The 144,179-nt window shown below is 43.7% G+C and overlaps 2 protein-coding genes and 1 long non-coding RNA gene across 9 annotated transcripts; 2 read left to right on the top strand and 1 right to left on the bottom strand.

The window, feature by feature from the left end:
- Positions 1 to 15,043: 15,043 nt before the first annotated feature.
- Positions 15,044 to 34,559, bottom strand: ZIC4 (Zic family member 4). 6 transcript variants are annotated; one of them, XR_012624295.1, is made up of 6 exons: positions 25,535 to 26,300; positions 24,809 to 25,426; positions 20,205 to 20,317; positions 19,993 to 20,121; positions 17,778 to 17,900; positions 15,044 to 17,574 (listed from the first exon to the last, which is right to left on the bottom strand). XR_012624295.1 is itself a non-coding variant. In XM_074833865.1 (5 exons), coding segments are annotated over exons 1-5 (1,254 nt in total). In that variant the 5' UTR covers positions 34,282 to 34,559; the 3' UTR covers positions 15,044 to 17,899. The 6 variants fall into 6 exon arrangements, 5 of the variants coding, with proteins under 5 accessions (XP_074689966.1, XP_074689965.1, XP_074689964.1 ...); XM_074833865.1 differs by lacking the exon at positions 25,535 to 26,300 and adding exons at positions 31,072 to 31,156; positions 34,057 to 34,559 and having other exon boundaries at positions 15,044 to 17,900; positions 19,993 to 20,317; XM_074833864.1 differs by having other exon boundaries at positions 15,044 to 17,900.
- A 93-nt stretch (positions 34,560 to 34,652) lies between these two features.
- LOC141927092 (zinc finger protein ZIC 1) lies at positions 34,653 to 41,682 on the top strand. The gene is made up of 3 exons (XM_074833867.1): positions 34,653 to 38,420; positions 39,605 to 39,768; positions 40,325 to 41,682. Exons 1-3 carry the CDS (start codon positions 37,445 to 37,447, stop codon positions 40,520 to 40,522), a joined length of 1,338 nt encoding a protein of 445 aa, XP_074689968.1. The 5' UTR covers positions 34,653 to 37,444; the 3' UTR covers positions 40,523 to 41,682.
- Positions 41,683 to 48,554: 6,872 nt separating this feature from the next.
- Positions 48,555 to 111,695, top strand: LOC141927369 (uncharacterized). 2 transcript variants are annotated; one of them, XR_012624371.1, is made up of 4 exons: positions 48,555 to 49,083; positions 93,687 to 93,823; positions 96,437 to 96,510; positions 111,467 to 111,695. It is a non-coding gene; the product is annotated as an uncharacterized LOC141927369 (long non-coding RNA). The 2 variants fall into 2 exon arrangements; XR_012624372.1 differs by lacking the exon at positions 96,437 to 96,510.
- Positions 111,696 to 144,179: the final 32,484 nt, after the last annotated feature.

Raw genomic sequence — 144,179 nt, forward strand, 5'->3', positions numbered from 1 at the left:
AAGTTTTGTGTGAGTGTGTGTGTGTGTGCGTGTGTGTGTGTGCGTGTGTGTGTGCGTGTGTGCAGTAAGTTGTTTAAAAGGCATCGTTACCATTCAGAGGTATAAAAGTATTGCCCTGATCTTTGGCGTGATGGGGTTTGTTTTTTGGATTTGGGAGGGTTTTTTTACATGCACCTCTCATTTTACTTAACTTTTTAAAGATGGGAAAAGCTGGAAGCTTTAGTTTTCGAGAGACTTTTCTCGTTATTCATCTGTTTGGTCGCCTTAGCTGCACAAAAGCGTATCAGCTGCGTTATGAAAAATGGCCTAAGCCCAGAGAATGTCACAGTGGTCGACTTATTATTTTAGCCCTTCTTAAAAAAAAAAAAAAAAAAAAAAAAGAAAACTCGGGGAAAGTTTGCTTTTGATGAATTCAATAAAAGCGGCACTGCAACGGAAGAGATTTTAAGCTAAAATCATACAGCATGGGGGCAAAAGCTTAAACCAGCCAGATGGCCAAAGGTAGCCAGAGTCTGCCCGCTTCAAACCCATCCACTGAAGTTACAGTTCTCCAGACTTGTAGTTTTTTTCATGTTTATCGTGTTTTGTTTCCCCCCTTTAAAAATATCTCAACAAACAAATAAACAAAACTGAACTTCTACAGTTCATGTGTCACGAGCCGTTTTTCTTTCCGCCTCTGGAACAGGGACAAGGCAAGATTTTTTGATTTTGGTTTTTAAAAAGACACGGCATCTCAGAGTCCCTGGGCAAGGTCTTACTTTTTAATTTACCAGCACCTCATTTCTCGTCCCCAAGGCCACCAGAAAGGACAAGTCGGAAGGACTGCAGAGATTGCAGCTGAAGGTTGTGCTGTGAATCAGCTCCTAAGTAATAAATAGATCTAAATAATAACAACGATTATTAATAATAACAATAATAGATATGCCAGACTAGGGACTCTGTGGGGTAGGGCGTTGAATTCAGTGTGGGTTTTGTTTGTTGTTAGGAAACGTCCATAAACAGCCCCAAAACCACTAGTAGTAAACTATTCTCTCCTGGCGTAAAAACCTTTGCAATTCTTGTGATTTCAGTGGCACTTGGAGGCAGTCACTGGCTTCCAGAAAGTTGTCCTGGCTGTAAGCGAGGGCAAAGATCTGGCGCCTTATCCTGGATCTGAGGCTGTGTCCACCTGCTTTGATAACAGGACGGAGCTTTTGGTGCCCCTGGTCCGAGGGAAATGTCAGTGCTGGCTGTGCAGCGGGGACAGTAATTTGCAGGAGAATCCCGGGCTAGAAGCGCCCTGCCCGCCCTGCCCGGGCTCCCTTCGCCTCTTCCTCCTTATTCCATAGTTATTCCCATCCTGCAAAACAAGTGTCCGCGCCGCCCCGCGGGCGGGGGGCTGCAGCCAGCCCGCAAGAGCCTAACGCCGAGACAAACCTCCCCCGCTTCACCCCTGCCCCCCGCGCCGCGGGGCCGGGACCCGGCGGGACGGATCCGGCCCCCTCCTGCCCTCGGGCCGGGCCGGGCCGGGAGCGCACGGCGGGGCTGGGGCGGGCGCTCAGCCATCCGCGCAGCGCGACCCCGGCGCGGCCAGAGCCGCCCCGCCGGCCGAAGCCACCTGTGCCCCGGCAGGCAGGGAACCCCCCCGCCGCAGGTAGCGCGGCGGCCGGTGCGCGGGACCCCGAGGGAGGGCTGCGCGTCCCTCCGCGGGGAGGGAGCCGCCGCGCCCACGCGTGCCGGCGGCAGGTGATGCCCAGGGAGCTGGAAGGTCCTGCCCGTGGTCCAGTGTGCGGGGGGGGGGGGGGATGCTGCGGACGGCCCCTGGGAGCCGAGGAGAGAAGGGGATCCCCGTGAGCCGGCTGCTTCCCGCGGGTGGTGGGGATTTAAAATCGAACATTGGGCTCAGTTTGTAAACGATTAAACGAAATGGAAGGAGAATAACGCGCAACCCTGCTGGAAGTCAGACACAGAGCGGAGGAAGGAGCGTGTGTTTGCGCGTCTGTAGGAGTGTGCGAGTCGCGCACTGGGCACAGCCACCTTTCAAAGAGCAGGTTTACTGTAAAGTTTCCTAACACCTAATGACCTCCGTGCCGGGGGTTGGTTCCCCGACAGGCGCTACCGGGATGACCACGGCACCAGCCACGCCAGTGGTCAGGAGCAGAAACCAGTTTGCAGTCGTTTCCGCCGCTGGTGCAGCAGCTTGAGAGAAGTGCTGAAATAAGAGTAAAAAGGAGCTGGCGGGGAAAATTACGGAAAAAAACAACTCCGGAGCACCCCCCACTCGTGTGTGTACGGGGCTGAGCAGCGCCGGTCACCAGGGTGGGAGCGGACACGCTTGTCCCGCATGGTACCTCCTGCCCTGCTGCAGCCCCAGCTGCTGCCCAGCGCACGGCTCGAACCCCTGCTCCTGCCTGCACCCGGGGCTGCCCTTAACGGGTCACCTCGACGTGGGCAGGAGAGACGTCTGGGGGAATCCTGGTTACCTTCTGGACGCCTTTTTCCCAAAATGCTTGAGAAATCCGTTAAATCAAAGACCTCGCGAGGTTGGAGATCGCCCTTTGCATCCCCAAAGAGCACAGGCTGGGGAAACTTGAAGAGACTTCATCCCGATGGGAATGACAGCGCACCATCGAGGGGCGTTTAGAAAATTTGGAGGAGGCAGTTAAATCGGTCAAACAAATAGGTTTTGGTTTTGATTTGGGGATATTTTGTTCCCCAGAAAACAATATCGATTCTGACCGGTTTTGCAGAAAAAGGGGTAAATCCGGCAATAAAGGAGTGCCCCAGCCGCGTGCTCCCAGAAGCGTACCTGCGTCTCCTTACACAAATGACTTGGGCAGCCGTCTGGCAGGGCAGAGCCCCGCTGCCCCCCCGGAGCTCCCCCGGGGCTCTGCGCCCCCCGGGACTGCTCCCGGCGTGGGGCAGCTCCCCCCGCCTCTCCCAGCGCCGGCTCATCCCCGGCTCTGTAGCCTGTGCAGAGTGCTTGGAGATCCCCCGGGGAGACGGGATGCTGTGAGCACCACTGGCGTCAACTTCGCCCTCGGGGCTCCCTCGGGGGGCGACACCGGGGGGGAGCACCGCAGTTTGGGGAGACGAGGGGGCAGGCTGGCCCCGGGCGGGGGGCTGAGAGGTGCCGGCCGTGCTGGGTGTCCCCAGGCTGGCCACCGGCTGGGCACTGCCGACGCCTCTTTCGTTGTGCCCCGGTTCCGCCGGGATCCGGGCGCACCGGGACGGCTCTGCCCCGCTCAAGGCACGGCGGGCCCGGAGCCACCCCGGGGTCGCGCCCCGAGATGCAGCCTCGCCGCTCCCCTGGGCGAAATACCGGCATGTGGTCACGTTCACGAGGGTGCAAGCTATTAGACGGGCTGGTGGGTCTTCCTAGCTCCAGGTTGCCCGTGAAACGCTAGTGTTCGACACCACCCCCCCGGCATGTCACCCTTCCGCAGCCTCGCGGGGAAACTCGCTCTGGCTCTGAGCCCCCTTACTCTGGACTTCACACCCTCTGAGGACCGATCCAGGAGCTCCCATCCAGCCCAAACTTCCCTGGAGTCAAGAGGAGTAAGCGGGTTTGGCTCGCGGAGTGTTTTCTCAAGTCAGGACACACAGCTAAGGTGCAGCGAATTGCGGAGATCTTTCCCTCCGGCTGGTCAAAGTGCCTGCTAAGGACGGACTTGGGGGCAGGAGGCATCCTCAGAAGTCCTCGCAGTTCTCGGAAGGTTGCGCCTTGGTTCAGTGTTTGCTCCCCGTACTGCAAATGTCACCAGAATGCAACTTTAGTGCTTTGCGGTTAATATTTTTTGCCCGAGGTCTATCACTAGCATTAATTGTCCCAATAAATTGAGATATAGTGTGCATAATGCAATGTAACAATATGGTTATATTCCACGTGTATGACTTAATTAAGCTATTTGCAGCCTGATGCTGCAAGTCAACGGGTGTGCAAGTGGATTAACAATGTACTGTTCTCGTATCCTCAGGATGGTGCATAATTACTTTACTGGCGGTACATATCAATTTTTGATGATTGCAGAACACATGCTCACTTTACCAACAAGCGCTTTAATAACTCTCCATTGTGTTTTAAAAAAGCGTTGTTTGGAAATATTTGGAAGCCTCTACAAACAATGTTCGACGTTCGTAGAGCGAGGTTTAGACCTGATCTATATTTGATGAAGTGCAAAGGCGATGAAGCAGCGCCCGTCCCCCCCCCTGCCCGCTCCCCGCTCCCGGGGCCGGCGGAGGGGAGCGGCGCTGGCCGGGCCGGGCGTCGAGGCACGCCGGCGGGCCTCCGCGCGGTCCCCGGGGAGGGAGGCGTGCGGAGACGGGGGGGGCACCGTGCCCCAACACATGCTCCTGACATTTGCGAGCGGAGTAATGCAATTAGGAAACTCGATTACAGGGCGGCGGCGAGGCTGGGGGAGCCCCGGGTCTTTGTTCCCGGGAAGATGGCGGCAGGGTCTGGCCGGCGGGATGCAGCGCGCGCCTCTCCAGGCAGAGGTGGAGGGGGACGAGTGCGACCTTTCTGCGGGCAACTTAATTTCTGCAGCCTAATCGTGTTGGGGAGGCAGGTCCCATCCATCAGGGCGAGTTCCCCGCACGGCGCCGAGGGGGGACAGGCCGCCTGCCCGCCCGGGCACCGCCGCGCCCGGCCCACAGCGCCCCAGAGCATCAAGCACGCTCGGCCCAAAAAAAAAAAAAAAAAAAAAAAAGCAAGACAAAATAATCCCCGATGTAATAAAGCTGCCGCTTGTGCTTGGCACGCTCAGGCGTGGCTCATGACCGCGACCAGGAGGGCCTGGAGAGCCCGGGCCGCCGGGGTGGGGGGGTGGGTGGGTGGGTGCGCGACCTGGCTGGGCTCGGGCCCCGGCGAAGTCACGGGCGCCTGGGAGCGCTGGCCCGGGCGGGCAGGCGGTCACCCGCGGCGCAGGGAGGCTGCGGAGCGGGCTGCCAGCCCCGGCCAGGCCGGCCAGCAGCCTGCGGGCCCGGGCCAGGCCAGCTCCGCGCGGCCTGCGCGGCCCCCGGCGCCCCGCTCCGCGCCCGCCCCGCGCCCAGGCGTGGTGGCGCTGCAGCGCCGGAGCCTTCCTGGAAGAAGTCGATTTGTTCTTGTACCTGAAGCAGGTGATGTTTATGCAGAGACATCTGAATGACAGCAGGAGTGAAGGACAAATCTAATAAAGCCTAATAAACCGTGAGAGTCTAAATGTCATTAAACTTACAAAGATGAGACTCCAAATCATCAAAAAGGTAAATGTCTTCATTAGTCTGATCTCTGAAGACTGTCGAACATTTCATTAATTTATAATTTATGATTGTTTGACAAATATTGAAAAGTATGTAAATATGAGGGGGATAATGTCTTTTCTGCGGGAGATAAGGAAATGACCCAAACTGTACGTGCCTGCTAGATTACACACGAGGTTCCATCTATCTGTTATCAAACTGTGCTTTCCCTTTATACAACATATTGTGCAACTGACAAGTGAAATAGTGCAGATAAACCAATGGTTTAAAACGTAATAAAGACAACAGCCATTTGCATTTTTTACATTTTATTACAAAGGTAATTTACTATGACACATTTCTGAATGTAATTTATGAAAACATTTTAAAGCAATTATATAATGTATACAGCACTCGGAGACACAGAAAGTCAGATAAATAATAATCTTATGGATCTTCAGAGACTTTCTATAACGCTGAAAATATAGACTTTCGCAGGAACAGCAGTAAAACATAAAATCATAGAAATAAAATGCGGAATGATGTAATAAAGAGGAAATGGATATACTTCGAACTGGAATTGCAACATTAGATATTCAGGGAAACAATCTCATCTATTCCAAAGAACTAGATCATCTCAGACTATTTTTTTTTCCTTCTGTGTTGTGAAATGGGCTTGTTAAAGAAAAGAGGGTTTCTGAGGAAAACGTCTTGCACCCCAGTCCTCTTTGCTGGACCAAGAAGTGGACCCTCCAGTGGGGCTCCCGGGGAGGCAAGGAGCAGCGCCAGCCTCCCTTCGCTCTCCTGTGACAAAGGGGAATTACGAGTTTATTATCACTCTTCATCTCGGGGAGAGAGGGGGCCGGGGGCGCTGCTTTGCGCGTACGCGTGCGGAAGTGGCTGCGCGGGGCCGGGGCCCGGGGGCGCGGGCAGGCCTGGGCAGCTGCCGGCCCGCCTGCCTGCGCCCCCCCGGCCCCGCCCGGCGGGATGCGGTGCGGGTTTCCAGAGCCTCCCCGCTTCCCAGCACAGCGCCCCACTGAAGCCCACGGCGAGGCTGCCACTCGAGGGTTCGGGGAGCGAGGGGCACGGGGCGGCTCCCCGGCTGGGTCCTGCGCCCCTTCGCCCACCCCCTCCGCTCGCCCTCTCCGCGGCTCTCCGCGGCTGGGCGCAGGAGCGCTTCGCTGCTTACCGTGGAGAGCAGGGAGACGCCCAGAAACCGAGAGGGGACAGCATCGCCTGATAAATGTCTCCAGGTGCCTCCAACAAGGTATTTGCACCCAGAGGGTCAGCAAACCCATCGCGTGCAACTGCCTGGCGCTTTTTTTTTTTTTTGCCTTTTTTTTTTTTTTTTTTTTTTTTCTCCCCAAAGCCACCCAGTAGACAATAAGCCACGGAGCAGAGTTTTGTAAAAGCCCCGCATTCCCCAGAACGGGCTCTGTGTCTTTGTCTTTACATAAAACAGTGCCCTTTGGCCAAATGTGCCTGTAACGAGCTTGTAAAACAAACCAGAAATCTCAGCTCTTCCTCGAGTCTACAAGCAAGTCGCTTTATTCCCAAATCTTGCAAATATGTTAGGAGTGTTAGAAGTGGGACTAAAAAGCCCCCTGGCAGAGCTGGTTACCTGCTGTGAGCCTCACTGCCACAGACCCTTTCACCAGACATATTAAATCTCTTACCCTAAGAAAACAGGCACTTGTCACAATTGAAACCCGACGTATCGGGGCAGCGGGATGTAACAGTTTAGGGAACTTTATATTTTCCCCGGAGGCCCTTCCAAGCGGAGGTCCCTAACACGCCTCGCCCGAGAGGCCTGAAGGGTCTGCCCTGGCCTCAACACCTCTGAGGGCCACGTCCAGAGACATGCCCCTCGCCGGTCCCCCCTGCCCACCGCCAGTACCTTGCCTCTGGCCTGTCGCTCAGTTACTTACGGGGTGAAAGAGATTTCGACCAGATGGCAGGTGATTCCCCCCCAGAACCCCGTTTTCCTATGCCCCCCCGCCCCGTCGGTTGTGCCGGGCGGTCTGCCCCGACGGCAGGTCCAGGTGCCAGCCCCAAGCCCGGGACCGGCAGGGCGGGTGCGGCGGCAGCGCTGCCCGGTGCTGGGAATCGCCACCCCCGGCCCCAGCAGCCGGGGACGGGTGTCGCCAGCTATCCCCCCCCCGCCCTCCGACAACACGCTGTCATTCTTTCCCAGCTCTGAAGTATGTGTTTTATTACAGATTATTTAATTTGATGAGCAACATTCCCACCGCCCTGAGCACAGTCTAAGTGGAAAAAGGTTTACTTGGCATTGCGAAGCAATTTCAACCATAATAATTAAAAAATAAAAAGAAGCCAACGATGCGCACACAAGCAAAAAAGCTCTCAAAATATCGCCAGAGGCGCTGAGCCGGCTTCCACCGACCTGGGTTGCAAGGTTTTCCACCCAAACAAGCCCTCGTCTCTTTTTTTCTAATGGAGACAAGGAACATGAGGTGTCCTGTCCTACCATCCCACATCTGCTGCCAGGGCAGGTCCTCCCCGTCCAGTCCTTACACGGCTGTTTGTGAGCATCTTGGCTAACAACTGGCGATTGTTGAAAACTGGCAAAATGTTCCCTGTAATTTAAGTTCAATATATGTCAGGCGACGGAAAGACACTGGCAACTCATTTTTAGGGCGTAAATGATTTCTTACGACACTCGCGGGCTTGTAACTTGCAACGAAAAGAGGAAAAAAGGCAGAAGCGGCCGGAGGCTGGGCTGGGAGAAGCCCACCGATCCCTTAGTCATAAAAGTGTACAATAGAAGGGCTTTATTGTCTCTCGTTAAGCAGTTCATAAGTGACCCCGTTTATTTCTGAATAGCCATGTTTTGATGACTTATAGTATATGCAAAAACAAACTTTCCCGCGGTGGTTTTTTTTCTCCGTCATGCTTTTCTTTTCAAACAGCCAGATGATTTTAAAAAGAAAAACACCCAGAAATGATAAATCGCGTCGCATAGCTAATGGCTGGAGGGCGCGTTTACCAATTCATAATCATTTATTCTTGGTGATGTATGACCCTTACTCTTAAATCTCAAAAGCTTCTATTTGAAGGTGTAAATAGCTTTTTCCCCCCTTGCAGTAAACCTTACTGCATTAGCAGTGATTGATCTCCTGTACAATTCGTCCCAGAGTGCTATTTTAGAGGGGGAACACTGGCTTTTGGAGATTAACTGGGGAGTCTGTTACATATTAATGAACCTAGGAGATATACTAACGTTTTGGTAATTTAGTTATTTGTGTCTATAGCTTTCGCCGTTATTTTCTCTTAGACCCCCGCGGTTGTTATACATCGAATTAAAAAGTGGTCCTTCAGCATCATTTTTTCAGTGGCGACTAAACGCCATTTAATGTGAAAAACAAATGTTGACTTGTCTCTTGAAGGAAGTGTGTTTCTTGGCAAGACATCAAAGTGTTTTAAACTGTATTCGAAGGGTTTGTTAGTTTTCTTACCCTGAGCCTACGGTAACGTAAGAAAATAGCCTCTCGGTGGAGGCAGCCCGTCAGAGGGGGAGCGAGCGCTGCGCAGCGCTGCGCGTAGGTGCACGCTCGAGAGGCGGTTTTAGCTGCAGCAGGAATGCACGGGCACCTCTTCGCTGGGATTACAGCCTTGATTAACGCGCTAATGAATAGGGATGTTAAAGACTCGTCCGGAAACCCGTCTGTGAGAAGGAGGAGTGAGAAACTCCTAGGTTGGGCTTAGCCTGCAGAGAGACCAACTTAACTAAAATGCCATTAACCTACTGCTCCTTAGCAGACACTTGGGCAAAACACCTCGGAAATGTCTGAGACGGGGCCGAGGCTGAGGCAGGAGGTGGGATCCCTGCTGGGCTCCAGCCTCTGCCCCTTCTCGGCGCGGGGCTGCGGGGCGGGCAGGGCAGCCGGGGGCGGGCAGGGCAGCACGAAGCGGACAGAACAGCCCGGGCAGGGCAGGGCAGCCCAGAGCGGGCAGGACAGGGCAGTCCGGGGCATGCAGAGCAGCCCGGAGCGGGCAGGGCATCCCGGGCAGAGCAGGACAGCCCGCAGCCGCCGGGCCGGGCACCGCGCACTCGGCACCGGGGCAGTCGCTGCCCGGCTCCTCGGCGGAAAAACGGGGTCGGGGGGCTGGGGGGGGGGGGGGGAGGGGAGGGAAAGGAGCCCGGCACGTCTTTGCAGCGGTTCCGCTCCCTATTAACTTTGACATCTTACGCGGATTTATAAATTAGAGTTCATTATCCTCGAAGGTCGTTAAAGTAGGCAGCTCAGCTAAGAATTAATGCGTGCAAACCCCCTCGCTACAGCTGGCTTCGCCCTGAGCTGTCTGGTGGGCTCAGAGAGCAGGCGGAGGCTACAGCCACTCCAGTGGGCAAGGAGAGACACCGGTCCCTCCTGCCCTCCTCCACGCCATTTATCGCCGGTACCTAAAAGGTTGAAGCGCAGCTGGCCACCAGCCTGGAGAGAGCAGCGAGCGGATCCCCAAGTCAAATGAAGCTGCCCTTATTTTTGAAGGGAACAGACATGTTTCTCCCCCCGCGTCCCGTCCCAAAGTTAAACGTTTGTTTAGGACAAACTCGAGAAGCAACAGTCTTTGCGAGAACCTTGTTTTCCCCTTCTCCTTGTGAATAACAAAGTGATCATAGGCTACTCGGCCAGTTGGCGAGGAGAGAACTTTTGTTTTCTGGGGCGATTTATGTTCTTTATAAATATGTGGTTTGGAAAATAAAAAGAGACTTGAAAACGTTGTTACAATGAAAAAGGACAAATTAGAAGACATTTTCTGTGATCAAAGGAGGAAGAGAAAGCGAGTAGGGGTATTCAAAAAGCTTGACTTATTCACACAACTCCTTTGGAGCCCAGGGGCAACAAGCGTGTCTTACATTGAAAAGGCGGCTCTATTCAGAGTGCAGGTGCGAAGTGGTGTGGCACATTCTGCCACATTATGTAAAGGTTGTTGGAGATTAGTGTTCAGACTTAATAACTAAAGCGCTTGATTTACATTGGAAAAAAGCCCCCTCATCCGTGAAAGCAAAATAATTTAACGCGTGATCATTTCGAGTGCTGCTGATATCCTAATACTTGCATTGTTCTCGGCCAAGTACTAGAGGAGCGCGGATTGATGCTTTTGGGAACCTATCATTTACAGCCACTGAACTCTGCTCAAAACTGGAGGTCTGGAGGGGAGATAAAAGAGGGACACAAGAGAAAAGTTTCACATTAGGGAAAAAAGGGGGGGGGGGGAAAGAGAAAACAATATAAATGTGACAGTTCCCCTCCTCCCAGCAGACGACTCCGCGCCTCCTGCCCGGTGCGAAGGCGAAGCAGCGCCCAGGTCTGCGGAGCCGAAAATTGGGCTCAGGTCTCAGGCACTGCTCTCCTCCGCCTTCCCCCGACGGAGCAGAATTACTTACCTTACTAATTATTCATATTTATGTAAATGTCATTAGTTAATGTAACTTTCTATAAAAAGATAATCAGGCGAGAACGGAGCATAGGTATTACCTTAAGTGCATTGGCTCTGGTTGTTTCATTCATATGTTAATACACGTGATGCAGTAGTGCCAGGCGTGGGGAGGGGGGAGAGGAGGGGAGGGGAGGAAGGCAAGGGAAAGAAATTAAATAATAATAACAAAGCCCCACAAAGGCTTTAAGTTTGCATCGCGGGATCAGGGAGCACGATGCCTTCTGATGCATTGAACAAAGGGGGACCCCGGCGTCGTCCCAGCCGCGGCGGCTGCCCGGGCATTCCGGCAACTTTGGGTGGCTTGTTTGTTTGTTTGTGTCCCCTCCTCTCCTGAAGGAGAATTTTATGCTTCAAAACGTTTCGATCTGCCCAAACCCTCGTGCCGGGCTGAGACCCTTCATTCCCGAACGACCCGAATAAAAGTATCTTTGTACGGGACACGCACCAATTAAAATTGCAATACTTTTTTGCATCCCTCTTTAGTGTAAGCATTTTAGGGCCATTTCCATAAATTCTCCGCGAGAATAAAGGCTATAATGGGAACAAGGTGAGAAAGCTGTTAACCATTGTTTCAGCAAGAAAAGGTCGTAAGTCAGGCAATTGGTGTCTGACCTGTCAGGATAAGGTATAAAGGCTTTATTCATGCAGTCGCTCACGATTTTCTCAGCTCTCACAAAAGTGTTTTTATGATTCTGTTTTCTTACCTCGTTCCTTAATTAAAAAGCTGAATGATTAGAATAGCACCTGCATAATGTCTGGACGACGCCTGCATACTAATTCGCGAGTCTTTACATCTAGTAATTATAACATAAAATCAGATTGAATAAAACAGAAGGATTTTGCCCCTAAAGCCCTGCTAATCCCCTTTTAAAAGAGTCTGCTGAAATAATTCAGAACAGTTTCCGGAAGTTGGATTACCGACTCTTTTTTGACTATTTACAATGAAATGATATTTCACACTTAAAGGAGTCTCTGTATTTCTACAACAGGTTTTTAAAGGTGGCCTGTTTTCTAGACAATAACAATCCAGTGACTCCTTCTTTCTTTTCCTACCCATTTTCTCCTCCACCCCCCCACCTCCGCCCCCTTCCTCCCAGCAAGATCTTCATCTTTATCGAGTATATGCGAGGATTAATCTGTCCTCAGGTACGGAGAACAAAACCTCCCCCCTTGAAACCTCCCTTTGACTCCCCACTGCGGGACTCCCACCCTGGCCGCCCCCGGCCCGGGGGGTCGAGGGCAGAGGGCTGCGTGAGGGCAGCCCGGGTTTGCCCAAGTTCAGCTGCACCCTGTTTCCCAGCCGCTCGCAGGAGCAGGCGGTGGAGCAAGGAGCTCCCATTGCTTCACTATTGCCCCCCCAGGGCAGAGGATAATTTAAGCCAGCAGTGACTAGTCAAAAGTTGGAGAATAAATTTTTGTGTATGTGTCTTCCCAAAACAGCTTGGGGGGGGGGGGGTGGGGTGGTGTTGTAAGGGAAGGGAAGGTGGGCTGGATCCGCGCTTTTGTCTGGCTTTCAGGGCGGGCTGGAGCAGGTATCCTCTGGGACAGCAATGAGGCAGGACGAGGGCAGGAGGGAGCCGCTGGCCGCGGGCAGCGCGGTCCCGGGGGGGGTCTCCGGCCCGGTGGGGCGGCGCAGCCCCGCCTGGCTCTCCCCGGCCCCGGTCCCCGGGTGCTCAGCCCGGTCCCCCGGGGTGTCTTCCCCAGTCCGTGCACGCCAGCACCGTGACCCGGAGACACGTTTTGCAGCAGTAATGAGTCGATCCTCTGGGTGACATTGACTTGGGGGGAAAGATAAAAAAAAAAAAAAAAAAAAAAACAGCCGATTTGTTAGGGCGTCCTGTTTATTTTAGGGAAAAAGGTTTCCTCGTAGCCCGGCGTGCTCCAGCCCGGCCATGGGGTTGGCTGCCGCGGTTGAAGAAGAAGAAAACGAAGCTGATGCGCGGATTTCCAAGAGCGGAGGCTGGTGCCCGAAGCCGCGGGGTCTCGTCGCCTAATCCAGGCGAGCTAGCGCGGTCCTCGCTCGGAGCGGGGTAGCTCCAAATGCAGGAGAAGTTGAAAACAAATTCACCCTCACGGGAAAGCTGCAGAGGTTTCTCTGAGCTGTTGCCATCATTAGGAACACCTTAATCTGTTGTGCCCTTTTTTTTTTTTTTTTTTTTTTTTTTTTTTTTTACTGTTAAAGAGTTGTTTCTCCGGTTACTTTTGTCGTTCCCCCTCCTTCTCCTCCCCCAGTATAATCCTGCAAAAACTCTAAATCATCTACGAGAAAATGGAGTCAATGTGTCATTCAGCATTAAAAATCTGGGGGTTTTAACTAAAAGCTTTAATTGCTATTCTGGCCCCATTATAACCATGGGAACGACGTGCTCTGTTGGGATCTCAGAAACGTTACATATCCCTTAAGCAGGCGCTCCCCTTGTTTGTTTACTCTAGCTTACTTTCATTTATATCCCAGGAATATTCTTTCACCAGGCGACACACGAAAAGACAAAGGGTGTAAATAAACCAACATATGGCCCAGAGGTTTTAGAGAAGCTGGAGCCGCTTAGCAAGTCATGTGGGTGATACAGGGAATCCGACTTCTCTCCTTCCCCCACTCCCGCATAACCTCCGCTTCCCCGCGCTCTCCTTCGGCCTTCTCACGATAAGTCACGCTCATGTCGCGACCGGCTTTGGGGAACCAGCTGGTTTTATCTTCAGACTGAAAAAACCTAGGCAGTGAGGGATGGGGAGGGATGGGCGCACGTCTGCGTGTCTATGCCTCTACGTGCAGCTGGAAGAACCCCGTTGACATAACAAATGTGCGTGGGGATGTGTGTACACACGCACACCAGCCGCGGGTGGGGGGTCCGGCCCCGGGACGCGGCGGCGGCGAGGAGCGGTGCGGGTCGGGCCAGCCCCTCGGAGCGGGCAGGCTGGCGGGGCGCGGGGGAGGGCTGACCCATCCGACCCACATGAGACACTTGACAACAACCCTCCCCCCCCTACACACCTTGTAATCCATTTCAGGGTTTCTGTCCCAAAAAGCCTAAATGGTGCCTGGGCCCCCGCTCGGGCGGGGGAGGTGCGGTGCGTTTAACCGCACGCCGCACCTCCTTCCCCTCCGCTTCTCCCGATAAGGCGGTGGAAACGGGTCTCGGTTACTGATTCATATTTCTAATCTTCCTTTCCTGAACATACAATGTTCTTTTGTTAAATGAATGGTCTTTAATTAATGCACTTGCACAATGCAGGGGCTTGCATGGGGATCGATGATAGGAAGCAACAGGGGATGGTTCCCTCCAAAATGGTTTGTCAGCATTGAGAAAGAAAAGGCAATGTCTATAAAAGGACCACTAATAATGCCCACACGTCTCTCACCATGTTGTCTGAGGGGACATTCCTTCCCTTGTTGACAGTCAAGTGTAATAAGTACATGTCTTCGCTCAATCATTATAGACCATAGAATTGTATTCTTTAATTAGCATGTACTGTTAGCCCTCCTTTCCTTTATGGGCCATTTTTTTGTATTTTACAGACCAGCAAAAATGTTTTCCTTCGGTTCTTTTTCTTGAATTCCTTTCTTTCTTTAATTATTTTCTTTCTTTCTCTCTCTTTTTCTGTTAGTCAAATGTATTCTGTATTGACAAAATTCCTACCAACCAAAGCCAACTTTTTGTCATCTGTGTTAGGCAACTTCTTTCAAGTTTTCCTTTTTTAAAAAGAGTCAAGGCAGCGCGCATGCGCACGACGCCCGCCGGTGTTAGGACCGCTATGTGCCCAAGGCTGCTGCATCTCTCTGAATTGCAAAGCTGAGGTTTTAAAAGTCATGCAAAGAAAACCCTGAGCATGTTCGGGAGCTGCGAAACCCTGCAACGTATTAAAATCGGGTAGGGGAATATGCAAGGCGAAGAAGGCTTGCCTTCAGATTACTTTAGCTGACTAATGGATTTCCTCTCTTAAAAAGAAATAAAATGCTCTAAATCCTCCTAGGAACCTTATAAAAAGTGTCACTGTGACAGGGACTCATTGGGGGGGGGGGGGGGGGAATTCTTCAAAAAACCAGTTTCATCCCTCACCCGCCTTGCCAAAACAACAACCCCTCGGGGGCGGAGGGGAGCAGCAGCCTTTCGGGGGCGGCTCCGCCTGGAAACTCTCGCCAATATCCAGAGTATTAGGGACCCCAGAACCCCCTTAGTGACCCCTGAACCGCAAACTGCGTGTGCAGGAGTCAGGGTGCCACTGCAGAGGTAACCGGGGGGGACAACAAAGGGACAGGGCTCCACCTGGGTGACACCGGGCTCTGTTTTCACACTCTGCACCTCGGTCAAGATTGAAAGTACGATTCCTTTGAAGTCTCCGCTCTGAAAAATGTTATCTCAGAAATGAAGCCAAAGAAATGTTTTGTTTTGTTCTTTTAATGCAAATGCCAACCTAAAACGATTAACATTAAAAGAGGTTAAAGACCAACAAAAACCACGCATTAGTACTTGATTGTACACCACATTAATAGTACACGGGTTTGGGGAAATTTTTTTCATCTAATATAAAAATCAACAGAAAGACAGGGTTGATTATACAGTGTTTTAGGAATTACTCGGTATCATCAGTACAAACACATATTTTAAAAGTGCACATTTTAAAAAATAACCATAGAATCGAAACGCTTATAAATATTTATTGTAAAAAAATCCAAATATTAAAAAATAAATAGTATGTTCAAACACACAACAGAACATTCCTTCATTACCAAACATGTGATGAAGGCAAATATGGAATATAAGACGTCTGGAAAGTGATACAGCATATCAACATTGCAAATGTTTTTTGCGAGCTACATTTTCAGAGGGTTCTCCTCTGTACAGTTCACAAGGAATGCGGTAGATTTTCCCATAAATATGACAAGATCCAGAATTAATAATAACAACAATAATAATAATACCCACTCCACTGCAGTTTGACTCGGTCTTTACTCAGGAAAAGTCCCATTAAATTAATGGGGTTGCTTAGAATGGCAGGATTGGGCTCAGATCATTCTGTAGCAACTAAAACAGAAGCACACTGATGAGTTACAACTTCAAGGAATTCGCGTTACGAACAGAGCATTGCATGATCTCCAATGAGAAACTACTAAATAAACCTTGATCAGGGAATCATTTCAGTATACACTGTGATGTTTATAAAATGAAGATACAAAAGGGATGCAGTTTGACTATCTTTACACTTACGGACAATAAAACATGAGAGCATATGGAAGCCATCGCTTTGAATGCGTTAACAACTTCGATACATTGCAGTATATACATGCTTAATAGGTATTCGGACTGTTAAAATGATCAAAGCCTTTACTCTTATGTCTACGCTCTTGCTTTCACTCTACTGGAAAGAAAACGTTTGTTGGTCACATACTGGTGTTAATGAAAGCCAACATTTCTGCCCTCTCCCAAGAATCGCATTCTGTGCAGCATATGTGTAGGAATAATTTATTAGACGGAAAAGTTCAGAGGATAAAATGCAAAAAAAATGGACATCATTTCAACTTTCGAACAGTAAGGTCATACAGACATCTATGGAGATCTGTACACAGACAGAGTTTCACACAGACACAGCCACATATATCCAGATGTATGTCTATACACAGGATTCGATAGTTTGGTATTTTCTGCACCCTCTGGGCCCCTAAAGTTATCTTTAAAAGTTTGATTTTATCTCTTTAGAAACGGTTTAAAGCTAACGGGCAGGGTGAGTTTGACAGAGAGGAGAACAAATCGCTGACAAAGAACCTTTTACGTTTCATCAGCGTTGTTAGGACGACAAGCAGGAATTTCTCAGATAATAACTCCCACTTCAAAGATTTCTCAGCTCAATAGAAATTGGACCATCCTTTTTATTCAACCACAAGGGCTGGCACTAAAGACGACTCAACTGTTTGAATTTTTTTTCATCGTGTTTATTTTTCCCCTATTCACTAGGGTACTTGGATAAAATAAACAACAAGACAATTACTGGAACATGGACTTCTAACTTTCCCGGGCCCATGGCCCAGCGCCCATGGCCCCGGCCGTGCGGGTGTCAAGTTCCCCTGCACCGCGGAGCCTCCGCTCGCCGCCGCGCAGCGCCGGCCGGCCAGGGTGGGGTGGGAAGGGAAGGGGGGCACGGGCAGCTCCCCCCGGCTCTCGCCCCCTTTCCCGGGTCCTGGGGGACTTCCATCAGCACACCTAGTCCCCGGGGCCGAGGCGACCCAAGGAGGGCTCTTTCGGTCCCCAGCCTATCTTCCCCTGCGAGGGGAGACGGGGAGGTGAGGGAAGCACTTCTCGAGCTTTGTGGCCGGGTTTTACAACGAGGATCTGGGCAGAAACGCTGGGCAGAGGAGGCGAGAGCTCGCCCCGAGCTTGGCTGGCAGCCTCTTACTCTGGAGAGAAGGAGAGCTGGGCTACGGCACCGGAGCAGAGCCCGGCTCGGGGGAGGGCGAAGCCCAGCAAACCCCAATCCCGCCGAAGTGACTTAGGTGGAGGAAGTATATCTCTAGCGGGGAGCAGATTGAGTGTATTAAGCTAGCATGAAACCAAAGGTCAGTGCAAATGTATCTTAATAGACTGTCTCAAATGGAGTGTGCCTCCTTTGAAGGCCGCTTGCTATTGCTCTCCTCATTACCATAGCGATCCTAACGTGGCATGCTGATGCACCATAAAACTCACACTTTCAACCCCAAAATCAGGCCCTTTGAACAACCCGAGCTTGATTAGACCTTTCTCCTTTTCTTTTCCCCCTTAAAAACCATTTCCTTGCCTTTAGAAACTCGCTCTCAAATCCCAAACGCATTCTCTGATCCCGGCAGAAAGCAGAAACAAAAGTGAGCTGAGGCGACGGTTCAAGCGGGCCTTTTCTTCCTGACAGTCTTATCCATTTTTATTATGGTCTGGAACAAGTGCCCTGTTCGCGTGGGTTTTGTTTACCGGAAATTAAATGAAAATGATTTAGTTCGCGTCAAACAAAAATATATACTTGTATACACAAGAAAAAGGGCCTGTTAGACGTAAATATTATGTCCTTAATGAAAAGACTGGACGGGCTCCAGACTTCGCCTTTCACTATTTAAGTATGACTTGCCTATTGCCATAGAAATCCTAACTTACCATGAAGATTCACCGTTGTGAAGAAATACTTCTTTGTGCGAGCTTGCTTTGATGTCTAAGGCATAAGATTCAGGCTTTCAGCTGCGTCTGTCTAGATTACCTTGAGAGCAACGGGGTAGACATCTGTAACAAGCAAATGAAAAATTAAAGGTGATTAGCCTGCACATCCAAATACTTCTGTAAATAGAGAAATAAAGAAATAAACAGATCTCAGGACACGATGAAAATATCCTCCCTGTCCGCAGCTGGTTTCTGCACCTCTCGATTGCCATGACACAAGTTTCAGGGGCTGCAGAGGGGCACAATTCTCCCCTAGTCTGGGCTCCTCTCTCGCACATTTCTCTCGCCTAGGTAATTCCCTACGTGTATTCCCGGTGGCGACACGCTCTTGTCACTATTCGACGTGTTTAAATACAAAAGTTGTCGAGTTTGGGCGAGCGAAGAAGGGAACCCCGGCTTGGTGCCCTGGGAGGGAAATAAAACCGCATCAGTAGGGGAGGTGCTGGACGTGGGGGTGTTTTTATCCACTGACCAGCTATTTATTTTCCTGTAGCTTTTATATTTATAGACATATACATATACGTCTGTGTGCGCATGTGTGTACAGTTGTACACACACACTAACCCCGGACACCTGGGTGCAGAGGTGATGTATCAGACACGAGAAGATGCGGTTACAGCAGCCTTCTGTCTGCACTCAGCAAGCCATGCAAACCTCTTCCAGCAGCCCATGCTATTTATTTGCCTATACTATCTGGTATTCTTAAACATCATTAAAGTAATTAAAACGGCACCATTCGGCAGTTTCAAGCTACCCCAGCGGAGGGGTTTGTTTATTTATTTTGGTTTGTGTTTTTTTTTTTTTTTCCCTTCCTTCTTTCTCTGAACCAGAGGAGTGAACCCCGTGGGTTTGCGTCGGGTCTAGTTCGAAGCTCTGGGGCGGGATGAAGATGCTAAAGCCGCGTTCCCGGGCCGGTACGAGCATTTATCATCGGGACTATTCGCAGGGCAGCCGCCGCGGAGCAGCGGCCCTGGGCCCCCGCGCTGCCGAGGGGGCTGCCCGGCCCCGGCCCCGGCCCTGACGTCACCGGGCGGGCTCTGCCCTCCCCCCCCCCCCCCCCGCCCCCCCCGGGAGCCCCAGCGCCCACGGTTCAACAGGAGCAACACTCTGGGTGGGGACGGGCATGTTTGGGTATTAGAAGTCATTACCGGTGGGAGCTAAAATGGACAGTCAATCATCGCACCCCCCCGGGCCTTCCTTTATTAGCGACTACTGGAGGGGGGGTGAAATATATATATATGTATTTGTATACAGCAAGAGGGAAAAGTAAGGAAATTCTTTAGAGAAACGTCCATCGAACGCGTTAATTAATCAAAGAATTTAATGGATCCATTTTGTACAATTCGGTAACAAATAATAGTTTATATATATATATTTCTTTAAAAAAACCCACACTCTCACAGAAAATCGTGAGCGAACAGAACACTGCAGCACACGGTACTGTTGACAAGAGAAATTCTGTACAGCCAAAATCTATAGGCAACCACTTTGGTCCTTTGGGAAAGGGGGAAGGGAAGGGAAGGGAAGGGAAGGGAAGGGAAGGGAAGGGAAGGGAAGGGAAGGGAAGGGAAGGGAAGGGAAGGGAAGGGAAGGGAAGGGAAAGGAAGGGAAGGGAAGGGAAGGGAAGGGAAGGGAAGGGAAGGGAAGGGAAGGGAAGGGAAGGGAAGGGAAGGGAAGGGAAGGGAAGGGAAGGGAAGGGAAGGGAAGGGAAGGGAAGGGAAGGGAAGGGAAGGGAAGGGAAGGGAAGGGAAGGGAAGGGAAATCACTGAGCTTGTAAACAGAGTGGAGCACGGCGGTCGCGGGGGGGTGTGTGGCACGGAGGGAGGCGGCGGCAGCACCCCGGCAGAGGCGGGCGCAGCCCTCCCGGGTGCGAGGTGCCGGGAGCGCAGGCTAGGGCCCGCTGCCGGCCCACCCGCGTACTTCGCAGCGCGTCGTCTCTCCCGCTGCCCAGCGGCTCTCTCCGCCTCTCCCGCTCGGCCTCCCCGAGCCCCAGAGCAGCGCTCCCCGTCCCCGGGCGGGCGAGGGCCGCCGCCGCCGCTCCGCCGCCCGCCCGCCCTAGCAGCGGGGCCGGGGCTCGCCGGGGGGGCGCGGCGGCGGCGGGGGGGCGGCGGGGGGCGCGGGGGCGCCGCGGAGCCCCGCGCCCTGACACACGTACCATTCGCTCAGGTTGGCGGCGGGCTGCGCGGGCGCGGAGGACTCGGCGTGAGAACAGGAGGCGGGGGGCTCCCGGCCGGAGTCCGAGGAGGGGGACACCAAGGAGGGCGTGGAGGACTCGTAGCCGGAGCTGGGAGGAGGGGATTTGCAGTGCACTTTCATGTGTTTTCTCAGGGAGCTGGGGTGGGTGTAGGACTTGTCGCAGCCTCTCACTTTGCAGTTGTAGGGCTTGTCGCTGGTGTGGACGTGCGAGTGCTTCTTCCTGTCGCTGCTGTTGGCGAAGCGTCTGTCACAGCCCTCGAATTCACATTTGAACGGCTTCTCCCCTGCAGGAGGCAATGGGCGAGCACAGCCATTAGCGACTCGGCCGCGGGGCAGGGACCGGCGCACCCCAGCATCCCCCCAAGTCCGCAGCCTCCCCGGGCCCCTCTCTCCGGCCCTGGCACGGCTCCTCTCCCCGGGGCAGCTCCCCTCCGGCCTCCGCCTGCCCCCGCGGCGCCGGCCCTGCCCTTCCCCGCCCCGCCGCGCTCCCCCTGCGCTGTCGCCCCGGGCCCACCCGGATGCGCGGCCGACTCCGCACCGGGAGCGCCTTGCCCGGCCAGCTTCTCCTCCCCCTTCCCCTTCCTTTTCCCTTTCCTCTTCCCCTTCCCCTTCCTCTTCCCTGCCCCTGCCCCTGCCCCTGCCCGTGTCGGTGCGGGGTTTTGTGCAAAAGACAAAGCCCCGAGATAAGGAAAACTTAGAGGCCAAGTGCTCGTTTCGAGCAAACAACGTGTGTTGTCCCAGCAGAGTCCCATGTCCTGCAGAAAGAGCGGTCAGTGATTTATCCCTGGGAAGGTTTTTACGTTAAATACATTTCTCACACTCCCCCAGGTGCACGTGGAAATATTATGCATAACCTGGCTAGATCCCATCTCATCCACTCCATCCTTGCACTGATTACAAGCCCATCGTGGAAGACCCGCATCCCCCCTCCTTTCCCCATTCCCCGGCTTGCTGATACCGTGTGTTAAGGCACAAAATCTTTCAAAAGAACATTGATTGTGGGGGGCAAAACGATAGAGATTCAGCAGGAGGATGACTAGGCCGGTGCACGGCACTGTCAGGAGGGTAGGATTCCCTTTTCATTTGAACCTACTCAGTCATGGCAGGAATTGCAATCGGGATTAATTTGTCTGGTAATATGATAAGTGACGTTAAGCATAATAGAAATATAATCGTATTGCTGGAGTCGTGTGAAAGTTTAACCTCGGATCGTATGGACCGGGCATGGTACACGATATATGGGAAGCTTTCAAGGAAACGCCACAGACAGCTTCGGGGTGAAATGATGACTACACTATTGTCACTGATAATAGCAAACTGCAAAACCCTGCTCGCCAAGGAGTACCCAGGTCCTGCACCCACGGAGAATGAAAATAACCTCCTCATCCGTCAAAAGCCAAAAACTATCAGGGTGCAGAGGACACCACAAAAATATATGGCCGAACCCTAAACGTGAAGTGCAAACAAAGCCACTGTGTTCACCATCATGGCGTATGTGGTCGAAAGGACTTCCAATATTTGTAAAAGCTTCCAGGTTTTGGTGGTTTTTTTTTCTAATTTGTTGTTTGTTTTGGGGTTGTTTTTATTTTTTTTCCCTCTCAGTTCGTCACGATTAAATTTCGGAGGGACGCAGCCCACCTCGTGCTCGTCTGCGGGCAGAGGCACATAAAGGAAGGCATTCCAAATATTTCACATGAATGCACTTTATGCAAGGTGGGTGGGAAAAAGCTCATGGCCCCGCGTTTAAAGTATGTCCTTTCCGCACTGTAATAGTCAACGAAGGACTCTCTCATCCTGCACCGCTAAGATTTGCACAGAGGATGGGTAAATACCTGGCGTTAGAGGCAAGGGGGGAAGAGGTTAAAAATAAGGTCTCTTGGAAAACGACGCGGGCCCTGTAACCAAATACTGTCGACATACAGCCGTGCATATGCATAGACACACGCACGCATATAATCTAATTACAGTTTCACGTAAGGAAACAATTTGACCTTCAGCATCCAAGTTGAGACAACAAATCAAGGATATTAGTGTAGTACAAGCAAGCAGTAAGTTAGGAGACCCCAGGGAAAGCCATCCTCATAAGCACTCTGCTTGTGCAAAGTGAGTTACATTCAGGTAAAAACGGGCTGCGGCGCATTCCGCTTTCCCGAGAGTTGAAAAATGTTCAACTTCGCTTAACCCCCTGAAAGAGCCACGGAAAAGTCCCTCCGTACACTCAGGTTTCAAGTGGGAAGAGGGCAGCAGTTTCTCAGCCGCCCGGTTTGCATTCTCGGAACGCCTCGATAAAGAGGAGCCACCCGAGCCATTTGCAAGTATTCCTTTCGCGAGAGCAGGTTTTCTTACGTGGAAATCCCTACCCGGCAGGGAGAGGACATTTTACAGGTCCCGGCTGCCGCAGCCCGGGCACGGAGGTGCAGCCACGCAGAAAGTTCCCCGGGCGATGGAGAAGCGCAGGATCTCAACCGCCATTTTACCCCACACTTGTAGCTGGGCAAAAGTGTTCAGTGAAATTCGGCTTGGACATTGTGGCATAGCCCCCCCACCCCGTCTCCGGGAGTGGATGAAGGTATTTACCAACTTCTCCGGGGGGGTGATTGGGGGGGGGGGGGGGGGGGGGGAGACGGAGGTGGCGGCCCCCGGGCGGCGGGCGAGGCGCGGGGGCGGCGGGGGCCTCCCGGGAGGGAGCGGGGCTCCGTCCCACGCCTCGCACCATTGTTCCTGGCCCGCTGGGAAGGCGGCGAAGTGATCCCTGCCCGGCCTGCTCGTCCCGCTGCCACCGCCTTAACGGCCTTATCCTCCAACCTGGAAAATCCGCACATCGCCAGAAATCCCTCTGCCTGCTCCCCAGCCTCGGAGAAATCAGAAGTCATTAATATTTGAGGAGGCAATAATTTTCCTGTTGAATCTAGAACTGTCTTCATGAATAATTCGTAGCGAGTTCTATTAGGGTTTCAGAAACATTGCGTTTTTGACAACTTCTGGGTGTTTAATAGAAACGGTGGAACCATAAAGACCCTGCAGGAGTTTTCACAATACAGCAATTAATCACCGGGAAAGTTAAAGCGAAAAGTACAGACGCGCAGAATGATGTTTAATAAACGCAAACCTCCGATCTCGGGTTTGCCCTGAACCTGCCTCTCCGATGTAGGTCAGTTTTCCCAAGAATTTAACCATTTTCTGCTTCAGAGACTTCAAACAGTGAGGCCGTTAAAGAGCAGTAAAAGTTTGTTTACTTAAGAAAAACACTGTCATTAAGGGATGAGCTCTCCCGGTTAATGGCTGTACCTGTGCTGATCCGACAAGGAGCTGGCTCGGATACAAGTTATGTGACCCGGGGATACTCCTTTCTCCTCGGAAAAGGGGGCCGAGAAGGCAGCAGAGGAACACAACTTTGCTATCCACCCCCCCCACCCCCCCACCCCCACCGCACACAGACGAGCTATTCATAGAGCGATGGAAAAATAATTAGGTGACGAGTGACGGTCGCTGTAAAATCTCTGTGCTATGTTTAGACGATAGCGATACGAAATTAGTATACGTTCTGCATATTATATCACGTCGAGTTATATCATAAAAATGCAACTCCTGGAAGGTCAAGCCCTGCACCGAGCATGGGGGAAGGGGAGTTTTATGAACTGGAAGGCGAAAAAAATCGTTTGGCTGTAAGCAGATCTTACAATAGGATTATGTAGTTTCCCTCGCAGTGCATAGGGCTGTACAGAAGGGGGTGGGAGGTGGAAAACCCTACACTGGAACAGATTAAATTTTCCAAAAAGGGCTTATTTCTTATCTTCTTCTTCAGAGGGGGAAAAAAAAAAAAAAAAAAAAAAAAAAAAGGCAGCGCTACAGACTACAAACACCGGCTGCTAAACTAATTAATACAACTTCACAAGCTGCTCCTGGAAGTGTGAAAACTTTCTACGTGCAATTTCATTAATTATAAATGCTTTCCTGGCCGGAAGAGTTCAAACGTACTTTTGCAAGATCGTCCATCGAGTTACTTTATTTTCTGTTAACTAGAACTAACAGATGTTTCTGACACGTCCCAATTTCGCTTAGCAGATCTGCAAATGACATTTCAAAATGTACAGGCCGAAACAATACCAGGTTTTCTTCTCCTTTTTTTTCCCCCTCCCGAGAATCAGAACTTGCAGCTCCCCATATTTGCAAATGCAGAGAGTCGTTGGAAGGCAATGCTCATTAAAAATGTCAGTGTTATTCAGATCAAACATTTGAAACTCCCTCTGCCCAAAACAAAACTGTTGAACGAAAAGGTCGCAGCTGTGTTATTCTCACAATGTTAGAGCAGCAGCATCTCAGCGACATCAGTCAAAACTGACTAGACAAGTTGTAACTTCTATTGTTCACTTTTAATTTGTGAGCTTGCACAATGATTTCATTTTTTTCCCCAACAACTTTAAATTGCCAAAAAAAAAAAAATATCCTCGCTTTTGTGAATTAGCAGAAATACTAGCTATATCGCTCTATATTTACACAGATCTACCCGCATAAACATTACAGCAGCCTCTCCGCACAACCAGAAAAAAATATGGACGAGAATTCTGAGATTTGTTCTCGCTTTCCCTTTCCCCCCCCCCCTTTTCTCCCCCCTCCTCCAAACGGTAAAGAAGCAAACAAATCTGAGAATTTATTTTCCAGCAGTACTTGGCGTGCATTCAATAACAACGCAAAGGATACATTAAAAACAAAATTAAGCGAAACAGTATGCTGAATAACACAGAGAGAGAGTAAAGAGAGCTTTACATACTGACCTGTATGAGTTCTTTTGTGTATTTTGAGATTCTCTGATCTGGCAAACACTTTGCCACAGCCTGGGAAAGGGCAGGGGAAAGGTTTTTCACCTGTGTGGACTCTGATGTGATTTACAAGTTTATATTTGGCCTTGAAAGGTTTCCCTTCTCTTGGACACTCTTCCCAGAAACATATGTGATTGGACTGCTCGGGTCCTCCAACGTGCTCCACCGTGACATGAGTCACCAGCTCGTGCATCGTGCTGAAAGTTTTCGAGCATAATTTTTTGGGAGTCTGGTCCAACTCAATCCACTTACAGATGAGTTCCTGTTTGATGGGCTGCCTCATGTAACGAAAGAAGGCACCCGGGCCGTGGTGTGGAGCCAGATTCACGTTCAGATTCATGCCACCGTAGCTATGAAGCGAAGAAGCAGCAAAAGGATCTGTCCTGGAGGCTGGTACTTGAGTGAAATGTTCAGACCTGGCGTACATTTCTCCAGGTAACCCCAGTCTTATCTGTCCGTTTAGATGGCCACCTGGAGCTGCATGGGGAGGCTGCTCATGGAGTCCAGTGAACAGAGAGGGATTCCCAGCTTCTGAGTGGTGGTGGTGGTGACCATGGTGTCCGGGGTAGCTACCTGTTGTTGAGACAAACAGTCCGTGGTGAGAACTTGCAGCGGGGTGCTGCTCGGTCAGCCCTGGCATGAGTGGGGCCGGCAGGTCTCTGCGTATGAAGAAGTCCCTACCTGCTGCCAGAGCCTGGGCTGGGTGAGAGACGGGGTAAGGGGCTGCTGGTGACTGCGCCGGGCCAAACGCTCCCGTTTGACTAGAGACCACCTCGGCTTGGCCTGCCATATGATGATGATGATGATGATGATGGTGGTGGTGGTGGTGGTGGAGCTGGTGGTGGGGATGAGGGGCAGGGCTGAGCTTAAGGGCCGCGGGGTGATGCTGAGGAGGAGGATGAGGAGGAGGATGGTGGCGGTGCCCCATGTGTTCTGGCCGGAGCGGGTGCGGCCCGAGGCGGGACTCGGCGGCGTGCTCCCCCGGCTGCGTGGGCGCCGTGGCGTGGGGGTGCCCGGCGAAGCCTGGGAAGCCTGTCATGCTCTGAGGGGGGTGGTGGTGGTGGTGGCGAGGAGCCCCCGCCAAGTCTACTAATCTCAGCGCCGTGTTCCGCCTGGAGAGAGCAGCAGGGTCCATCACTGGGAGCCCCAGAGCATCCACGCTCATTAGCTTCTAACGCTAAAAAGTCACCTGACTGCGGGAGGAGAGAGACACAGAGAGGGGGGTAGGAGGAAAAAAAAAAAAAAAAAGCAACTTTTTTTTTTTTTTTTCTTTCTCCCCCCAAAAAGTTTCCCGGTCCCGCTGCCCCGGCGGCGGGGCGCGCGGGCGGCGCTGCCAGCGGGTGGGCTCGGCGGGGCCGGCAGGGTCCCGCTTTTGGCGGCGGCGGGCCGGGGAGGTCCCCCCGCGCGGCCCGTCCTCCCGCGGGGCCGGGGGAGCCCCACGCGGCGCGGCCGCGGGACGGGACAGGGCGCGGGCGGCCGCGCGCCGCCCCCGGGCCGCGGCGCCGGCCCCGCCGGCCAAACAATCGCCGCGCCTTCCCATTGGCTGCCGGCTGGGTGACGTCACCGATGACAGGTCCCGCTGCCGACTGAAAGGGTTATCGCTCAGTGCGGCGGGGGGGGGTGGGGGGGGCACTGCGCATGCGCCGCCGCCTGGCGTCCCCCTTCCCCTGGCACCCCCCCACCCCGCCCCCTCCCGCCCCGCGGAGCCCCTCGGCCCGGCCCCGGGGCACGGCGGAGCCCGCGGCCGCAGCCCGGCCCGGTGGCGGGAGGCTCTGGCCGGGGCCTTCCCCCAGGGCCGCGCCGTCGGGTCGTCGCCGAGCTTCCGCCGCCGGGGCTGCTGCCGTGCGGGAACAAAGCCAAGGCGGGCGGCGGGACCGCGGCGGGGGGAGCGTCCCGGCCGCCCGACCCGGCCTTTGTCCATTCCCGCTGCCCTGCCCCGAGGCGGGGCGCAGCCCGCGGGGTTCCCCACCCCCCCGGGAGAGCCCCGGCAGCCCCCCTGGTCCCCGCCGCCCGACCGGAGCAGCGGGAGGCGAGGCGGCCCTGCGCCCCCCGCGGAAGCGGGCCCGGGCCAGCCTGCGGGTCCCTGACACTTGTTGGCAGCGCGGGGAGCGGGTCCTTCCCCGGCACGAACGGCGGCGGGAGCCGCACCGCAGCTCGCCCCCTGGGCGTACGCGTTTGGCCTGTGCTCGGACTGCTGTACCGTCGCCTGAGCCCTGACAAAGGATTCCTGGAAGAGTCCCTGTCCCCTTCCTCCTCCTCTGACAACTTTTAGCAGTTATCTGGTTATTGGCTGCCGGAGCGATGCGAGAAATCGTGAAGTTCAGACTGAATCTGAGTGTTTAACCCAGAAGAGGGAGTCTCTCTCCCTTTCCCTCTCTCACGCACACGTACAGGGTAGTTCCATGTAAAATCCCCATCCTTGGCTCGAAGGAAAAAAGCATCGCAAAACATTCATAACCGACTCAATTCTGAGGCTTCTCACCTGAAGGAAATAGCATGGGTCTGCAGCGTTTGCATGACTAGTGATGAAAGTGTAGGTCAGGGTTTCAGCTTTATACACTGAGGCCTTACAGGTTTAGAAAAGCTTAGGGCTTCAGCACAGAAGGAAGCATCTACTTAAGTTTTTAAGAAGGGGATTGTGAACTTTAAAAAAGTAAAGGAAACACAGGAAAAGATTCTTCTGCTTCAGGAAAGAAAAACACAGCTATAAATTTCTGCCCACCGTATTGCCACAGAACTCGGATCCTGACATAAAACCGACTCCACCAATAAACGCGCAGTCTTATGAAATAAAGCAACAATGAATTCCCTATCCATCCTGTCAAACTCTCAGCATTTTTATACACTCAATTGCTGTTAACTTGCCAGTGGATACGTAACTGCATGCACGCCAGGTAAAGCTCCCAGTGCAGAATTTTGCATCTCCATAAAAATGTAACAGTATCGGCGATCGATAGGCTTTATGTTAAGTAGTAAAACAAGAAACTGTTTGGCAATGTTCGGTTCAGCTACTCTCACAACAGAAGCTACCAACCAATGATCAGAAACCATAAGATTAAAGTGTAGGACATACATAACCACATAGGGGACATTTTTGTCACAGCTTCGCGTACTCTGGGCTGGCTGCAGTTACGTATTTTGGCTCTGCTTGGTTTTTACCGTATTTCCCTTGTAACACAAGGCTGATATTTAGGTACTTCGCTATAGATACATCCTTGTGTACATCTTTCAGAGTGGAGATGATGAAAAGTGACAAATGATGCAATTAGCTCTCCACCCTTACATAACATGTTTACGCAGGCATTTTAAACCCCACACCATCCTCACAATATCTCAACTTTCAAGTCTACTTGCTCTACGAAATGGATTTGACAGTCCTATTCATGACCATCTCAATAGGAGTGCACAGAAGAGACAAACGTTAGGAAGGATGAATCTGTTACTTACAAATGTACTGAGAGTGTGAATTCCAAATAAAGCTGCTTTCCTCATACCTCCTTAAAACACTGCATCTCTACATACTTGTTATCCATCAATTCTGACACTTCTCAGTCAAGGGAGAAAACATCTGGAACAGTTTATCAATTAAAAAAAATGTCATAACCGGTTTGCCCTAAGCTCATTTAAAATATTGTGATGGTTTCTCGTCAGACACTCATGGCTCTCAGTTGGCCCCTCACTCAGGGCGTTCTCTCACTCCCTTTTCCAGGCAGTGCAGGAGAACCTGGCCCTCGGTGTCCCTCACTCTTAGGTGAAGTTAGTGTGAGCCCCGGTTGGTGCGTGGGGGGGGAGCGGGGCGGGGGGCGGGCGGGGGCCACCACATGACTGCGGGGAGGCGGAGAAACGGGGAAGAGGAGGGGAGCGGGGCCAGACCCGGCCTTGCTCCGCGCATCTCCCAGAATGTTTTGAAAACTTGAATGCCTGTTTGTGCAGCCCTTTGGCAGCTTGAGCTCGCACGGCTGCCACTCCAGGGGTGACCGAGGTCTCATGCTTCTTGGCAGCGGCCTGAGCCCTGTTTGACCAGATAAGTCGGGCTCTCGGCAAACTCTCAAATGTGTCAACATCAGCTTGTGCAGGACCAATTTTTTTTTTTTTTTTTTGTAATTACTATTATTTCCTTTCCAACCCACCTGGCTACGGTAAGGGCATCCCCTTCTAGACTACCCTGGGGACTCATGAGCTGGATGAAGCCAGAGCCTTTCCAGGGGTAAACCAAGATTGCTCAAGCAGCAGAACAGAAACATCCTGAGCTGAAGCTGAAACTCAGACACCAGGGCACATCCACAGGACAATATTTTTATAAGATCTAAAGGATAGATCTTGTCTTAAGGGAAGAGGAGTTTAGAGGGACCACGGTGCTCTCTTGAGTGCCAGACCAGCACGAACAGACGGGCAGCTTGAGCCCGAGTACAAATTTTCTAGTGGCTGCTGTGTTTCTGCCATTCCGTCCACAGTCCCCCGCCCCAAAGCCCACCCGTGCTGGAGGGCTGCTCTAGAGAGGTGACATGTTGTAAAGACGAGTCACAAGCACTTTTCCTCCTCGCTCCCCTCGTCCGACCCTGCCCCCGGCCCAGCTCTCTCGGGGAAGAGGTGAGTTGGCCGAGGCAGTGCCGGGAGAAGGCAGGAGCCCCGCACGTCGGGGCTGTGCCCTGGGAGGGGAGCTGAGCTGCCTCCCTGCCCCCCGCCCCGCCGTGCGGGACCCAGAGCTCCGCCTGCCCACACCTCGGGGGTACGGGGCCGAGCAGGGCAGCCCCAACCCTCCCGCCCCTGCCTGCACCCCGGCCCGGTGCCCAACGGCTGCCGGGGCCTACAGGATGGAAACTGCGTCCCACACCCCTCTGGGGTAACCCTCGGGTTGGGGACAGCCCCCGTTGCCGAACGGCTTTACAGGTCCACCAGCCTTTGCCCTGGTTTGGGTAGGAATCTACCTATAGAGCAAGGCGCTTACCCGTATTTCTACCTTGGTCCCAGAGAAGGGGCTTGCTGTGAAGGTGAGGTGCAAAGCCCCAGAAAATCAGGGGCTGCTCGTGTTGTGCTCTTTGACTATGGGCCGGATCCTGCTCACCCGTAGAGTCGTGGCTCAGCGCAAGCAGCAGCTCCAGCCCCGGGAAGCATCGGGGAGAGCAAAATCTGACCTTCACCCAGCTCCGTGCTCTCCCACGCCCGCCCCTGCGGAAACTTCCGTTCCCGACGAGCCAGCTAGAAACTTTCCAGCCGGTGCCCGAGGACTGAACGGGACGGGATGCCCTGAAGTCTCCAAACAGCACGTTCCAGGCTTCAACTCCCGGACGAGAGGAGGGGAACGATTTCATCTGAAAATCCTAACATTTACTGTGAGAAAGGGAAAAAAGCGAGGAAGAACAACGGAGAGGACCAAGAAGTCACCCTGTGCGATTCCTTAGCCCCCAGAGTCGCTCACAGGGAGAGATGAGGGCGGCAGCGAGTGACACAGGGGCAGGCGCAGGTCCTGAGCCCGAGTCCCTGCCGGGGGCAGGGTGGTTCAAGAAAGCCTTTCAGTAGTGCCAGCATCTCCCCGGAGGGAAGAGGAGAGGGTACCCGGTGGCTCGGGAGCACATTCTGCCTTTGTTTCCACTCCCTCGCCCCATTGCCACTTACGGGGTCTTCTTCACTTCAGGGTTCTCGGATAATGGGAACTCAGCTACCAGACGAGCAACGGTTTGTGCCTAGGTTTGCCTCTCACTTTTTGTGACCTAGAGCTACCCTAGGACAAGCAAATCATATGCTTATTTTAAATAGAATATTTCATTCAGTACCTCAAGATTAAGGTATTCCTGTCAGATAAGCTGTCAGTCACTAACTACTTAGACACCACATTGTGGAAGCCTGGTATCCCTGGTAAAGATGATACATATCATGTAAACCCCATCAACAAGATCAAAGTCGTCTTCTTTAATAGGATCCAATACATGTCAAACCTCATTCCAATCAAATCGTCCGTAAATGAATTCAAGATGAATATGTCATAGAATAATGTGACAGTGCAATCACATGGGGTCAGGGGTTGTTGTTTCAATGAGAGAGTCGTCAAATATTAATTCTAGAACCTCCAAATGAATAGGCATTGAGCAGGATTAGGCAGCTGCTGGTGGGGAGTTGTGTCGCTGATTTGTGTTTATGCAAGTACGTTAAACACTAAGCTGAAAAAAAAATTGTCTCCTTTGAACTGAAAAAAAAAAAAAAAGCATATTTTAACTTACTTGACTTTTCCAGGATGTTTCTGTAAAGTCGTTTTCTTTTCCTCATTACAAGGGGAGTCTTGTGCCTCATTTCCTGACTTTGTTCCTGTTTGGGGAGAGAGTTGGAAAGTTAAGAGCAAAACCATTTGTGTGTGATATGAAATGAGTAAGGCGCTGTACGACTCGGGCATCATGGATTTAAAAAGAAAAGAAAAACCCCAAACAAAACACAAGAGTAAAGCAGCGAGGGTGGGGGGGAAGAGAAGCCTTCTCCGAGGGGAAACTGGAGGCTGTCTCCCCAGCAAAGCAGCACATGTTTTATGGAGTCATGAAGTTTCCATGGCTGATTTAGGGGGAAAAAAAATATGAAAGGACATCTTTTCAGTTCTCCTTTGATCTGACATTCACCTTCTGGCAGGCTATTGTAAGGCAGGTTTTTACCAACTCCACTATATTGTTTACAGATCCTTCCCTCCCGAAATTAAATTTCGGACTCTCTGCGAGCCTCCAACGCAAGTTGTTGTCTCAGCAAGGATTAGTATAGTACCACCCTGGCACTTCTTCCTGCCTATAATTTTCAGCTTGCTCTTTGCACTCTGCAAGGCAGAGCACTGCCACTACTGCAGGCAGAACTTTGCACAGCTTTCTTTGAGCGGCAGCAATAACCCCGAGAGCAGATCTGGGGTTTGATGCAGTGTCCGAGTCTGAATTTTTGCACATATCTTTGAAATTCTCAGGGTCTGGGTTTGAGGTTTTTTGTTTGTTTATTTGTTTCTCCCTCAATACAGAAAAGAACGCTAGAATCTGGAATCAGTTACTTCAAGGGAGATTATTATTATTATTATTGCTTTTGCTACTATTATTATAGGGCTGGTAAATAAAAATCTATAGTAACACATATAATTGATGATATTAATTATGAAACTTCATCAGCGTATCATAGTCATACTTTATCACAAATAATTTGATGTCCTCAATATTTTCACCGCTGTGATGAAAATTACTGCTGAAATAAAAAGAACTAGAGGAACCCCTTAGGAATTATATCTTCCAGTCAACTTCCATTCATCCTCACACTTTTATCAAGTCAGAGCAGCAAACACTGCCCTGCTAGCGAAAGGTTTGCAGGAGTTGTGCTTTATTGGTTAGGATGGGAGGCTGGAGGAGTGCTCGGTTCCCAAGCGTTCGCCAAAACTTGTTGAAACTGGACAAAAAAAAAAAAAATCGCTGCATTTAATATTTCAAATGATTACCAGATGACAAAACACGAAGGCAAAAACAGTTGTGGATTTCAGAGTAAATATTGGCTAAAACTCCGGCTCGACCTCGCACGCCTTTCTCATCTACACAGTGTCACCGGCGGAGCGGGGGGGTGCGAGTGCCCCACTGCCCGACCTGGCGGGGTCTCGGCCGGGCCGACCCCCGGCGCTCCACTGCGGGGTACCAGTCCCCCCTCGGCTCCCACGCTGGGGCTGGGAGTGCGAGGGGCTGCAGCCGGCGCAGGCGGGACCCGGCCCCCCCTCCCCACATGCTCTCTTCGACACCCGGCCAGCGGTGCGCCGGCGGAGCGGGGCTGGGAGCAGCCGCCGCCCCCGCGGGAGCCCGGCGGCCCCGGGCGGGTTTGGCGGCGTTGCCCCGGGATGTGTGAGCCGGGCTGAGCGTGCGGCGGCGGGGACGGCGTGTGCCCCGCTGCCACCGGCTTGTCACGCAACCTGTGCTCTCCGCGGCGGCGCGGGGTGAAGGGAGCGCTCGCCGGGAAGCTCTCGGGGCAGAAATAAAAGTTCCTCGGCTCCGGGTGCAGCGACCCCCGAGCCCAGCCCGGCGAACAGGCTCCCCGCCCGGCAAACGGACTTCCCGGGGCTGAGGGACCGTGCGTGACAAAGGAGCAGCAAGGCGGGGGGCGGGGGGGCTCGGCGAGGAGCCCCCGCCCGTCCCCGTCCGGTCCGGCGCTGTGCCGGTGCCCGGGGCTGACACATGGAGCCGGGCTCGGGTCAGAGGTCACCGTCGGGGACATCACCCTCGGCGGGGATTTAGGATCATCTCCCCTTCCTCAGCCGGCGCCGGGCGCGGGGCGGCCCCACGGGGCTGGGACCGGGGTCTCAGCCCCTCCGCGGGCTCTGCGCGAAGTTGGCGGCGGCACCCAGCTCCTTTGGCAGCTCCCCCGGCCCTGCCCGCAGGGGGGTGGGGGTGGGGGTGGAGGGGGCCGGCCGGGCTCCCGGGCTCCGTCCCGCCTATAAAGAAGGGCGTGCGGTGCCGGAGCGCCGGCTCCCCCGGCGCGCCCCCGTGGCACCGGGCGCGGCGGTGGGCGAGGCGCTGGGCGGGGAGCGCGTCCCCCGGGAGACCTCCCCACGGGGCTCGCCATTGTCATCGCTCCTCGTCCTCTGCCCGCCGCCCCGGCCCTCCGGCCCCGCCTGGGCGGCGGCAGGACCCAGCCGGACCCGCCGCCTGCCCGTCCCCACCGAGCCCGACCGCTGTCGAGGCTGGGAGCCCCTCCGCCCCGCTCCGCGGACCCCAGCCCCCCCTCACTGCGCGGACAGCCGGGCCGCCCCCCCCCCGCCCCGGACTCGGGTGGGGGCAGGCGAGGGGCCCGGCGTCCGGCGGAGGGTGCTGGAGCCCTCCTCGACGGCACCCGGGCGCTTCTCCCTCCGCTCGCCCCCGGACGTCGAGGTGCCGCCGGGGGCCGGCCCCCACGTGGGCGAGGGGCAGCCGAGGCACTGCTCCCCCCTCACAGCGGGGCTCCAGCCCTTCTCCCCGGCGCGGCCAAGCCTCCTCCCGCCGGGCCCCCCCGCGGGCAGGGAGATCTCGTCCAGCCCTTGGGGCAGGCGGTGGGGGCTCGCCAGCTGCCCGGGCTGCCCAGGCACCCCCTGCTCCCAGACACTTACCCCTGCGACCTGTTGAGGTTTCCCCTCATTTCTGAACTGACAAAAATAATAGTGGGGCTGGGGGGGAAGGGAAAAGAAAGAAAGAATGAAAGAAGAAAACAATAACCCCCCCCTAGGAACCCACCACCTCTTTGGCGCTTCCATCGAGGCGGTCATCCTTCATTTCTTCTTTTCTTGCTTTCTGGAAGCAGTTAGGGAATGTATGATGAAGCAGAAATGAGCCGTCAGGATGATATTTTAATGGCTTATATGTCACGTTGGTGCATGTGGCTTTGAACTGGAGCAGCTTTCGTTTCCTGCAGAGAGCGCGCCGCAAATCCCACTTGATAACTTCTACAACCCACAACATTTTTTTTTTTTTTTACATTCACTCTTACACTGTATATTTAGATACGCTTCCTAAAAATATCCTCTCGTCTGCTTTCTCGTATATTTTGCACCGACCTGGAGTGATCACTGGGTTCCCCCTGCACTGGGAGGCAGGCTAGCCCCGGACTACCTAACTTTCTGGATCTCCTAATGCCATCGCCCTGAAGACTTCACAATAACGCTGACAACTCTGTCCTTTGCTTAATTTTAGCACCAAATACAGAAAGTAATGTAACACCCGCCTAAAGACCATGTCCACACACAGGCGCGCTCCTAGAGCGGGTATACCTGTTGCTATAAGCTATTGCAATTCCTTTGAATGGATTTGGCAGAATAAATGCAAACGTGTAGATTCAGCCCAGCATTATTCTGAAAAAAACTGTAAAGCCTCCCAAGATCCACGGGAAATTACATAATACATCTGCTTTGAAAGCGATCTCCGTGCACCGAGCACAGTCAAACTGCATCTGCAGATAAACTGCAGCGAAACATTCCTTCAAGGCGTATCAAAGTTTATTTGTTGTTTGTTTGTTTGTTTGTTTTCTAGGCGCAATGGCCATTTTTATACCTCTCGAAATGAGGCAGTTCTCACCCGAGAAGGGTTCGCGCAGCAGCGCTGCTGGTCTCATTCCCCAGTACCTGCGCTGCGGATTGCTTACCAGCGCCTTTAATTAGAGAGGATGAGTTTAAAGTTTCTTTGTTTGGCACTAGGAATTGGAGGGGCTCGGATTGAGCTGCGAAGGAGGCAAGTGAAGGGTTGAACAAAGGCGAAATGGAAGGAGTCCGACTCTTAGCGAGCTTTTGGTGTTTTCGTTACTAGAAAATAATTAGAGCTAATGAATATGCAGGCGACTGAGTAAATAAATAATTTGCCGGTTTTATATATGTACACACACACGGGCACATACGTAAGTGTATATATACGTACGCACACAAAGACGTCTATATTTTAAAGTTTCACGAGATTTTTTTTTTCTTTAGTGCCGAAGCATCGTTTAAAATATTGTACAAATGTTGCTTAGCTTAATTGATTAAACCACAAAGGTTTTCTGCTTTTAAATGCCATACTTATACCTTTCAACAATCATTTTAATATATAGTCAATAGCTCTTTGTAGAGAGAACAAAACAGAACTATCCGCAGTTTTTCAATAGACTTTGAGCTGGGGAAAGACAGGTTAATCGAGGGTTGCATCTAGAAAACAACCAAGTGTTGTATGTTTGCACTGAATCCAAATGTCTGCATTTTTCTAACTAAATCAAAGGGAGTGTTATTTCTTTTTCTGCTCACTCATCTGAAGGTAAGTAAATTTTCTCTGGCGATCAAAAGCCTGGTCAGCAACAAAGACACCGCCTGCTTTTTCCACCGTCCTGGTGTGGCAAGTTGAGGAATTTCAATAACTGTGACAAGGGTGACTGATTTGTGAACTAGAAAAGGTTTGAATGTCAGAAAATTTACATTGCTCCTATCGAGGATTTAAAATAAATTTTTACAAAAAAAAAAAAAAGAAAAAAAAAGAGAGAGAGAGAGAGAGAAGAAATATCCGGGAGTTTCATGCAGCAGGAGGAGAAACAATGTAGGTTTGGGAAATTTACAGTTTTACCTGAATGAAAGAGACTCCGTAAAAAGAGAGAGTGAGAGAAAGGGAGAGCGAGAGAGAAAGGAGAAAGAAAATAACAAAAAAGAGGCGAAACAACAACAACAAAAGTAGAAAGTTAAGAGTTCTCACCCACCTGCGTTTTGATGGGTGCAGAAAACAAGATTTATTTCAGAAACCTGATGGAGGGACAGAGTCAGCTACTCAGAGAAATCACGCCTGGTGTTTAAAAATAAAATCAAATGCACCCAGCACCTACTCTCGGAGAGCTTCAGTTTTAAACAAGCGGAAAACAACTTCAAAAGAAGCGAGTCCCTACAGGGCTTCTCTTTTCAAAGACTAAAAAGTTGCTCAGTGATCTTAAAAATTCTGGATCACCAAGAAATCATCATTACCATCATTATCTGAGTGCTGGAGAGAGAGGGACAGAGAGAGGGAGAGCGGGGGAGAAAATAACCCTAATAATAATCAAAGATTTTTTTTTTCCTTAGCACACATACACACAAAAAGATGCTCTGGAAATATTTTCGTGGAAAAAAAAAAAAAAAAAAGGCTTTATATATTAAAAAAAAAAAAAAAAGTTGCTACTCCTGCAGCCCTGTTTGTCAGAAGGGATGTCAGGGCGCTCACAATACCTGCGATTGATGAGGCGGAGGGGCCAATCAGCGGCGGGAGGCGGCCGTGCGCGCCCCTCGTTGGCGGGGCCGGGGGGAGTTACGCGGGGAAGGGGGAGCCGGCGGCGGCCAATGAGCGCCCACGTCCGCCCGCACGTCGCCCCGCCCCCGGCTCCCATTCATCAAGGGGGGGGACGGTGTCGTCTTTTCAATTCATTTATCTGCAGGAATGATTGCCGCTATCAGTCTCGCGTTCACCGCCCGGCTGAGGAGGTGAAAGTTTCTCCCCAGGAAGATAAACCGCAAAAGACAATATTGTGCATGATTTGCGCCTTTTTTTGCAAAGCGGAAAAAAAAAAAAAAAGGTCCCCAAAAAAAAAATCGGGGAGAGTGTGGGGAAGCTCGAAGAGGAGAGAGAAACAATCTCTCGGCCACTTTGCAACATTCCTATAGCCAAAAAAATCACTGAAGGAAGTTTCTTTTTTGTTTTGGTTTTTTTTTTTTTTTTTTTTTTTTTTTTGCTGCCTGTGTTGATCTCTCTCCGTTATTGTTATTTGCAGCCAGTTTATTTTTGAGCCCATCCAACTCCCCCCTCCCCACTTAAACCTCCCTGAAAAGTCAAAGCAGAGAGACAGTGAATATTTTTGGGGCACATTTTTATTATTATTATTTGCAACTGCGAAGATCTCTTCCCCCCTTCCGCACCAGCCTCTTTTTTTTTTTTTTTCCCCTTCTCCCCCCCCCTTTTTTTTTTCTTCCCCCTGCGCTGATGCCGAAGGGGGTGTTTTTGATGTGGTTGCTTTGGTGGTGATCGTCGCTGACTTTCCAAAGAGGGTGTTTTCGCCGCTGCTGCTGCTGCTGCTGCTGCTTCTCTCCGCGTTGTGTGTGTGCGCGCGTGCTTTTTTTTTGGTTGCTGCATCGACGCTGGGAAGATGCTTCTGGATGCTGGACCGCAGTATCCCGCCATAGGAGTCACTACCTTCGGATCCTCTCGCCACCACTCCACGGCCGATGTCACGGACAGAGAAGTGGGTCTGGGGATCAACCCCTTCGCCGACGGCATGGGCGCCTTCAAAATCAACCCCAGCACCCACGAGCTGGCCTCGGCCGGCCAGACCGCCTTCACCTCGCAGGCGCCCGGCTACGCGGCGGCGGCCCTGGGGCACCACCACCACCCGACCCATGTCAGCTCCTACTCCAGCGCCGCCTTCAACTCCACCCGGGACTTTCTGTTCCGCAACCGCGGCTTCGGCGAGGCGGCGGCCGCCAGCGCCCAGCACAGCCTCTTCGCCTCCGCCGCCGGCAGCTTCGCCGGACCCCACGGACACACCGATGCCGCGGGACATATACTTTTCCCGGGGCTGCACGAACAAGCCACCAGCCACGCTTCGCCGAACGTGGTGAACGGGCAGATGCGCCTGGGCTTCTCCGGAGACATGTACGGCAGACCCGACCAGTACGGCCAGGTCACCAGTCCCCGCTCCGAGCACTACGCCTCGACCCAGCTGCACGGCTACGGCCACATGAACATGAACATGGCAGCCCACCACGGGGCAGGGGCCTTCTTTCGTTACATGAGGCAGCCCATCAAACAGGAACTCATCTGTAAGTGGATTGAGCCCGAGCAATTGTCAAACCCCAAAAAGTCCTGCAACAAAACTTTCAGCACGATGCACGAGCTGGTGACTCATGTCACGGTGGAGCACGTTGGAGGACCCGAGCAGTCCAATCACATATGTTTCTGGGAAGAGTGTCCAAGAGAAGGGAAACCTTTCAAGGCCAAATATAAACTTGTAAATCACATCAGAGTCCACACAGGTGAAAAACCTTTCCCCTGCCCTTTCCCAGGCTGTGGCAAAGTGTTTGCCAGATCAGAGAATCTCAAAATACACAAAAGAACTCACACAGGTACGGTACCTTCGCGGTAGCTTTTCTCTCTGCGAGTGGAAGCGCCCAGCGCCGGGGCCGGAGCGGGGCGCGGGGGGGGGGGGGGGGGCCGGGGCTCTGCTTGGCTGAGGGTCGGGGTGGAAGGGGGAGGGTTATGGTCCAGGGCCACTGATTTTTCCGGGAGAGGCAGGCTCGGAGCTCCGCTGCGAGACGAGCTCGGTCACAGCCACGCCAGCGGCAGCAACAAAAAGAAAATTATCCCTGCCGAGGGAGAGGGGGAGAAAGGCAGGGTTTGCTGCTGGGATTGTTAGGGCGGGGGGGGGGGGTGGGGGGTTGGGGGTGGGGGGAGAAAATCGCAGCAACCTGTCCTGTTTAAATTTATAGGTTTTAATTAATTGTTGTTCGGCAGTTTTGACTGTGGCACGATGAGAAATTGTGCTAAATATTGCAGTCAGCTCATCCGTCTCCCCTCTGCAATTCAGGGCTTGGTAAATATTTAATTCAGAGGAGCGATTTTAAATAAACCGAGCCCGGCGCGTTAATGTGTTATTGTTGTGCGGAGGGCAGGCGCCGGGATCCCTGAGAACTTTTCCCCATCGCGGGAGGTGGAAAAGCAGCAGCCCCTGGCCGGGAGAGCGCTCTCCCCCTGCTCCCACCCCCGAGTGCCGAAAGCCAGCGCCGCTTTCCCGAGCGCTTTTGCAGAGGGTTTGTGGGGCTGCCCTCGCGTTGTATTTCCCGGCCGGATAATTTTCAATATTGCAAGAAAATACGGGGGAGGGGGCTGGGGTGGGTGGGAGCGAGAAATATCACGAGAATGAGCTATAAAAACGGAAACTAGACACTGAGGATTGTGTGTAAATACCACCACGCCTGCTCTCCCGCTTGGAGCGTTGCGAGGGGGGAGAGGTGCCCAGGGCTGGGGCTGTAACCGAAACTCGCCCCTCCAATGGGGGAGAAAAAAAAAAGTTATTTAGCTTCCCCCTCCCCCCTCCCCCCCGAAATGGGCGCTGAGCAGGGGTCGGAGGTGCGGAAAGGACAGAGAAGAGAAGCAAGGTTTTGGGATTTGAGCCTCGTTGAAGTTAGAAAGTTGCAAGTGTTTGAAATGGAGCCCTGGGCTTCCATCCGGCGGTGCGATGGGGACAATGAGCTATCCAGCCGGCCCTGCTTAATCAGATCCGTTTTCCCCCCCCTTCCGTCTGCAATAGGTGAAAAACCATTTAAGTGTGAATTCGAGGGCTGTGACAGGCGCTTTGCAAACAGCAGCGACCGCAAAAAGCACATGCATGTGCACACTTCCGACAAGCCCTATCTCTGCAAAATGTGTGACAAGTCCTACACGCACCCCAGCTCCCTCAGAAAGCACATGAAGGTAAACGGAGGGCGCCTGGTGTGCGGGGCTCGGACGCCGCCTCGGGCCTGGCCGGGGGAAAGGGCCGCGGGGCCGGCGGGCAGGAGCGCCGGGGCCGTGGGGCGGCGGGGCCGGCGGGCGGAGCGCGGCCCGGGGCCGGCCGGCTGCGGGTCTCCGCGCTGCCGCGGCCCGGGCCCGGCCCCGGAGTCCGCCCCGGGCCCGCCGGGCCGCGCCGCCCCCCGCCCGGCCGCGCTCGGCCCCGGCGCCGCGGGCAGGGCCTTTTGTCGGTGCGTTTTATGCGGAGAGGGGAGGGGGGGGCAGTGCGAGGAGGCGGCCGGTGGGCGCTGCCCGGCCTTCCCCGCCGGGCCGGGGCCGGGGCCGGGGCCGGGGCCGGGGCCGGGGCCGGGGCCAGGGGGGCGGCCCCGGGGCTGGAGCCGGCGGGGAGCCCCGCGGGGATGCCCGAGCCCGGGGCTCGGCGCTGGGTCCCGTTGTCTGGCGCGTCCCCCGCCGAAGGCGCCCGCCGCCAGGGCCTCCGTCCCCCGCCGCTCTCTATTTCTGCCCGGGTTTTCTCTTGCAGGTCCATGAATCATCCTCGCAGGGGTCCCAGCCTTCTCCCGCCGCCAGCTCAGGCTACGAGTCCTCCACCCCTCCAACCATCGTGTCTCCATCCACAGAAAACCAGACCGCCAGCTCCTTATCCCCTTCCTCCTCCGCAGTCCACCACACGTCCAGCCACAGCACGCTTACATCAAATTTTAACGAATGGTACGTCTAAAACGCTAAAACAAAACAACAAAAAAACACAAAACGAAACAAAACAAAAAAGCCCCAAGCGAGCAAACAAATACCCTATTTAAAGACTCCAAAAATAATGAACACTTTGAAATCAGAATTTAAATGAGCAAACAAAATAAAATGCTGCCAGTAGACCCAGGACTGAGTAAAATGAAGACTTCATTTTAAATTTTTTTTTCCTTTCTTTTTTTTTTCTCTTTTATTTCTCTCCTTTTTAAAATTTTTTCTTTCTTTCCTTTGTTTTTTCTTTTTTTCTTTTTTTTTTTTTTTTTAATTTTTATTGTTCTGCTCTGTTCCAAGGCTTGGTAGGCGAAGGGGTTAGTAGAATGCGTAAGAAGACAAGGTTACCAGGGCAAATGCCAACTGTGTAGGGCTTTACTGGAAACCACTGATTAGAGATCTCCAACTGCATGTCTGCTCGGGCAGCGGCCTTCCCCCCCCATCCCCTCTTGTAAATACAGAATTATTAGCTTCAAAAACAAAACAACAAAAAAATGTACTGTTTGATTTTGTAAATAGTTATATCGCAAGTTGAATAAGGGGATATGTGGATTTGTGGTCTTTGCATATATGTGGGGGGAGGGGCGGGCGGGCGGGAGCGGCGATGGGGAGGGCGGAGGTGGTGGGGGGGCAGAGGGAAGAGGTAGAAATTCAACTATTTGTACTGAATGGCAAGAATGTTCTAGTAAATGTGTACCAAAATGTGAATTACTTTGTATTATTACAGTCTAAACGTCGATCTAACAGAATATTATTGGTATTAATGTGCTTTTTTGTATAAAGTGCAACATTTCGTCCCAAAGTCCAGTCTAAGTAGTGCAGTAAAATGTTGTTACACGTCCTGTCAAGAAATTCGTATAGTGAAAGCCTGGATCTGCGTGTCAAACTGTTACATTTGTTTATGTAAAGTGATATTAAAAAAAAAAAAAAAGATATAAACTATATCTGTCCGTTGCTTTTGGCAAATACAAGAACATAATGTATATAAATCCTAATTTCCATATTTATCCGCATGTAAAGGTCCGGTTATACATGTTACAAGATATTCAATATTTATGGCTAGAAGAATTGGTATGTAAAATTTAGTTTACAGAACTGTTTGGTAACATTTCGTACCTTATTAAAGATTCTTAAATCCCATGAATTGTGGTAGGAATTCTTATTCACTAAGTCAACCTGCTGCAACTTCAACTAGCTTTAGGATATTAGAATAAAACTGTCCCAGTTTTTCACTGCTTTCCATTATGTCATCACTAAAGCAGCGAAGGTGATATAAATGTGATAAATGAAAGGATCCCTGCTGGCATTACTATAGTGTGTAATTAGTATTTATATCAAAATTTATGAAACAAATTTTCGGCCGCAGTATAATTTAAATGACCTTTGCAGACATAGAATAACAACCATAAAAATAACAGAAATAGATTGCATATGCTACATAAATATTAATGTGGGGAATTGTTACACGAGAAGTGCTGCACTCCACTCCAACACTGCCCATGAATCTGCATAGACTGGGTCCCTAAATTAAATTAATTCGGATAACATATATTAGGAGATTTAAAACAGAAGAGATTTCGGTTGCTATTTTAATTTAAGGCATTTATGACCATAACTAATTCTCAGGCAGTGGATTCATGGCTTTCCTTGGGCCTTTTACTCCCAGAAGTACAGCACTGTTTCACTAAGGCCGTTGTTGTTGTTGTTGGGTGTATTTTTTGTTTGGTTTTTGGATTTTTTCTTTTTTTTTTCTTCCTTTTTTTTTTTTCCTGATATTCCTTAAAACGTGATGTTAATTTAAATCAATTACTTCTTATGTTATGTTATTATTATTACTATAATTTTGCCAGTGTTAATAGCTTTCTAAAAAAAATAAATCTAGGGGATAAGAATTATTTTATGTAATTTGATTATCTTTCTATCTCTTTTATTTATTTCTCATTTACTTAAGAAATTCGTTCCATTGGCTGGCGTTGATACAGTAAATTTGTAAATGAGAAGACAATATAAAAAATCTAAATTACTTGTGCTTAATGACTGTAGCAGAACGCCTTTTCTCTAAATCAGATTGTCTTCCTTGCAGTTTAGTTTGATAGATTTGCAAGCTGTACTGCTTCCACTAACTTAGCTACGGTTGTTGGAACTGTTGGGCTTTGTTCCTGGTTGTAGCTTGCATGATCGCCCCATTAAGCAGACAACATATCAACAGACAACACAAATCATGAGGTTGGCTAAAGCTGCGAGGGCTTGTGATATGTCATAGAGTGAATTGCACAAACTGACCTTCCAGTAGACCAAGATGACACTTTAACAGCTTCTTTAAAGAAATATTATGTGTACAGCGAGTCAATAGCCATATTAACCGCTGGGGGGGGGTGGGGGGGGGTGCCGGGGGAAGCCGCTCTCTGCTCATATCCATGCGGGCGCTCCCTAGCTCTGGCTGTAACCCATCCAGAGCACAGCCCGTCTATCCGACAGCAAAACCCTGCAAGTGTTTTTCTTTGTCCGTAACATTTGGGGGATCTCCCTCGGAGATTTTTCACCGCCCCAAAGCACGCCCCCCCCCCCCCCCCAAAAAAAAAAAAGTTTGCCTTGCTCAGACGAAGCCCCACTCCTGCCAGCTCGGCATCGCCGTCTGCTCCTTGCAGCACCCGTGGGAAGGCTTCACTTTAACTTTACTTTCTACAAAATGTTATTATTATAAGGCTAATATCAGTTTCCAGTGAAAAGAGCGCCACCTTGCAGGGTCTGGCGAGATAGAAAAAGTTGGAGCCCGGTGGGACCTAGGCAGAAAGTGGTGGTACTTGAGGAAATCTAACCCACCGGGCAGAAGAGCCAGGGGAAAAAAAAAAATGTTTCGTGCGCCGAAAATGTTACTGTCTGCAAATCTTTCAGGTTAACTGTCCCGCCGACTTGACCAGGCAGCGGTTTTAAAAAAATAACCTGAGCGTAGATAAAAAAATATAAAATGGTAGAGATAGTCTGAGCCATCCCACTGTAAAATAAACCCGGAGAAACGTGGTGGGGGTGATATATTTTAAAGATGTGTATTGCAAGTTTCTCTGAACTTCTGTAAAGTCCCTAGTGGTCGCTTAGCACAGATCTGTTACTTGTGTGTACTGGAGCACTTGGTTAATGAGTATTCTTTTAAACTTTTGGTCTGAGGCTTGTTTGAGCGTCCTACAGCAGAAAGAATGATTTTAGTGGTGGTGTTGCTGCTGCTGCTTGTTGTTTTTTTTATCGGGGGGTGTGGGGGGAGCGGTGCAATACTGGGTGATCGCCATCCCGTGTATGTTCTGAATTAGCGACGATCGCTGGGGCTGGAATTGCTGATGCTGAATTCAAGTCCACGCCATGCTTGTGCTGCTTGCTTGGCTCTGGAGAGGGGAGCAGGGCTTTGCAATCCCCGCCAGACAGAGGGGTATTTTTAAAGGCGGAGAGGTTGTGAGGCGTCCCTCGGCTGTTTCTACGCTGTTTCAGTCCCTAAAGCCAACTTTCCTCTAGCCAGGAGTCCTTTGCAGATTTACTCACGAAGGCTTGCGGGGAGAAACACGGGCTCCCCAGCCTCGACGGGGGCCACGATTTTCCTTCTAATGTCTGTCTCTTGAGATGCTGTCGGCGTACTTTTTCTGCGTGGGTTATCAGGTTTCTAAGTAGGCGGGGGGCTGCCTGCGCGGGGCCGCGCCGAGCCCAGGGCAGGCCGTGCCGGCAGCCCCTGCGCCGCTCCGCGCTGCCTGTGTCGTGGCAGCTAAAACGCTGGGGCCCGACGTCCGCCGTCCGCGGACTCCCGCGCCCGCGGAGGCTCCTGCCGCCGAGGGAGAGCGTTTGGAGATACCCCCAGCAGCACGGCCGCGCTCTCGGGAGGGCGCAGGGGGCTGTTTGGGGTGGGTGTGGGGGGGGCTGTGTGCGCTGTCCCCGCTCGGGCGATGTGCCCGCGGGGCGCACACGGCAACCCCTGGCCGTGCTTGCGCTGTTTGCGCGCAGAAAGTTAAACGCAAAACAATGATCTGGCTCTTCCATTTCCCCTTCGAAAGACTCGCCTTTCAGGTCGCTTTAATGGCTTCTGAATGATCGTTTGAATTTTTTAAAAGGCGAGTCCGGCATTCACACAAGACAAAGTTAGCTTCTTTAAAGCAGACACTGTTTGAAATGGGGACACACGCTCCGCGCTGGCCTCGACTGCTTCTCGCCCTTGTTTTGGCCGTAAGGAAGTAGCAGTCCCTGGGCTGATGCACGTAACATCGGGACGTTTATTTACTGCTTTTCTGGCCACGGCTCCGACTTTGCAAGTTTTCCCACGTCCGGAGCGCTTGCTCCTTTCCGAGCAACTTTTAAAGGGAGGAAGCGGCGGGCGCGGCGGCGGGCCGGTGCCGGCGGGCGCGCAGGCAACCCCGCAGCGCGGCCGGGTCGGCGGGAGCCCCGGCGCGGAGCCGCAGCCCCGCCGCCAAGCCCACTTCCAGCGGGCAGGAGCGGGCAGGAGATCCCCTCTGGAAAAGGCTGCTGACACACGGCAGAGTATTTCGAATGACCCGGTGCTGGCAGAGCCGGTGTGCGTTTCACCGCGAGAGCTCCGAGGGAAAAGACTTTGGGAGCGGTGTCCCCGGGAAAGAGGCTCCGCCGTTCGCTGGGCACGTCCTGTGTCACCGATATAAAATGTCCACACGCGTAGACACACGTACGCACTCCGCTCACACTCGCACCACGTCTGTGTACCCGCACACGGGTGTGTCTGCCCGTGTCCACGGTGGGAAGCGCCCACGTGCGCGCCGTGCACCTCGAAATAAGGGATCGATCCCCGCGGCGCAGCGCAGCGTTTCCGCGGGAAATCAGCACGTTTCCCTCAAAATATGGTGATTCTCTCCCGACCGGGGTGTTGCTGCCGGGGAGAGGCCGGGGCGCGCTGGGAGGCCCCATCGGGGCCCGGAGCGGCCGCGCAGCCCGGCCCGCGGGGCAGCTCCGCCGCACCCGTCCTCCGCGCCTGGCCGCGGGCCGCCACCGCAGTCGCGGAGGATCCCGTGGTGGGGACGGGCACTGTCTGTTTTGTAGGTATAATCTACAGGACACACGGTCACTGCTGCAGATGCAGACACGCTCACCGGAACCAACATTCGCGTTACAGGTTTTATTACAAATATATACATATAAAAAAAATATATATACATCTATCTCTATATTTGTACGTAAAGAAGGAGTGGTATTTCTAGAAAGACGCATATTCATGTTTTCACATGTAGGTTATATTTCTGAAGGCTCACGTAACCTCTGTTATTTAATGCAAATGTCTATGTACAATGGACCGCGTTTGTAACAGAATGGGTGTATTTTCCAAATCCATACGGAGAGATTAATAATTGAGATTCCTATTTTGAACTAGGAGCAGGGCAGATTTCTTCAACTTGCTGAACGTACTAAGTGGGTTCCGTTTCATCGCAAAGAGGCTGTGTTTTAGGATGCATTGTTTGTTAAAAATGGCCAAGGTTTTTATTTTGTATCAAATTATTTTTTTCGCTGCTAAACTCTATGGGTCAGATTTGGTTCATCTTCGATAACAAGAAACACGATCCTGTGAAGCGAAGGGGCTATTTTTATCATGCAGCTGGAAGCTGTCATCAATTCGTAACATTTATTTCGGCTTTAGAACGATAGTATAAAATAGCATGAAGTTTCCAGATGACGCCCGTACTGCAGACAGGATTTTTCAAGTATCATAAATCAAATTAATTATCTTTTAGATATATACGATCATACTACCTCTCTATGAAACTGCTGTTAAAAAAATGCTCCGTGCGTGCATCTGTGATTGTGCATGTGTTTACATCTCGGGACCCAAACACAGAATTAGCTGTCTGGGGGTAGCTGGAGCGAGGCAGAGCACATGATCAGCGATGCACACTCAAGCCCACGTCCACACATGCCCGTTTGCGAGACGTGGGCAAGGCTCTGCTTAGCAAAAATCTGAAAGTTGCCTGTTGGCGCGGGTCAGGACTTTAAGATCCTTTCGGACCTTTCTCACTTCCAAAAATCCCGTGTTTGGCAGAACACGGCCAAAGGCTGAAGAAAAAATAGGAGAAGGGACCCCCCCCCCCCCCAAACCCCACATCAGCAAGCACTCCCCCCGCCGGGACATGTGTTTTGCGTTTGGTATTGCCTCTTTGGGGGGGGGGGGGCGGGGGCAGCGGGGAGGTGCGGGGCTGCCCGCCTGGGGACGGTTCCTAGAAATCGCGGCTGTGCGCGGGGGCGGTGTGTGCGCGCGCCCGCCCGCCCGCCGCGCACCCCGGCGGCAGCCCCGGCGACGCATGCGCGCCCGCGGCCCGGCTCCACGTGCTGTTGAATATTTATGACTCTCACCGCCTCCCCGCCGCCTGCGGAAGGTAACCGCGCCCGCCTCCGCGCCCGCGCAGGGGAGCGCTGCCGCCGCACGTGCTGCCCGCCCGCCCCGCCGCGGCCCGGCCCGGCCCGTGCGGGGCTGCTCTCGCCGCGCCGCCTCCCTGCGCGCATCGGTGCGCTCGGGAGGGCACTTTTCCCCTTCCCTGCCTTCCGCGGCATGTTGGGCAAACGCGACCTCCTTAATTTAGCGGGTGCTTTAGCAAATCACCGGCTCCCTCCACGCAGCAATTCTCAGCTCCGGTGTCCGCCAGCCGAGTTGCTTTTCGTGAGCTTATGTGGGAAAACGTCACGGGCGCAGTCGTCAGAAAAGTACAGTCTCGGGGGAAGGGAGAAAGGTTCTTGTAATGGATTCCTTTCTGCCTCGCTCCTCTTAGTAAAATCTCATTATACTGTATGGCCCATCATATTTTATTGCTGCTATATCGACATCGCATGATAGATCCGAGGAACAAACGCAGGGTCTTGGCATTTATTCCGTTTGTAGGCTGTAGGGTTTTTTTAAACAAATAGTAATAATTCTCAACACTCATTGTTCAGCGGCACAAAGTGATTTTAAAGCCTTTTGTACGGTGGCAAAATTACATCCCGTGTGATCAGAAATGTGCTTCTCAATCTTGCTAATGAGGTGGGTTTTTCTTTCCCTCCAGAGCCCGGTAGGGAGTGGGCAGGACGGAGGCAGGAGCCCTTGGAGCCCGCCCGCGGCTCCCGGGCACACCTGGGCGCGTTGCCCCGGCGCGGGCAGGGCCGCGGCCGCGCAGCCCGGCCCGGCCCCTCCGAAGTTCCCAGAAAGGCCCTTCCGGGTGGAGCGAGGCTGGCTGGAAATAGCCCAGCGACAATTCCTTCTCCGCAGCCTGCCTCTCCTTCCCCCCCCTCCGCCACAGCCCACCCCTCTCCATCACCTCCTCTCTCTTCCTTGCCCGGCGCCGCGGACAAACGCTCGCCCAGCGGTGTGTGCGCAGGGGCTGGGATGTGAAATCCTCTCCGATCAACACCTTGCGTGCCTGTGCCCCCATCCCCGCCCGGCTGAGGCTCCCCGCGCGCCCCAGCCAACTACAAGAGGCGACAATAAAGCCGATGTCCATCATGTCGCCTGTTCATTTCAGAAAGGGCAGATCCTGACCTCAGTTCCCCAAGTGGAAGCTTGTTTCGGGCTCGCACTGCGGGCACCATTTACTCCAACCTTTCCACAGACGTGTATGAACGTATTTTTTTTTTTTTTCCCCCCTTCCAACCAGGCTTTTTTCTTTCTTCCATTTCCCCCCTTAGCCGAAGGGGAAGCTCCCCGGTATTTGCAGGGGGCGCGGAGGGCGTCCGGGGGGACAGTGGCACCCGGGCACACACCTGAGCCACATGCCCCCGCCTTCGCGTGGGAACCTGCTCGCATCATTTAACTCCCGAGAAAACTGTTGATCTCCTCCAAATGTGAGGCTGAACCTTTGCATTTAGTGCTCATGGCTGCGTCGCTTCCTCCCTCCCCCCAGCCCCCCCCCCTTTTTTTTTTTTTTTTTTTTTTTTTTCCGGCGGGTTCGTCCCCGCGTTGGGTTTCCGGAGATCCCCGGGTCCCCCCGGCAGGGCTGGGGCAGGCGCAGGGCGCGGGCTCCGGAGCCGGGACGGGACGGGACCGCGCAGCGTTTGCGGCGGGGGCAGGGCAGGGGGACGTGCCCTCACTTTTTAGCCAACTGGACCAGGATGGGCTCTGTTATTATTTCTATTCTTATTGTTATTGTTATATTAAATTTAAAATTATCCCTTTGTAACTTGCAAAGCGCCTGTAAATTTACCTTAAACCTGATTTTTTTCCTAGCCAATGGTGTCAGGGGCCGGCTAGCCTGTCCCTCCGGAGCGTTAACCCTTGTCGCTAGCTGGAGTGAGTGAGAAGCTGAGGTTTGGCCCTGAGGAGCTGTGTGTGTAGATCTGGCACAGCTTTGCTCCCTTAACTCCTGGATCTTTGTTTTGGTGGCGACCAGGGAGAGCTGGGAGCGCTGTGCTCGCATTTCCCTCTGGCTTTTACACACACACACACACACGCGCACACACACACACACATACACACAAATCCCCCTTTCCAACTTTCTGCCTTTTGCGCTTCCCTTCCAGTTTTTTCACTTCTCAGACCTACTGGCAGCATTTGCCGAGATCTAGATCCCCGCCGTGGTAAGTGATGCTTTTCTCCATTGCAAAACTCGCTCAGCTCTCGGCTCGCTGTCCCAGGGATGGGTGTAGAAGTTGTATTTGTTTGGAACAGAATTGCCCAACCCCAGTGGTTTCACGTCAAGCAGCTCAGAGTAAAACTATTGTCGTGTATTAACTCTGAATGGGAGCAAACAGACCAAATAATCATTGCTGGCTCAGACAGTAGCATGGCACTAATGTCATTCTTTTTAAGTTTGCAAAGCAACTTTTTTTTTTTTTTTTTTTTTTTTGGTTGTTATGGGGAGAGCGAGACTGTGTTTTGGGTCTGATCTTTATATTTACATTACACACCAGACCATAACAAACTATACAAAGAATGCAGCTGCCATATGTGCTTTGTGAACATACAATTATGATTGGGGGGGTCACATATTCAACGTAAGTGTTGCAGACACACTGATACCACTCCGCAAGGTTCGTGCAATACCTGAAAACTCACTCCATATTTGGGGGGAGGGGTTGGAGAGACGTTGCATTTTTAAAACCTCTATATTTTTTTTTTTAAATCAACTACAGTAAAAGCCTCTTGGACATTTATTTTTAATGTACAGTCTGCAGCTCTGACTGGATCAAATTCACGATTATTCAGATGAGGTTGAATTTGAATAACTTGCTGGTTTCTCTCCCTCGCTTTCCCCCATCACCCTCCCCCTCCTTTTTTTTTTTTTTTGTTTGTTTTAAAAATTAAGAAAATGAAGAGTACCGCTGAGTCCGGCTGACCTTTGGCTGACATAATTTAGCAGGAGACCCTTCGCAAATGAGGACTGGATAAATTAGACCCTCTAGCTCTCCGGGTAAAGCGACACTCAGCGCCCGGCTCCCACCGAAAGGAGCCGGGGCAGGGGCTGCCCCGCGGCCGGGGAGCCCCGGGGCGGCGGCGGGAGGACGGTCCCGGCGGAGGGGCGCGGAGAGCCGCCGGGCACCGCCAAGTTCAGGGCACGTCCCCTTTGCCGAAAGCCGCCCCTGCGCGCCGCTGAGAAACGAGCCCGATAACCGCATGCTAATGATTCTCCTCCCGCAGCTCCCCGCTCCGCGGCCGCGCACGAGGGGCCGGGCCGGGCCGGGCCCGGCGCCTCCAGCTCCGCGCTGCCGCCGCGCCGCTCCGCGCCCGCGGGCTCTGCCCGGCTACGGGGAGACGGGGACGCTGCGCGGCCTCCCGGCCGGCGGGTTATGGACCTCCGGCGGGGCTGGGCTCCGCGGGCGGCGGTGAGGGCGCGGAGCCGGCCGCCAGCCCCGGGGACGCGGTGCCAGGGTGCCGGCAGGCACGGCCCCCGCCCTGCCTTATTAGCTTGTCAGAGTTTATCTCCTTAAGTTGTGCAGGACGTTACTCACATGATAAGGCACGGGCAAACTCTGGAGAGGGCTTAAGCCCCAGAAGTTGCTGTCAAAAAAACCCAAAAGCCCCAAACCCAACCCAACAAAAAAAAAAAAACCCCAAAAAAAAAGAAAAAAAAAAAAAAGAAGAAAAAAAGAGAAGGAAGCCGCGTTTCATGTTTTAACCGATCATTTGTTGAGCATCTGCGGATACCGCTGCTCTGCTCACGCAGGCTTGCCAGGGGATTGCTGTTTTAGAAACAACGGAGCGTTTTCCAAGCGCAGGCTAATGTCCTTTTTTCCCCAGTGGAAGAGGTGAGAGCCATTCCCTCCCTGCAGCGGGGCGGAGGGGGGAAGGGGCACGGCAAGGGGCCGATCCTGAGCTCCTTAGGCAAAACTTCCAGCTGAAGCAGGACCGAGTTCCCAGCCGACAGCAATTTCCCCCTCCCTAATGAGTCGGCTCTGCTAATAAATGATGCCTCTGCTCAGGTTCCTCAGCGCTCTGCAGCTGAGTCCGAGAGAATTTGATCCTTTATTCGAAGATGTGTTTTAATAAAACTCCTGTAACGTTGGCATTTTATTAGGAGGTTATTATTTCCAAATTAATACTTAATCTATGAAAAATGTCTATCCTACCAAACTAGATTCACCTCCATGCACTGCTTTCTTCATTTACATGCATTTTACAACTAAGAACCTAGCTCTACATTTCCCTGAATCATCAGACCATTAATTTGCTGGGGAGCTAGCTGTTTCACCCAGATGGATATAATTCTGAATAAACTCAGAAGAAATGCAAAACCATATGCTTTTCTGTCATTTTCTCCCCCCCCCCCCTTTTTTTTTTTCTTTCTTTCCTCCTTCGTCGGTCTCTGTTGAGCAACGCCTTCAGAAACTTCATTATCTAAAAGGCAGACCTAGAGGGCAGGGACTTTGGGAATAGTTCCCTTTTATTCTGAAACTTTCTAAACTTGGAGCAGGGTTGAACATGTCCTCAAATCTGCACCTTCCAGGAGGAAATGAATGATGTGCCAGACACTTCACTTCTAGTCAAAAAATATAAACCAAATGCTGTAAGGTTCGGAATTCTTTATCAGGCCCAATTTCTGTGCACATTTTACAGTCAAAATATAAAATGCTCACCTCGGAAGTTGGTAAAAACCCTACGCAGATGTTACTGTATATCTCTTCCTCCATTTTATTTCAAGTAGATTTTATTAACAATTCATAACAAAAAAATGGACAGCCACTCCGACAGGATAACCTTTGTGGGTTGCAGGCCAAGCAAGCTCCAACAGCTCACATTAGAAATAAACTTGGACTAGGTGTAATATTTCTGAAAGAAGGACATTTTTTTCTTCTGCAAACAGGTATTATTTGGCACTTAAAATTTCACCTTTCTATGACTTTCTTGAATGGTGAAAATTTACACCCAAGTCAGCATGAAGCATTGTAACGAAGGGTGGTTGCAGTGGAATTTTAGTTTTTAAGGTATTGTACATTAAAAAAAAATCCCAACAGAGCAAGTGTAGTTTCTGCTTGACATCTGAAAGAGCTATCATCTAGGAAATACCCTGAAAATATACATCTGCTAGATAATGCAAGTGCTGAGCAGAAATGTATTTCCACCAGCTCTGCAATACAGATCAAGAAACATTGTAAATATCATGATTATTACAAATCAAGAATTTGTACATGCAACGCCAGCATCATAGCACTCAAGATTTTTTTTCCTGTTTATAAAAATACATGTTTAATTATTTAAGTTTTATCGAAAGCTGTTGAACCCTTAGACTTTTGATTACTGGCATGTTTGGTTTAGGAAGTGGGGTTATAATACAGGCAGTTAGATGCTTGATCTAATGCAAGTGTCTATGTTTAAATCAAAATCCTTATCTTTCACACAGGTGAATGAAGCAGGTTATACGCTTATGGCAATTTCAGTGTCAGTCATATTTTTTTAATCCGTTTAGATTTAGTTATTTATTTTTATTTACCATTACTGCTTGCAGCAGGACTTTCACTGAGGTGAATATCCCTAATACAAGCATTTAGAATTGTCTGGCTAGTTTCTTTAAAATACTTGGGATATTTTTTTAAAACTAAAATAAAAATATTTTTTAAATGCTGGATTAGTTTTCTGCTGTGATATTTGTAGGAGCTGTTTAGTCCGTATGTTTGATCAATGTACAATGTGGTTCATGCTTCCACAAACATTTTTAATAACACAGCAGATTGTTCAATGTTCCTATAAGGAGCAATGGACAAAGGCTACCAGGAAGTGTAACTACATTAAACTGGCAAAACACATGAAGGCTGAAATAAGGGACTGAACCAAACCACATTGAAATCAATGGGAGACTCCTGTTGAGTTGGAACAGGCTTCAGGCACAGTATAAATGACTGTACAGGTACAACACTTTTCATGTCTTTCCAGTTTTTCTTTGGTTTACAGCACATTATTTACAGGTAATGTTCTTGAGCTAGATTAAAATTTATTGATTCATGTCTGTCTTAAAAAGGTCTGTGTTCAGATATGTGTTGATAGGAAGGCTGGACTGTTATTGCAGAGCTGATGGAAATAATATGCAAGGTTCACCTTATCCGAGCAATGATTGCTTTTAGGATATCTCTTAAATTATTGTTCATTTAGACAAAGGTGTATTTTTGTATGAATGCAACAACTATCTAAAAGATTTGGTCGGGTCCTTTCCAGTAAACCATTTTTTTAGCCATATGACTAAAAGTTGAACATTGACCAGATTACCTAATCTATATTCTTCTTTGCCAAGGAGTAACAGCAATGAGGGACACCCCCCTCTTTGACCCCCACAACCTTAGCACTGTTCTACAAATACCACTTAATAATTAATTCCCTGCTAATATTGGAACTTGACTGTGAAAATGCTGTTTTCTGCTAGGAGAATTCAGATGCAGTAAACACTGCTACAGTAAATGGAGTGTTTCTGTTGGGATATGCTATAAATGGGTTTTAGTCTGCTCCCACTGGAGCCATAAGTTTAGGATCAGATCCTGCTTAATATCGTATTTCTCCTTCTCATGATACTTAGTGACTGTAGCAAAAAGCACAGCTATTTTAAAAAACCTCATCCCTTAAAAAATATATGGACTTTCTTATCTAGAAAATCTTAGTATCACTGGAATTTTTAATTTTCTCCCCTCATTTACAAAGGATTTAGAGACTCCTTTACAAACTTAGATTCATATTTAGATACTCTCTCCTCTTAAGTTCTATTGTGTACTGAAGAATAGCATATTTAATGAAAAAATTTGAACAACATAAAATTGTGCAGTGTTGTCAGTAGTTGCAGAGAAAGGGCCAAATTCTTCCTTTCTTAATCTGGCAAAATTCCTATTGACATCAGTGCTATGTTCTTTACGGAGCTCGGGCATGTATTTTAAGACCCCACCAATTACAAGGAAATTGTTTTACTGCAGTGTTTGTCTGCTGGCTGACAGTAGCAATCAGAAAGCTGCATGCTCCTAGTTTTCTGGTCATAAATTAGGAAATGTTAGGATGAAATCCTAAATGTTTCAAAAAGCCGTAAACAACTCACTTCTGATATGAAAGATATGCAAGAACGATCTGACCATCCTCTTCCAAGCAGGACTTTGAGTTAAACTATAGGAAAAGTTCTGAAGCCTTTTAACTTTTCCCTAGTCAAAGCTGACATTAGTTAAAATATTATTTTTACCTGTACGAAGTATGATGAAAGGGCTTTACAATCCAGATCTGTTTATACTCTATAGGTCTAGTAAAGAAACAAAATTTCCCCTCTGACATGTCCAAATAAACAGTGAGCCTATTTCAAGTTCCGCTCAATAAGTGTGTTAAATGCATAAAGTATTTTGAGTAAATGCCATGCAGCTGTTTGGTAGCTTGCAATTACTGCGGTATTGTGTCTGCCTGTGTTTTGTGTCCTGCTATAAATCGTGCAAGTGGACACTGTTATTTCTGACACATTGTGTTGGATTTTCTATAAATCTATAGGTTTTGTTCCAAGTAGATAAAAATAATGAAACATTATAAATATTAGATAGTCTTGCTCCAGTGTGTGGTGCTGTAAATCTCTGGAGATTTACAAAAAGACAGTGACAACATGAATGCAATTACACATGATACTATTTTATGAGCTAATTCTATAAAGCAACATCTCAGCTCTGCACTGACAATAATTTTTCACGGCAACTTTCGGAATGTCCCATGGAACCTTTTAATAGATTAATTATTTGCTAATCCCAAAATAAATTTGCACGTGTCTAGAATTAAACAAAAGGACCACCACTGCTTCAGGAGGAGTTTTGCCTGAGAAGGAACTCAGGATAGAACCAGTTATTTCAGGGCGCTTATTAAAATGCTGAAATACAGTGATATCTGCCAGGAGTCTCTGCTCTGGCTGTGCACTGCAACCGTCCATGCCCTGCAAAGCCTTTGTGCTGCTCTCTGGTCTGTAGAGGTTCTGGGATGGTGAAGGAGAAATATTTCGTCTCTGAACCTTAGTTCAACAGGTGACTTTGAAAAGACCTATGAATTCTTCCACTTCTATCGAGCTCAGATCAACTGCTAGCGTGCTTCTAGGATAATACACATAGGTATTTTCTCAAAGCATGTTAATTTAAAAAATAAGACCTGGAAAAACACTTGTAGTGTTAGAGAATTCAAAGAGTTCTCTGAAAAAACCCCAGCTTTGGAATTGTTATAGCAGCTGTTATAATCTATTATGTAAATCACCTGGGAATTAAAACAAAATATTTTTTAAGATAGTTTTTGTCAAATAATAAATATGCTATCATTTAGACTTAATGTTTTTCCAGAGGTGTTATTGTTATCTGATGAAAGTGAAACCTTAGAGTACCTCTTATTTTGATTGATGAGGATTTAATATTTATTTATAGCCCTGCCAATGATAACACCCCTATATCTGTTCAGGAGACCATGTTTCTCAACATTGGGTGTTGGAACTTATGCTGTTGATCCATACTGAGTTATATTTGTCTTCTAGGTGTCACCTAGATATTCTCACCAAACTTAATCAGAGATACTAAAAGATAAAACATGTGAAGAAAACCCTAAAAGCCATTAAGTGTCCTTGGTCAGATTATTATTTACTTTAATGTTCATTTATATCACCATAAACCTCTCTGCAGAAACTCAGTGGTTACTCTTCATTACCTGAGTGTTGTAAACTGGCTTTTACAAAAACAAGAATCAGGCCCCTTAGTTCATTTTTGCCCTTCTGTATGGGGTATCTGTTGCTGCTGGTGCAACCTGTCACTTCCTCAGCCTGTTGACTAAAGTACAGTATGATTTCACTAATGACTGGGATGCATACTGCAGATTACCACATTTTGCAAATTAGTGAGTAATCAAACAAACACCATAAAAATCAAGGATTCTGCATAATGAAATATACTTTATTCATTTATTTTTACAACCATATATTAGTTTTAATTATTTGTGTTAATAATTCATTGGGTGCTAGCACATGGAGCTATGGAGTGTGTTTTTTAAAAAATGATGTTTTAGTAACCAAAGCCCCGTTGTAGCACTCTGATATTCAATCTTTTGTGAGAAGATGGGTGAATGCTTCTTTCTTGAGTGGGGGACCTTGTTTCAGAGATAATCCCTAAGAAGGTCCTAGAGTCCTTGGGGCCAGCCTGATCCAGGGTGGTGGAGATGCTGGGAGGAGTGGCTATCCCCTTGGGAAGGCTGGCTGCTTGCCTGTGTTGGCTTCCAAAAAGCCGATGAAGAGAGAGAAACTCATCCCGGGCAGGTTAGAGCAGGAGCCTGACTTGGGTGCGCTTGGCCACTCAAGAAGTAAATCTCTCTCTCGTGCGCCTTCCCTTCCCACCTTCCTCCTCCTTTTCTGGTCCATAGAGCGAGCCTAGAGCATGAATAACACCAAACTCTATCTTTTACCCATCTTGTTTCTGGTGTGATGTCTAGTAATGAATCAGGGAGTGAAAGCTTCTCTACTAGGCATCTGTTGCCTGCAAGGAGGGCAGTGTTTGCTGCCTAATGTACCCCTGGGTTCCCTTCCAAGATGTCCACCTCCAGTGCCAGTTACTACCTGCTGCCCAGCTGGGCAGAAATAATTTGTTTCATGTCTGTGGGATGAACTTCTGTCTCTCCTGAGCTCAGTTTGGACCTCTGACATGGAGGAGAACATCCCTTAGGGTCTTCGTTTCTTGCCATTCCTTTATGAAATGTACTGTTTTTTAAAGTGTCAAGGTAGTAAATACTGTGTGTATGTATAAAACCTATGTGCAATGCACATGTTCTTTTTTTTTTCCCACTGTACATGTACTTTTCCCTTCCATATGCTAGCTTGCGATCTAGCAGTTCCATAAACTTTCAGTTGTTAAAACCATTTCTCTTTTTTCCTTATATTTTAAGTTTGATCCATGAATGGCCTGTCAGGAGTTTTATATTATTGTAAGCTGAAGTTTGGATGGTAGCAGCGACAGGCCACTAACCATAATTGTGTTGCTGTTACCACTGTAACAAATTTGTGTCATTTAGCTATTTTGAAGCTTGGGAAGTGCATAAAGGCAAATGCAGTACTGATGAATATTTATTACACTGCTGTGGGATCTTAGGTTTAACCATGTTTGTATGAATTCTGCAAAACTGTCCTTAAAATTTAACAGAGTGGATTATATCTGAAAATGGGAGACAACAGCAAAAAATATTGCTGGAAAAAATGTTTATGACTGTGGAAGACACTTATTTATATAATTTTAATACTAGCAGTCCTAGGGATAGTCTTCTTGTGAGGACTGGAATAGGAGACAGACGCTTGGTCTGACCTTAAGTCAGTGCACCAGTGTTTGACAAGATGCTAAGCACCATGTGAGGTACACAGATTTTCCTCATTTGACAATATTCAACTGATTGCAAGCTTATGCCCCAAATATCTGTGTTTCTTGGTGACCTAAAGTTTTAGCCCCCTCATAGTTTCAGTGTGAGCAAGCCTGTTCCTGTGTCACACAGTCGGGCCAAATGAAGGCTGTGTCCTTCACTGCTTATGAGGCTGGTGGGGTATTATTAACCTATGTGAAACATGTTTTTAGTGTGTATAAAACATGCTAACAATTTCAATTTATTGGCAGGTCCTTCAATTTGTTCATGATTTTATTTTTCAGATAGAACTGAATATAGGCAATAGAAAATTGATAGGCATGAGTCATAATGTTTCCTTCCTTTACATCATAATTGTCTTTTTGAAACAGTCATAATCTAGAAACTAATTTTTTTTTTTTTTTTTTTTTTTTACTCATGGTGATAATATAGTGTGCATTAGAAACTTGAGATAATGCATTCTATTTTAGGTAATGATATTGTTTTTAGAGGTATGGTAGTCAGAATTTATCACATATGGAAGACTGGTGTTAGAACGGATCTTGATTTTTTTATTTTCAGGTTACTGAAAACTGCAGTTATCTAACAACCAGCAAGTCGTTATTAAAGGTTGAGTATGAACCGTAAAGAAATTGTGAAGCATTGCAATAAAAAGAGCACTCTCTTAATGTGCCGAGCCTGACTGTCCGTCAGTGCAGCTGAGGACAAACTGGTCTGGTCAGACTTAACCCTTTGGCATCAATGCTCTTATGTCAAGAATGACTAAAGTTGAATCATTTTGGAGGTTTAAGTGGGGGCTAAATAGAGCCCAAATCATCTCATGACTCCTGCAAACAAACAGCTGATTTTCACCCCTTCAAACCTAGCTGATGGTTGGGTTTTTTCCCTTGGCCAGTGAGTGTGTGCGAAATACGACTATTTCTAAATAAGAAAACCTCAGACATTTACATGAGAACATCGCTCAAGGTCATAAAGTATGTGTGCCGAAGACAAAAGGATATTAATTTGACCATAATTTGTGTTAGGGCTTTCAACAAGGCAGTGGAATGCATATTTTTAAGATTTTTTTCTCTAGTAATTTAATTTCTCAGGAAATGCTGCCATTAATATTTTATTTTGAGCACTGAGGCGCAAATGGTATTACCCATGTTTTCCTTTACTCTTGACAGTACACTCGACACCAAACACTTGTTCCAGTAGCGTATTTGTCCCCTGGTAAACACAAAGTCTTTTTTTTCTTTCTGTCTCCCCCCCCGCCCTCTGCCCCAGTGTCCCTCACTTACAAAAAGCACCAATGTTTAGAAAGGCTGGAAAAATAACGAGATGGGGGGACATATGAAAAACTGATTTTTCCAAGTGAAATTAGAAACAGGGTTTCTTTAACATGGAAATTTGATTTCTCTACAATTTGAGGACTCATTTCTGCAACTGTCACATATGTAAAATTTCCAGTGAAGTCAAAGAGGCCTTTGAATACAAAGAAGCAGCACAATCAAGCTCTGAATATATATATATTCCATATGCTTTTCTCTCTCTTCCAGTGATGTACATGTTATAGTAATTTCATCCAAATAAAACTATCATAATTTTAATTTTTACAGTCCTTAAATTGTTTAAAAAAATAAAATTAATAAAAATAATTTCTGAGAAGAACAACTCATCTTTGTGAGAGCATTTAATTAGTATCTCCATTTTTTAATTTTAAACAGAAATGTGAAATATTGCATTGTCAGGACATCCTTGAATGATATCCTAGATGTATTGTTTGTTTGGAATGGCTTGAAATCACACAACTTTACTGAATTATAACCAGATAAATATATCTAAGCCTGAGGGCAGGAAGTCTTGGCAGCTGAGATGTGGGGAACATGCAGTTTGTCCATACTAGATTCTTCTGTTCCCTTTTACTAATAAATCTATTAGAAAGCTTTGTTTTCACTCTCCGTATGATAAATAAAGTCTCTGTCTATAGTACCATATTAGTGCTTGGTACTGATGCTTGTAACTCCACCTATTCTCATGGAGAGATGAGACCTCTGTGAACCAAACCTCATCAGGTCAGGTTTTGTTTGGGATGGTGCCTAGTCCGAAGCAAGGAAAATATCGCATATCACAAGTATTATGGGATTGATGAATCACACCTCAGCTTCATAAGGTCATCTGCAACAGTTACTTGAGCTGCCAGACCACCCACCTCAATTTTTGATTTTCCAGAGTGTCCAGTTTTATTTTCTGTTTACCCATTTTAATTTTTCTTTTTTTCCACTCACCACATCTCCCTTGTACAAATCAGTTGAGAGGAGACTCTAAAAAGTCAGGGTAGCACTCTCTGCATGTTCATACAACTCTCTGTTTGGTTGAACCCTTTGGTAAACAATTTTTCTTGCATGACAGAGCATGTGCTGTGTGGCAGACATTTTTATGAGGTAGCCTAGGACAGGGCTAATCACATCACCGTGTTTCAGGTTTTGACCTTATCACTGTTGTGCATTGAGCCTAAAAATTGGACACTGGCAACCACATTGCAGGAAAATAAATGGGAAATGACATTTTAGTTAAAAAGAATAAGTGGATTTTATTTTATTGAAACATAAGGTCATATGACTTTTATTTATTGTTCTTGTACAAGTGTAATTAAATAGCTGCCATGTTGCCATGTCAAATGATAAAAAACCAAGGAGCGATCTCACTTGCCAGGACCCAGTTCATGGTTCTGCAGCTGTTTTACATTCATTCAGGCCTTTTAATGAAGCCAGTGGAAACTCTACCTCTCTACCTGGAAAGCAATGAGAGAATAATATTCTTATGTGAAACATCATTTATAACATCTGTAATAAAGCAGACTAAATCATACCTCTGCCATTTAAAATCATAAATAGTATGTTACCTTTTAAAAGCAGCATTTGTCCTTTTGAAATCTTTTGATGTCAGGTTGCTTTAAGAAAAGCCTTAGTAGACCTCCTCTGTACAGTGGTTTGATTAAGAAAAAATTTAAAAAAGTCTTCAATACATATATCATGAAAAGTAGTATATGAACATGAGCCTGGTAAATTATTATTGGTATCAGAAACAGAAGAATTTGTTGATACAACCATCATTGTTTCCAAAGGATGCAATAATATAAGCTATTCTTACTTGATTACCTGCATATGTATTTTTACGTATATTTGTATATATGTGCATGCATGCAAATTGGTGACATAATCTTTAATAACCTGTGTTTAAAAATGTAATTTTTCACTGATGCATGCACTAAACCTTTTATTTCATAGATATATTGGCACCTTTTACAGTGATAGTCTGACTGTACAAAATAAAAGTCAAACTCTGACAGCACTAGTACAGATCTTTCTTAACACAAAGTAGAAATAGTTCCTGAAAATTCAGAAACAACATCATGTATTACTGCAAAATGGAAAATAACAGTTACTTGCAAAATTTCAGGCTGCAGACAGGGATGTGGTTTGGAGGGCAAATTGGCCACATCTTCCAGTGTAAAGCCATTTAAACCCAACATAATGCCAGGCAGCCAAATCTGATCTGCATGTGTGTGACCTGCAGTGTCCTGGAAAACCTGCAAACTGCGGCTGGTGTTCAGGCAGCTCTTCCTGGGGCACTTATGGGGAGATGTCAAGGCAGGACCTGGGAAAGAAAGAAACACATTCAGGAGAAATGGCTGCATTGTAGTGTGTTTCCTGATTAAGCTCTGATTCCAGTGAAAAATTCTCATCTCTTTCATCCCCTTGTATTTTTTCCACACCACTCACCTCCATCATGGAGCTCCCCACAGCCCAGGCAGCCAGCACCCACCATGCCCTTCCACCGGGTCCTTGCTGCAGCCCTGGGGCAGGCTGGTCCCCCGGTTGCCCAGCTGTCTCTTGCCCATCCCTAGTCCAGCAGCTGCTTGGAGACCCATTGCTGAGAGGGGACTTGAGAGGGGAGCTCCGGATAAAGACGGAGGACGTTTCTGGTTGGGAGAAATGAGCAGACAAGGCTTCTCCCAGCACCTGCCAATCAATCAAATTGAACACATAGACCAGTGGCCAGGCCTGGAAACCCGCAACTGTCATTTACACTAACACAGTTATCTTTCCCCAATGTTGTTTGAGAGAAGCAGGTCCCAGATGTTACCTGCTTAATAATTATCCTGTTTCCCAAGGACAAAGCTCCCTGCAGCTCCTGCACCGAGGGCTGGGCGGACACCCATGGCGACTCCTCGGAGCTGCTCTTTGTGGCTGGCAGCTGACCGAGCACATCGAAATGGCTGCGCCTTGTGTCCCCACCTCCAAGAAGGACAATTGTATTAAGGCTTGATTTTTTTTTTCCTCGTTTTTTTATTAGGTGAAATAGGAGACCCACAGTGTTCTAAACCAAGTATAAATGTAATTTTGCTGCCCTTCCTTTTTGTTGTGTTGATGTAACCCGTCATAAAGCAGAAGTAAATGATCTGGTCTGAATTTGTATCCCATGATTTGTGAAGATTTCAGATGTTTGGGACAGAGCCTGCTATGTCTGCTCTGTGCATGTATGATGCATGGGGCAGAGGATCGCTCATCAGGGTGATTAGTTGCAGTGATGCAAGGATGCACATAACAATGTGGGGGAAATGCTAATGTTTCCTCTTAGCTTTCAGCTTATTGTGTCTAATGTAACAAAGGGATTGATGACCTCTACAGCCTAATTCTCATCTCACACAGTTGACATGGATATTAAACACACTGTAATTGACCTCTCTTGATTTATAAGAGAGTAAGTGGACTCAGATTCATCCTGAATTGGACAAGCTTATCCACAACTTCCAGATGTTGACGATGCAATTGGTCCCTATGTGGAAAGAGAGGGAGGTGTTTCTTCAAGCCCATAGTCAATTTCCACGCTCCAAGCCTTCTTTGTTTTAACTTTGCCCACATGCTGGTATGTCATGGTGATAATTGGACATTTTGTTTTTTGAGTCATGTGTAGAATCTGCACCCAACTCATTGACGTATGGATGAATAAGATGCTGGAAAAAGAGGGTGAATACTTCCATTACAAATGTTGTAAATAATTGGTCTTAAACAAAAATATATGGGGAAAACAGAAAAACTGCTATTAAATACACCTTTGCTGTCTACAGTAGAACACAAGACAGATTTACAACATTAATTATTTCCACCAGCTTTGAATCTGAAATATGAGTATGTCAGGTATTTAAATACTAATTTACTTTAAAAAATCTCTACTTTATTAAAATATCATTATGCATATTAGAAAGTTAAAAGTCAAAGCTGTATAGCTGCTGAGGTAAAATTCACATTTATTGTCCACTGAATGTGATGGAAATTGAATTTGTCAGGAAGCTGATTGATATCTAGAAGTGTTTTGTTTTCAGTGACTGGCACTACCGAGTTACAACCATCTATCATCTAACAGGTAATTAGTCAGATTTCTCATCATGAGCCTTCAATCCTGCTGTTTTATTATTGAAATACCACAAACCAGTAGGCATCTGAATGCAGATAAAGTTCTCTGTCATGGTCTTAAGGACAAAGACAACATTTTGCAACTCAGCTGTAGTAAGTTTGAATAAAAGTCACTGAAATGTTAATATGTATGGGAAAAAAGAAATCCTGGAAAACACCATCATATTGACTTTTTCTCCTGCAAAACATTTAATATTAAAATATTTAGTCTTGCAATCTACATGTAGAGAAATATCTCCCTGTACAGAAGGAGGTTGGCTGAGGCACAAGACTGTTTGGACCTTAGGAGGGTAAGGTGGAAATCAGGGTCTATCTCTCAGAAGTGCCACGTCCCTGCCCCTCCTTGTTGGTGGCAGACGTCAGCTCCTCCCATGCTGCAGCCCCAGCTTCTTCCTGGTGGTTTCTAGAGAAGCCAGTTCTGCTCCTGCATACAGTAGTGGTAGCTCTCAGTTGCCTCCAAAGAAAGCAAGGCACAACTCACTGTGCTTGGCCCCATTTGAAAGTGTACGGGAGTGGAGTTTGGGATTCAGGCCACAGCTGCCTACAAGAGTCTATTTTTAAACAAAAATAGCTTTGTTGGGAGGTTGTTGTAAACTTCACATATGGTTGAGTGCATGTTTGAGCCATTAGCATGCTTTAATAAAAAAGGATAAAATAAAATATTTAATAACACAGTTGTTACCTACACAACTGTGATAAAACTGCTTTTTTTTTACACACCCATCTTCTTTTCCCTGCATCTCTTTGAAGTATTCACTGTAGGTGATATAATAGCAGTTGAACATCCATTACTAGGTAAGGATATAAAAAAGTAAAAACAAACTGTTACTAGAGCTTCAGGAAAATAAGCAAGAGGAACTGATTACACTACTAAATGTGTTACACTCTGGATTCAGACTCTGTACTTAGTGTCTACAAGGAAATTGAAAATGTGTTGCTGTTCACCCTTAAAATATTGCTTTTGTAACAGAATGCAACTGCATGAACTAATACTAGTAAAAGCTTATTTAGTATTCAGTTTTGGGACTAATTGATCTAATCCAGTTGCACAACTCATAGCACTGGGATGCCGACAGCCTTGGTGGCTTCAGGAAGTCAAATCTATTTTTTTTTTAAGCTTAATTCTAATGTAAAAAAGATATATGGTTTTTGGTGGAAGTTTGGGTTCATAATATCCCAGCCCTCCAAAATGTCAAGACACAACAGTCTAGTTTTTAATGAGTCATAAATGTTGTTATTTTCTAGACAACTTCCACTATTTAATCTGCAAATTTTTCTATATGTCTGTAATCCTGAGCTAGAAATGATAATTCACTATAACTGACAAAGTGTTCTTAGTTTATGCAGTACACCAGAAAACAATTACTAAGCAAGTAAGCTAACCATACTAAAAACTGTTTTGATCCAAGATGCCAGAACATTTCTAGAATGAATAAACTGTCCATTTGGTATCATGAGTTTAATGATTCAAAGAATTTGACAGTAGTAGGATTTAAATCACAGTGTACATTATCGGATAACATATATGTGAATATTGTGTTACTGCATTTAATTTGCAGTTGTTCCTTAAGATTATCTTGTGTTGCAGAGCCAAGTAATTTTTGAATTATGAGTTTGTTGCATGTGCTTGAGCTGACATTGTCACATGTAAGCAAGAGGCTGAGACATGAATAACAGTGAAAGAGAGGAGCGTATATTAAAGAGACAGCCAAAATGTGAAGGAAGGTAGCTCTTGTTCCACAGACTAAGTTTGGCATGGAGGAGGATCAAAACCAGGGAGTTCTCAATAATGCCAAACTTTTGGGGAGAATGAAATGGAATTTACACTTTGTGGCTGAGACCTATCTTTCAAGCAAATGCTCCCTGCAGGGAGGATCAAATAATCCCTTGATGGAAAATGCAAATATAAACCCAACCATGAGCCACAGCTTTTCTTTATTCTTTTCAGTGTAAGTGTCTGTTTTATGTGAAATTTGGATAGCTTGTGTGCTTGGGCAAACTTACCCCATCAAGTTGTTTGTAAACAAATCCCTTATTTCTTGTGCAGTTATTCTACAGTCCAGTGCTTCCAATCCATCAAGGACAAACTCCTGTTTTGAGAGGAAGCAGTGAAAAGAATGTGTAGATAAAGATCAGGAGTCATACATGAAATCAGGGTAATTGACAAAAAAAACCCAAACTGGCAGAACATAAGGTGACTGTCAAAGCAGGGCGTAACATATTAGCAGTAATAAATAACCCAGAAATCTCACTTCACGGAAACAAACCAATGTAAACACTGAAGACAGCCAATGCTAAACACTAATTAGATATAATTACATTTTCAAAATGATTTAAGTCTCTGGCACTGCCCTCCTGGACACCTGGGCAGAGGCAGTCAGCTCACCACCAGGCCTCCAGGCTTTGCAACATGCCAGTGAGGAACTAGGGGCCAAGATCAGCAAAACAAGAAGAAAGAAAACCTCTTCTCAGGCATGTCAGACCTTGGAGGTTCACATCTGACTTCAAAGGTGGCTTTCCTGTAGCTTCATCCAGGATCCTCTTTCTCGCACAGAGCCCACATACCTCATGGTCCATCCAAGTGCTGTACCTGGAGAGCTTGGCTGCCCTAGGAACATGGCTAGGGCACTGCAGGGGATGCTGGGCCATGGACCAATAGCAAAAGTTGGGATTTCTCTAGGTTATTACAGATTAACAGGGTTTTTGCAGGGAATTTCTAAGTGATAGGTCACAGGCTATGCAAGACTGCTGAAAATTGTTCTGCAAATGTGAGTTATAGTCAATGTCAATGCAGTGAGCTAGTCTCATGGGATGAGACACCTGTGCTTCAACATGTGCCTCTGCTACTTTTGAACAGCTTGGACAAGTTGCTGATGTGATTGGTCTCTGGCACTGCACGTTGTAATTTAAACTAATTGATACTGCTTCTGGCTATGCCTGTTCCTTCCGTTAGCAGTTAACAGTTTAAAGTTTAACAGATCCAACATATCAGCATTTTGATTTTTGCTTTGCTTTCCTACCTCCCATCAAGCAAGGACCTAGCTGAGGGCAGGAGACCAGGACTGGCCCCTAGTGAAATGTCAAGATGTCTTGTTCTTAAACAATCACCTTTGGACATCTGTTACATGAACACAACACGGTGTCTCCTAAATGGCTGTTAACCATCATTTACATCAATAGCAGCTCCCCCCGTTATTGCCTCGTTGGTCTCTAAGTGGAGCAGCCTTGTGCAGTCCAAATTCCCTTCTCTCTCCTCCCCTCTCCTCGGGGTCTGTGGTCTGTCTCCAGGCACTAGTAGCATTCATTATTCACACAGTGTTATCTTCTGCCTGGCACTTGACAACCAGGAGGTGTGTTAGCCCCGTAGCTCGAAGGACTTTGGCCAGTCACTGCTCAATGTCTAAGACAGCCAGCCTGGTGTCATTGGCACAGCATGGGCCATGGTGAAATAAAAGAAGAGGGCTACCCTGACTTTGTGCCCTCTCTTCATAGTCTGCTGCCAGGATCTGCCACCACAGCGGCTTCACTACAAACCCCCATATAGCCATAATCTAACAGAACAGGCCAATACTCTTAAATCCCCTCAATTTTGGGGTTTTGTGGCTGGGCTCTCACTGTGTGGATGAATAACATACAGCCTTATTTAGACACAAGTATGGAATAAGTGGCAGTGATCAAATGGGAGGTGACATATTACAGAGGTCTGGTGGAACAAAAGTGACAGTGGTGGAGGGTCACAGGACAGGATTCTTCTTGTCTCTGAGTTTTACATTCATTTTGATAGAGGCGAGATTGATTTTGAAATTTTTTAAAGCACCAAGTCTTTAGAATGAATGCTTGGAGCAGATTATTTTCCTTCTGACAGTAGTAGATGAAATAAGCCGCTGAAATCTGAAGTGAAGGGCAAAGTCAAGCCTACCATCAGTAGTAAGCATGAAGTATCTAATGCGTACTTTTCTCTTCACCTTTCAATTACAATTTCAGCTTCCTGTTTAGAGGGACAGTGTGGAGGCCGCTGTTTCAGAAGATAAGGCAGACACCTCCTGGTGCCAGAGTGGGGCATGTCTCCTGGTGCTTTGCTGGATGAAAGCCCTGTGTGTTTGTCCTGGCACCCATAGGAAGTGCATAGGGGTGGCCAGCCAGCCAATGTCACCTGCTGACACAGTGCTCATTCCCCTCTCATGGAGAAAAGAGTTTGCCCATCATGAGGGGATGTGCGGGCACATGAAGGGCTGATTTTTCTCTCCTGTTGGTGTGGGGAGCCCCCACTTCCACCCACACACCTCCTCCCACCTCCAGGCATCTGAACCAAATCCTGTAAAAAGGGCAAGGCTGCAAGGTACTAAATACCTGGGTCTTAACTAATACCCTTGGGGATAATGATAATTGACGCATTCGCAGAAGGAAATTCTTTAAAGTTCAGTGGTTGTAAAATGCATAACATATTAACGTTTCAGTATGTTTATTAAATACTTAACAATGTAATTTTTTAGAAGACTATCCTAGCTTTGCTATCTTTTTGCATGTGCTTAGTTACCATTTTAAACAACTACAAAACAGTGACATGTGGTACTGAAGATTTTCTAAGCATCCCAAAGCAATATATGTGTGTGATATATGACATCCTTCCATAAATCCTAAATTTACACAGTATGCTAATGCTTGATTCCATAATTTCTTTTAAAAATGATTATACCCTGCTGCTAAGAGCAAAGGCATACTAAAATCAGTTTTCTATGCTTTTCCAACAATGAAATGCAAGCCAGCACACCACATAACCAATACTTACCATATGTTAGAAGATAATCCAGTAGGCTTCAGACACTGACATGATTTGCTTAAATAAAAATCCCTTTTTTTAAGGCAGTAACAACGGCCTACCATTTTTATTATTCCTTTAGTGACCTACTATAGAAACACTAATATTAAATATAAATATTTTTATTGTAAGTCAGTCTAGTCTGTTTTCATTGCCTTTAATGTGGGATGGCTCTGGCTTAGTTGCTAGGCTAGAGGAAAAAGAGCTGCAATTAAATCATTGGGTTGTTCGAAGAAATTCTCAAAAACAGAAAATATTCACTAGATCAAAAGAAGCCTAAAGAGCAGCTTCAAGATTTCTCTGGTATATTGGAGATGAGATGAAACAGTTCAATTTGGTATTAAAATAATTAAATGTAGTCTAGAAAAACAGCTATAAAATATTTTTGTAGAGCACTGATGTCTCTTAAGTACAGTTCATTGCTTTCCCATTCTGTGTCAAATGAGACTTAATATTAAGCACATGCTTAAGTGTTTGCAAATTTGGGGTCTAAGGAAGGAAAATGTGAAATGCAATTTTTTATAGTGAAAGAAATGAATGCATCTGACAGGTTAAGATTAAGGCTCTATGCACTAATGTGGCATCTTTCATTGTTACAGAATGATAAGAAAATAGAAAAATTGCATGCAGAAAGTAGAAGGTAGCAAATACACGAATTCCCTTCTTTTCAGATTCACCAGGGAAAACATACTTGATCTCAAGTACTGCTTATAGGTGGAAAATAAACATTTTTAAAGCTGAAATACTTTCAATTTTTCCCAAATCATTAGGACATCAGGGTTGAACTCTTGGCCCCACTGAAGTCAGTGATAGACGAATGAGTAGAAAATACAGGTCTAAAAGAAATTTATAGCTATTATCACTAGACCATTTCTCTCACATCATACTTTTAAATACTGTTATCAGTTCAAGTCATGTCATTACATGATCCTTAGTAAAACATATTTGCACCTGTAAGGCAGTGCTTTATATTTTATTTTAATGCAAAAATTATGTAATAAATCTCAGCATGCTGGATTTATTAACAGCCCAGTTTCTTCAGCTAGATGTGCCTGAATTTTTGGTGCCCTCTTTCTCTGACCAGACTATTCCAGCTGGACTAGTGGCTAGTTTTATTGAATAATGGACTGAGCAAAACCAGTAGTTATGGGGATACAAGGAGTATTCCCAATGGGAGCATTTGGCAGTATGTAGAATTATTTGTAATAGGAGGATTTGGCGCGTTTCCAGCATCTGCAAAAAACATATACTCCTCCTTTACTCCCAAAATATGCAAAGGGTTTACAGCTGAGAACAGAGAAATGTGGGAACTCTGCAACTTGACACATTGATCCACTCCCAAATTGCCCACAACTGTCTACGTGCTTTGGAACACCCTCTGCAAACCCCAACATTTGGATTAAGTGTTCGTTAGCTCTTTTTCTAATTAATAGCAGAATGGATTATTTTGCTTATTATGTAGTTAGCTATTTATTGGGCCAGATCCTCAGCTGGTGTTAATCAGCATAACTATTGATCTTGATGAAACTACCCAAATTATATCAGTCATAGTTTTGGATATTTGACTTTATGTAATTTTATAATAATACACTGGAAATTACAAATGGAAACCTATATTTAAATATTTATAGCTGTATATTTAAATTCAGAATTTTGATGAGTGCAATAAATTATGCACAGAAATTAATTTTGGACTAGATTTTGTAGGAACAAAATATGATTCATTCTTTCAGCTGCTGGGGTCATATTGTGCAAATGTATTTAAAATTACTGAGAGGATTCTATTGTGGCATAATCCCATCGAAATTAATAGCTACATTATACAACACTAACTAGCCAACCAATATCTTTTTTTGACATTTAGAAAATATCACAGGTTATCTCAACCTTCTGTTCAGTCAAAGCTCACATGTTCATTTTGTTATAACCTGCTTTATTAGAGATACAGCAAGCATATCCTTTTCTGTAGTATTGAAAATTAAATTTTATTAATTATTTATAACCTCAGGTTATAAATTTACACCCTGGGAAAAAGGGCCAACAGAGGACACAGAAAATGATATGAATGTCCAATGGTAGGATTATTGCATTTAAGAAAATATAATGGTACAATAATCTCAGCAAAATTTACGACATGAAGACTTGAATACCACTTTCAGAACATTCAAACATGTAATCCCTGTCAACCCCAAATCCTGCCCTGGAAGAAATGCGGGCTGTGTGCACATTTCCAATGAATGAATAAACACACACGCGGTGGTGTGCTAGAATTCAGGGAGATTTTTAAACATAGATTCCTAACTCCCTTACTAAATCGAAACACCTAAATAGCTTTAAAAATTGACTATTTGTACTATTTACTGAAGGACTCATGTAATTTCAGTTTAAACCTCCCCTTAGTTATGCAAAGGCTTATGTACTTATCAAACTTTGAAAGTGTTAGGAAATTCTGGCTTGAATAGTAATTTCCAATAATTGTTGTATTGCTGTTTCCTGTTGTTCATTCTTTGAGTGTAGGAAGAGCCTTGGAATGGTTAAGACCATCTATGAACCTGAGGAAAGGGATTAACATCCATGTGCACTGTGCAAAACAGGGCTGTAGTGTGTCTCCTTGGGGGCGTCTGAGGTAGCATAATTATATGCCAGTGTGATAGTGTCACTTTCCAAAAAGGTGATTGATTTACAGCTTTATGAACCATAGTAAAATGAAAGTGTGTCCCTTATAGTTACCTGTATCATTCTATCACAGATGAGACTGATTAGTCACATAGACTGAGAGACATATTACTAGCAAACTCATATCCTTGCATTTTAGTCACACGAGGATTTACTCTCCCAGCTGCTTTTAATGAGAGTTGCATGGCTAAAGCCTAGTCTGCTCATGAAGATCTTTGTGTGGAACCAAGAATTATGCTAGCAGTGAGAGCACTGGCTCAGAAAGTTGTAAGTTAGAGGTGAGCGGCCAGCCCATAAGCAAGATGTAGTCTTCTAATACAGGAGCTTCAAAATTGGTTTTAAAGTATGGCATAAGCCTATGGTCAAGAATGTATAATTATACTAATAAAATAAACTCAAATTGTAGGAGGTTTGAATAAACTTTTAAACATTTAATATGACACTTTCCCCTTATTTTCCTGTCTGTACCATAATATTTATACTTGTTTTACAAACAGGTTATCACTGAATTACCTAGTAGCAGCTATGAAATGTATTGTATAAATACAAATTCCTCTTGGTATTTGTGGGCTTTGATCCTGCAGTTCATTTCATGGTGAACTGCTGGAAAAGAGGCTGGGGAATTTCAGTGGGCCTTTCTATGTGCAGAAATGACAGCTTCTGAGGCTTAGTACATATGTGGGAATAGACTGCGGTTTGTACAGGGACAACACCCAAACCAGGTATATATACTTTAGTGTCAATATAGAAACGCCTTGCAATCACCTATGTCACATGAGGCTTTGTTTCTGATTCTTGATTCCTGACTATACTATAGAAACCTTGAAATCCACTCACTCGTTAGATCTTTTGTCATCTGTCCAAATGCAGAGTTCAGTTATGCTCATTTTAATATCTGGGATGAAAGTTGTATTCAATGACTTCTGAAGAGCAACAGAATTATGTACTAGCAGAAGAAACTCATCTCTGCAGAAGGCAGAAATTTCTTGAGAGTCAGCTCAAGGCTTTTTCTACCTGTATAATGTTTATTGGAGTAGCTTTATCAGCAGACCTTCCTCAGGTTGATTCAGTGTATACTGGCAAAAATGTCCTTTTGTCAGCATAGTTTCTGCTAGTTTCCCAAGTGGAAAACTAAGCTGACAAAAGGATATTTTTGACAGTAGGAATGTTTGCCCTTATAATACCACCAAAATTACAACTCCAGTCTGACAGAGATACAGCAACTAAAAAGTGAACTTTCCTGTGAGCTTCTACAGGAAGTAAGAAGCATCTCAAAACTCATCTCCCCTTCCAAGAACAAGATACATCTCTCATGTAGTCTTTGTTGCCATAAACACTTAACACTGCATATTTGCCATTTTAAAACCAAAGGAAAGAAAAACCCTCAACTCCAAATCCTGTACTTCAGAGAGCTCTTTCCCAGTGGAGGAGGAGCGACATGGAGCACAGGAGACAACTGCCATGCCCTCCAGTCTGCACCACTCAAAGCTCCTTGAATGGTGTAAGAAGGGTTGCAGCAAGATTTATACAGAGGACCAAAGATAATGCCACAGACACACACAAAAAAAAAGAAAATATTTTTGAGGTGTCTGTGGTCAAACTGATACAGATGTGTTCACATTTTAAACACATAGTCATTTAATTTCTTCAATTTACATTTTGTTAACTCGTCAATGAAAAAGTGTCTGAACCTTCTAGGCTAGGGCAAATATGCAACAACCCCGCAACAGTCTAGTTTAACTGGTCCTTGTTGAATAACAAACTTTCTTATAGAAGCAAACAGCTTGCTTTTTTTTTTCCATCTCAAAACCTTGTCCTCTCACATTCCTTAGCTTACCTGTCATTATATTAAAGATCCATCTTCACTGTAAGTTCTGACACAGCTTTCTCATTAAGCACCATATAAGACTGTACAGCCATTGAAACGTTCTTTATCGTTTTTCATACTACTGTCACATAAGAAATCGAACTGCTAAGTATGGTAGCCACACTTCAGTTGGCATGCTTTGAACATGTGATTGCCATCATTTCACATAAAGCCAGGCAATCAGCAGGAGTTCTAATCATTACTAGATAGTTTATTTTCACACTATTTTTCATATAGTACTTTATTTTGGAATTCATATCACTGAATGGGTTAGTAAAGATTAAATTAGACAACGTAATGATAATCAAGACATTGTGCTGACTGTAGAAGTAATTTGATTCTCTGAGAATTTGGCGAGGGGGAGGGAACAAGAACTAAGTTTAAAGTAACTCCGAGATTTGAGGAGGAGGAAGGGATGGAATTAAACAATAAAAGCAGAAGACTGCAAAAGGTATAACTAGCTGAGAAGGGGTTAATTGAAAGAATGAAAGAAAGGTTTAAAAATTAGAATTGAAAATAGCTAGATTTTTTTATTTAATTAAAAAAGCAAAGGTTACATCAGACAGTTTTAATTATATATGAAAACACAAGCAGCCTAGGCTGATTAAAAGTATGGGTAGAGGGTAAAAATGAAAGTAGTAAAAGGTAAAAAACCCCCAAATAGAATTAATAAAGTAGAAGGGGAAAAAGCCCTAGAGGAGGAATTAATACACCCCTGTTTCGGCTTTAGTGCTTTCAAGGAAGCTCTAGCTGCCTGTCAGAGCCCCACTGGAATCAATGGGTTACTGTATGGGTGTGGATATCAACCAGTTCTGTGCAGTTTGCAGGCTCTTGGCTAAGATGTGAAGCTATCATCACCTTAACCACTGTGCTTGTATGTTATATCACATTTCCCCATCTGGATTCTGTTTTTTTTTGTCTCTTAAACTAGCAGCCTCCTTGGAGCAGGGACTGTCTCTTCTGAATATTCAGCGCTTAGCACAATAAAACCTTGATCCTGACTGCAGCTTAGAAGTGTAATAATTATTTTTAATGATATCAGGTGTAAAGATTTTCAAAGCAAAGCAGAATTCAATTGCAAATAATGCTGGACTGGCCCAATATATTTTTGGAGTTATTTTAATCATTCTGCTTCAATATTTACAGGTTCTGAAAATATCTGTAAGACTTTTGTGAAATCCAAATATTTCAAAAATGGTATTGGTGGTGTTTGAAAATAAATATGAAATTTTTGATATAATTACTCACTATGTATAGATCAACTGATCTTCATCTCTTCAAAAAGATTTTAGTCAGTCAGTTGTGGGGCAGAGATGATGCTGTGTGAATTAGGTCCTTTCTCACACAAAGATGACAATGAATATGACCAGTGTAAACCTCTGTGTGCAGTCCATATCCTACATGCAAAAGTCCTAGCACTGGTGTTTATGGTGCTAAGAGTGAATAATGTTTCAAAAAGTCAGAACTGGCTTGCAGTCATGTCACTTTTCCCAAGATTGCAGAGGGGTTAATTTCAGGATCCTGAAGTTCTGTGGTGACCAAGATAAGATTCATTTAAAGAATTTGGAAACAGGCATTTTTTGAGCCTTCTCAGTTGGTACAAAATCATTCATAAGCACTAGTCAATTTTGAAAGCATTGGCTTAAGTTTACCATGACTGTTGACAGAATATGACATACATATGGATCATTATAAGAATTTAGATACCTCTGTAGAAACTTTTTTTCTTATTGTGTAAGCAATAGTAATATTTACATCAACTTTTCCTCCCTGGATGATGGCATTGCTTTTTGACATTAAACATTATCTAGTAACGTATGCCACAGAACTAAGGTCCTTTTGGAAACTAATGGAGATATTTAGTTAAAAGCCATCCTTGAGACTTTTAAATATGGACCAGTGTGCTTACACAAGTCCTGAAATGCCTATTAATTTCACACTCATGATTACTTCTTTTTCACTTTGAAGTCAACAAGAAAAGGTCAGCTGAATTAACAGGAAAGAAGGTGTTATCTCAACACTATCTGTGCTGTTTTTATGGTTTTACTGAATCTGTAGATTTAGGTGCTGCTATAAGAACCAGCAGTACCTAAGAAAAAATGCCATGGAAAGCCTATTCTGAATGGTTACAGCACCAATGTGCTTGGAGAGTAACCAGGCAGTGAGCTGTGCCTAAGAGGTAAAATTGTGACTTTCTCTGCCCAGCAGCCTTACTGTTTGCCATACAGCTGTACTAATACTGCCATCTCCCTTCAAATCTCTACATCTGGAGAAAGGCACAAGATAGATCTGCTTTGATTTAATATATAAATACCAGTTTTTAAGGTGCTTCAAATGGGCACAATACATAGTGACTCAACAATGTATAAATTATGAGATCATGATATTTCTGTCATTCAAGATGTGGTACACAGGTAATCCTAGAAAGCTGAAGACTGACAAAAAACATATGGGTAACTCTTAAAACTGTTAGTTATTAACAAGAGAAACATGGTAAGCCACTGGGGAGACCTGGCTGAATTTACATTTTTGCAGAATTGTTGAAGATGTGTAACTGGACGCACTGAAGCAAAACCTTACATGTACAGCTAGTACATTCACACATGTTGACTAAAATTTTCAAATGTCTGGGATTAAAATTTAGCCCTAAAGTGATATTAAATTTCCTAATTATGCATGGCTATGTACCCAATACTCATAATTCTCTGCTGCAGTCAGAGCTTCCAGTTGGGCACTGCCTGTGAATAATCAAGCAATTTTATTTAGAAGTCTTAATGCTGTAGGCATCTATGATAGTGTTTGTTGTATTGGCATATTTCTCTGTTTGAAAAGTTAAGTATTCCAATTTATATTATAATAAAATCTGGTTTCACATTAAAACTTGTCTTATTTGGAGAGCTCAGTATGAGCAATAGGTTTAGAAAAGGTGACCTCAAAACTCTGGCGAACCTGGAGTCTTCTCACCGGGAGATGTACTTTTTTCTGGCTATAGTCATATATGCAATAATACAAGTGGCTATTTGTAGGACACCCTGTACTTCAATTAGTTGAAGACAGTGTCTGATTTGTCTAGTGGTATAATAACAAGGGTAAGAACCTAATGGTGTAGCTACAGCTTTACACATTGACTTTGTAAAGGATTTTCCTGATTAAGGCATAGGAGCTGTGGGCCACACAGGTCAAATTGTATCCCATCACATATGGGAATCCAAAGTATGTCTCTTTATGTTTTGTTGGAGTTGGTTCAAATTCTCTGTGGTCCACATATGAAAAGCAGAACTTGGTAATAGCTGAGCTGTGACAGGAAACACAATCAGTTCTGTGAGTGCTAATAGGCATGAAGCAATAGGGCAGGCCAATGCATCCATGTCATCAGCTCTGTGTGAGCAGACTGGCCCCGAGTGAAAGTCTCCAGTCACTCACTGCCTGCACAGCCACCAAACCACTGTGATAATTTCTGAGGGATCTTTGCATGTGGGGGATGCTGATGAATGAAGCTTTTTCTATGTTGAAGTGCCATAAATTATTGAGACCAGGTTTGCACAAAGAAGTAGTATCGCTTTATTAGACCAAAAAAGAGTGTCAGGAAAAACATGGGAGTTTCAGTTCTTCTGTAGGAACTGTAGAAGTCTTGTGTGCCAGGGGCTTGTCTAAATCAGCTGCTGTGCTGGACTGACAAAAAAAGAAGTTCTGTCCTTATTCTTCCTTGTTCATATTTGTTATCCATCATGTGAACCTCCAGTGCTGCTGTAGGCATTGTAGAGCAGAAAGGGTGGGTCACTGCCACACGAATGGCAAGGAGAGTGACACAAATGACTTCTGTAGTCATTTGCATTTCTGGAGTCAAGGCTACCAGTCTCTGCCCAGAACAAGCTCTGTTTTCTCTGGGGTGTACGTTGGTGCATGGTGATTTGAAAGGGTGCAAAGCAGGCATGATAGTGGCTCCAAGTGATGCTGTGCAGTGGCAGACCTGACACATGTGCTGGAGAGAGGAGCACAAGGCAAGGTTTGTCCAAATGGTGGAGAAGCCCTGTCACCACAGCAGCCCATCACCCTCCCTTGTCTGAGGTGTTGCAGCCAGGGTGAGTATCTTTTAGTGTCCAGAGGACACTAATGTGAGAATTTTTTGTGTGCGTGAGCTGATGAGACTGTCTTATTTCTGAAATATCAGAATTCACGATGAGAAACTAAAATTGCCCATTTCTTCCAAAACCAAAGAGATTTCATATCCCTTTTTACACCGGAGACTGATGAAATTTCATAAAATGGATTTCTCCATTTAATTGTCTAACTCTCCATATTAAGACACATCTTTTTGCTTATTATGCAAACATTCAGGTAGATTTATATTGGGTGCATTATAAAAAGTGGAGATAGGTAGTAAAGATTATATTGATGTGCATAAGATAGAAGACAACAACACATGGAGAAAAAAGATATATGACTGGCTGGAAGCATTGCAAGCTAACACTTTGCTAACTTGCCACATGTGTACATCACATAAGCAGCTGAAAATATTTAATAGTGAAGGCTTGCACATCTACAGAGCATTCGGTTTAGGGGGAAACGTATGCAGCTGTTACAGATTTAAGTACTATTTTCTTTTCCTGTTGGTGACACTGAAGCAAAAGAGTACCTATACCTGAAATTACCTATAATATACCTATATTAAAGACAGGATATAATGAGGCACAACATTGAAGTTAAAATGAGTATGAGGAAAACCATTGCGTTCTCTGAAAGTGCAGATAGGGATTTTAACTACAGATAAGTCTCTCTGTCTCTCTCCGGGACTTTCTTTATTTAAGGAATTTCTTTGAGTGGTTTCCCAAAATGGGCTATCTAGTACAAAATTGAATTTACACTAACAATTATGAGGACACACAAAATATATTTTGTGTACCAAAATATTCAAGTGTGTTATCCCTGTGTTTTTTTTTAAAATAAGGATGGCTAAAGAATAAATATTGCTACTTACAATGCTTCCAGTGTCCTCAGAGCTTGCTTACTATATTTCCATTTCCAATACAATCAAAATCTAATTTATTTATATAAAAACATCCTCCATAAAAAGTAGTGCAAAATGCTTTGCAGAGAGAGATAAAGAAAAGAAAGAATGTTTTACACAGATTGCCACAGTGACTCTCAAGGAGACCAAAATGGAAAACAATCTCTGAGGATAGAGTACCATGAACATAAGAAAATCAGAAATAAAGAAGAAATAACAGCAGAATTATTTTTGAAACCTAGATTGAGTTTCAGGGCCAGAGAAGAAGGGAGAAGGAAAGGGAAAGAATGGAAAGGAAATGAGTTGTGTAACAACAAAAAAAGAGAAAGGGAATTGGAAAGTTTTCAGATGAAATTTAAGAACAAAAACATTTCCGTGAGAGGGAGATAAGACAGCAGTACAAAAAAGGGGGAGGACATCCATGTGGTGTAGGAAATCACAAAAGAAAGAAGAGTGGCTCAGTTTATAGTCAACCAAACAAGGATTTGGAAAACCTGGGTACAGCTGTCTGGGTGCTTTTCATCTCTCTGGACTTTCTTACCTGTAAAATGGAAAACAGAAGGTTAGGTGATGAGGCATGAGGGTCTGGATGCAAGAGAATTCTGGGAGAAAAGGATTGAAGGGACTGTGTAGCAGTTGAATAGAGGTCAATAAAAGTAGGATATGGCCCCAGCTCTGTTGATCTTCTCTGATGAGATACAAATGCTCAAGTGTTCTTTAAAGTTGATTGGTAAATTATTTTGTAGCAAAACACAAGTATTAGGAAGTGGCTGTGACCAAGCCAACAGAGGACAGAGGGGAGGACAAGCAAAGCTGTTATATTTATAGTAGATATAGTGATAGTTAAGATAGAGTTAACAATAAGAAGCCCTGGAGGGAGAATAGGGAACAATGAATTTTAATGAAGATGAAAACTTCCTTCAAGACAGAAACAAGGGAGCTGGATAGATAATTTTTGTTATAACTAGGGGAAAAGCATACCAGAAACACTGAGCCAAACTTAGCCTTGTGTTGTGCCAGCTTTTACCATCTTTCTCCACAAAGCATATTCCAAAGAGAAAGAAAATCCTCCCACAGAGAAGCTTTGTGAGGGAGGTGCCCCACAAGTTGGTCAGTGTTGGCTGAACCCAAAAGGGTGAAGGTGGGGAGGGACATACCTGAGACAGGCAGAAGTTTTGTTCCTTCTATCAGAAGGAGCAAATGATGAAGAACAAATGGGGAGCAATGATTGGCTCTTCTGCAATTCTCCCTTGAGGTTATTTTCTTCCCCTCTCCTGCTGGAGTGATCAGAGAAGGGCAGTCCTGCTCCATCTGCCAGCGCTTGCACAGGACCCTGCCAGCCGCCTTGGGTATACTGACATGTGATATATCTTTGTGGTATACTAAACAGTGATGTTGTCTGTACCATATATTTAGCAAGTGAGAGGAACCAAACAAAATGTCTTTCTGCTGCAAGACCTTAAAATGTACTGAGATGATACCGAAACTTTCAAGAAGAGAAGCTAGAGCAGGAGAGCTAAAGAGGGGTAAAGGCTGTATGACCAAAGAAATAAACATCGCCAAGCATTCAGGGAAAAGCAATCTCTCCTAAAGACACTCCTTAAGCTATACTTATGCTGTACCTATTCAGAATAGATTTTAGCCTGTCACCCAAATGTTACCTAGTGCGCTAAAATCTGCTGTACTTGGATAACAATTCACAAGCACGTTGGATCTTTTCTGAGGACTTTTCAAACTTACTACTGTACATTTCATGACCTTTTATACCCATCTTATGTCTCTTAAAATGTTTCTTTCCTCTTTTACTTTACATTTTATTTTACCTAAAAACTCGAAGTGGATCACATTTAATTGAGTCCATTAAATGTGGGGATGAGAGACAGAGAAATGCGGCAGTTATTATCTCTGTGCTACCACTCCGTCCATACTCTTTGAATAAGTCTGCACAATGACACTTGAATGAAAGCCTAGTAAATTCTGGTTGATAACTGCATGGAACAAATGTGGAACAAAGGAGCTATGTTCTACTCTTTATATGTCGGAAGAATGAACTTGTTGCTGCTTGATCAATTCCTTGTCCTTCACTAGTACTTGAGTTCCTCCTTTTACTGAAAGAGCATGCAACGTTGCAGTTCAGGGTTGTGTTATATTTCCTGACCTTTGACACTTTTTTTTTGCAGAGATTTAAAGGAGTTAATATGGGAAGCAGTATTTGTCTCGCTTTGGCTTTTAAATAGCAGAGTCTATTTATTTCTCATTCAGTGAGCCTCAATTATTTGTTTGTAAAAAATCATTTGGTAACAGGATTAATTCATCCTTCATGTAACTACACTGGAAGACAATAACATTACACAAGAGATGAATTTTCCAAATATATAACTCTTGTAGGGACAAAAGGAATTCTTTCTAGAGCTGTGTGAAAGGTTTATGATACATGCCTAATTTAGTATATTGCTACAAATCTGAATGTTAGAGCCCTTTTGCCTTTCTTCAAAAGTACTTAATGTGAAACCAGGCCCAGGTGTTGAACCATCAAGCCTAATTTTAAGAAAAAGTGATTTGATTATGCCTGTGCCGAGGGTGTATAAAGCTTTATTTGTTCCTGGGAAGTACTTCTCTCAATATTTGCAATGCAACACAAAGTTGGGTAAATCCACTCAGCTGCATGACAAGAGGAGTACTCAGTGGATGACTGTGACATGAAGCTGTCTGACTTTACAGGTTCTCGAGGGCTGAGTGAAGTGGTGGTACTGAGGGGGAGATGGAGGACAGGCAAGTCTGGGGTGTTCTCTGTTCCTGTTCTCATATTATGCTCTTTACCATAGTGTCTGACAAGACAGTCCATTAATATGTTAAACAATGCCAATTGCATCTGTAGCATGCTGTTCTTTCTCTCCTCCTTCCCAGGAGAGGGGCATGTATAAAGAAATGTCTTGCTTTTGGACAATTTTTTGCTCTCTTTAACTGTATTCACCCATACATGCTTATGATATTATATATAGTGTAGTGGCTCCCTAAATTCAAGTCCTGTCTGTAGCCTACATTTGCTGTGAAAGTGATATATTTGGTTTGTGTGCTGAGGAGGTAATGTCATGCACTGGAGAGAGCAATAACCTATGACTTGGGACTGAGGATTCCTAATCCTGGCTGTGCTGTCAACCTGCTGCATGGACCTAGGCAAATCACTTGACCCAGATTCCCAAGGATAGATAAGCACCTAAGATCTTCTTTAAATACTGACGTCCAGGACAGATTTACCTGGAGTGCTGGATACAGCTCATAAACAATCCTGTGATGAGGTTGCAGCTGGGTGACTGGGTAGCTTTCTCTCCTACTTTTAAAGCTGTATCTGTGTTTCATCTACATCCATCATTTCAGTTCCATCCAAATCCTTAGGTAATGCATGTTGCAAAGGGCACCAGCATTTTTGCTGTGCATATGGAAAAACAAGGAAAAATTTGTCTATGTTGGTGACCTGGAAGCCCTGAAGTGGGAGGTTTAAATTAGGTGTCCCACTGCCATGAGATCCTGGGGTCCAAGTTTGTGGCTGTATTCAGGGTATGTGTTAGAGATTTAGGGAATGTGGAGGCAGAGAAGTGGAGGTTACCTGGGACATTTGCTAGATCAGCCTGGGATGGTGAATATGCAGGCTCAAGTCCCTAATCCAAACCAGGTATGCTAGGGATGATTTGGCCACAAATCCCAAGTGTCCAAACCAGTAAACTACCAGATACTCTGTGAAATAACTTTCTCTTTGTTGGGCAAATGCAGGGGAGAATGAAAATCAAGCATGGTAACCTAGCCACAGATGAGCATTTATGGCCGCGAGTCCAAGCAGGCACCAGGACAGAGTGAATATACCCAAACCCCATCCATTAGCCTCCGCACTCCAGATTGGTATGTGCAGCTTCCCACCTAGCTCCTTTCTCACTCTGCCTTGCCCTAAGGGGCAAGGCTGGGTGCCTAATTTTCAGAAGGAGCAATAAAATGTGTCAGTAAGGAGAAGAAAGGCAGCATACAGTTAACTGCTGTAATGTCTTATGTGTCTCTGAAGAACTACCTGTGCATCCTTCTAGCTCCCAGCTTTTTCCTGTCTCATAAAGAAAGGGAACACTCTCTGAGGCAATATTTGTGTGTGTGTAGGTGTCCCCAGACACAGCAGAGCACAGCCTTGGACTTTGTTGCCACAACAGCAGGGAACGCTTCTAGCAGGAGCTGAATCATTTGGATGGGAAGCTCCATGAGAGGCAAGGGACACAAGGATGCTAGGTTTCTTGGAAAATTGCGGTAAGAATTTACAGATGACACACAAAATAACCATTCATGTCATTCAGCTCTGGCCATGTTCTGTGTACATATGCCAGAATAGTTACTGGCCTCAGTTTCTTGTGATATTCAAAGCAGTGAAAGTATTCAGAACTCGATGGGCTGGAGAAGCCTGGTACCTTGCAAGATGGAGTCCAGGTTAAAAAAAATACATATTTTATGAGTAGGTCTGAAAATGAAACAGCTGACTGCCTCTTTCAGCACAGGCTTTTATACATGGTCGTAGGGTATCTGGGAATCCATGAATCCACACTGACATCTGCACACTTAGAATCATGATGCTGCAGGCCCAAAGTATATATTTAGACTGCATCTACAAACCTTGCAGAAAAACATTAAATCAGCAAAATGAAAAAAACAAACAAAAATGAGACATAAAAATGAGCTGGCTACTCTAAAACACAGATACAGTAATTATTTCAGTCTTTTGCTTAGGGGTGTACCAACTGTTTACAATTTACTGTTTGGCAAGCTGGGTGTTCTCATTTCCCTCATGGTTCAGGAGTCAAAAACATATGCTACCTTTAGTAATGAACTCTTCTAAGATTTGAAACTATCCATATTCATGTCACAAGAAATGTTTACACAAGAGCAAAATGCTCCAACATCAAAATAAATCAGTAACATCTCAGAGTTTATATTTCCATATGCTTCTTTGGCATAATAAAGCAGGGGAAGGGCTGCTGTTGTAAAATGGAGTTTAATTAAAAACAAAAGAAAAAAAAACATTATCAGAAATCATGGCCATCCAAAAATCATGCAGACTAATGCATGGTTTCAACATATTCTAAAGATTTATCATCTATCAATAGAAACAAGAAAATGCAATATAATCATATCCTCTACACACCTTGCATATTTTCCATCTTCTGTGCATAAATTATACATTCATTTTCATAATTATGGTAACATTCTAGTTTTCACATAAACTGCTATTACTCCTGGGTACCAGTAAGTTTACATCTACCAAGGCTACACGCTAATTACATTTTCTTTTTATAATGTTATCTATTTATCAAATTTAGTTTCTTAATGGAAATTAATAGACTAGGTCTCTGCAGTAAAAAAAATAATCAGATGTAATGTAGTGGTTTGGGTATTTTTTCAGATTTTATTTTATTCAAGCTTTAAGGGCTTTGAGCGCTTGATTGGAAATTATGGTGTATGAAATGAATTATAAAACTAATGTCCAGGAGATGGTCAGGAAGGAGTTAATCATCTCCCTTTATCTAGAGGAAGGGCCACAGCTGTCTGAACTGAGTGCAGGGATTTTCAGGGTAGCCAGCTGTGGGGATTTAATTGATTCACCCGCCAGTCTATAAAGGGGGGTACCACAGGGTGACTCTAAATCCTGTCGTGATTCAGGAAGGAGGAGGTAATTTGGGGTGGGTATTGTAGCTGTGAGAAGACCTAAGCAGGAATGACTAGCTGAGGAAATACTCAATGTTCTTGTTTTCCTCTGAATGTCAAGTAAGGAAAGGAAGGTTTTTTTATACTTCTTTGAGGAAACAGGGTGGTCTTTCTATTTTTCTTATCCTTTATTTTTCTAACCTTTAATGGAGCCTCATGATGCTCTTGCCTGGATCTTAAGTCGGGGCAGCAAACAAGTCTGGATTGAAGGGAGATCAGTACATGGAAGATGCGCCTTAGCCAAGTGCAGCAAATGAAAATGAGTGGATGGGTGTGGGTAGGAGTGGGGAATAAAGCAGTGCGTGGGATGCCAGAGGAAGTCTCCTTGTCTCTATATACAGGAGGGTGAGCTGACAATTTTAAGGAGTCCTGGCTTTCAGATCTGCAATGTGCTTCCTTTTAGCTTGCTTTACAGTTGAATGCAGTAGAAGGATTGTTTACTTTCCCTGGACACTTGAATGCTTTTAACAATGGGGTTTATCAGTGCCTTACTTACCCTCAGGGTGGGTTTCCCTTCTCTTTCTCTACCTCAAATCAGAGTATTGTCAGAAACCTGCAACTTGTTCTATAGGGACAGCAATTGTGTAGTACCTCCTCTATGAACCAGCTTTGACTGCATTGAATTGAACCTCAACGTTTGTTTTCTCCTGTAAGGGTGAATTAGTGGATTGCTTCCTTCTGCCTCAAGGTTTTCCAGGTTTAAGCATGATAATTTACCTGAGGAAACAGAGTTTGGTCAGGGTAAGAAGTTCTATGTAAATGTAAGGTACTAACGCCAAGCAGCACCTTGTTTTGAATATCACAGTATGTTTAGTTGTTACATATTCTGTTTCTACCGTGCTTTAGAAATTGTCTGCATATTTCAGCCATTATTTACATCCACTTCTGTCTCCTCTGGCAGTAACTCTGCTATAGTTGGAATGTGAATCAGCTCTTTACTGTGCTCCAGAGAGGATATCACAGGCTTCATTCAGCAATATCCATCTAAATAGCATGTTGTGTCCAGGGAAGGATTGCTCATAGTTAAAACAATGCCATTCTTGTTTAGCACCTCATTCTAGCAGTTAAACACTCTTCATATAAGTAATAAGGATCTCTGGGATGTTCTGCACAGGTCTAGGAAAGCTATAGGCTTCACCTGTGTGTTCTGCAAGACATTCAGAAGTTGCTGCAATGTGTCCTATTTGAACAGCTTCCAATCAGCACCTCCTTTAGCAGTACAGTCATGCTCCTTGAATTTACTGGGGTGAAGGCCTTGGTGTGTTCATCCTTCCACAGCAACATGCACACTACAAGACTTTTCCAAGTATTGCTAGTTTTTCAAAAAGGAATATAAAAGTTGGTATTATTGGTATTTTGAAACCTTTCACAAGGGATTTCTGTAGGAAGTCCTGCTTTTGCAGAGACAATGTGTTGACTCGGGATACTGTCATGGTTGAAAGTTTCCCAGTCCATTTTTTCCCCTAAGATTTTGAAAAGCTCACTTATCTTTTGCCATCATTAAGGTCAGCTATTGCCTATAAAATACCCTATGTATTCAGAATGCTCAGCGAAGTGTTGATCATTGACACAGGTGGTGTTCCAAGTCTTGTGAGTGTTGTATGCTAGCCAAAGTCTTATCATCCCACGAAAACTGTTCCAGATTCTTTGACTATAATTTATTGCTGGATTATTCTTTATTAATCCCTGACTGGATGCCCCACTGTTGTATGCAACAAGAAAGGAGATGGTACTTGTTCACTTAAGTAGTGAACAGAACATTGAGAAGTGATGTGGCTGTTGATGGCAACCTATGTTTGTTTATTGGCCAAGATTTTCGAAAAGGTCACTTACAGCACTTTGTTACACTGCAGTCTCCTGGGTATGTTTGAGAACACAGGGTAAGCGGAGACTCAGAGCCTCCCTCACAGTCCTTCAGCTTCTCAGAGTCAAGGGATTGTTCACCTAGATTCAGTGTGTTTCTGAATGATCCCAGGCATAATCCATTATAAAATTGAGAGAGTGCCAGTCAGCCTTAAACTGTGTAAAACCCAAATTGGATCTAACATACAGGAATGGTTTAGATAAGCAGTCTTGTACATATGAGATTATCTCTAAACCGATTTATATTCTGAGTTTGCCTCCTGCTATTATAATCTTAGTCGCCCTTGGATCATAGCACAGCCCAGTGAAGCATCACCTTCTTTCCTCTTGTGATTATGTTTTTTCAAGAGATGACATTGCTCAGAAACATGAAGTGTGTCCTGAGTATTTTTGTTATGTTCAGAAATCATTTCATAAGAGCAACTGCAGCTGTTCAGGCGGAGGGCTTGTCGTCTTTTTCCAACAGTGGCCAAAACTGGATGTCAAGGGAAGATTATACAGTATGCACAAGGCAAATGTATAAAATCTGTCCAGTGAGTATTCTTCTGGCCTCTAACTATTCTGGCTCAGGGACTGTAAGACCACTGTGGCTTGTGTATTACTAACCCTCTCAAGATCTCTTTTCCAAGAACTTGTTAAGCCTGCCCTTGAACCCAATAAAATTGTGCTTCTGCCACATCTTTTGGCAAGGATTTACATAGTTCTGCTACATATGAATGAAGAACTGATTGTTTGTTTTGAACTTGGATCAGCTAGCTTCCTTTGATGGCCTTTATTTCCGATATTGAAAGAAGCGATGAGCAATCCATCTCTCTGCATCTCATGGTCGCTCATGGTGGTGTGGACCGCTGTCATTTTTCCCCTAAGATGTGTCTTTTCCAGTATGAAAAGTCTTAGCTGACTGAGTCATTCCTTGTATGGAAACCATTCATCTTCATTGTTCTTCTCTGAATATTTTCCAGTTCTAAGACATTTTTCCAGGTGGAGGGCTTATAAGTAAACAAAGTTTACAAAGCATAGGAACGTATGGGTTTGTACAGTGAAAGAATAGATGTCTTGCATTTTTGTTTTCTGTTCCATTCTTAATTACTTCCAAAATCTGAATGGTCTTTCTGTTACCAAGCACTTGCATGATATTTTCATGGCACTATGATAACCCCTAGAGTTCATGTCTGAGTGATAATAACTAGCTCAGAGCCAACTATTTTATACCCAGAGAGCGCACTCTTTTCCCCAACATGTGTTACTTTATCTTAAATGCATTACTTTACCTTAGTCTCCATATTAGTAATGCAGTACTCTCAATCATTGATTACTTTTTCCTCAAGTATTATCTTGACATTCATTCTTTGCCTTCCATTTTCAGCATATTTCACATGTTCAGTAGTTCCATAATTGTTTTAAACTGTGTATCAATCCCAGTTTTCACAAACAAACCCCTCCAGACTATCTTTCTGCAGTATACATTTAGTCCTTTCTAAGTTTTGAAGATAAATTTTTTTTAATAGAAATATTTCAGTGGAAAAGAGTAGTTGGTGCTCAAGAACTGGAACAGATTTTTCCATGTAAAAGTGACAGCATTTAAGAAAAATCATGAGAGGTTATGAAGAAGCATTAGGAAGAGCAGTGTGAGAAGAGCACAGCCAGCGGGAGGTTTACTATGAGGAAAGGAGGGCTGACACACAGGAAGGACTGGTAGAGTGCAGTGCCTTGAAGCAAAGATGAAATACAAGAATATGATACAAAAGGTGAAGGGGAAGCCATTGAAGGAACTTGAAGGGGAATTTGTATGCTAAGAAGTGGGAAAAGATGATGTAATACTACTTGGTTTGATCAGGAAGGAAGCAGATGCAGGATAATTTTTCAGGTATTTTTCAAGTCTTCCAAAGCACAGATAAGAGCATAAAAATGCAGCATGCTATAATAGTGCCTCATTGTGTGGGGTTCTTAAACATTTCTGTGCTGATATTAATACTGAAAGATTTGATGCTTAGGTTCAACTGCAGAAATCTGAAGAGACCTGCAAAACATCACCTGCTAGAAAAGACAGAGATTTTGGAAAGTCCATCCAATAAGGTGAACACTACTGGAGAGAGCAGAAAACATCTGACTGTTTTTGAGGGAGTTATAGCAAGCTGTCATCTATCTTCCTCATGCTGAGGGTAGATCAGAACTGGTCCTCACCTTCATCACTCATTAAAAGACCCCCATGGAAGATGGTCTCCTTGTTTTTGCTTTCTCCAGGAGAGGCTTCCCTGACTTCAATCATTTCCTTTGTGATACTTGGCTCAAATCCTGTATATATGGAGCTTGTCTTAGCTCTCATTCTCATTTGATGATTCCCACTTATGCTTTTAGTTAGAAAAGTTAAAGGGTATCTGAGATTCTCAGCTAGTGTACATTGACGTAGACCTGTAAGCATGTCATCTTTATCATAACTGCATCTTGGTTCTTCTATTAGAGGAAGTGGGAATGATTACACCACCTGTAAAATGCTTTGATGAAAAATGCATGCAAGAAGTTAGTATTTTATTATTATGACAGATTTTTCCAGCTGCTAATATCCATAAGCATTCCAGGATGTTCCACATTATCTATTGAAAAGGGGCAGAGATTTGAGGTATAAGGAAGGAAGAAGCAATTTCTTTCGAAGTCTGGTCATTCCTCCTTAATGATATAGAAAGAGCTGTACCTTTTGACAAAGTATAACTAGAGAAAAAAACCATATTTTCACCAGATGCATAGGACATAAGCCAAGGTATTGTTGAGTATTAGTGAAAAGAAAATTTGGGACAATAAATGTGTATTCAAGGCTCTTGTTTTTTGTTTGAGGAATTTTTCCCCCTGAGAGGAGACTGAAGTATCTGTAAGGCCAGCTAAGTATTTTTAAAAGGATTTCAAACTACTAAAACTGTATCTGAATTATCAGGTTTATATTCCTGGATGCCTTAATCATGTACCAGGTGGCTGGTGATGCGTGAATCTAGAGGAATATAATGTCCTCCATTCACATTTTGATAAAACTTTGGAAAAAGAAATGTTTTAGGGAAATGTTTTATTTTTTCTTGAAAAGTACAAAAGCAAGTGTTTTTGCAAACAATATTGTGTTATCACTCTCACTAAATAGATTGATTTTATTTGCTATACTGTACTCTAAAAATCAAAACACTCTGATCTCTCTTGTAATGTTACTTCTAGAAACAGCACAGAAAAATTACTAGAGCTTTATGTTTAAAATAACATCAACAGATAAAGTGCATGAATAATTGTAAATGTGGTAAAAAGAGAGTCAAGCTGAGGAAAAGGCATATTTTATAAAATATTGAAAGCCTGCAACTCATACATGCTGTATAAACAGAGTGTACGTGGTTATGTTTCTGTACTGACTGGGCAACACAGACCAAAGTGTTTATATCTTTGGCTGCCTTTAGAAAGCATATGTGGCATTAGGTCTTAACCTTATCACAGTTATTTTAATGATGATGTTTTTATGTTTAATTTAACTGTAAATCATGTTAACAGAGTTATGACTGCTATGTCAGAGAGCTTAAAAACTGAGCTGAAGTTATTTCAAAAGCTAAGAATTTGTCTAGCCTGTGATGTTTAGTCAATATGATCCACTCAAGTGTGAAGCTGTCAGAAAGGACACCAGCGGATGGTGCTTAATCTGCTCAGTTTTGAAGCGAAGTTGGACTCTTAGTATGAAGTTCAATTTTTGATCTATCTCAGTTACAGTTAAATAGCCAATTTATGGATTTAAAGGCATTAAGGGAGTCACAATGGCCTACAAAACACTGTGCTGTGCCATGGTACATTTTCTAGTCAGATATCCATAGAGTGTTTATTTTTGCTGTATGAGAAACTATTTTTTCAGTTTAGTTCATTCACTGTGGTGTCTCAGAGCTGGGTAAATACTCCAAAAACCACACTGGCAAATGTTGATTCAGATGAATCCTGCACATCCATGTCAGCAATCATGAGGCTTTCTGTTTGCTTTCTTTTCCTTAGGCATTCATATGCAGTTTCTGTGTAGTACCGTGGGTGTAAATCCAGAATGACACTGTAGTTTTTGATTGGGCATTATGGTAGATACAAAGTCACCCTCCACCCTCCTGTCTCTGCTGATGTGCTCCTGACCATGTGTATAAGATCATCCCCCTTCCTGCCTGCCCAGAAAATTTAAAAAAAAAAAACAAAAAACTTCAGGCTTCCCCAGGAAGAGTTTTATGGTCAAGACGATGACCAGATTGAGGTGAATCTCTGGCAATGTTCTCTCACAACACACTCTCACTATGCACATCCACATACTTCCAATAGGAAGATTTTTTGCTTTATAGGTCACGAATATGCAAGTCTGCGTCAGGCTGTGAACGAAGACCATGCACGGGGTATTGGTGGCATTGCTCTTTCAGGAAAAAGTCTGTTTAGATTATGGTTTGTGGATATGTGTTTTATGTTGGAAAGGTTCAGATTTAAATCAAAGTGTTTCCTTAACATGCTATTTCAGACAATGCTCCAGGAGAAACAGAAGCACAACCATCATGATATCTTAGGGGAAAACAAGAAAATATATATTCCTTGTCTTTTCATAATAATTATCTAAAAGATCTTGCATTTAAAAATAAAGTCAAGAAGTGTAGTGACCCCAGAGTTTTTTGCAAAACCTGCTTTGAAAATGGCCAGCTCTGAACTCCGAGCTACATGACAGCAAAACTTGACATAGCAGATACAAATGACATTTTGCATTGAATCTTAGTGCTCACTGGAAAATTAGGTCTGGAAACTATTTCTGGAAACTGTTTTGCATTTGGGCAAACAGTATTTTCACTGGTGAAAATCCTATCTATTTATGAAGAATACAAAGACCTCTAACTATGGAAAACATGCTACCAAGGCCCATAATGTTGGTTAAGCACTCAACCGACTATCGCATCTTAGAAATATAATGGTACATGGATGGATTAAATGGTGGTGGAGCATGCATAAACACATAGGATTTGTCCTGGCTTCGGCTGGAATAAAGTTAACTTTCTTCCTAGTAGCTGGTATAGTGCTGTGTTTTGGATTTGGAATGAGAATAGTGTTGATAACACACTGATGTTTTAGTTGTTGCTAAGCAGTGTTTATACTAAGCCAAGGACTTTTCAGCTTTGCATACTGCCCTACCAGGGGGGGTTGGGAGGGGACACAGCCAGGACAGCTGACCCAAATGAGCCAAAGGAGTATTCCATACTGTATGACATCATGCCAAGTATATAAACTGGTAAGAGTTGGCTGGGGGGCACAGCGGCTTGGGGATTGGCTGGGCATTGATCAGTGGGTGGTTAGCAACTGTATCATGCATCACTTGTTTTGTATATTCTATTATTATTATTATTTTCCCTTTCTTTTCAGTCCTATTAAACTGTCTTATCTCAACCCGTGAATTTTACTTTTTTTTTCTGATTCTCTGCCCCATCCCACTGCTGGGGGGGAGAGTGAGTGAGTGGCTGTGTGGTGCTTAATTGCCAGATGGGGTTAAACAATGACAGGACTCAAATTTGCAAATATGAAATTAAACCCAAGCACCCAAGTGTCTGAATCCTTTGTTTTACAGCACTTTGATTATTGTCTGAAAGTATTGGAAATTGAACTCAATGAAATATATTTAGTTTTATTTTGATTCATGAACATTATTGTAAATTTTAAAAATTAAATTTGGAAGTGCCAGAAAATGTCTTCTTTCTTGGCCCTGTAACTTTATTTTTCTTTCTTATCTTTTTATGTTACACAACATTGTCTAGGAAAAAATTCTTAATCTCCAGGCATGCTTTTTCCAGAGAGAAACCAGTAGAACATTTACAGTAATTAACATACTTTCCATCTTCTCATTTTGTTAATGATATCTTTTTGAAGGCTGTGCAGTAATTACTGCCCACAGAGGTATGTACTCTGAAATAAATTAATGACCAATGACCAATAATGATTATAGATGTAATCATCCATTGTGAAATATAGGCTAAAATAGATATTAGGAACAGTGTTGGAAGCTAAAATAAACTGTACTAAAACTGTACTGTTAAAATGTTAAAATTATTTTAGTAGTTGATCAGAAAAACAAAGTTATTTTCTAATCATATGCTAATGTTATTAATTTTTCATTTTTTATTTCCAAAACATTTCTTCAACAGGCTGATACACTAACAAGTAAAAAACCTAACCTACAGAAGATCTGTTTATTTGTGATGAAACCTACTTTAGAAATATTAGTTTTATTGTTAAATGTTCTAATGTTACAGATTAATTTTCAGACCAGGATTCAACCATGTAAGCATGAGCTTTTGAGAATCTCAACCCCAAACTTCTTTTTGGGCAGTGTCACTTTTTTTACAAAATACTGTAGATGAAAAAAACCTGCCCATGTCTGTACAATTTTGTACCGATATTTGCAAACAGAACCAAAAAGTTTAATGGTGATGAGTCTCCAATAGACTAGTATGCTCTTGCCATTGAAATTAAGCATAAAACATACATGGGAAATGTAAAAAAAATTCATCTTTAATAAAGCAATATGTTATCTTTTGTGTAAGGGAAAAATTTATTTTTAAAAATATAGTGGATAAAGAAGTCCAGTAGTAATTTTTAAAAGTCTCAACTGATTGAGAGGGTGATTTTTTCAAACAATGTAGGAAAAGTCTTGTTGAAACCAAATAATTTGGTTGTTCCTCAATAGGAGATAGATATCTTAAACATCTTAAATATTTGACCCTTTGGCGTTACAAAGCACACTTTCATTTTGGCAAACCTTAATATGAACAGGGTAGTCTGGGTTAACATCTATACTGTCCTTACCTGTCTCTAGACATCTCAGTGTAAGGAAATATACAGCTTTTGAAAACAAGCTCAGATCTGTACTTTGCCCTGTACAGAATAGACAGTGTAAAAGTAGCCTTTTTCTTAAATCTTCAGTGTTCTCATCTTTGAAACTACGAATTTTGGAGGTATGTGTAAAAAGATAACTACGAACTGAATTTTGACCTGAGACCTTCATGTTGCTTAAATTTACCTGAATTGATGGATTTAGCTCTGCTTGGGCTCTTGTTAAGACACACTATCTCACAGTGGGTTAGATTCTGATTTTATTTTCCAGGTTAACACCAATGTAAATAGAAAACATGCACTGCAAGTGAACAATATGGGGGGGAATCTATAAAATCCAAATGTGCATATAAGCAGCCACAAGTCCATTATCTGAACTGGTTATGTCATCTTACACCAGCAGAAAACTCAGCCCTCTATATTTGATTCCTAAATCTCACCTTACATCAGATGTTCAAAGGTTCAGATGAATAAGATATGTTTCTGTAAAGTGTGTTTTAAATTAAAAGTTAGTGAAAAACATGTCTCTCGATTTCTGGATGACAGTCTTGGAAAATGTGTTTCAACTGGCAGCTGCCCTCTTCCTATTTTACTCCACCCTCATCAAGAAACCAGTATCCAGTGATGTCGGAGCTGATATTCTCGACAAAAACAATAACCTCTCTTTGGTTCATCTTCCCTGTTTTGTTCTGGGTGCTGAGAGGTGGCTTTGAAAGGGCAGCATGTATAAGGCAGGAATATTTCTTGAGGGTATGGGGAAGATGTTCGCTAGTTTGAAGGAAACCAAGACTTCCAACTGATTTTAATTTTATTTTTAATGTTCATGGGAACCAGTCTTACATGCCTGGCTGAATTCAGAGTTTGGATTTTTGGCAGGTTTTTATTTGAGCCCAGCTTGGCTGTTTTTCAAAATGTCCAGATTGCTCACATTAAATCTGAATAAGCACTACCCACTAGTTTAATCAGAGTCATCTGGTACACCTCTAATTAGTGTTAGTTAAAGTTGAAATTCATAATAACACAAAATGCTGCATTTTTGGGATGTATTTAGTAAACTCCTGAATGCAATATTGTAGGAGGGAAAATATCTTTTGCAATATTATTCAAAAATTGGAACACATGAGTTATGATGACAGTAACACAATGGTAACAAAATAAGCCTAAATTCCTGAAAAATGCCTTGAAAATGAGTCTTTATCCATTCAGGCATGCATATGCATATAGAATGTGTGTAGATACAAATGTGTTTATGAACTTTAATTGTGGGTCCTGCTAATCTAATAATTAACTATAACTGCACATTGTGCACAAATCAGTAAAACATACACATCTGGGAGTATTTCAGCAATTATCAAATAAACATGTGATACTTTTGGTTTAGTTGTTTTGGTTTACTTGTTTCCTAGTCTTAACCTATTGCTATAAATGATAGATAATCAAAGTGTTATAAAATAGTTTTCTGTTTGAAATCAATGAAAGTTTTGCCTGAGTCAGAACCAGACCATTAATATGTTACTGCAGATTATCAAAAAGTGAAGCTTGAAAATTACTATATTTGTGCAATTATTGGCTCTAAAGGATCAAACCCCCCAAACCTAAATTTTTTGTATTACGATCTATACTGATATGATGCATGTTTATCTTCAATTCTTCCCCGATTCCTTGCTTTTGAAGATGTTTTAACTTTTATTATGACAAGATATAGTCCCATTAAAACAGCAAGATCTGCAGTTTGATCTTTTTGTTAAAATGTTCCCCAAATTAAGAATTCTTCATTTGATTTTGATTTTTCAGGTATCACTTCTAAATCCTAGAGAACTGGTGAACCCGTATTCTTATATTTTGTAGATGAGCTATTAGTTTTACATGTATAATGTAACAATAGTTCAAAAAAGTATCTAAGTGTTGACTCAGATTTAAGTCTTACCTCAGATGTTCTTCTCAGTCATGCTTCAACTGATACTCTGGACATAAAAATATAATTTATATCCTTTTTTTTTCTGGACACATTTCAGCTTCATGATTCAAGAATTGAATGGATTGTGATTACAGAGGTGTGTTTTTTTTTTTTTTCCAAGGGCATCTGTTCTTAGCCACAGCTGAGGATGGGGCCCACTGAGCCGACTGGAAGGATCCACCTAGAATTTGTTGAATTAAGTCCTTGCACCTGGATATAATTGTCATGCTGCTGTGCTGGGGTTTTCTTAAGCTACTGGTAAAACAAATTAGCTCAATTTAAACTGGCATCCAGTAGGGAAGCAACAACTCACCTCATATAATGTTTTCCAAATAATTATTTTTCTATTGCCAGTTTTGCTTCATGAATATTTTCCTAAAGGCAGGATGAATTTTTTTAAGTTAAACACAAGAAGCAACAAAAAGCATTATCTTCTGCATAACTGCTGAGTTACAACTAGTTTTAGAGCAGTATGTGATTATTGATTTTATATGACTGTATCTTGGATATATATATCTAAATGTATATTAAAAAGAAGGTAACAGCAGATAAAACAGATTAAAAAATGCAGTATAACTTCAAGACCCCCCACCCTTCCAAACCCCCAAACTGGTCTCAATACATATACTTCATGTACCTTTTGCCAGATTTAGCACTGTAATGGTATAACCACTTTTACATTTGGGAAAGATTCATGCAAGTTTGGGTTTTTTTTGTTGAACAGTAGACAAAGGTAGTCATTTATGTCTGACATGGGAATTTGTATAAATACCATGGGATCTCATTTCCTTATGTATTTTAGAGCTGTTCGAACTTGGCAACAAAATTCACAAGCTTCCTGGAAAGTCCACAAAGGTTCATTGCCTCAGTTGGACTTGCAGTGGTAGGACTTTGCATGAATCCCTGGAATGTGTGCATCTGTGTTAGCTTCAGCTTTTCATAATATTCTCCAAATGTAGACTCTGGGGGAAAACAATGAAAAATCATCTCTTCAGCTGAATATTTCAGGATGACTTTTGAAATGGAAGGAATAGTACTTACTACCAGTGCACTAAATATTACTGTAATATTTTTTTAGTAGGTGGCATTCTAATCTGGAGAAGAGAGGGGTATGTTCACTAAGCATGGATGGTAGTTTTTGATGCATTTCTAGAATCACCCCAGTGTAGCTGCTTCAGCTGCTGACCAAAGATGCGGTTCTTGTGACCTGGTTGTGTCGCTGTGGATACCAACTTAAATTGCTTTCTAAGACACTGCTCAGTTGGCTAAAAAATAACAACATGGACTGAAGCTACTTCTTGTTTATTACATTTTAAAGAAACTTCAAGTATAAAATATGTTGTGAGATCAAGAATGTGTTTTATTTTAATAAATGGAGTCCTGATCATCCTCTTAGAGATTGTTGTAGAAATATAGATGTACATATTATCATAAACCATCCTCTAAGAGACACTCTTTTTTAATATTGGGTAGACTCAAATGCAACAGGAATGTGAATTAGGAAAGCAGTGCTTTTTTGAAGGATGGCAAAATATCTAGAGATCAAAAGTTAAATGTAGAAGCTGCTGTCAGTCTTTCAGCTGTGCAGTGAATTTCAAATTTTGGAGATTGTGTGTGTGTAGCGGCAGGGGCAAGCATGGACATTTCTGTGGCTCTCAATGACAATTTAACTTGTGCAAGTGTTAGCTCAAGGTGAACCTCCATGTGTCACAAATTCTGTTACCTGAAGAGCTGCATATGTGGCACTGAGACTAGTGGGAAAGTGCTAAATGCATATAGTCCTGCGTGAAGGCAGCTTTCAAACAACAGCTGGTTCCTAAGTGGAGACAGTTGAAAGGTGTAGGGCAGTTGATAGTTTTCAAATTACCTCTGTTATAAGGCAAATTCTGTTTTTTAACTGCTGGGCCTGATTCTTGCTTACGCTCCAGCAGTGTAACAGGCACTCCCCTGTGGCGTAGATTTGCCATCAGTGCTCCAGCCAGAGGCTCAGCATGGACCCAGGGTGAAGAAAATTCACAGAGCAAAAGAGTCTGACACATAAAATAACATTGACTGAATTATCATTACCTGTCTTCTGTGGAAGAGGAGGCCAAGGGAGAGAGTTACTGTACCTTAAGTTCTTGTACCAATGCACATCTAGAGCAAAGTTTTTCTTTCAACTGTGATAGTAAGTGCATATGAGAATGGACAAGCGAGTTGCTTTCACACAATATTCCTTTTTATAAGCTCATTTTTTTGAGCTTCAGGGGAAAGAAAAAACCTTCAATTTTCCCTCAAAGTTGTATAACAACTGTGACTGATGTAAAGGTTGCCTTGCCTCCTCTCTGCATCCCTTCTCCTGTCTGGGCTTCCAGGGAGGAGAAAGTAAGAAAAACCAGTAGCAAACTGAGCTTAAGGTTTTTTGGTTTTGGTTGTTTTTTTTTTTTTTTCCTTATGTGATGATAATCCTAGGCCTGCATTTAGAGAGAAGCTTCCAGTGGGAAATTAAGCTAAACTGAAAAGCATAACAAAACCCAAATCATCTCGACTGCAAGAATTCCTCCAGTGTTTTATTCTTTAATGCTTATTAATAGAGACAATACTAAACCCAAAAGGAAGCTAGCAATATCCTGTTCTTTTTCTTTTTTGTTATAGCGTGGATTTTTGTTTAGTAAACTCCATGTCAGATCTTCTAATTTAATTATTGAACTCACAATGTGAATAAACGTACAGACATGACTAATAGCATTCTCTTATAATTTCATTACAGGGTAATAGACATGTGGTTTTTAAAACTGATTTTTTTTCTGCTGTTGCAGAGTGTTTATAATATAAATGAACTCTCACATCCTGCCTTCTTTTTCTCCTTACTCTCTTTTCATTTCTTTTTAGATTTGATTCATAGAAAAATGTGAGTGATGCGTGCCACTGATTTGGGTCATCTGCACGCAATTCAAAAGGAAAAGGTGATTTTTTTTCATTGCCTGCCAAGTAAATGGGAGAGGTGTAGGAAAAAGTGGATTTATGCATAAAACTCAAAACTCCAGATGAAAGAATGGACCTCTTTTATCATCGTAGAAAGAATCCATCTGCAATAATTACCAGTCGGACTATCTGCACACTATGTTGCTTCGTGACATCTGAGAACTGCTGCACTTCTTGAACCAATAGCTGCTATATAGCAACCAGCATCAATCCTAAATGAAAAAATTGGCCCAAGTGCTGGTGAATGGCACTCAGTAGGTTTCCCATTGAACTGTGCTGCGAAACAATGATGCACATTGGTAAATCACCGTGTGTGCCTTTCAGTTCTTATGCATATCCCATACTGGACAGCTTCCATTCACTCTGGCACCCACTGCAAACAAATGTAACTATGCATCAGAGATGAAAGTGAAAATGCATATGTTAAATCCCAAATGGAAACAGAAGAGTATAATATATACATAGTTGCTTAGCAACAAACATGTTTTGGCCACAGGAACGGTGACATCAGTCAGAGAAGAGCGAAAGGCAAGCTGCTCTGCCCTCCTTGTCTCTCTCCCTAGAAGCTTCATAAAGGTCTTTCCTTATTTCTTTCACATGAGAAGAGAGAGGGCTATTGTAGACATTTGTTTATGCTATTAAAGAAACAGACTGTAGGACAATTGGACTTCCCTTTAAGCAGGGAAACCTGTTTTCATTCGGGGTGTCTGTTGTAATGGTGCATGCCCTCCCATACAGTCAGGTGTTTTGATTCTTGCTTTATGGCTCACTGTGGAGTTCCTCTTAGCTGAAATGCTCAGACAGGAGAAAGGAAGTGCTAAGTCTGAAAATACAAGCTGTCAGAATTAAAAAATTTGGTGTCACTCACTGGTTTTGACCCTATCGTGCCTTTCAGCTCCTAGAAACTTTTATTCTACTGGCATTTGACATCCATCTGGCTCTGTATTTTTTCAGGAAAGCAAACAATGTTTATTTCAGTAAATCACATAGTATCTATGGCTAGTAGATAGGTATTTATTAAGTCCTCCCATTTTAGATGGTCTGAATATCTCTTCTCTCCTTTTCCCCTTCTCTCCCTTTTCTGTGTGCTCTGGTGTGTATGCAATGGAAGGCAAAGGAGAGAGCTGGCAAGTCCTGGTTCAGGTTACGTGCATCCTTCCATGCAAGTAGCTCCTATTGACACAAATGTGAGTTCCGTGCATAGCTGACACAAAACGTGTCTCATGCTTTCAGCAGTCTGCTTGCTCCACTGGACCATAGCATCTTTCACGTATAGAAATATTGTACATTCAGGTTCAAATCGATCTGCCATCCTGGACTGCTGCAGACACATCCCTGAATACATTATTTTTGAGTGTTTCCTTTTAATTTAAGGTAATGAATGTACTTTGGTGGATCCCCAGTGGGGGGAAAGAACATTTCAGGCATGCACTTCTCTTTGTAAAGAAGGCTTTCTTGACAGTGTGAGAGACGTGTAGGAATGCAAGATATATTGAAGAACTCAAATGAAATTAAAATCATGGATGAAAGCAGGGTTAAAGGACCATTATGATAAAATAAGGCCTTTATTTCCATTCATGGAGCTATTATGTAGATAGTGTTTTACTTGCTCTCATTTTCTATGAATTCATAGAGACCCTTTTTCATGTACTAGCACATATCAAATTGACAAGGTATAACCAATAATATCTTGCACTTACTATCAGATTACTTTTGGGAAAAAAGTATGTCATTCTGAAAATATGGAGGAACTTGAGACAAGGTGTGGTGGTGTCTCTGAGCAGACAAGGTAAATGAGATCATCACGGAAGGGTAGATCAAAACAGGAGGGAAGACAAAAAGGTTGTATGATAAAAGGCTGGAAGACAGGAACAAGTGTGATATTGATTCTTTCTGAAGAGAAAGAATCTTTTCTTCTCTTGAAATGCCAAGAAAATGAACCAGGAGCTGGAAGGATATAGTTGATGAACAAGATGTTGAGGTAAATTCTTGTCTTCATTTTCTGTTTGTGACTTGAAACAATTCTTCTAGCATGGTTTTCAGCCTGAATGGGAGTACTGTGTAGCCTGATCCTACAGAAATCAAATTAACATATGGATCTGAAGGTTATGGCTGGTTCCTCAGAAAGACAGTAGGGGAAACTGGTATCCCATATCTAAATTTTGTGAAGTTGGCAGCTTGAGCAATGAACTGAAATTTGTTGGGTGGGGATCAACCCAAGAAATTCTCTATATATGCTACCGTGCTTTTCCCCCGTAAACTCTTCTTTCTTAATTTGTGAAATGAATGACTATATCGGCTGAAAAGATAATTAAACTAGCAAGCAAAATAGATCTTTTAAAGGTCTCTTAGATTGCTAGTATTTTAAATGTGAATAATCAAAATTTTTAATGGTAATTACTTTCATTGAGTAAAACAAGATTTTACAATTCACATTAATTACTGAACTCTAATTTATTTCCCAATGTATACATTTTAGTTTATATCTCTGTGACTATTTAAACAGGCTCACTGATTTGTCAAGTGTTGACTTTTTGAGAAATGTAATTTATAATTTTCCTAATGGAATTACTGTCTCCTCTTACAGTTAACCACAGGTAGTTTCCTTTTAAAAAAGAGATACCTCAATGTTAAGCAAAGATTATGAATCTATCTATGCTTTTAGTAGTTGTGTTGTGAAGCTCCAATCAAATGTTAAAGTCTCTGTAAAAATATCTTGAAGGTTATTAATAATTTTGACTTGTATTTTAGTCTGCCATTGGTTTCCCTGAAAGGTGGGATAGAAATAGGAGGAATGCAGTGTTGGAAAACACATGAAGATTTGTGTCACAATATCCATGACAAGTTCACATCCGAGGAGTAAAGTTTGAGTTTGTGAGATTAATAGTAAGAGAAAACCTGGAATGAAACCATGCAAGTTCTGAGTGTCAGTGAGTTCTGCTGTATGATCTCTAGTTTTCTGTCCCTCCATCTTTTAGACAGATGGCATCTTCGCCCCACATCATTGCATTTGTTTTCATGTCTACAGTAGGCTCTGTAGGATCTGTACAGACTGCGCTTTCATGTCACTTGGAATCACTCACTTTGATATTCTTAGCAGCTGTACTGGTCCAGTAACATGGGCAGATAACTTGGCTTTAAGTAAGACTTCTGAAACTTTCACAATTCACACGTGCCTCATCAAGACTCATTAAATATCTTACAGGAAAAATTATGAATACTTCAAGCCCTGTTTAACCTCTCCCTCTCTTGATAACTCTTGATGAGCTCACACGCAAAGCTAAGGAAACATAGTTTTGATGAAACCTGCCTGATGGATGTTTTCCTGGTTGGAAAACCATACTTGAGGATCATTTATCAATGAGACACTGTTCAAACAGAAATCTGTATCAAGCAGGATCCTGTGCTGTGGTTTGTTCTCACTGATTATTGTCAGTAGTGTCTGAGAACTGACTGTGCTCATTACATCCACAAAGAACGTGAGCCTGGGAAAGCTGCAGTACATTGGAGGGTGGAACTGGAAATCAGATTGGAGAAATGATTGGAAAAAATATTTATCAGGGAGAGAAAGTAAAAGGTACTTGCTGTATATAAAGAGGAAAAGTCAGCTGCAGAAATGCAGAATGAAGAGCAAAATGTTTGATTCTAAAGAAAATGATAGAGAAGTTATGATGGGTTCAACCTGTATTAAGCTTTCAACAAAAGGATGTTGTGAAAAAGAAAAATGTAATACTGAGATATTTTTTTTTAATGAGCACAACCTGGAAGGCAGGTGTATGTGTCCTTACAGCTTGCTCAGTGTGGGCAAACTTTGGGCATTACTTTCCAAAAAGGATGTGGAGCAAAGGAGAGAATCCTGAGCCAAGTGGTAAGAACAGCTGACAGGGAAATCAGAAGGACCGAGGCTGTGTACAGTGTACAAAAGGGAGCACAACAGCCTTCAAGCATGTAAAAAGTTGCTGCAAAGGGGAAAGAAATTGACTGTTTAACACTTATTCTCTGAATTGTTAAGAAAATATAGACTTAAATTACTTCAAGAAAAATTTAGGTTAGCCATTATAAAAGTCATAATTAAAGAACCGATCAGATTGCATTGGGAAAATGTGTGCATTTCCACTGCTGAAGGACTTTAAAAACTAGTTAAATAAACATCTGTCAAAAATAGCATAGGTACGGTTGATTTTTGACCTCTTAAAATCTTTTTCAGGTCTACTTTCTATTATTTCCTCCAAATAGATTCTGCTGCTTGGACCTTTGTTGGTAAAGCCAGCAATCAAAATAATAATGTAGAAGCAGAGCCCTGTAAACACAGAGGATCTGGTACGGTTTCTAGTCATGTCATTTAGCCTCTAGTGGAAAGTGCCAAGATATGTGCTTTGGAAGACTCGTAGGGCACATAGCTGCATGTCAGCCTATTTCAATTAGTGTGTTGAAATGGCGGATTACACATCTCTATAAAAATTAAATTGGTCTCATCCCTGAAATTATAACAAGCCTGAGGATCCAATGGAAAAATCAAATCTTGAGCATCTCGATTTCAGGGGCCACTGAAATACATTGTACCACTGCCTCTGAGGCACCCCGCTGACGTTGCTCATCCCCTCTGGATGTCCCCTATCCCATGGTGTGGGGGTCACAGAGACAGGGACACACTGGTGGAGAGCAGTCCCTAATGGATGGTTTTCTCTCAGAGTGTGTTGGCTGCTGAGATGGCGGTGAGCGCCGGGAGTCTTAGCTCTGTAGTTTTCTGAAGATAGTCTTGAATTCTTAAGCGCCTGTATTCAGACTATTTAAACGTGGAGTTTAGATGGATTTTGAGTGTTTAATGACACAACTGCCCCCTCTGCAATGTCTAGCTTGTGGTACACTCTAACACACTATCCATTTACAATTATCATGTGACCCAGCTAGGAGCTCAGGTGAGCTGATGCTTTGTAGTTTTAATTATGTGCTCAACCACTTCCCACTTTTGAGCCCTCTGTTCTCCTCTAAACACATCTGTGGCTCATGCCACCAGTCAACACACATGCTTCCGCCAGGCTCCAGGGAGGTCTATCATGCTGCAGACGGAGACTGGAATATTTCTCAGATTTCCTTATTTTCACTTTATGCCAGGTAGCAGTGGGTGCCAGTGTCTCTGAAGCTGTTGGTCACCACTGTGGTCCCTTCCACCTGTTGTGTGCTGCATGTGGGTAGCAGCCCCAGGCGGAGGCAGAGGCTCAGCCTGTTGCGTCTCCATCCTGGAGGCAGCCAAGTGGTGGTCTTTCCTGGTGGCCCCTCTGCACGCTTTGCCCACGCTGAGGTTGCAGCGGTGGGTAAGCAGGTTGTGGACAGACCCTGAGAGCCACGGAACTATGTGCAGCTGTCCACAGGGAGGCTGGTCCTGACAGATCTTCCTATCCCATGTTGGGTGGTGAGTAATCCTGAGGGAAAAACAAATGTGGAGCCGAGGCCAGGCAGAGTTCAGGCAGCTTCCCCAGTGACAGAGGTTAGCCTTCTGCGTGTGGGTCCATGCTCTGTACACGAATGCAGTGACATTTCTGTCTCCAACATCTCCTCCAAAAGCTGTGCTCCAGGATGTCTTGCTCGTTGGATGTGGGTGGATCCGGCATTGCATTTCTTGTGGACCAAGGCACAGAGTTCTTGGGAAATGGTCTCAGGAGACGTTATTTCCATAACTGTTGTCCTCAGGGACTGGGGGAAGGGGGCAGGGGAAGATTTGTGAGGCTAGCTATTATAAAAAGCAAAAAATAAAAAAATTGCTACTCTGATGCTGCATACTTGGGTTCTAAAAGTACTGGTTTCTAGATGTCTATAAAAGTCAGTGACATTACCATGCCACTGGATTTGTTGCCTCAGCTTTTAATTCAATTCATGGTGTGACAGACACTGAAGGATGAGGGGACAATTCCAACAACTTCTACCAGCAGTCCTTAATCTGGGGCTGTGGGCTGATATTTTTCTTTGCTTTTCTTTGCTTCTTTTCAACAGAGGGGAACATTTGGAGTGGGTGCTTCTGAAAGGAAAGGCTTGGAGGCCTATCTTCTGGCTTGCATCAAAATAATTTATTTTTTTAAATTTCCTGATAAACAAAACTGCATTATTTAAGACAACATCAATGTGCATGAAACAAAATGAATTTTAAATAGAACTGTTTTGAAATGAGAATGTTCTTTTCAGATAAGGCCAGAATAAAATGCTTTGAAACTTTTCTGCTTTGTTTGTTTTAGAAAGTGCAGTGTTGCTGAAATGGACCTGTTCTTTGAGGAGTTTTTTATTTTACAAAAGCAAATTTTTACCTTAAAAGCACTGCCCAGCTCCAGTTAGAAACCTAACAGCCCTGGTGGCTTGTGGTGGAAATTTTCTGAGGTGCATAAATCACTTGGGTAGTTATGAACACTTTACCCGGGACCAGATTTATCATATTTAATGTCTTAAATATTGGTCGAACAACTCATATTAAATCCTATGTACTATAATTTTTTCCTGATCAATTCCATATTTATAGCATTAATCATTTCTCTGCAGTTAATTAAGAGAACTGATGGCTCTTAGGCTTCCTTAAGCTGATCCTTTAAATAAGTATATCAAACAAGATCTCCATTGCCCAAATCAGATACCATCACAATAGCTGTACAGAGGCCAAAAAGACAGGAGCACAGATCTGGAGAGTATCCACAGGGACTTGACAAACAAAAAAGTAATATTTCAAGCTTGTGTCTCAGAGGAATGGGGAAATAATAACAATATAATCGAGGGAGAGTTTGTGGAGCCCTCATAGTTTAAAAACCTTTTGCCTTAGCCGCACTAATACGCTGAAACAAGGATGCTGATTATATGACCAATTGTTTAGCATGTGTTCCTAAACTGGTTTATAATTACCATATTAATCTCTCTGAGGTATTAAAAGCCTATTTGCACAATCTTTGTAAAACTAAAAGGGAAGCGAAGCACTATACCTGTGTTGATACAGAGCCTGCAAATAGCAACTATTTGTTTTTGTAGCTGTTGTGGCTCTGGGAACAAGTAAATATAAACAGCAGGAAACACAAATACAGAGGCAGTGCAATTGGAGGCTGTCAGGAAGCAGTATGGTGGCTTCAGGAGCTGAATTCGGCTTGAAATAAGCTTTGTCTCAGTATGCGTAAGAGGCTTTGGCACTGTATCAGACCTCTGGGGAAGCCACTCAGCAGGGTGGGGATTACTATAGTTTGTGCTTCCCAATTCACAGCAAACTTGCTTCCCTGTCATACTAGTGCGTTAACTCTCTCTGTCCCACCTCGGCGCTTTTTGTGGGGATTTGTTTGCTTTCTAGCAAACAGCCTGACATCTGCTAGTTGAGGGTGGAGGAGAAAAATCCCCAGCACACATGACTGAGCGGCTGCAGAGCGCTTCCCCTCTATGGCGAGTGAGAGAGGCACAAAGATGGCTAATTTTGCCAGGCTGAATAATTCTCCTCTGCAATGGATGTGCTGTAGTTGCTTTGACAATACCATCTCAAATGCAAATGAATTATGCCTGCATATAATAGCTGGCAGTGTTGTGTAGACCTGCTGCTGGTATAAACTTCCTCTTAATGATTTTTTTCTCTCTCTGTGAACACATGGACTCCACTCTCTCTTTTGAGGTTTCGCAAGGGTTAATTTTCTCTTAGCTGTGGGAATATTTTGCGTTAGGAGAAACTCCATGGTTATTCCTAACACATGACTATCAAAGAGTCAGATTAGCTGAGGGGGAGGGGAAAGGCTCCTGAGTTTGCACTTCCTGTCTCTTAATAAAGCTGAGATTCCAGAAGTATTTAATATCATTGTGGTTTACATAGGAAATTGTCTGAACACTCTTAGTAAGTAACTGAATATATGGCTGCTATATTGAATACCATTTATCCAAGATCGTTTTTCTTTCAGTTATGTTAGATATCTGGAAAATGTTGTAAAAGCAGGATCTCGTTACAGTGCACAGCTAAATGAGTAACTGTAAAATACAGTTTTAAAAATTTAAATATCTAAAATGTATTGAGAAATGTGAGGTGCACCAGTACTAAAGAAACAACAGCAATTGTTTTATATGCACTGCTAAGGCAATAAAATGTGTATTCCTTATGTAGGTCCAAATGTAGCAGCTGGATTTGGCTTTATGAACCATGAAAAATAGTTCCCATCTGGAAGTTGATGTTGAATAAAGATGCAACAGTAAGGCTGCATCTTACATGTAACATTTATACATTTCCAACTCAATGCAGCACTAGTATTGGAGAGGAAAGAGAGAGAGGGAGGGGTAGATGGGAATATACAAATCAGAAGCCTCTGGCTAACATTTTTATGTGTATTCTCTAATTTAGGAGCCTCAGGTTTTGTCTGCTTGGGGTTTTTTTTGGTAGGATAACCCTACCAATAGTCAACACTGTACAAGCAAGAGAAGGCTTCTGAATGTCTTCCACCACACTTACTGCTTTAAAACCCATAGTTTTTATCTGTCAGATAAGTAAGAAAGTGGTTGTGTCACTATTTTGTGATATTAACATCCCCAAACACCCCTACAGCACCCCCTGCCTCTAATTGACATTTAAAAGTGTAGTCATAGAGCCTGCAAATCAGGAAGTCTGTTTCAAAGTGTCTGCAAGCTGAAGCTGGCCCTTCGCTCCACACCTGCACCCTGTCATGAGCAATGTTTGCAACATGGAAATCCCACATTTTCGTATCCAAATCCCCCAATCATAAGGTGTCTAGGACATCCTACTCCTCTCACACAAAAATATGAAAGTCCAGTTTAGAGAGCTTTTCTGAAAAATCTGACCTCAGACAAAACTCCATTAATTCTTAAAGGATTTTGTTAAATTCATGATGCCCCAAGGATTTTTAAAATTCAAGTTATATACAAGCATAGTCCGTGCTAAAACCTTACACTGTAAATAAGATTGTAAATTCTTATTAATAACATAAGGCAACAAAAAGCCAATAAAGGAATGAATTTTGAACACTTTTATTGGCTCTTTTTTCTTCCTTGAGCAAGCATTATTTCTAATGCAAGACGAAGTGTTAGAAGACGTGATGATCCCCTTTGGCTTTTGCCTAGAAGCTGTTGTGAGACTTTCATGGTGGCCCCAGTGCTGCAGTACATCTGGCTGAAAAGATTTCCTGTATTTTCCTAAAAGGGTGCTGTTATTGTTCCTGTTGCCCTGGCCATTTCCATGAGCCTTTAAAATGAAACCAAGTCCCACACCAATGTTACGAGACACACATTTTAAAGGTGGGGAGAAACTTTAAAATCAGAGTTGGATATTGCAGGTATTCATAGTCATCAGACCATGGGAATCTTGAAGCATCCTTAATCCACATTTACCATGCATTTGAAATAACGATGCACCCTGATGCTTGCAAACTGTATTCCTTTAACATAGGAAATAAGAACCACATATGTTTAATATATTAACATGTGCAACACTCACTTGGTACATGTGGCCCACTGATGTGATCATAGGCTTTCCTCAAGTTAGCTCTTCAAATCAGAAAGCAGTATCGCCCTTTCACCTCTTGATATCCCGAGATCCCACGCCTACACTGCATTCTCCTGCTTATTCAGATAAGTCCCCTGCCGAGGAGGGCTCTGGATGTTTGCCCCGGGAAGGTGTGTGGCTGTGTTTGCATGTATGCGGGCACAAGGGAGGGCATAATCACTTTGAGAGAAATTGTGCTACAGCCCTTTTTGGGGAAGTCTCTGAAGCTGAGTTGAACATGTTTGACTTTAGCAGTCTATTTTCCACTGGGGGGATCTTGGAGTTTCTCAAAGATACTCCTCAGGCCAGGACCCAGGTGGCTTATCTGAATTTGCAACCGAGAGCGGGGAAAGTGTTCTCCCTCGCTTCTTGAAAAATGAGGAAAAGGCACCATGTTTGCTGCTCCTTGATTAAAAGCAACCTTAATGGTAAGGTCTGATAATAGCATCATGGACATGTTTCAAAGGGGATTCACACCTCCAAGTTTAATGTCTCAACAGTGGTCGAGCCCCTGAAGGTGTGGGGGAGTGTAGGCTGTGTCTGTGAAACTGAAGCAGGAGCATGGGCAAACTCTGCCTGAGGGTGGGCACTTGGGGCTGGGATGGGCTGGTTGGCAGACAGCAGAGGCAGAAGGCATCTTTGTGGCAGATTGGGGGTTGCAGAGATGGGACAGGAAGGTCAGGAGGAGCCGGTGAGGTTTGAGGAGGGAGTGATGAAGGATGAGAGGCTCTCCCCTCCCAGCCTGGGCCATTGACCCTCAGTCTATCCCTTTTCTGACCTGACCAACATCCTCGTCCTCTACCTCCTCTCTATCATGGGGCTGCCCCCACTCTACACTGCAGCCACTGCCCGTACCCTTGTGCAGCTTGGGCTGGGAGGATGAAGGCAACCAGACTGCAAGGGGGACGCATTCCTGCTCCTTCTGCCAGACAGACAGTAGGCTACAAGTCCTTGACTTGCCTTGGCCTGGCAGCAAGAGGAAGAGCAAAGAGTTGCATCCATAGGAATGGGCTATTCAGGGTCCAGGGGCCAGTTCCTTTCTCCCCTGGCCTAAGCAGAGCAGATAATCAGACATTACTTACTTTGTCTATGCCTTGAGCCTGCTCTGGACTCGGTACAAAGACCATAAATATTCATTAACTCCCCTGTCCAGACTTTATGAAAGAAAATCCCACACCTGGAATAAGACTGTAATGCTGACTATGGCATATGGAGAGGGGACTGCCTTTCTCCACTGTGTATTTACATTTGTTGTTCAAGTTAGTTTTGTAATTAAAATGGCATTAAAAAATTTTAATATCTAGGCTTTCAAGTCCCAAATCTCTTTTTATCCTCAAACTTGCAAAGAAAAGAAAGATTTTTGTGTGGAGGATATTTTTATTCCCAGTTGCAGAATTTCCAGTCTTTTGATTGTTTAATTCACGTGCATGCAAATGTAGGGATTATGCAAGCCTTGGCAGGAGATTCTCTGGAAGTTGTTTCCACTGCTGAACAATTTAAGCAGCTAGGTTTCATGGACGTTGGCAATCCCTTCCAAAACTGCTAAATCCAGGCCAGGATTTAGGACAGACCTGCGTGGTGCTATTGGAAAGCATAGGTTGTGTGCAGTTAGCCTGGGAGCTGGAGAGCAGAAAGCTACAGCCCTGCCTGTGTCCAGTGGCTTTAATAAAGAATCCCATTTATATTCATTACCGCAACCAAGTCCTGTCTCTAATCTATCGCAAGGGACACTACAGATATATTATTTCTTTGTAGTCTCAAAATGCTCAGATGGTTTTTAACCTTATTAAATCTAAACCCCTTAAATGTGCTTCTGAAGCAAAACTTTTAGCAATAAGCTTCCCAAAAAGTGCAAGATTTACAAAGCAGATTTATGGCTATGTAGTGAGTTAAGTAACATTTCTCTCAGCATACCGTTTGCCAAAATTAGAGGAAATTCCCTACTTGAACTGAACAGGGAGCATTAGGAGTATCTACTGTTTTGCTAGATCAGGTTGTTAGAGCTCTAAAAAGCAAGACAGCAAAGTGTTAATCTACCTAGATGATTTTCTAATGGTTGTTGCATTTCAGGAAACAATAAAACTTTGTTTGAATTACAGAATGCTTCAAAGTCCTCAGGATTTCACATCTACTCTATGGGAATAAAATTGATCATAACCTCCCAGAGACAATATTTCCATTTTTAATAGAACCAAACCCACAACCCTTTTAAAAGGTTAAATCACAATCACATGTACTATGGCCCCATACAACTATGTGATTGTTTCTAAGTGTGCAGGTACCATCTTGGTATTTACAAGTAAAGGACCAGCATGGGTTTGTCAGAGCCACTGTGGTACATGGTACAGTAGACATGGCAGTTTACTTCAGAGGAAATAAGGCATACAGGTGCAGAAGTATAGGCATTGGTGAATCTAAAACTAAAAGAAGTCAGATCCTCCTAGTCAGATTAGGATTTTTTCTGGTCAGAAAATGATGTAAATAATCATTAGGTGAATAAGAAGACTCAATGTGACTAAAATAATATGCTATCAGGTTTTTGCTAAATTGTGTAATAACTAAGAGAACTTTTTGGTTACAGAAAGAGGAAATGCTGCATAGACTGGTCTTTGATTTCAGCATTTGGTAAACAGTATGATAATGCAGATGTTTGTTCATTTTTCATCTACATTTTGGGGCCACATGTTTTCAGTCAAGTTTTGGAGCTAAAGTTCTGAGTTAAGAGTAATTTTTTGGCTATTATTTTAGATAGGGCCAGCTGGAAACTAAGGAAGGGGAGAACTGCCTAAAACCACCTCTACACTTGCAGTACTTCATTTTACAGTATCAGCAAAAGCAAAATTATATGAGAAAGTATAGAATTAGAAGCCAATCAATGGAGAAAGAAAAATGTCCTTAGAAATACCAGTGTTAGAGGCAATGATTCCTCTTTTTGTATTCTAGGCAAAAAAGAGTTCTAGAGTGGAGCCTTCTCTCAGCACCTGGGCCTGGGATAGGACATGTGTATTCTGGCAATTTGGCTGAATACACCAACTGAAAAATGAGCAAATCTACACTGTGAATCCTGTGGCCAGACACAACAGGAAAGCAAAATTGTCTGTCTCTAGGCAGACTGGTACAAAATGTAGTTGAGGGATACATTTTCCCAAAACAGAGAAAGTAAAAGTTGGATGAGTGCTTTCTCCATCTGTCTGTTTTTGACAGTAGTGTTCAAAGTGACCAGGGAACACTTCAAAATAACATACAAGTGTTCCTCTGAAGGCATTTCTACTTGTTTTAAGTACATATTCCTAAATGGGTGCATATTGCTTTTCTCTCGTGGAATGCATCACTGAACAACGCAATGCTATGGACAGCAAAGTTTTCAGTCTCATCAGTGGTATCCTCCACATACCAGTGACTGGCCATTCCAGGGAGAAAGGATTTCCATGAGTCACAGTGATTTATAATATGAATCCATTTAAAATACATTATATTTGTAACTTTTATATTAAATGGAAATTTATTAAATACAGTATGAACCAATGTTCAAATGGATTTATAATATGCATTTATATAAATATGAAGTGTTTACAAAAAATCATTTACAGAAACTTTGCTGTTAGGTCTGTATTTCTTTGAGGCCCTTTCATGTATTTTTAAATCATGAGGTGTTAAAGTATCCACTCTTTAAATTGTATTCTGGCCTATAAGCTTTTAACTTGGAAATACATCCATCTGCAGTGAGTTCTGTATTACTTGAGAGAGAATCTTGTTCTAAATATGTATTGCCTTCAAAGCAATAGATATCATCCTTGAAGTCTGGGTTTGTTGATACCTTGTCAAATACTTTGAAGAAGGAAGTCTCAGGGTGCATTTGCAAACTTGGCACTTGGCAGAAAAAAGATTGTGAAGGCACAAAGTAATGTAGTATCAGGTTCTCAGTCTGGTTTCAGGCGATATCCTGAATGTGTGAGGGGTAAAACTGCTTTATTAGACTTGCATAGCTATTAATCAGAGGAAAACTGAGGACAGTGATTCATGTGTGACTTGTACAAAATCCATGGGCATATCCAGCTGCCTTCAAGCAGAACTGGCCTCTGGGGGAAAAGGCAGGGATGTATGTCTCCACTGCTCATCCCCAGAGATGGCTTTAGGCTGGTTCCGACTCCCCACTGTCGGGGTGTGTGCTCCTCAGGAGCGCCTGGTAGCACCTTAGGCCAGAAAATCCCGAAGGCGCAGGCTCCACTGCAGGGATTCCCTGATGCAGGAGCCCTGCAGACACCAATCCCCGTCTTCTTTCCTATGTGGAAACTTAGGAAAGGATTGAAATATTTCTGAGGGAATTCTGCCAGATATTCATGTATCTACATTTTCTGCTCACTCAAGGGGAGCAGTGGTAACCAACGTACTAAAAGTCTTCAAATGCTGACAAATACAATTTAGCTTTGAAGGCTGCCAGCAATTCTGTGGTAGTAAATCCCATTTGCAATCAAAGGGTGAGTCATTAGCCTTGACATTTGAGAAATGGAGATTACTATGAATTTATGAAAAAGGTTCCCTAAAATGTTTCCTTAGCAACTGCTGCTGAGGAGCCTGGGGCATTTCTCAGGTCCCTAGGCTCAGAAAAGCCAGCAGCGGTGGAGCAGACGGTTTCCTATTCTCTTGCTATATGTAGCGCTGAGGGTTCGCTATCCCTTTCCACTCAAGTCTTGTGTAAGCAAGGAAAAATGGTGTTTTCTTCAATTCAGTTATCTGTACTGAGCTGGCTTAATGCAGCTGAAACTATTGCAATGGGCACAGCTTATTACTCAACACAGGAGGTTGAACCATAGCCTACAGAGGGCTAGGGGCAGTTTGGCCAGTTCCAAACATGATCCCAACAGAAGTCATATGACAGCCTGTTACCACCATATCGAGCATAAAATTTTATTTTAAAAGGGGTTTTATTAAAAAAAAATAGAGAAAGCTACTAATTTTCAATTTTTCTTCTGTTTCTGAAATGCTCTGAAGTCCTCTACTCAACATATTCCTTACAGGCATAAGGGTTAAACATTTCCTTTTACGTTAAGAAGATGGAGTGATAAAGACCTTCCACCAATAGGGAAATCACAGAGTATATCTTCACCTACAGTAAAATCACAACCATTGACAATATGGTGTATATTATAACTCAGCCTGTTACTTTAAGCTCAACATGGTTAATTTGGTTAAGTTGGAGAAAAATAGTTTTCTCTTAGTTTAAATAGGATCCTTGGCTGGCTGCCACATCAGCAAAGAAAGGTGACAGACCTCAAGATGGGAAGGGGGGAGTGGGAATGAGGGCACATGGAGAGGCTTGTTTGTTCCTTGGAAAGGCAAAGGGGGTATTGGTTGGAGGCAGCAGGCACTGGGGGTTACACAGAAGGAGGAATCTCTTGAGTGTACTATAACAACTTCTGTGTCTTGCCTCTGTCACTTAGGCTATAAAACCAGAGATAAATTCCAGGAGAAGCCGGATGATTGGAAAGCCATGAAGGCATACTCTCATCTCATGACATCTGCATAGACCAGCGCAGAAGGTTTCTTCTGGACCTAGGGAACAGGTCTTAATGAAGAAATGTGCAGCCTAGTACATACTGCATGCTTTCTTTTTGTTGTATTAAACTCATTCCTTTATTAAATGAGATTCTACTTTTCTGCTTCCAGCAGTCAATGTTCTATTTACATGATTTCCTATGGTGGTAATATCTCATGATTTTCATGTATATGTGATTTTTTTTCTTCTAGACTTTCCAAATCTAAGTAAGACCATTAAAGCACCTAACAACTTCTAAGGGAAAGATATTACTGCTGGTGTAACCCACAATACAAATATGGGCAAAAATCACATAGATAATTCTCAGCAATTCTACTGCAGACATTTGCAGGGGAGTGGTTCCATTTCTTGACATTTTTATAAAAAGTGGAGAATATTATTTTTTTCAAATTAAAAGAATCCCTTCTTTCTTTTCTCCTCTATGAAATGAGACACTCCCCATCTTTCTATTGCTCCTATGTTGTATATCCACTGAGAATGGCCTGTCATTCTGCAAACTCTCATGTATTTTACAGTCAACATTGCTATTCATCTCATGCAACTGCAGCCAATCTTGGCTGCCAGGTGAAACATGATGTTAAAACAGAGAAGCAGTCTCGAAGAAATACAAGCTCTTAAACCATGAATGGGTCTGTGGATCAAAAATGCCATTTTGAATTACACCTGGAAAGGAACTGGAGAGAGACAAAGTCTCTGGAGCATGAGTGCAACCGTGGGAAGGAGGAGTGGTGCTGGGGCAGGCAGTCCCACCCTCGCCTGCCCAGTATTTTGCAGGTCTGTTCTGAGTGCATCGGTTATGATTGGGAGCAGCTGCAAGCTCAGCCCAGTGCAGTGCTCCCAATACATTCCAGATGACGAATATGATGCAGACTTACTGGAAGAAAAATATATTTCTGGGGAGAAAAACAATTACTTCTCAAAGCAAGACAATGAAGCTGAGCTGATGCTATGTGGGCATAAAATAGAACAGAACTTTTGGGCAACGGCTTTAACTTCTAATAAATCACCCACCTGGAGATCCTTTTGCGGAGTGAGTTTGGATGTATCAGACCCAAAATATTTTCAGACTTACATAAAGTTGAAAAATTATGCATTTCACCCTTGATTTCTCCCCAGAGGGACAGATACTTTGTTCTGTCATAGCCTCCGAATTTCACATTAGCAGAAAGGTGCCTTTGCCACTCCAAACAACACGTGGGCTGTTTCAGAGGAGTTAATGCAAAAAGGCTTAGAAATACCGCTCAGTGTGGTTTCATTGGCTGAATCTTCAGAGGGGACTTGAAGGAAATTTGCAAAAACATGTCAAAAGTTAAGTGGTGAAAATCAGCTTAAATGCCTAATTTTAATTTTGTTTGTGCTCTTTGTTGTTTCATTGTCGGGAGAGGGAAGAAGCTGTCTTTTTCTCCCTGTCCTTTCATTTTGCTGGGGAGAAAATGGATGTTGGTGAAAAGAAGAGAGCTCTGGCAGGGACTGGGAAGAAGTTGTTTATTCTGTTTTGTTTTCTTTAGAAAGGGGCAACTCTTCTAAAACTGGTGATGATCCAGTTAAAGGGGGACTTGGGGGGAAGAGAAAAGAAAACTAATAATCAGCCTCTAAATGACAAGTTTCCTCTTGAACAAAAGAGCAACAGGAGGCAGCGCAGGCGGGGGTCAGTGCCCAGGGGTAACATCGCCAAAACAATGGCTGGAGAATGTGTGTAGCTTTTGCCACTCCAGAAGCTACTGCCCCAGTGCCTTCACTGAGGGGCTGGAAGGATCAAACCTGACCCAACGCTGGGTGATGTGTGATGCCATTTCTGGAGTCCTCCAAAGAGGAGGCAGTGACTGACCGTGTGTCACGCAAGCAAGAAGAGAAGGACTGTAGGAGAATCCGCTCCTGATTCTGAATGGCAGATATGAATGAATAGCCCCAGCCGATTCCGCAGAGTCCCTGTCAGCAAAGGGGCTAAGGATGGGGTTTAAAGTGACTTTCATTAAAGGTGGAGACTGCTTGGTAATGTCTACGCTTCTCTTGCATTCAGTTAACCATCTGTTGGGAGACGCCACCCATGCTAGATAAACTGAAGCGAGATGATTTTAAACTATTACAAGTGTTCACACAGAAGTTCATTCTGGTTTAGACTAAATTGGTTTTAATTTAAATTCATGTAACTTCTGTGTAGACGAGGTCTACGGCTTGCCATTTTGCAGCAATGGTGAATTTATAGCATATGTGCTCCAAATGGACTATCATGCAAATTCCCTTGGCATTTACTCCAAGTCCAGTTCCAGCTGTCGGAGGAGATGGAGGAGCAGAATGGACCGCTCACATGGCCTCCCATGTAATGCAGATTGGATCTATTGTCAGTCAGATGGACTGGTGGTGTGGGAGCAGTGTGAAGCCAGTTCTTTCACTACATGGTGTGTAAAGCAATGAGGCAGACAAAAGCTGGATTTAAATTAGGGAATATTTCTGCCAAATTTCATTCTCTGAAGCAGAGAAATAAAACATTTAATGCATCTGGCAATGTTTATTCTGTGCACAATGTTCTAGCTGATCATAAAAGAAAAGCTACGTGTGAACATTATCTAGAAACTTCATCATATTCTGAGGCGATGAGAGAGCATGATTCTGCCATGGTCTGAAAAAGTATTTGACTGAGAAAGCGGATGCAGTTTGGCGAGAAAACAAGACAACAAGAGAAAAAGAAAAAAAAAAAGCTCCTTTTCCATTAGATAGGAATTACCAGTTACAATCACAGCAAATTCTTATCTGCCACAAAGGCTCCATTTTGAAAATCCTCGGTGTCCTCAATGTCCTGCTCAATGGCCAGTGGCTTCCCACTTTGACTTTTTGCTGCGTATTCAAAGGAAAGCAAGATCTGAATGGTTGGAAAATGCACATGCTGCTCACGCAGTAACTGCATGTGCACGAAAATAAAAGAATTTCTTGTCTGTGCACAGTGGGTACCTATGCCGATAAGTGGGCAGTAACTCTCATTACATGCATATTGCCCCTTTGAAGATTTGGCCCTGAATTCTACTGGTGAAGTTCAACTTGTATTTTCCATGACTTTTCCACTGTATCTTCTCAGAAGTTTGTGCTCAAATCATCCATTACCTTGACAGAAATAGAAGACAATGTTAAAAACAACTCAAAGAAATAATACTACACCATTTTTAATTACAAATGATTGAAACAGCAAGTATCAACTTATGCGAATGAAAGCATAGTTGCGCAATTCAAGTAAGAAGAATGTCAAGAATAACAACTTTGTAACTAGATTTTGAAAAATAAACAATGCTTTCCTTTTTACATAATAAATGTGGTGTGGATAGTGAAAAATAACATTTTAAAAATGCTGTAACATGTTTTTATTTCTACTGGTTCAAAACAGCATTTTCTTCTTGAAATTAAATGGAATCTGATTGAGGTTCTGTCCTTTCAGAGACTAGTCCGGTACGAGGTAATTCATTGACTACCCTATTGATATTGTAATTTTTCTAGTATACACAGAAATTCTCATATTGCAAGTTTCTGGGGCCCTTGATATTTCACAAATTGGGGATCATTAAGAATGTTTTCCATGTCAGAGCTATACTAATTGTGACTGTGTTGATGACATCCACCATTCTACTTAAATTGAAAATCACTGCTTACTAAAGAAGTTGGACTCTGAGCTTAAGTCCTTGGTGACTGATTTGATTAGTCCATTTGAGTGAGAATAGGGCAACACAGGGGCTATGTTAATGGAACTTAAACAATAGGCCATCACTAATCAGAGACCTCAAGGTTGAAGTGAGGTTAATTGTTATGCGGGTGGTATTTGAAAAGAAGTGTTGACTGGTGTAATGCACTATGGGACTGTAGTATTTGAACATGCAGCCCTAAGGCCAGAGGTTTTGTTTAGTTTCCCAATGAAATTTAAAGCTACATTATGTACATCTCTAAACAACAGCCTATATGCTACTGCCTTTTGATACATCACAAGAGCAACTACTAATTGATAACAGAAATGAGCCCCCAGGCATGACGTTCAGATCCAAATCTGGTACTGGATTTAAATCCCTTTCTAAAGTTGGTGAGGTAGGAATTGATTGAGTTTTGATTAAACCCCTCATGAAATGCACATACAAAATTCAAATGACTGCCCCTGTCCCCAGAAGTTTAGGAAATTCCAAATTCAGTGTTTCAGTTTAGTCCTAGAGTGCGCATTTGGTGGAAACATATGAGCTGACAGCTACAATGTCTTAATGCAAAACCATTTTGGCGTAATTAAGGAGAACTGTTATTGATATCACTGTGCAGACACGGATTTATATCTCAGCATGAGTACCATGAGTTTTAGCTGGTTTTCTGAGGAAATGCAGCTTGTATGAAAATACTGGTCTTTTGTCCATCCAGAAACTGTGAACCTGTAGAGACAGAAGTCTCAAACTTTCCATGTACTTTGTGGAAATAGCCTTATAGAGGACAGAGATTCTTAGTGATCCAACTGAAAGGGAGGCTGCAGGCTTGGCAGACATTCCATATACTATATACATTACATTAGTCTGCAAGTCAGTGCAATAGAAACAGATCTTGTAAACCAGACCAATACGTGCTTAGGCTCCTCACAACTCCAATTCATGTGGTTCACAGGATTTATTTTTAATTAAATAGAGTTTGGACTTCTGGGTTGAATGTCTCTGCTGCACATGTGATGTAAAACTTTCTGAAAGGAATGTATTAGCTGTGCACTGGAAGACTGGCTGATGGTGTAGCCCTGCTTCTGATTGTGACTCAAGTACTACTTTGGTGTTGGAGCATGGCTTTAGGCTTAGTCTCCTCCAAAGGAGTCTGGTTTGCAACCACAGACTAGCGGATGAAGCTCTTCTGGTGTGAATGCTTTCAAGGAAATGAATGAGAAGAGGAAGAGAAACAACCAAGCTGGGAAGGGTGAGGGAGAGGGAACAACTCCAGAATCACTCAGGAATAAATATGACTGTTGTTTCTTCCAAAATGTGGAAAAGAATCACAAAGACAAGGGGACAGGAGGTGGTATAGGTGGGAACAAGGGACTTTCTGACCCCTTCCTTCTTTTCCTATCAATCACTCTTTTTTTTTTTTTTTTTTCCAGAATCTGTTGCATAAATCCAGTCAGGAAGCGAAATTTTCCATTTCTGTGCATGTAAAGTGGTATGGGAGGAGGGGTGGGGAGAACGTGCCGGCACACATAAAAATCTAGCATGAGCATGGGAAACATAAGGACATTTTAACACAATCACATATGGAATTTACAAGGTCCTAAGTCATGAATAAGCGCCTTATTCACTGGAAGCCAATATTTTGATGTATTCCCATGGCAAAATGATGGGCAAGAAATGGATAGACACATAATACACAGTCCAGTTGTCCTTTGCAGTCAGTGCCTTTCCCTAAAAAAAATCCTTTCTCTATTTTCATTTCTTCTATCTAAATAATCAGTCCTCCCAAGCATACCCAATGTTAGCAAAGTCCAGTGTGATCAGAACTGTTACTGGGTGCTATAGATACAGCAGCTGGGGCCTTACGAAAACCAGCAATTCAAAGTATTTTAGCATAGTATCCCACACACCAACTGATTACTTAAATGAAAGTTTAATTGCAGCCCCTAGGGATGGATGGAGGAAAGGTCAAACTGTTAGACACATGTGCTTTGTTCTTTGTAACAAAAGCCTTCAAGTGTAAGTAAATGAAGTCTGAAAAATAAAATGAAATTTCGTTTTGATGTTTTGGATATTTACTATATGGGAGCTGGGGCACACAACAGGAAGCAAAGAGCAAGTTAAAAAAAGCAGTTTGTTATCTATTGCACCATATTTATTTCCTTTAAAAATCCCAGCAGTGTGCAAACTACCTGCTTATATTATTCTCTTGGCAAACTCAGGGCTCAGGGTTAACCTGGCAGGGATTTGTTTGCTTGCCTGTTCATTACTGTAGCTATTGCAGTGTTTCCAAAAATTCACTTGTTTTGGGTAGTGTGTGTAAGGTCCACACTTCCACCAGGACAGAAAGTGCTCAGAGCTGCAGAGCTGCAGAAATAGGGTCCTATCCTCAAAGAGCTGAAAAGGGGACTGGCAGCTGACAGGTGGTTGCAGACAGTGGTTTTCTTACAGAGCATCCAGACCAGTCAAGCGTGTCCTACTGATGGGTTGTCCCATTGAAGTCAAATGAGCAGATTCTCAAGTTCAAATGAGCTTGAAAATTGCAAGGGAGATTTCTCACTGTGTGGAGGAACTTTCTTTCTGAAGGAAAAGAGAGCAGAACTGAATCTCCAGTCTCCTGAAGACATGAAATCCTTTCCCCCTCCATAAGGCAGGTGGTAAGAGAAATGGGGAGGAAATGCACGTGACAGAACAGGTGGCTTGTTCTCATTAGGATTAAATCTTTCAGGTCCACCTTTTGCTCTGAAAACAACCCTTTGCATTCACACAACCTCAGAATGAGCCTGTCTTCCTTCTCTGTGTTGTGTTAATTGGCAGCTGTGGATTATTATTCTAAATATCAGTGTTGAATTTTCTTCCACACCTTTTCACTTTCCACAAGTCACTGAGCAGATTTACGAGTCATGGGGGGATTCAGGAGGACTGAGATGAGCTTGGTTATCCAATAAGTGCCACTAATTGAACAACTATGGATATGCCAGTTACATCTGTTTGGAAAGTATTCTGAATTCCAGTCCCTCTATTTACGCAATTCCACTCCTTTGGCTCTAAAGATGTATAAAAACAAGTGTTATCCATGGCAACTAATGGAATAAATAGACTTTTCCTGGAACTTAGAACTTTCTCAACTCTATAACATACAACCACCCCAATGCCATAGCCTATATTCAGAAACCCCCCTGCAAATAAGAAATTCGTATGGCTACCTTCTATAGGGCTCCCTTATTTTGAATGCAAAGTTTGGGTTCTAAGTTTCTGTCTCAGCACTTTTACTGTTGTTCCTCTGGCAACGAGTGAGGTACAAGCCACCTACCGTTGATGGGCACCATGGCTGTTTTCACTGCAGCCCATGTCATTTCAGCCTTTAATCTCACTCAGCTTTCAAAGCTGTGGATATCCATCTCTCTGCCAAGAAAGGCCCTTGGAGCTATCAATTCACTATCTAGAGCCATCTCATTACACAGCATACTCCAGCCTCGGCCAAAACTCCCATGGGATTCAGTGAGAGATCTGATAGTGCTGAAAAACTACATGGCTTGGCCCATGTGCTCATGCTGGGAAGGGTGACAAGAGAGCCATTACATTCAACATCCTTGCTGTAGTGTATATGACTCATGCCAAAAGTTGTGGTCGCCTTTTTGCCTTATTTTCTTTTGCAAAAAGCTTCAAAATAGATTAATTTAAATGTTACCAGCATCAGAAATTTATTTAAGTATTTAATCTGGGAATAATCAAAACTTTCAGTAATGTTACATCTTTTAAAAAATAACAGTAACTTAAGAAAAATCCTTCTGATTCACAATCGAGCTCTCAGTTTCCTCAGCACACCATTCATCAGAGCTTTGATTAATTGTCCGATGCCAGGAAAAGCTTTCAGATGTTTTAACTAACTAAATATAAAAATTATTCTCTCTGATCCAGATACACTTTGTGAGGCTCGTTTCAGCTAAATCATCTTATTTTTATACCACAATCAGCACAAGCCCAGTAATGAAATAATTTTTCGCTGCTGAACTGTATTTGCTGCTACTTTCTTCTGTTTCATCTGTCTGTGTTTCCAGGTAGTACAAAACCCCTCACACTATACCAAGCAAGCCAAGTTTAAAAATCTCCCCCAAACTACAGAGTGCACTCTATATGATGATTTAGGGTTTTCAAATCAGCCTTCAAAGATACTGTTTATATCCCCAAATTGCAATCTGTAATTTAAACAAACCTTTCCCCGAGGTGAAGTAAACTCACACTGGACAGCAGACATTACTAAACATGCCAGCTTGCCTGCTATATGGCCAAAGTGTTTATTCAACAGAAGCTTGGACGACAGCCACCACATCAATGTCACAGCCTCTCAGCACATGCGAAGAAAATACATGTGATACATAGCAAATTAGGTGTCCTGCTCTAGAAGGAGTGGAATGGGATTGATTTGCCACTTTTAGCAATGCTCTTTTACTGTCAGCTTGGCTTTGAGAAAAGCATTAAAGATTCTTGTCACAGATGTTTCTTTCATAAACTGTTGTGGGAGAATGACATTCTGCAAAAATGGTTTACTACTCTGCTTTCTTCTCCTGGGAAAACAAAGTGCGCTAGTCAGCCTAGCCAAATGGGCTCAAGGAACGCTCTTCAGTTATACCACAATAGCATTAAGGATCATGACATTTACAGAGCTGATCTTAGAAGCTCTCTTGGCAAATGTACAGTGTAGAGGTATTTATCCAAAGTGTGTGCCATTGATTTTTTTTTGTCTTGCATTAGTTCAGTGGGGTAAAACTGGCCGGTTGGGTGTTCAAAACAGAGAAGATAAAAAGGACTGAGCTTACACACCGTGTATTAAATGAATGGTTCACACTGCATTTGAGTAATTAATCACCATTAAACAAAACGAAAAAAAAAGGAAAAAGAAAAAAGAGGGAAATCTACTGCAGTAGTTAACACAGGAACCCCTCATTTGATTTTACTCTAAGTTACTGGATTGCATAAAATGTAGCCATGAGATGAAATCACTTTTTAGATCACAGAATAAGTCTTTGATCAAGGAAGCATAATTTTAATTGCTTACATCTAGCTGAGAGAGATGGGGGAAGAGAAAGACAATGAATCTATTATTTTTAGGTCATAAACTTTACTTGAAAACATTTTGAGAATGCAAATTTTCTTACTAAAAGTCAAAAGGTTTTGTATAAGTATTTGCTCTGCCATAAAAAAGAGTTACTATAGCAACAGCAACATCATATAGAATCTATGACTTGTAAAGCACGTTCTGGAGAGAACAAGTTATTCACAAGTCACATTAATTTTCATACTTTAGATAATATTATATAAGCAAGAAAATCCTATAATGTCCAGATTTTTCCCATTCTGTGATGTTTATTTTAAAGCATAGTTTTTTCTCTACACAGGCTTATATTTGCACAATAGTTTAATCTGAGTAAGATTTTGGCATTTCAGATGCACCTTGTTGTCTTCCATACAGCTCTCTGAGTTACCAAACTAATTCCTCCTAGAATAAAACACCACTATGGAAACACAAAAGAAATTCCAATTCCAAGTTTGCTGTGATTATGAGCAGGATAAGTGCTTTGCAGAAAGGACCATCTCTATGTGTTTGAACAGCTCCTAGCACAAACCTTGGCTTGTGACAGGGGTTCCTGGGCTGCCCAGAAATGGGCTGGGGAGGTGTCCATTACTGGAGCGGGTGTGCAGAGAAAGGTGGGGCAGAGGTTTGCAAGTCCTCTGCTTCTCTATTCCTAAGGCATTGCTTAAATAAGTTCATCATCATCTGTGCCAAAGTGTGTGAGGCTTGATATATAAAGAAATATTTTCTAAAACAGGTCATGTGATGCCAGATTATGTTTTGGGCAACAGCAAAGGAAATCTGCAGTAACTGCAGGCCTAGCAGCAAGTAGGCAGGTGAGCACTTAGAGGTGGGGTGTTAATTAGTGTGGTGTTGTACAGGTGTGTGATGAGTTGATGAGACTTGGTTTTGCCAGTAGGGCAGTCTAGCACACATCCATTAAAAAAATAGTGAAGCAAAGGTGATTCAAAGTTTACAAAAGTGAAAAATTAATGGAAGTCACTGTTTCCCTGCCCTACCAGGTGGGAAATCCCAAAGGGACCTCACTGTACTCCAGCTTCCAGCACTGTACAGGTCTCCATCACCAGCTCTCTCTCAAAGAGTATCTTTCTTTTTACAGGCTGATGTGGTTTGTTTTGTTTTTAAAGGTACTGCCTGGTGACCTAGAAATAGGACAGTAATAGAAAGATTTTATTTAATTTGAAGCTGTGACCATGTGGTCCTCTCATTATGAACACAGTTATACTGAAAATATATGTTTTAGTTTCTAAGCTGGCTTGACTCCCAGATTGCAATGTGGTAAGATTTTTGATTTGAGATATTAATCAAATGACAAGATTTTCATGTAAGATTTGCTTCTATAGAGGGTCCATGTAATCTATATCTTTCTTTTCTACACCATTAATGTATTCAGGGCTGCTTTTTTTTTTTTCTCCATCTAAATGTCAACAAGTCTGATTAAGTGTAAGCAAGAAATCAGCCTTCCTTCTTCAGTAGTATCTCAGCACAGAGAGGACTTTCCAGAGAAGACAGTGTCATCACGTTTAGACAGACTGTTCCCCAAAACCAGCATTTCTGGAATTCTGTGGCAGCTCAAGACTGTCTTTCTGACTGGGGGAACGATAAATCCCTGGCTGTAGTCCACAAAATATACCATTGGCCAAAGAATTCCCTAGTTCCACAGCCTGAAAATCACTCTATAACCACTCATGAAATAGTTTCAGTGCATGTTGACATAGCTCCTAGGGAGGAGCAGCAAACAATAGCCTGCATCCTTCCCATGTCTGCACTGGGGGAGAAAGAGCAAAACGAGTGTGTTCATTACTCATGACACATGCACACATGAGATGATAGCAGCTGACAGTATCTGACAAGCTGCAATCACAAGTACCCCACAGCACATTGATTTGGTCCTCCGTGACTTTGCCACGTGAGGACAGACACCACGCTCGCTTGGCGAGCTGGGCGCACCTGGCATTGCGCGTGGCAGTGCGCTACCCTGGCACTGGGTGCCTATGCCTGGGCTTTGCCCCATCGCCTTAGCCTGTGCTATGGGACATTCAATAAAAAACTTCCCAGTGAAGTGCTAAATTGTTAAAATATGTTATGTGTGTTTCATGCGGGAAAAAAAAAAAGTAAAGGATCTGGTGGCATGGGAGCTGTTAAGCTGGATTTCTCCATGAACATCAGGAGTAATACCAGGCTCTAAAAACTAAACAAACAAACAAAATGATAACATACTGCTGTTGACAAATCTGGAAGGAACTGGATCACTATTTAGAAGTCTTTTTTCCTGCCATATTTTGATTTTATATGTAGTCTTCCCTTATCTATGCATTGCTATTTCCTTAAAAAAACTTCGAGTGAGGCTGTCTATCTTAAAACATGCTTGAAATGATTTTGTTGAATTTGTGGTACAACAGAGACACTGTTTGATTGAAATTCCTTTCCTGGTGCTGCTATTTTGCCAGGTAACAAAAAAGGGAGAAAAATAGCTATTTAAAGGCTTTTGAATGATGTCATCACTGAAAATAGTGTGGGAGCATCTAAAATAATCTCAGTAATAATATCTTCTGTCTGGTTGCTTTTCTTTTATTAGTTTATTCCATATCACCATTTTGTCTTAAGATTTATATTTGGTTAGCACTTATCATAACACATGATGTTGATAGAAAATTTTGATCCTCCATTTAGAAAAACAGGGACTAATTTTAAGTAAAGTAAAATGAATTCTGCAAAAACACTGAGTAGATCCACAGATGATGTAAATTGTCTTTAATGAAGTTCATAAACTTGAATTAAAGTCCCAAGAGGCTGTGTAGTTTGACTACATTCATCCCTCTTTTTGAATGCTTATTCAGAAGGGGTTTTCCTGAAGGTAAATTCAAGAACAAATATTCTTTAGCTAAAGGCTGAAATTCTCACATATTTACCTGAATATCATGCCTTGTAACTAATTACTCATTATTAGACATTCATTATTTATTCATTTTTAAAATTTCCCTTCTTGCAGACTGTCTAAACAAACAGCAGAATGTGAATTTAAAAAAAATACATGGTTAAAAAGTTATAAATACCTACAAGTTGAACTTTGAAGGCTATGCAGTTGTTTATATATTTACTACTGGCTCAGTGAAGAATAGGCTGGGGGAAAAATTGCCTGTACATGATTTTTTTTTCTAAAAAGAAAGAAAAAGAGATAAATATAGCTGGTAAATTGTTCACAATGAATCATGTAAATATACATCTCTCTCAACTGTATTATCTTCATTCTTAATGAAAACAGATTTCAGTTTTTTGTGTCAGTATGTGCACCTTTTGCTTTCCATAAAGCATTACATGGCTGTTGAGTCTAATGGTAGCTGGAGAACTAACATAAACTCATAAATGATAGACATCTATATTGTAATGAAAAGGTCCAACCAATTGATGAGTGGGCATAATGCCATTCAAACAGATGGGTCTGAGCATCAGCAGCCAAAACATCAAGTAAGTCCATCAAATGGAGATGTTGAGGCTGGGTAGATTTCACAGCCAGGAACATCGAATGCTAAGACTGTGTAATTAGCAGAATATGACACTATTAAACCAGCTCTGGGCTGGATTAATTCTGAAAAATCTAATAAATACCTTCCACATTATGGAAGGGAGAGCCTAAAAAGATGCCTGTTTTTACCAGGATATGACAGATGGAAGTCAGGATTTCCAAGTCGTGAGTTTGAGGTTTTCCTTTCAAGCAGATTCATAGCACAATGTTGTATTTAGGTATTTCCAAGGCTATATAAGGGCAAACCCTTGCTTGCCTAAAATGAACAGTATGCTACTGCTATGGAAAAGGCAGCTTTCCACAGGAAGGTCCCAGCTAACAAGAACAAAGATATTCCTCGTGGCTAGCATTTGCCAGGCAGAGTAGCATAGTGTCTGAAGACAGCTTTTAGTGATTAAAGGTTAATTTACTATACATCATAATTTAGTTATCCAAGAAGGGAGTAAAACCAAGAAAATGTGACTTTAACTAAATAACTTGTGAAAATTATATCTGATAAACCCTACAGGAATTCAAATTATATTTCAATTCTGTAAACTTGCTGCCTCAGAAACTGTGAATTACTCTGCTTTCCTAACACAAACCAGATTTTCTATAAGATTAATGGGAAATGTGCATTGTTTATAATAACTCAGATTTCATAAATTAGCAGTGTTCATATTCTGGTTTCCATTTGCATGCTTAGTTTGTATCCCTCCCAGAGACACAGAAAACTACTGCTCGGCCAAAATGACAGAGATGCATGGTTGTTTTGCAAGCGCCACCCTGTCAGGGTTTTTTCTTGGGATGGGAGCTTTGAACTTTGCTTGTGGCACAAAAGGAGCTTTCCTGAAGAGACACTAGGAGGAACAGTCTGAATGATACCTCCCTCTGCTGCACTGTCTATCGTGTAGCAACAAATGCCAAGGCCTTAATGAGGGAGTTATAGTGAAATCTTATAGAAAATCACACTACTGGTAAACTGAAGAGAACTTTGAAGTAGAAATTTAGTAATCAGAGAGTGTATTGGTCAAGCTGGAGGAACCAGAGTTGTGTGTGCAGTCACAGAACTCCAACATTGTTGGAATAGCTGAGGCATGATGGGGGAGCTGCATGAGTGGAGTGCTGTGATGGATGGACACAAGCTCTTCAGGAGAGGCAGGCAGAGGAGATCAGGCCAGGGGTTTGCCTTAATGTGGAGCAATGTGTCAGAAGAATGGATATCCTCTGTGGGATGGGCAACAGTCTGTGTGAGTTTGAGGGTCAGGATGAGAAGAGAGGTCAGTGAGGATGTCATCATGGTGGTAGTGCATTGCAGACCAACCAGTCATGGTGACGGGGTGGATGAAGCCTCCTTTAAACAACTAATGAAAGTCATGTATCCTAGACCCTGGTTTTTAGAGGGCACTTCAAGCTCAATGACATCTGCTGGAAGGCCACCAGTCAAACAGATTTCTGGAGGGTGTCAGGGATAACTTGGTATAAGGAAAAAACTTTCACTCTGAGGACAATTAACCATTGGAACAGGCTGACCAGAGAGGTGGTATGTGGGAGTGTCAGCTCTGCACAGCTGTGGGAGATTCAATATGTTAAGAGTCAAATCATGTGTTACTGGTAAATGATTAAGAGGCAAGTCGGCATTGGCCTGTCAGCCCTGCACAGCTGTAGGAGATTCAATACTTAAGAGCCAAATTGAGATCAGCTGATCAGCTCAGCCAGAGATCTCAGTTTGGGGAGCTTGGTGAAGGTGGAGAGCTCTGCTCAGGAGAACTCTGTTTGGTGAGCCAGGCAGGAACTCTATTCTGTGCTGGCTTGGAGAAGCACCAGCTCTGCTCTGCTCTGCGCTAGCCTGGAGAAGCAGCAAGGCTTGGAGGAGAAGCAGGCCTTGGAAGAAAGATAAGTCAGCTTGGAGAAAGCGTGGAACTGTTTTTGGGAGGGAGGGTTGATGACTGTCTAGTTGCTGATTTGTTTATTGTGAAGTAAGAGCTAAGGTAGCAAGAGCGTAAGTGTGTACCATTGTAATAATAAAGGACTTTCCTTCTGCACTTCAATGGAAAGTCTGAGCCTCAGTTGCCACAGTGGTATGGTCCTTGAAGTGTTTCCAAGATGTGTCTGGAAAAAAGCCCTGAGCAACCTGGTAGCTGACCCTGCTTTGAGACAGGAAGTGGACTAGAGATCTCCTGATGTCCTTTCCAGTCTGAATTATTCTGTGGTTCTAATTTTTATTGCACCAGTAAGGATGGTGGGCCCTGTGAGTGTAGTGTATTGTGTATTTCAGTAAGGCTGAGATGAGGTTATGGCAGACCATGAGCTCAGAGTACTACCCCTCTTGGCACCTATCCTGCTGTATGCACAGTCTGCTCAAGATAGCCAGGAAGAAGGATTTATGTCAGGACTTGCTGTTGAGTTTGGAAGATGCATGATAAGTATGACAGCACATGAATGTGAGTGCATGGCACAAGGGTATGGACATGCAGGTCAGAATCAAACATTTTCTACATATCCAGGAGATCTGTGTGGTGCTACATGGAAAAGTAAGAGGTTTCAGGCACTCTGAGCTTAGAGCAAACTTCTTTTTCCCCTCTACCACTAGTTCCTGATAGAAAGTGGTCTTCTCGCCAGAAAGTATAGCCAGACCAACAGATGAGTCTTCAAGAGGCTTGTTGCAATGCATGGTTGTTCTGGCTGCCCAGAGAAGTTACTGAAGGGTGAGGGACATGAGCTGCAGTGAGAACTAAAAAGGCACCGTTAAAAACAGCAGCAAAAAGCTAAAAAGGAAGTTGATTCCTCTTTATGTTTTAATGCCTTTTTTCTCCACCCCCAACATTTATGTGTATCCTTAGTCATTTAATAGGCTTATAATGTCACCATGGGAAAGCAAGATGATATAGCCACAGTGCACATTAATAGACCACTAATCACAAAGCAGCAAGACTTTGGTTGACCTGGGGATATTCCAGCAAATGGTGAACATTTAAATTTTTCATTATTTGTATGGCATTATGTTCACATATAATTTTCTGAAGCAAAAGCCAAATCCTGGTCTGGCCCTAGCTGACCTGTTGAAAATGAATTAGCAAGGCTGCTCTCAAAGGAGGTTTACAATCTAAGGTGGGATGTGACAAAAACAAACCTAGCACAGCATGGTGTGGTCTTTATGGATGATGGCATGTTAATATTTTTTCTAGAGACTGGAAGCTTGAGAAACCACAGAAAATATTTTATTTGTTTAATTTGCACTACATTGTGGGTGGAGCTGAGGTGGTGAGGGTTAACCACGTTTAATTTTTTTTATCCAATAAACCAATCTAAAACATCCTGACAAAAGCATAATATCATTTCTGTAACCATACTGAAGGACACTTAACCTTTGGCTTTCCATTTCACAGCCTACCCTAGGTACAAGTGATGCTTTCATAGTATCATGTTAACCAAATTTATCTTCTTAATAGCTGTAAAGCTTGATCCCATCCATTGCAAGTTACACTAATCATGAGATTTCTTCAAGAAATGTCTTAGCTCAGTTATGTGAAGTAGACAGAATAAGACATAAGGCTAATTCATAGAAATCTGGAGAAAAGAGAAAACTAATACTAAAACCACTAAATATATAATATATTCAAGGTTGCTTTAGCAAGTGTAGTTGGCACAACTTTGTTTTTTGGCAGGGTGACATAAGTTTTAAACTGAAATGGTAAAGCTAGATTCTATTTTGAGTAATCAAGATGCCACACTAAACCTTACAATTTCTATCTTCTCAAGACCTGAAACACACAGTTTGCAAAAGGTGGCCCAAGGTTTTCTCTGTTGTGCTGCAACATTTCTGTTGAGATCAGCAATGGAGCTTCTACACAGACTGTTTAATATCTGGCTTGTAAAAAAGTAGCACTGCCCTTCATTCTTTCATAAAAAAAATACCTAGCTGCAGTATGTGGGGCATGTTGTTTGTTGATCTTTGAAGGTTTGGGAGAATTACTTTACCAGCTATATTCATCTGATGATATCTGGCTGTATTCCCGGGGGCCACCCCGGGGTTAAAATCACTGTACTGCTTTGGTTTGGTTATCCCTGCTTTTGCCTTCCTACGGCTCACCTGCCTTGCCAAAATGTACTCTTCAGGATGCAGCTACTTACAATGATGCAGTAACTTCTCCAACACAAAGACTGCCTTTTGTAAATATTTAGCCACAAGCACACTAGCTGCTCTATCACTTCAATCTTTAACACAAAAAAGTGCCTGGCTTGTATTAATGGACCTGTAACAAGCATGAAGTATTGTATGAGCAGAGAAACTGTTTTCTATGTCTCCTTCTTATTATTTCATTTGAGCTAAATAAGAATAGGGCTAGCAGATGAGTTATTCATATGAAAGTCGGAAGAAATATCACTTTTAGTTCCAGAACCCCTGCAGATATTCACGAATTTTACCAAAATATTTTTGTAGATTCCTATTGTTTTTTTACTTAAAAATATGGCAGAACTGAATGAAATGGATATGTCTCTTTCAAGAATAAAAAAAAATTCAATTTCATTGCCCAGCATGTAACATTTTTCTGTGTGTTTCAAATATGCTGTAAAACTAGATCTCCATGTCTTTTTAATAGAGAAACTTAGCACTTTGAAAAATCACAAATATGAGAAGACTGTTGATGATTCAGCTTTCTATAGTTATACTATTATGATATTTTTCTACTTTGTTTGCATTGTTTTGTTTTCAGCAAGTTTTGCCTTAACTGCAGAGAAAATACAGGCTTTCTAGAATTAACTCATGCTTTAAATCAAATATGGAATAAAAGCCATATATACAAGAATGTAGGTATATATAGCTGTTAAACAGATAAATCCCTTCTGCCTTATGTGGTCGAGAGCTTCAAGACAGGATGACTTTACATTTTCTGTAAAGGTTATTTAGGCTTACTAACACTTTTATCTGAGATCTGATATATCTCCTAACAGGAAACAGCAACAAGCAGGGAGAAAAACTCTGAAATTATTGATTTCCTTTGTTGGATACTCCACTATAGGAACACCCTTATAAGACCTTGTCTAGCAGAATCTGCTGAGAGTCCATCAGTGGTCCATGTTAGGTGTTGCATTTGGATTTTGTCCTAGGTCAGCTTGTTACAGCCTTTCTCTCTAAAGCACACTTTGTACAGTCATCTGAAGAGTGGGAAAACATGCTGTTCATATGATGAAACAGCAGCTGTTAAACTTGAATTTACCTGGAATTAGTGATACCTTCAGGTCTAAACCCGTATAATAATAATCTAGTCTCTAGGAAAAACTGAGAGTAATCACACTTTTTGAAATTTAAGCATTTTAGAAAGTAAAATCAATTGCAGTAAAAACATTATGTTTTTACAACCATACTTAAAATTGTTTTCCGGAGTCCATGACCTGTTTTATTTAGCAGGACACATCTATTATCTGCTGCATTTTGATCTAAAACTTAGTAAGTGGCATAAAACAAAGAACATCTGCCTTCACACTTCTCATGAAGTTTCTTTGAACATGAGGTCTGTGCTTGCAAGGGGCAAAGATGACATTCACGGAATTTTCTATGCAAGGCATAAAGACTCACTTCAAAACATATTTAGTCCTTCATGCAGCCATGTCCTGTTAAAAGAAAAAAATCTGGTTTGTTTTTGCGCTTTTAAAAGGGGTAGTTAAAGCAATTGCCTGGATGCTGAAGTTCTGCCTTAACTGAGGCTGGGTAACAGTAAATACAAATTCCACCTCATTATCACCCCAGTGTCCTCTGAGCTAACAAAATATTATCCAGGAAAATGTGGGCAACCTTCAGACCCACTCTGTCCTTGGCTTGGTTGTGCCTGCCAAGAAGAAAGGCAGCTCTTGCCAGCAACGGTATGAGAGGCCCTTTGGAAAATGATCTGAGACTGCTGAACGTGTTTTCTTTCGGCTGTTCCACCTTTTATGACTGTACCAAACCCCAGATTCTTAACTCGTCTGGCCTCTTGGTCCAACTGGGATTAAAGGACAAATAAGATGCTCTATTTCTTGCTTTTTGAGGTGAATCTTGTGGTGGGTGCTTAGTTAGGAGTTTGTTTTACCTGAACAGCTGCTGATACTTAGCTGGCTTACTGGTTATTTTTTTTAGCAGTCTGCCTGAGTGTTTACTGTAGGCCATGTGTTTTCATTTCGGTGGGCTCTGGGCTGCCTGCCTGCCCTAGTGTCGGATGGTGCTGGGCTTTCCGGCCCTGGATGTCTGAGCTGGCCTTCCTCCATGAGCTGCCTGGTTGGCTTTGTGCTGCTTTGCATAGGACTGCCTGGGCTTAGGATGCTCTGACCAACCATCTGCTCCATCTCCCTCCATTGGCAGCTATTTTATTCAAAAAGCCTTATTTCACTTGTAGTTTCTCTTCCATTGTTTCTGTAGGCTATCTCCTCTCATCCCTGCACTAATTATTAAGCATTGCTCTAGCGATTGAAAAAATGGGAGGATGCTGCTCTTTCAGCACCCAGTGAGAAGCAGAGGTTGGGTTCCACTGCTTTAACAAAGAAACACACAGAACATGTCCCAGATAACATCAGACATCTTGTACTCCCCTAGCATCTCTGTTTCTTAGGGTGTAGTGCCTCCAAAAGATACAGTTTGGATTAGATTCCTATACCAGAACTCAATGCCAACAGGAAAAGGTCAATGGGATAAAAAACTAAAAAAGGAGCCAAACTCTGTATCGTGTTTTTTATGGTGTTTAAAAGTCTACCAATAACTTCTAAGGTATAATATTCTATGCTGCATTTACTTAGTACCCTGCTGATTTTACAGAGGAAACCATACCACTGTGTAAGCCCGGTGAAGCAGTGAACCTGCTCTTGATTCAAACTCACAGTCTATGAGCAGAGAGGTAATGACTCGGGGAGTATATGTACACATCAGTCCTTGACCTGTTCTGGATCAAATGACAACTCAACAGCACGAATTTTAAAGTGACTGGATGCCAGATCTTGCATCTAAGATCAAAGATTTCCAGGATGGCAAACTCTGCCTTGGAAGACAGTGACAACAAGAGACCTGAGGCCCAGATAACCACCTCCCCATGACATTCAGTGCCATGTACCACAGCCGTGGCCTGAGAATATATAGGTCAAACTAAATGACTGCAATTCTCCCTTTTGTCTTAGGGTCTGTTAACCTGCTACTTGGAATATCAATCTGTTATTGAAATCAGAGGAATTAAATGTTAGCAGCAAGGAATATAGAGAGGGGCCAGAGCTGTGAAATTTATGTAGGAAAGAAAAAAAGAAATTTTCCAAGTTTTAGCTGAGAGGCCTCTATAATGAAGGTCTGCATATCTTTTACTGTTTCCTTCTCTTCCTGCAATAAATTTTCAACATCTTACAGATACATAAACCCATACTGTATATATGTAAGGATTTGCTTCCTGGATACAATGCTTTATTTTATCTGTCATTGATCAAACTGTCGAGATTATGCGAAGCTCCACAAAGGTAGCACGGAAATATGAATGCCACATCCTGGACTTGAAATAGAGTTCAGTCTTTTCTTGGTCACTGTTTTCCTGCATTTTTTTCTTCCTCACAGGAAGTGGTTTCACTTGAAGTAGGTATTTATTATATGGCCTAATTTGAATTTTTGACTACAGTGATAAATCAGGAGACAAAAGGAAGTTTTGACTAGAGATGCTCAGCATTTTTCTTCATAGTTTGAACTATGCATGACTGCACAGATCTTCCCTTACCCTTGTTTTCAATCAGATAATATTCTTGTAATGAATGCAGCAACCTCTTCCATTGCACTGCAATGCAACAGAAGGAAGGCCTTGGATATGTGTTTATTTCCAGCTTCTAAATGCCATGCCACCTAAAGAAACAACCATGACAAGGAAGTCTTTTTGTGGACAGAGAGTGGCCCCAGACTGCAGAGGAATGCTTTTACAGTGTACATTTAGTTTTGTGTGTAAACTTTTCAAGACCATTTCAGACTAATAGTCTGAGCTGTATTACCTCAGAGGGTATTGTCGTTAAGACTTAACCGACTCTGCTAATAAATTACAGTGATGTAGCAGCTTTTATGTCAAAGGATCCTGAAGTGCTTTACAAACTTTACAGTCCATACATGCATGAATCACTTCACCCACTATTGAAGTATGGCCAGCCCAGGGATGAATTGTGGCAGCTGTTTAACAGCACACAGCAGTACAACACAATGGGTTTAGGAGAGCAAAGACAACATGCTCTCCCAGCGCCAGTCCAAGTAATTCAGAGGGGCACTGGAGAACACCTTGGGAGAGAAAAGGAGGGATTTCTCCCTCATGGGCCAGTGCAAGTGATTGTTACTTGACTTTAGTGTCTGGGGTTGGCTCTGCCCTTCTGCACAGACTCATCTTGCAGCAAACCTTTTGCGAGAAAGTCCTCCATCTTAACTAAAAACCGACATGTCTGTAAACACACATGTAAGGTCTTGAAACCATCAAGGAAAGTTGGGTAGGTAGAGTTTTCCTACAGAAATGGGAGCTTATCAGGATTTAGTGCTGCCTCAGTATGGAAAATACTAAAAATATGCAGTCTTGGTTTAGTCTTTTTTTGCAACTGAGAAACTGAAGGAAAAACATCAGTTGCATTCACAGACCATATCTGTACATCTACTTGAACAGGACCCAGATCTTTAAAGAGTTAGATAGGAAATTAATTTATTTCCCACTCCCTTTCTGGTTACCAGCTGTCCTCCAAACATAAAATGATGGTCCCCATAAAGGCCTTCTGAAGAAACAAGCAATTTCCTGAATAAATCAAGTTATCCTTTCCTTCCCTTTTTTATCCCTTTCAGTGACTGGTATCTTTGGTGACAATCCTGAGCGGTCTTGTTACCAGCTGCTCTAATCTAGGGCTTTCGTCATTTCACCTTGATATTTCCTTCCTCACTGTTTTGTCTAAGTGCACAAAACAATGCCTATGAGTGCTGTGTGCAGAATTTACAGCAGAAAGAGAATTCTTCATGGTGACACACATCAAACTAAGGTTGGCTTCTTGCATAGGAATAGATTTATTTGTTCCTTGCAAAAATATCTTTGAGTTTTTAACTTCTGCAAAAGAGTGTGACTTGAAGAATTTATTGTTTCATTTTCCTTTGTCTGTATAGGTCCATGGACACCAGTGAAAGTCATTGTGAATGTGTCAGGTGAAAATAGTAGTGACTATTGGCTTATACAGAGTTGTTTGCATTGGGTATTTATAGAGTTGCTAATTCTTCCTGCTTAAAAATGTAATAATTGCATGATTGGAGACCCTAAATGTGTAGTGTTACAGATTTCTATCTAACAATTCACTACAGAAATAGTAATTAAGAGGCCTTTACCTTTGCTCTTAATGCCTAATTGTAAATTAAGGTTTCTAATGGGATTGCTCATATGAGCGTATGCTACTCACAACCACAGTACTGGACTCAGCAGACCACTATAAGAAGGAAGTAAATGAGAGAAGAAAGTCCACTGATTTCTTTAATCTGTGAATCAGGCCCACAAAGAGTTAAAAGCAAATAAGCAATATAGAGATCTGTCCTAATTATTTTCTAAAGATTGCCAAAATGCATTCTAAAACTGAATTTGTAAACAAAATTTCACATATAAAATACTGTAGGTATTGAACCTAGTTTTTATGCATCAGCTCTGTGGTGAATCTTTAGCTTGTAAATGCACTGAGCCTTAAAAGCAATTTCTGTCATGTCCTCCTTCATATTCCTATCTTTTTCACCACCATCCAAAAGGAAACACTTTAACTTCAGGCAATAAGAAGCTTTTAATTCAGATCTAAGTTTACATGAGTTATCTCCATTATAGTGTAAAATGTAAAAAAGTAAAAATTTTAAATAATAATATTTAAAAATTTAATTAGATAATTTCAGCTGTTTTGCCTGTTTCAAAATATAGAATAAAACTTCAATAAATTATTCTGGATCATATCAGCATCTTCTCAAGGAAATGAAGTTAAATCTTCGTAGTAACCAGCAGCTTAATTTTCATTAGGCTAGCTATTCGATAATTAGTCATGCACCATAAATCAAGTCCCCAAGTCTTCTTCAGGTTTCTTAATTGAAAATTATTGTTTCTTGGCTCTGTGGCTAAATGTGCAGCAAGTCTGAGGAGTGATAGATGCTGAATCTAGCACAAACAGTTTGAAACAGTCAGAACTTGATAGATCATTGCCCTGAAGGGGCTTGTAATGGTGGAGAGACTGTGAATTTCAAAATGAAAGGTTTGTTCTTAAAAATCACAAGTGTAAAAGCTAGCTGTAGTTTACCAAATATGTCCTAAACTTCAGCCACTTTTCCTTTCATTGCTAGCTGGATTTCAGTTGTTTTTCTAGTGACAATTGTAATGAGTTTGCATGCATATATTTGAAAACTTAAAATGTTGGCTTGGAAAGACCCAAACAGATTATTTTTGCTCTCTTTTGTTAGTGGTGTTCTTTTTCTGGTAAATCTCATTAACAAATATGGAAGTTGTTTCATTTTTGGCATTTTCAAACACTGAATGAAATGGTGGCAGTCATCTCAGAGCCAATATGAAAGAACAGATGGGCCTGCTACGCATGCCCCAGGTCATAAAATAATTTCAGATATGATGCAATTGTGGCTAAGTGAAAGACTTTTGCAAAGTCAGAAATATATTACTTCACTGAAAGAAGGGAGCCTTTTGTCACTTTTCTTGATAGCCTAGCAGACTTTGTGCAGAGCTTAGCTTGTGTTTGCCATTCTGTAGATAAGGACAGCCACAGGGTTTTCTGCCATTCATGGCTTGCTTCCTCATGATCCAGCAGCCAAGACCTGATGATGACCACAGCAGGAAACAGTGTGAAATGCTCCATAAACTTAAATGCGGGTATCAGTTGATGCTAAAACACTGGTCCTAATATTTTTAGCTCAGAATTTCCAAACCATGTTGGCAAATTCATACTGAAAACCTTCTCACACCTTTCTACATTGAGGAACAAATGTAGACTTAGAGATGATTGGAGCATTTGTGTTGTCAGATACACTGAGACTTGCATTACAGTTATACCCAACATCACCCTCTGTAGCCCATGACAAAACAAAGTAATGCATTGGCTTCATGGGGAGAGAACACAGCCCAAACCTTGTACGTAGGTCCTGAGCAGTGGCTGTTCAGGGTGCTCTCCCTGAAGACACCCAGGGTGGCAGTACGAGGTGTTGAGCTGATGGGTGCAGCACCCAGCAGATGTTTCTTGTGGATGTCCTGTACAGATGTGCTGTCATCCATTACAGATGTCTTTCTGCTGGTAAGGTTCATCTGCTTCCAAGATCAGCTTTGTACTGCCAGTTCCAGGAATTTTGTGTGTGCATAATAGCTTTATAAATGTGCTATTTATATATGTCCTAGGAAAAATTCCTCAAAAAAAGTTAGGGGTGTGTAATGAGTAATAAAACTCTAAGGAGGGAGGGATTTAAAAGGGCACATTGTCAACTGGGAGAGTTTATTAAAATATATAATCAAATAGTTATTGTGTTTGTGGACCATGTTATTTTCAGGGGCCTGAAATGATTGTGTGTAATCTTATTTTCATAAAGATTTATTCTTGGAAGGGAAAGTCATTTGCCTAAGGGATATATTGATTTCATTCAGCTGTCACCATCCTGTTGTAAGATGTTACAGACAGAAAGCCAAATTCAGGCCTAGATTTATTCAACTTTATTTTATTTTTGCATTGTACCAAATCTAAATATGGTGCTGTGATAACAAACAAGAATCGTTTTCCGGTCGATTGTTCCAGTTTCACACCAGACTTGATCACAGCACTGGCTGAGTAAGGAACAATAGGGGATGGGGTGACAGCAGAAGATGAGGGAGGAAACTGTGCCTGAGTGTGCGTTTGGAGCCCTGCTCCAGGGGAGGCAAGCTTTTCTGGTGGGGAGTGCTGGTGAGGGGCTTTGCACCACCCTTGTGGTGGGAAATGGAAGGGAGCCAAAGCCGGTGGAGGCTGTGCTTTTCATAAGCAGTCCCTTCACTTGCACTCGGCGCTGCAATGCAGAGAGCAAGCTTTACGTTGGGCTGCTTTCTGACACACAGAGACATGAACTGTAGTTCCCTAAGGCAGGGAGTCATAGATTACGAAGCCAGAAGAGACCATTCAGTGCGACTCCTGTGTAAAACAGGCCATGGAACTTGTCTGGGTTAATTAACGAGAGCCGATGTGTCAGTGGTGACGTAAAATCTCCACCAGCATTGAGAGATGCGAGCTTACACTGAAGCCAGGCATGCTTGCCTGAATGTAGCTGCTCCTTAATCAGGACCATGCAGTTTGGTGGCTTCCTGCTTACAGTCTTTTAGAGCTGGAGGCACTTTATGCCCCTGTAGCCTGGCAGGAGCAGCTAAATATTTTATCTGAGGGATGGGCAGATCAGGATTTACCCTATGGATACCTAGGCTGAGCGAAAAGTGTGGAGGTCAGGATCCTGATTCCACTGAGTTTTACGAGAGAACTGGGGATTTCTTTTTACACAGAATCGTGGACAGAGTTTGTGTCTGGATTCCTTATGAAATAAAATCTTGCAAGGTGTTTTTGTCAGATTTTCACTCAAAATTGTAGAAATAGCACACCATCAGTTGTTCTTAGCATGTTTCTCATTTGCATTTATGAAAACAGTTTTTTCCGGCTAGTGTGTTTTACACCTGCGTTAAAACATTAACATACTAGCATTTTCAGTTTTGTCTGGCTTTTAGAACTGGCACGAATAGATTCAAATTCAGACCTGAAATAACCCCTACTCTCCCATCCTTTTTGCACACACACAAAAACACAAAAAAAATGGCTGGGGTTTAAGGTTATATTTTCATTGATTCTCAACTACTATGAACTTCATCTCCATGATACTAAAACTTCAGGAGTACCAATCACGTTTTCTATAGGCACAAAGCATGAACACACTGTGTAATTTTTATTGTAGTTTTTTATTTCCAAGATGCAGTGTGTGTATATTCTATTTCACCAATATTTTATGCCACTATATGTAGATTAAAATAAGATCAAATCTCTTTACTCCCTTGTATCTTATCCCACAGTCAGAATCTGAGCTTGCATACACAAACCAGAAAAGTATGTGACAAAAATGGTAGGCGCACACCATTAAAATGGAAAAGGTCATAAAATACTGTAGCTGTTGTTCCTCACAAGGCGTGAACTCATTGTTGCTCTATACATCTAGGTACAATTTCTTATTAGTGTAATATATATGATGGGAACAGCAACTAGTGGATAGATGAATTTGAACGGGGCTGCGTGCTCCATGTAAGGAAGAGGCAGTGCTTACTCAAATGCTGTTAAAACTCCCTCATTTACAGCTCCTGGAGATGAAACATACAGCAGATTGCCTGTAACCATAGCAATTGGCTCTGACATGAAAGATCTCCAGCATAGAGGTAGTGGTAATGGCAGAAGCAGTGTGGAAGATAAAGGTGTATAGATAGAGACAGTACCAGGTGGAAGTGAACTACTAAATAAGTGAAGACGAGGTGCCCTAGATGGATTTGGGCAGATGTGTGAGTTTGATGGGAAGGTTTGGGCTGGCAAGGTGAGTTGTGGGGGAAGGCAGTGAAAGATGAAGAGAAGGCAGAGGTTTTGGTGCTAGTCTGGTGTAGAGGGCAAAATCAGAATTGGGCTGGCACAGAGTACAGGGGAGACTGCTGCAGGAGGCTTCTGCTTCACAGGTTCTTGTCTTTCAGCAATGCAGGACAACAAGGATGACTGGATTTCAGGGATCCTCATGAGTCAAAGTGTCCCACTTAGCTCATGGAAGGAGCCCATGCAAGTTGTTAGCTTTTGGTGATGGGTCATGGTGTGATTCCTGGTGTTGAGATGAAGCTCTCGGAAAGATGTGGATATTCCATATCCCAAAGCAGTGCCAGAGTTGCAGGCGTGCAGTTTTGAGATGTGGTAGGAAAATCCTCAGAAGAACTCCCACTGGTAAACGGTGGGGAGGAACCAGTTCCTAAAATGTTCAATTGCCTTGAGTTATGAGCACTGGTATAAATTAAATAGCTGAGACATTTCCTTTAATATTTTGCTTGGTCTCCATTTTCAGAGCTATATTTTTGCAAATTATAAAAGTGGTTACCTCTTACTATTTATGACAAACTTAAAGGGCACCAGTTCTAAGAGCAAAGACCCTTATACAGTAACCCCTAGAATCATGGATGTGATTAATTTTTATATAATAATAATGAAGATCAAATTGGCCTATGAGTCCCAGAGAAAAAGAATCTATTTGTAAGAAATAAACCTATATCAATAAACTAGAGACTGCAGATCAGGAAAAGTTCACTGTCTAATCTCTTTAGCTTCATATATACAATTTACATCTATCCAAAATGAATTTATGAATTAATGAAAAAAATTTGGACCAAACCTCTACAGACTTCTATCCATTCAGGTCATTGCTGTCATAATTTTTTCATAAAGTCTTGTTGAGTTTTTACTGAAAAAAATCTTAGTAAAAGGTCTTCAGTGTGATTATGGTCTAAATCTGTCTGATTAGGGATAACTTCGTTTGAGCAACTGGAATTACACATGGGTAAGAGCACACAGGAATCCAGCAGTGAGAGTCCCTGGTTGCAGTACTGTACTCCAGAGCTGAGCCAGCTTCCCAAGGAAGAGGCTCAGCTCTCATACCACAGCCTGTAAATTTACCACATTGTGCAGAATACATAACCCCCTTGGTCTCCCTCACACTGCCTTTCCACTACTTTTCTTTGCTTATAAAAGTTATTTTTGGTCAGCCAGGCACTTCTTTACAGAAGGCATAGTAAACATAAGATTTATACAGCTATGTGTCATCTTTAAATCTACTCAACTCCCCAGGCAAAAAACGGGATCACAGCAGTGAACATTTTAATAAACAAGCAAAGACATTTTACAAAAAAAGAGTGGATAGGAAAAAGATGTTACAGTTCAACGCTTCCTATCTAGGCTGTAGAAATGAGGCTGAGGTTTGTATAGACATTCCCATTTTAGAATACATTCTGCCAGTGTTTGGTCCTGAATTAGAGCTGTATATGATCAGCTCTAATTCATTGTTTCACTTTTCTGCTTTTGAAGCAATCAGAAACTCGTGAAGCCAGCTGACTTTGCAAGATTTGGGGGCTAAAATCTGATTAAACAAGGTTGCTGGGTATTACCCACCATCAAATCACTAGTTTATCTTTTCAGTATATCTTTAAGAGCGTATGATTGCCCTGAGATATCTGCTGAGAGAGAAAGAGATATTCTTTTATGTCTAAGGATTAGCTGGCACTGTTATTGGAAGTATCTGGCAAAGTTTCACTTTCTGCTCTGATTTGTGTTTCTAAATTAAATTTGGTGTGGTGCTAGCAGCTTGGGATAATCACCAATTACAAGTTTTGTTAAAAAAAAAAAACCAAACTAGAAATCTAAACTGTCTGGACTACCAGTTAAATATTTATTACAAAGTTCATCTACACCTACAATGTACCTCATCCCTAAGGTAGACAACACCTCTTTACACCATCACTTTGCAAATCTAGATGGTCTTCAGATGTTTAGGTTTTAACATCTGCTAAATATGGTTAGCATCACTGTCAAATTGGAATGAGTCTTCAGTGATTGGGTCCAAGTCTGCAATCATCAACTGTCTAATTTGTTAATGGTAACATCAGCAGAAGCAGCATCAAGACCGATAATTTCTCCCATATCAAATTTATGTACATTGTAATGTAATGAAAATATTCCCCAAGGAGATTGCGTTTGCTGTGTACAGTACACAATACCAGTTGAACACATTTCTTACCCCTTTTTGTCTTTTATCTACTGATATTACAATGTCATTGGGAAATGCCCTGCCTTATATAGGTGCAAGGTGCCTTGAGTGTTTTTTACTGCCTTATAAAATTAAAATATATATTTAATCTTAATGATTGCAATTACTATACCAATCTTCCCCCAAAACACTTTACTATAAAAATGCATTCTATCTGGAACATTATAAGCTAAACTAAAAGTTTTCATTTAAATGCTGTGAATCCAGACAGATCTGAAAGGTATTCAAATTCCTTTAAGGTGTTTAGGAAGCCAGTATTTAGAGATTAAGCATCTGCTGGAAACTGCAGTTCTTTGGTAGAAGAGGTAACTTCCAATAGGAAAAAAAACCCAAAGCTTTTCTGCAAGATATGGGTTACTTTTAGAATCTGTGGGGGCATCAATTTTCGACTCTCGGGTCAAACTGTAGTCAACACTGATGTCAGCCCACGCAAGCACATATCAATAATGACAGTATGCCTCAGCCGGCAGTGCTCTTACCTCTTGGCTAGAAGGTCACAAGTTTAAGTCTCCCACTAGGACTTGGGCTGATTCTTAATGCTGACATGGCAGTACAACGCTAGGAAGGTGTTGAACTGTTTGAGTTGCTGTCCTTCATGAGATGAGATGTTAATCCAAAATCCCTTTTGCCTGTCCCTGCTGCCTGTCTAGGCAATATTGGCATGGCACTTCTGTGAAAAGAGGCTGGCTAAGCCTCCTTCCCAGCCAAAACTCCCTGTCACACGACAGGCTTGGCCGTCCAAGGCAGAGCACGAGCCATTGTGTTATTGCACCACCATTACTGTATTTAGTTAAGTACAATGGAAACATTGTCAAGCATTTTAGGATACAGAGGATGCGAAGGGCCTAATGCAAAAGCCAAAATCTAATGCAGTTTTCTAAATTCTATTGTTTATCATGTCTCTGTACACAGGCACACAAACACATTATATGTATATTTAGAAAGTGTGGCTCTGTTAAAAATTACATTCAGCTTGTACCCATTCCATTTATATTATGTTGAGCAATTATATTCCTTCCCCCAAACTGATTTTTTACCATTTTGAAATAAGAACTCTGCATTTAATATCAGACATTCTTTAATAACGAACCATATTGTTTAGCTTGTCATGATATAGAGTTGCTTTTCCATAAGTACATTAAGCATGGGAACTTGGGATATTTTCTTCAAAGCAAGTGGAAATTCTGGGAAGAAATGTGTTATAACAACTGTCTATGGTTAAAAATGAGAAATAGTAGAAAGCTTGGGTATTCTCTGAGGAATAGGGTGCTACATATAGCATTGTGGAAATGCTGTCTGAGGATGGTTATGGACTAAGATGACTGTATGCTTCACTTTATTCAGTTAAATTTTATCTTATATTATTTTGTCTGACACATTGGCTAGAACTAGTGTTAAATGTTTATTTACAGTACACTACTGATAAATGCATGTGTATGCGATCTAAACCTTAGGAACTCCATATAAAGAGTTAATATGGAAAAGGTTATTAGGCGAGTTTGGGTGCAAATCAGAATAATGTAAGAATTTTCCTCCCCCCTCAAATTAGGAGCTCTATGATCTTCTGAAATCAAAGTACCTATTTAAAAAAAATAAACTGGGGACTAAAACTTCAAAATAATGCGATATGCCCCCCTTTTTTTAACCACTTTGCATAATATAAAGTGCTTAAACTCTTTTTGCAGCAGTCCTGGCTTTCTGTTGCTTGATATTCTGACTATTTTTGAACCCTTGAACTCTGACAGAGAGGAGGGACTTGGAGAGGTTGTCATCTGATCTATGTAAGAAGGCAAAAGGAATAGCTTTCTCTTTAATAGCACTCTTTTCTGCTTAACAGTTGGTGGGAGATTAAAATGATCTAGGTGGATAAGGCAGGTTAAAGGTCAAGGGACACCACAACTCCCCCTCTCCCCCACATGTCAAAATATAGACAGGTCATTAGAAGTTAAAATTTTATGCCCCTTTCCCAAATATTTCACTCTATTTATGCACTAATTTTTATTGTAAATTCCAATTCTTGAGGGGGACTGGACCCCTACTAAGCTACTGTCCAGCCTGTATAGTCGTCAGGTGCTGACATTCTGAGTTTCAGCCATATTAATTGCTGGATAAAGGCTATAATCCCCTCCCTTTGAAGCCCAAGACTGATTTTTAGGCAGTACTTCAAAAGCAGCACACAACTGAAGAGGCATATTTCCTACTAGCACTGAATCAACATGATTTACTCTGTTTGCATTCGTCTACATACGCCTTGCATATTTGGCTACACAGCAAAAAGGTGTGAGTTGGCTGTAATATAGCCTAAGGAAGGGTTTTTGCCATCCTGAAGTTGATATATGACCTCATGTGAGACACACCATTCCAGACCTTTGCTTTAAGCATCATTAAGAAAGTATAAACTCCTATATCATGCTTTTGTTACCAATGAAAAATCTTGCCTTACGTTGCTAGAATTTTTTTCTCCCTGCAACATCATATTAAAACTATAATTTAGAGTGAGGCTGATTCTTAAGCCGTGAATAAATAAGGCCTGTGTTTTGAAAAAGCAAACCTTTTTCGAAACATGGATTTTAATATCTTAAATACTGCAGCTTCTTAATTAAATGAAGCTGTGATCCAGCAGCAAATATCCATTATTAAGAATAAATAAACATACTGTTTAGCTTGTTTTCAGGAAAAGGAAATGGGCGAAGATGTCTTTTAATCGTAAATAAATTTCTAGCAACTGCAGAACTCATGGCTCGGTGTTGGTGTGTACTTCACTTCTGGCTGTGCCTCTTTTTGTGGTGGGGCGTACTTGGCTTCTGGCTGGCTGTCCACAGAGCTGCACTATAGGGACTTTCTCATCCAGGATTTGCCAAGTATACTTAGTGTTATGTTTGAGAAAGATTAACAATATTTCAGATCAAAGGAGAATCCTGCTGCACGGTCTTACAAGATTGTCATTCACTCCCATTATGGCTCATTTGCACAAGATTTTCATGTAATATGAGCCATTGTTTTGATGGCAGTGATTTGACATAAAGACAGGGCCAAAATGCATCTCAGAGTCCCACTCCGTCAGGCTGGGGGGTAGCCAGGGCGCAAAGAACTTGCCAATCATAAAATGCAACTTTGTCTCAGTTATATTAAAGCCTTTATCAGGTGGAAAACTTTTGAATGAGCATTGATTCAAGGAGAAGAATTAACAATGGCCATTTTTATTAGAGCGTAGGCGCTGTTTTAACTAGGCAAAGTTTTGGTTAATATGAAATGCAAACCTCACGTTTGGAGTAATTTTGGTCAGCCACATATTCTGATGGCTTGTTCATTACTTTGAAATATTGAGTTTGTTTTAAGATGTTTCGCAAAAGTTGGAGAGCCCCACACCAGGGGTGGCATATGAGAAATTTATTTCTCCCAATATTTATAGTTTAACCTAGTAGCTTCATTTTAAGGATCAAATTTGCCATATGGATTCTTTGTAGATGCTTTAAAATTCAGATACATTTGACTGTAGTGCAAAACAATAATCAATAACATTTATTAGAGAAGAAAAATAATGTCAAATAATTTTCTTCAATTCCTGTCTTTCAAGTAATAACTTTTTAGGTAGGGTCAGATTTTATGGGTAAAAAAGCATTAAACTTAATAAAGTCACTGCAGCAGTTTTTTAGTCTGATTTAAAGCCACAAGTTGTATCTGGACAAAGCCTATTGCTTTGGCTTTAATACACCCTATTGGGCTTAGGTAGCACAGGAAACTTAGCACAGGACTTGATCCGGGATGTCTCAGGCCCAATCCTGTAATTCTTGCTGAGGCCAAACTCCCATTGACTTCAGATAAGGACTGCAGGATGCTCGTTCTTTCCCACCTAGCTAAACAACTTACGTACAATTATGCAAGTTAAACACAAAATTTCAGCTGTAACTGTAAGTTTCCTGGGTTTCTGTGGGTCTAAATTTCATTAAATTTTTACCTATGTTTTTTTCTCTCTGTTTTGAGGCATGGTAGTTCTTTTTCCAACAGTAGGGGAAAAAGAAAATTATTAAAAATGTGAATGTATGGAAGATGTAGCACATTATATAGGGATTTAGAAAACAATTTACTTCAAAGAACTAATAATGTCTTTAAAGCTGTTATGTGTATGGAGGTATAATGCTAATACATGCATATGTAAAGCTCTAAAGAAAAGTTTTGTGCAGATTATTTTAAGATTTAAATGGTATGTTCCTCTCCTTTCTGTTTTTGTGGGTATAATTAGCTAATACTTTGTTATGGAAAAAACACCTGAAATAGTTATAAACTGCAAAGAATATTTTAGAGGGAAAGAAATGTTGAAGAAAACCACTGCAGTGATATATTTCAAATTGTTTTCCCCCTTTGTATTGCAAGTTACACTTAAATACATCTGGTGTGCTTTTAAAATAAAAATAACTAAAATATCCTTATATGAAAATGTGTGATGGAAGGAACCTTGTGGCTGGGTTATAAAGTCTTGGTAAATGGACTGTAAAGTGG

The sequence above is a fragment of the Strix aluco genome, chromosome 9 (assembly GCF_031877795.1).
Source record: "Strix aluco isolate bStrAlu1 chromosome 9, bStrAlu1.hap1, whole genome shotgun sequence".
NCBI classification, from domain to species: domain Eukaryota; kingdom Metazoa; phylum Chordata; class Aves; order Strigiformes; family Strigidae; genus Strix; species Strix aluco.

Coding starts and splice junctions, on each gene's coding strand:
- ZIC4 (XM_074833861.1), bottom strand. CDS start 26,018: ATGAGCGTGGATGCTCTGGGGCTCCCAGTGATGGACCCTGCTGCTCTC. Junction 20,318..24,808: donor ACACAAAAGAACTCATACAG/GTCAGTATGTAA, acceptor TGCCTCCTGCAG/GGGAGAAGCCGTTCAAATGT.
- LOC141927092 (XM_074833867.1), top strand. CDS start 37,445: ATGCTTCTGGATGCTGGACCGCAGTATCCCGCCATAGGAGTCACTACC. Junction 38,421..39,604: donor ACACAAAAGAACTCACACAG/GTACGGTACCTT, acceptor CGTCTGCAATAG/GTGAAAAACCATTTAAGTGT. Junction 39,769..40,324: donor CCCTCAGAAAGCACATGAAG/GTAAACGGAGGG, acceptor TTTCTCTTGCAG/GTCCATGAATCATCCTCGCA.